Genomic DNA, 137,576 nt, shown 5'->3' with positions numbered 1-137,576 from the left:
GGCACACCCAGGGCAGAAGTTCTACTTCAGCCAGATCAGGCCTGCAAAGAAACTGCGTTTCACAGGCCTTTGTAAGAGATGTTCCCGGTAGGCTGTAAGAGCACTGTGCAGAGCGAGTTGTTTCTTAGCTTCCCAAGAGCTGGAAGCAAGAAGCTCTGGGGCCCAACTCGCTCTTTGTTAAGAAGCCTGCACGTTGTGCCTTTCAGCTCTAGGGCAATGTGGCACACTCAGGGTAGAAGTTCTACTTCCACCAGATAATGTCTGCAAAGAAACTGCGTTTCACAGGTCTTTGTAAGAGATATTCCTGGTAGGCTGTAAGAGCACTGTGCAGAGCGAGTTGTTTCTTAGCTTCCCAAAGAGCTGGAAGCAAGATGCACTGGGGCCCAACTCGCCCTTTGTTAAGAAGCCTGCACGTTGTTCCTTTCAGCTCTAGGGCAATGTGGCACACCCAGGGCAGAAGTTCTACTTCAGCCAGATCAGGCCTGCAAAGAAACTGCGTTTCACAGGCCTTTGTAAAAGATGTTCCCGGTAGGCTGTAAGAGCACTGTGCAGAGCGAGTTGTTTCTTAGCTTCAAAAAGAGCTGGAAGCAAGATGCTGTGGGGCCCAACTCGCCCTTTGTTAAGAAGCCTGCACGTTGTGCCATTCAGCTCTAGGGCAATGTGGCACACCCAGGGCAGAAGTTCTACTTCAGCCAGATCAGGCCTGCAAAGAAACTGCGTTTCACAGGCCTTTGTAAGAGATGTTCCCGGTAGGCTGTAAGAGCACTGTGCAGACCGAGTTGTTTCTTAGCTTCCCAAAGAGCTGGAAGCAAGATGCTCTGGCGCCCATTCGCCCTTTGTTAAGAAGCCTGCACGTTGTGCCTTTCACCTCTACGGCATTGTGGCACACCGAGGGTAGAAGTTCTACTTCAGGCAGATCAGGCCTGCAAAGAAACTGCGTTTCACAGGCCTTTGTAAGAGATGTTTCCGTAGGCTGTAAGAGCACTGTGCAGAGCGAGTTGTTTCTTAGCTTCCCAAACAGCTGGAAGCAAGATGCTCTGGCGCCCAACTAGCCCTTTGTTAAGAAGCCTGCACGTTGTGCCTTTCAGCTCTAGGGCAATGTGGCACACCAGCGCAGAAGTTCTACTTCAGCCCGATAATGTCTGCAAAGAAACTGCGTTTCAAAGGCCTTTGTAAGATATGTTCCCGGTAGGCTGTAAGAGCACTGTGCGGAGCGAGTTGCTTCTTAGCTTCCCAAAGAGCTGGAAGCAAGATGCTGTGGGGCCCAATTCGCCCTATTTTAAGAAGCCTGCACGTTGTGCCTCTCAGCTCTAGGGCACTGTGGCACACCCAGGGCAGAAGTTCTACTTCAGCCAGATCAGGCCTGCAAAGAAACTGCCTTTCACAGGCCTTTGAAATAGATGTTCCCGGTAGGCTGTAAGAGCACTCTGCAGAGCGAGTTATTTCTTAGCTTCCCCAGGAGCTGGAAGCAAGATGCTCTGGCGCCCAACTCGCCCTTTGTTAAGAAGCCTGCGCGTTGTGCCTTTCAGCTCTAGGGCAATGTGGCACACCCAGGGCAGAAGTTCTACTTCAGCCAGATCAGGCCTGCAAAGAAACTGCGTTTCACAGGCCTTTGTAAGAGATGTTCCCGGTAGGCTGTAAGAGCACTGTGCAGAGCGAGTTGTTTCTTAGCTTCAAAAAGAGCTGGAAGCAAGATGCTGTGGGGCCCAACTCGCCCTTTGTTGAGAAGCCTGCACGTTGTTCCTTTCAGCTCTAGGGCAATGTGGCACACCCAGGGCAGAAGTTCTACTTCAGCCAGATCAGGCCTGCAAAGAAACTGCGTTTAACAGGCCTTTGTAAGAGATGTTCCCGGTAGGCTGTAAGAGCACTGTGCAGAGCGAGTTGTTTCTTAGCTTCCCAAAGAGCTGGAAGCAAGATGCTCTGGCGCCCATTCGCCCTTTGTTAAGAAGCCTGCACGTTGTGCCTTTCAGCTCTAGGGCAATGTGGCACACCGAGGGTAGATGTTCTACTTCAGGCAGATCAGGCCTGCAAAGAAACTGCGTTTCACAGGCCTTTGTAAGAGATGTTCCCGGTAGGCTGTAAGAGCACTGTGCAGAGCGAGTTGTTTCTTAGCTTCCCAAAGAGCTGGAAGCAAGATGCTCTGGCGCCCAACTAGCCCTTTGTTAAGAAGCCTGCACGTTGTGCCTTTCAGCTCTAGGGCAATGTGGCACACCAGGGCAGAAGTTCTACTTCAGCCCGATAATGTCTGCAAAGAAACTGCGTTTCAAAGGCCTTTGTATGATATGTTCCCGGTAGGCTGTAAGAGCACTGTGCGGAGCGAGTTGCTTCTTACCTTCCCAAAGAGCTGGAAGCAAGATGCTGTGGGGCCCAACTCGCCGTATGTTAAGAAGCCTGCACGTTGTGCCTTTCAGCTCTAGGGCACTGTGGCACACCCAGGGCAGAAGTTCTACTTCAGCCAGATCAGGCCTGCAAAGAAACTGCGTTTCACATGCCTTTGAAATAGATGTTCCCGGTAGGCTGTAAGAGCACTGTGCAGAGCGAGTTGTTTCTTAGCTTCCCAAAGAGCTGGAAGCAAGATGCTCTGGCGACCAACTCGCCCTTTGTTAAGAAGCCTGCACGTTGTGGTTTTCAGCTCTAGGGCAATGTGCCACACCCAGGGTAGAAGTTCTACTTCCACCAGATAATGTCTGCAAAGAAACTGCGTTTCACAGGTCTTTGTAAGAGATGTTCCTGGTAGGCTGTAAGAGCACTGTGCAGACCGAGTTGTTTCTTAGCTTCCCAAAGACCTGGAAGCAAGATGCTCTGGGGCCCAACTCGCCCTTTGTTAAGAAGCCTGCACGTTGTGCCTTTCAGCTCTAGGGCAATGTGGCACACCCAGGGCAGAAGTTCTACTTCAGCCAGATCAGGCTTGCTAAGAAACTGCGTTTCACAGGCCTTTGTAAGAGATGTTCCCGGTAGGCTGTAAGAGCACTGTACAGAGCGAGTTGTTTCTTAGCTTCAAAAAGAGCTGGAAGCAAGATGCTGTGGGGCCCAACTCGCCCTTTGTCAAGAAGCCTGCACGTTGTTCCTTTCAGCTCTAGGGTAATGTGGCACACCCAGCGCAGAAGTTCTACTTCAGCCAGATAAGGCCTGCAAAGAAACAGCGTTTCACAGGCCTTTGTAAGAGATGTTCCCGGTAGGCTGTAAGAGCACTGTGCAGAGCGAGTTGTTTCTTTGCTTCCCAAAGAGCTGGAAGCAAGATGCTCTGGCGCCCATTCGCCCTTTGTTAAGAAGCCTGCACGTTGTGCCTTTCAGCTCTAGGGCAATGTGGCACACCGAAGGTAGAAGTTCTACTTCAGGCAGATCAGGCCTGCAAAGAAACTGCGTTTCACAGGCCTTTGTAAGAGATGTTCCCGGTAGGCTGTAAGAGCACTGTGCAGAGCGAGTTGTTTCTTAGCTTCCCAAAGAGCTGGAAGCAAGATGCTCTGGCGCCCAACTAGCCCTTTGTAAAGAAGCCTGCACGTTGTGCCTTTCAGCTCTAGGGCAATGTGGCACACCAGGGCAGAAGTTCTACTTCAGCCCGATAATGTCTGCAAAGAAACTGCGTTTCAAAGGCCTTTGTAAGATATGTTCCCGGTAGGCTGTAAGATCACTTGCGGAGCCAGTTGCTTCTTAGCTTCCCAAAGAGCTGGAAGCAAGATGCTCTGGGGCCCAACTCGCCCTTTGGAAAGGAAACAGCACGTTGTAGCTTTCAGCTCTAGGGCAATGTGGCACACCCAGGGCAGAAGTTCTACTTCAGCCAGATCAGTCCTGCAAAGAAACAGCGTTTCACAGGTCTTTGTAAGAGATGTTCCCGGTAGGTTGTAAGAGCACTGTGCAGAGCGAGTTCTTTCTTAGCTTCCCAAAGAGCTGGAAGCAAGATGCTCTGGGGCCCAACTCGCCCTTTGTTAAGAAGCCTGCACGTTGTGCCTTTCAGCTCTAGGGCAATGTGGCACACCGAGGGCAGAAGTTCTACTTCAGCCAGATTAGGCCTGCAAAGAAACTGCGTTTCACAGGCCTTTGTAAGAGATGTTCCCGGTAGGCTGTAAGAGCACTGTGCAGACCGAGTTGTTTCTTAGCTTCCCAAAGACCTGGAAGCAAGATGCTCTGGCGCCCAACTCGCCCTTTGTTAAGAAGCCTGCGCGTTGTGCCTTTCAGCTCTAGGGCAATGTGGCACACCCAGGGCAGAAGTTCTACTTCAGCCAGATCAGGCCTGCAAAGAAACTGCGTTTCACAGGCCTTTGTAAGAGATGTTCCCGGTAGGCTGTAAGAGCACTGTGCAGAGCGAGTTGTTTCTTAGCTTCAAAAAGAGCTGGAAGCAAGATGCTGTGGGGCCCAACTCGCCCTTTGTTGAGAAGCCTGCACGTTGTTCCTTTCAGCTCTAGGGCAATGTGGCACACCCAGGGCAGAAGTTCTACTTCAGCCAGATCAGGCCTGCAAAGAAACTGCGTTTCACAGGCCTTTGTAAGAGATGTTCCCGGTAGGCTGTAAGAGCACTGTGCAGAGCGAGTTGTTTCTTAGCTTCCCAAGAGCTGGAATCAAGAAGCTCTGGGGCCCAACTCGCTCTTTGTTAAGAAGCCTGCACGTTGTGCCTTTCAGCTCTAGGGCAATGTGGCACACTCAGGGTAGAAGTTCTACTTCCACCAGATAATGTCTGCAAAGAAACTGCGTTTCACAGGTCTTTGTAAGAGATATTCCTGGTAGGCTGTAAGAGCACTGTGCAGAGCGAGTTGTTTCTTAGCTTCCCAAAGAGCTGGAAGCAAGATGCACTGGGGCCCAACTCGCCCTTTGTTAAGAAGCCTGCACGTTGTTCCTTTCAGCTCTAGGGCAATGTGGCACACCCAGGGCAGAAGTTCTACTTCAGCCAGATCAGGCCTGCAAAGAAACTGCGTTTCACAGGCCTTTGTAAAAGATGTTCCCGGTAGGCTGTAAGAGCACTGTGCAGAGCGAGTTGTTTCTTAGCTTCAAAAAGAGCTGGAAGCAAGATGCTGTGGGGCCCAACTCGCCCTTTGTTAAGAAGCCTGCACGTTGTGCCATTCAGCTCTAGGGCAATGTGGCACACCCAGGGCAGAAGTTCTACTTCAGCCAGATCAGGCCTGCAAAGAAACTGCGTTTCACAGGCCTTTGTAAGAGATGTTCCCGGTAGGCTGTAAGAGCACTGTGCAGACCGAGTTGTTTCTTAGCTTCCCAAAGAGCTGGAAGCAAGATGCTCTGGCGCCCATTCGCCCTTTGTTAAGAAGCCTGCACGTTGTGCCTTTCACCTCTACGGCATTGTGGCACACCGAGGGTAGAAGTTCTACTTCAGGCAGATCAGGCCTGCAAAGAAACTGCGTTTCACAGGCCTTTGTAAGAGATGTTTCCGTAGGCTGTAAGAGCACTGTGCAGAGCGAGTTGTTTCTTAGCTTCCCAAACAGCTGGAAGCAAGATGCTCTGGCGCCCAACTAGCCCTTTGTTAAGAAGCCTGCACGTTGTGCCTTTCAGCTCTAGGGCAATGTGGCACACCAGCGCAGAAGTTCTACTTCAGCCCGATAATGTCTGCAAAGAAACTGCGTTTCAAAGGCCTTTGTAAGATATGTTCCCGGTAGGCTGTAAGAGCACTGTGCGGAGCGAGTTGCTTCTTAGCTTCCCAAAGAGCTGGAAGCAAGATGCTGTGGGGCCCAATTCGCCCTATTTTAAGAAGCCTGCACGTTGTGCCTCTCAGCTCTAGGGCACTGTGGCACACCCAGGGCAGAAGTTCTACTTCAGCCAGATCAGGCCTGCAAAGAAACTGCCTTTCACAGGCCTTTGAAATAGATGTTCCCGGTAGGCTGTAAGAGCACTCTGCAGAGCGAGTTATTTCTTAGCTTCCCCAGGAGCTGGAAGCAAGATGCTCTGGCGCCCAACTCGCCCTTTGTTAAGAAGCCTGCGCGTTGTGCCTTTCAGCTCTAGGGCAATGTGGCACACCCAGGGCAGAAGTTCTACTTCAGCCAGATCAGGCCTGCAAAGAAACTGCGTTTCACAGGCCTTTGTAAGAGATGTTCCCGGTAGGCTGTAAGAGCACTGTGCAGAGCGAGTTGTTTCTTAGCTTCAAAAAGAGCTGGAAGCAAGATGCTGTGGGGCCCAACTCGCCCTTTGTTGAGAAGCCTGCACGTTGTTCCTTTCAGCTCTAGGGCAATGTGGCACACCCAGGGCAGAAGTTCTACTTCAGCCAGATCAGGCCTGCAAAGAAACTGCGTTTAACAGGCCTTTGTAAGAGATGTTCCCGGTAGGCTGTAAGAGCACTGTGCAGAGCGAGTTGTTTCTTAGCTTCCCAAAGAGCTGGAAGCAAGATGCTCTGGCGCCCATTCGCCCTTTGTTAAGAAGCCTGCACGTTGTGCCTTTCAGCTCTAGGGCAATGTGGCACACCGAGGGTAGATGTTCTACTTCAGGCAGATCAGGCCTGCAAAGAAACTGCGTTTCACAGGCCTTTGTAAGAGATGTTCCCGGTAGGCTGTAAGAGCACTGTGCAGAGCGAGTTGTTTCTTAGCTTCCCAAAGAGCTGGAAGCAAGATGCTCTGGCGCCCAACTAGCCCTTTGTTAAGAAGCCTGCACGTTGTGCCTTTCAGCTCTAGGGCAATGTGGCACACCAGGGCAGAAGTTCTACTTCAGCCCGATAATGTCTGCAAAGAAACTGCGTTTCAAAGGCCTTTGTATGATATGTTCCCGGTAGGCTGTAAGAGCACTGTGCGGAGCGAGTTGCTTCTTACCTTCCCAAAGAGCTGGAAGCAAGATGCTGTGGGGCCCAACTCGCCGTATGTTAAGAAGCCTGCACGTTGTGCCTTTCAGCTCTAGGGCACTGTGGCACACCCAGGGCAGAAGTTCTACTTCAGCCAGATCAGGCCTGCAAAGAAACTGCGTTTCACATGCCTTTGAAATAGATGTTCCCGGTAGGCTGTAAGAGCACTGTGCAGAGCGAGTTGTTTCTTAGCTTCCCAAAGAGCTGGAAGCAAGATGCTCTGGCGACCAACTCGCCCTTTGTTAAGAAGCCTGCACGTTGTGGTTTTCAGCTCTAGGGCAATGTGCCACACCCAGGGTAGAAGTTCTACTTCCACCAGATAATGTCTGCAAAGAAACTGCGTTTCACAGGTCTTTGTAAGAGATGTTCCTGGTAGGCTGTAAGAGCACTGTGCAGACCGAGTTGTTTCTTAGCTTCCCAAAGACCTGGAAGCAAGATGCTCTGGGGCCCAACTCGCCCTTTGTTAAGAAGCCTGCACGTTGTGCCTTTCAGCTCTAGGGCAATGTGGCACACCCAGGGCAGAAGTTCTACTTCAGCCAGATCAGGCTTGCTAAGAAACTGCGTTTCACAGGCCTTTGTAAGAGATGTTCCCGGTAGGCTGTAAGAGCACTGTACAGAGCGAGTTGTTTCTTAGCTTCAAAAAGAGCTGGAAGCAAGATGCTGTGGGGCCCAACTCGCCCTTTGTCAAGAAGCCTGCACGTTGTTCCTTTCAGCTCTAGGGTAATGTGGCACACCCAGCGCAGAAGTTCTACTTCAGCCAGATAAGGCCTGCAAAGAAACAGCGTTTCACAGGCCTTTGTAAGAGATGTTCCCGGTAGGCTGTAAGAGCACTGTGCAGAGCGAGTTGTTTCTTTGCTTCCCAAAGAGCTGGAAGCAAGATGCTCTGGCGCCCATTCGCCCTTTGTTAAGAAGCCTGCACGTTGTGCCTTTCAGCTCTAGGGCAATGTGGCACACCGAAGGTAGAAGTTCTACTTCAGGCAGATCAGGCCTGCAAAGAAACTGCGTTTCACAGGCCTTTGTAAGAGATGTTTCCGGTAGGCTGTAAGAGCACTGTTCAGAGCGAGTTGTTTCTTAGCTTCCCAAAGAGCTGGAAGCAAGATGCTCTGGCGCCCAACTAGCCCTTTGTAAAGAAGCCTGCACGTTGTGCCTTTCAGCTCTAGGGCAATGTGGCACACCAGGGCAGAAGTTCTACTTCAGCCCGATAATGTCTGCAAAGAAACTGCGTTTCAAAGGCCTTTGTAAGATATGTTCCCGGTAGGCTGTAAGATCACTTGCGGAGCCAGTTGCTTCTTAGCTTCCCAAAGAGCTGGAAGCAAGATGCTCTGGGGCCCAACTCGCCCTTTGGAAAGGAAACAGCACGTTGTAGCTTTCAGCTCTAGGGCAATGTGGCACACCCAGGGCAGAAGTTCTACTTCAGCCAGATCAGTCCTGCAAAGAAACAGCGTTTCACAGGTCTTTGTAAGAGATGTTCCCAGTAGGTTGTAAGAGCACTGTGCAGAGCGAGTTCTTTCTTAGCTTCCCAAAGAGCTGGAAGCAAGATGCTCTGGGGCCCAACTCGCCCTTTGTTAAGAAGCCTGCACGTTGTGCCTTTCAGCTCTAGGGCAATGTGGCACACCGAGGGCAGAAGTTCTACTTCAGCCAGATTAGGCCTGCAAAGAAACTGCGTTTCACAGGCCTTTGTAAGAGATGTTCCCGGTAGGCTGTAAGAGCACTGTGCAGACCGAGTTGTTTCTTAGCTTCCCAAAGACCTGGAAGCAAGATGCTGTGGCGCACATTCGCCCTTTGTTAAGAAGACTGCACGTTGTGCCTTTCAGCTCTAGGGCAATGTGGCACACCGAGAGTAGAAGTTCTACTTCAGGCAGATCAGGCCTGCAAAGAAACTGCGTTTCACAGGCCATTGAAATAGATGTTCCCGGTAGGCTGTAAGAGCACTGTGCAGAGCGAGTTGTTTCTTAGCTTCCCCAGGAGCTGGAAGCAAGATGCTCTGGCGCCCAACTCGCCCTTTGTTAAGAAGACTGCACGTTGTGCCTTTCAGCTCTAGGGCAATGTGGCACACCCAGGGTAGAAGTTCTACTTCCACCAGATAATGTCTGCAAAGAAATTGCGTTTCACAGGTCTTTGTAAGAGATGTTCCTGGTAGGCTATAAGAGCACTGTGCAGAGCGAGTTGTTTCTTAGCTTCCCAAAGAGCTGGAAGCAAGATGCTGTGGGGCCCAACTCGCCCTATGTTAAGAAGTCTGCACGTTGTGCCTTTCAGCTCTAGGGCACTGTGGCACACCCAGGGCAGAAGTTCTACTTCAGCCCGATCAGGCCTGCAAAGAAACTGCGTTTCACAGGCCTTTGAAATAGATGTTCCCGGTAGGCTGTAAGAGCACTGTGCAGAGCGAGTTGTTTCTTAGCTTCCCAAAGAGCTGGAAGCAAGATGCTCTGGCGCCCAACTCGCCCTTTGTTAAGAAGCCTGCACGTTGTGCCTTTCAGCTCTAGGGCAATGTGGCACACCAGCGCAGAAGTTCTACTTCAGCCCGATAATGTCTGCAAAGAAACTGCGTTTCAAAGGCCTTTGTAAGATATGTTCCCGGTAGGCTGTAAGAGCACTGTGCGGAGCGAGTTGCTTCTTAGCTTCCCAAAGAGCTGGAAGCAAGATGCTGTGGGGCCCAATTCGCCCTATTTTAAGAAGCCTGCACGTTGTGCCTTTCAGCTCTAGGGCACTGTGGCACACCCAGGGCAGAAGTTCTACTTCAGCCAGATCAGGCCTGCAAAGAAACTGCGTTTCACAGGCCTTTGAAATAGATGTTCCCGGTAGGCTGTAAGAGCACTGTGCAGAGCGAGTTGTTTCTTAGCTTCCCAAAGAGCTGGAAGCAAGATGCCCTGGCGCCCATTCGCCCTTTGTTAAGAACCCTTCACGTTGTGCCTTTCAGCTCTAGGGCAATGTGGCACACCGAGGGTAGAAGTTCTACTTCAGGCAGATCAGGCCTGCAAAGAAACTGCGTTTCACAGGCCTTTGTAAGATATGTTCCCGGTAGGCTGTAAGATCACTTGCGGAGCCAGTTGCTTCTTAGCTTCCCAAAGACCTGGAAGCAAGATGCTCTGGGGCCCAACTCGCCCTTTGGAAAGGAGACAGCTCGTTGTAGCTTTCAGCTCTAGGGCAATGTGGCACACCCAGGGCAGAAGTTCTACTTCAGCCAGATCAGTCCTGCAAAGAAACAGCGTTTCACAGGTCTTTGTAAGAGATGTTCCCAGTAGGTTGTAAGAGCACTGTGCAGAGAGAGTTCTTTCTTAGCTTCCCAAAGAGCTGGAAGCAAGATGCTGTGGGGCCCAACTCGCCTTTGTTAAGAAGCCGGCACGTTGTGCCTTTCAGCTCTAGGGCAATGTGGCACACCGAGGGCAGAAGTTCTACTTCAGCCAGATTAGGCCTGCAAAGAAACTGCGTTTCACAGGCCTTTGTAAGAGATGTTCCCGGTAGGCTGTAAGAGCACTGTGAAGATCGAGTTGTTTCTTAGCTTCCCAAGAGCTGGAAGCAAGAAGCTCTGGGGCCCAACTCGCCCTTTGTTAAGAAGCCTGCACGTTGTGCCTTTCAGCTCTAGGGCAATGTGGCACACTCAGGGTAGAAGTTCTACTTCCACCAGATAATGTCTGCAAAGAAACTGCTTTTCACAGGTCTTTGTAAGAGATGTTCCTGGTAGGCTGTAAGAGCACTGTGCAGAGCGAGTTGTTTCTTAGCTTCCCAAAGAGCTGGAAGCAAGATGCTCTGGGGCCCAACTCGCCCTTTGTTAACAAGCCTGCACGTTGTGCCTTTCAGCTCTAGGGCAATGTGGCACACCCAGGGCAGAAGTTCTACTTCAGCCAGATCAGGCCTGCAAAGAAACTGCGTTTCACAGGCCTTTGTAAAAGATGTTCCCGGTAGGCTGTAAGAGCACTGTGCAGAGCGAGTTGTTTCTTAGCTTCAAAAAGAGCTGTAAGCAAGATGCTGTGGGGCCCAACTCGCCCTTTGTTAAGAAGCCTGCACGTTGTGCCATTCAGCTCTAGGGCAATGTGGCACACCCAGGGCAGAAGTTCTACTTCAGCCAGATCAGGCCTGCTAAGAAACTGCGTTTCACAGGCCTTTGTAAGAGATGTTCCCGGTAGGCTGTAAGAGCACTGTGCAGAGCGAGTTGTTTCTTAGCTTCCCAAGAGCTGGAAGCAAGAAGCTCTGGGGCCCAACTCGCCCTTTGTTAAGAAGCCTGCACGTTGTGCCATTCAGCTCTAGGGCAATGTGGCACACCCAGGGCAGAAGTTCTACTTCAGCCAGATCAGGCCTGCAAAGAAACTGCGTTTCACAGGCCTTTGTAAGAGATGTTCCCGGTAGGCTGTAAGAGCACTGTGCAGACCGAGTTGTTTCTTAGCTTCCCAAAGACCTGGAAGCAAGATGCTGTGGCGCCCATTCACCCTTTGTTAAGAAGCCTGCACGTTGTGATTTCAGCTCTAGGGCAATGTGGCACACCGAGAGTAGAAGTTCTACTTCAGGCAGATCAGGCCTGCAAAGAAACTGCGTTTCACAGGCCTTTGAAATACATGTTCCCGGTAGGCTGTAAGAGCACTGTGCAGAGCGAGTTGTTTCTTAGCTTCCCCAGGAGCTGGAAGCAAGATGCTCTGGCGCCCAACTCGCCCTTTGTTAAGAAGCCTGCACGTTGTGCCATTCAGCTCTAGGGCAATGTGGCACACCCAGGGTAGAAGTTCTACTTCCACCAGATAATGTCTGCAAAGAAACTGCGTTTCACAGGCCTTTGTAAGAGATGTTCCCGGTAGGCTGTAAGAGCACTGTGCAGAGCGAGTTGTTTCTTAGCTTCCCAAAGAGCTGGAAGCAAGATGCTCTGGCGCCCATTCGCCCTTTGTTAAGAAGCCTGCACGTTGTGCCTTTCAGCTCTAGGGCAATGTGGCACACCGAGGGTAGAATTTCTACTTCAGGCAGATCAGGCCTGCAAAGAAACTGCGTTTCACAGGCCTTTGTAAGAGATGTTTCCGGTAGGCTGTAAGAGCACTGTGCAGAGCGACTTGTTTCTTAGCTTCCCAAAGAGCTGGAAGCAAGATGCTCTGGCGCCCAGCTAGCCCTTTGTTAAGAAGCCTGCACGTTGTGCCTTTCAGCTCTAGGGCAATGTGGCACACCAGGGCAGAAGTTCTACTTCAGCCCGATAATGTCTGCAAAGAAACTGCGTTTCAAAGGCCTTTGTAAGAGATGTTCCCGGTAGGCTGTAAGAGCACTGTGCAGAGCGAGTTGTTTCTTAGCTTCCCAAAGAGCTGGAAGCAAGATGCTCTGGCGCCCATTCGCCCTTTGTTAAGAAGCCTGCACGTTGTGCCTTTCAGCTCTAGGGCAATGTGGCACACCGAGGGTAGAAGTTCTACTTCAGGCAGATCAGGCCTGCAAAGAAACTGCGTTTCACAGGCCTTTGTAAGAGATGTTTCCGGTAGGCTGTAAGAGCACTGTGCAGAGCGAGTTGTTTCTTAGCTTCCCAAAGAGCTGGAAGCAAGATGCTCTGGCGCCCAACTAGCCCTTTCTTAAGAAGCCTGCACGTTGTGCCTTTCAGCTCTAGGGCAATGTGGCACACCATGGCAGAAGTTCTACTTCAGCCCGATAATGTCTGCAAAGAAACTGCGTTTCAAAGGCCATTGTAAGATATGTTCCCGGTAGGCTGTAAGATCACTTGCGGAGCCAGTTGCTTCTTAGCTTCCCAAAGAGCTGGAAGCAAGATGCTCTGGGGCCCAACTCGCCCTTTGTTAAGCAGCCTGCACGTTGTGCCTTTCAGCTCTAGGGCAATGTGGCACACCCACGGCAGAAGTTCTACTTCAGCCAGATCAGGCCTGCAAAGAAACTGCGTTTCACAGGCCTTTGTAAGAGATGTTCCCGGTAGGCTGTAAGAGCACTGTGCAGAGCGAGTTGTTTCTTAGCTTCCCAAAGAGCTGGAAGCAAGATGCTGTGGGGCCCAACTCGCCCTTTGTTAAGAAGCCTGCACGTTGTTCCTTTCAGCTCTAGGGCAATGTGGCACACCCAGGGCAGAAGTTCTACTTCAGCCAGATCAGGCCTGCAAAGAAACTGCGTTTCACAGGCCTTTGTAAGAGATGTTCCCGGTAGGCTGTAAGAGCACTGTGTAGAGCGAGTTGTTTCTTAGCTTCCCAAAGAGCTGGAAGCAAGATGCTCTGGCGCCCATTCGCCCTTTGTTAAGAAGCCTGCAGGTTGTGCCTTTCAGCTCTAGGGCAATGTGGCACACCGAGGGTAGAATTTCTACTTCAGGCAGATCAGGCCTGCAAAGAAACTGCGTTTCACAGGCCTTTGTAAGAGATGTTTCCAGTAGGCTGTAAGAGCACTGTGCAGAGCGACTTGTTTCTTAGCTTCCCAAAGAGCTGGAAGCAAGATGCTCTGGCGCCCAGCTAGCCCTTTGTTAAGAAGCCTGCACGTTGTGCCTTTCAGCTCTAGGGCAATGTGGCACACCAGGGCAGAAGTTCTACTTCAGCCCGATAATGTCTGCAAAGAAACTGCGTTTCAAAAGCCTTTGTAAGATATGTTCCCGGTAGGCTGTAAGAGCACTGTGCAGAGCGAGTTGTTTCTTAGCTTCCCAAAGAGCTGGAAGCAAGATGCTCTGGCGCCCATTCGCCCTTTGTTAAGAAGCCTGCACGTTGTGCCTTTCAGCTCTAGGGCAATGTGGCACACCGAGGGTAGAAGTTCTACTTCAGGCAGATCAGGCCTGCAAAGAAACTGCGTTTCACAGGCCTTTGTAAGAGATGTTTCCGGTAGGCTGTAAGAGCACTGTGCAGAGCGAGTTGTTTCTTAGCTTCCCAAAGAGCTGGAAGCAAGATGCTCTGGCGCCCAACTAGCCCTTTGTTAAGAAGCCTGCACGTTGTGCCTTTCAGCTCTAGGGCAATGTGGCACACCAGGGCAGAAGTTCTACTTCAGCCCGATAATGTCTGCAAAGAAACTGCGTTTCAAAGGCCATTGTAAGATATGTTCCCGGTAGGCTGTAAGATCACTTGCGGAGCCAGTTGCTTCTTAGCTTCCCAAAGAGCTGGAAGCAAGATGCTCTGGGGCCCAACTCGCCGTATGTTAAGAAGCCTGCACGTTGTGCCTTTCAGCTCTAGGGCACTGTGGCACACCCAGGGCAGAAGTTCTACTTCAGCCAGATCAGGCCTGCAAAGAAACTGCGTTTCACATGCCTTTGAAATAGATGTTCCCGGTAGGCTGTAAGAGCACTGTGCAGAGCGAGTTGTTTCTTAGCTTCCCAAAGAGCTGGAAGCAAGATGCTCTGGCGACCAACTCGCCCTTTGTTAAGAAGCCTGCACGTTGTGGTTTTCAGCTCTAGGGCAATGTGCCACACCCAGGGTAGAAGTTCTACTTCCACCAGATAATGTCTGCAAAGAAACTGCGTTTCACAGGTCTTTGTAAGAGATGTTCCTGGTAGGCTGTAAGAGCACTGTGCAGACCGAGTTGTTTCTTAGCTTCCCAAAGACCTGGAAGCAAGATGCTCTGGGGCCCAACTCGCCCTTTGTTAAGAAGCCTGCACGTTGTGCCTTTCAGCTCTAGGGCAATGTGGCACACCCAGGGCAGAAGTTCTACTTCAGCCAGATCAGGCTTGCTAAGAAACTGCGTTTCACAGGCCTTTGTAAGAGATGTTCCCGGTAGGCTGTAAGAGCACTGTACAGAGCGAGTTGTTTCTTAGCTTCAAAAAGAGCTGGAAGCAAGATGCTGTGGGGCCCAACTCGCCCTTTGTCAAGAAGCCTGCACGTTGTTCCTTTCAGCTCTAGGGTAATGTGGCACACCCAGCGCAGAAGTTCTACTTCAGCCAGATAAGGCCTGCAAAGAAACAGCGTTTCACAGGCCTTTGTAAGAGATGTTCCCGGTAGGCTGTAAGAGCACTGTGCAGAGCGAGTTGTTTCTTTGCTTCCCAAAGAGCTGGAAGCAAGATGCTCTGGCGCCCATTCGCCCTTTGTTAAGAAGCCTGCACGTTGTGCCTTTCAGCTCTAGGGCAATGTGGCACACCGAAGGTAGAAGTTCTACTTCAGGCAGATCAGGCCTGCAAAGAAACTGCGTTTCACAGGCCTTTGTAAGAGATGTTCCCGGTAGGCTGTAAGAGCACTGTGCAGAGCGAGTTGTTTCTTAGCTTCCCAAAGAGCTGGAAGCAAGATGCTCTGGCGCCCAACTAGCCCTTTGTAAAGAAGCCTGCACGTTGTGCCTTTCAGCTCTAGGGCAATGTGGCACACCAGGGCAGAAGTTCTACTTCAGCCCGATAATGTCTGCAAAGAAACTGCGTTTCAAAGGCCTTTGTAAGATATGTTCCCGGTAGGCTGTAAGATCACTTGCGGAGCCAGTTGCTTCTTAGCTTCCCAAAGAGCTGGAAGCAAGATGCTCTGGGGCCCAACTCGCCCTTTGGAAAGGAAACAGCACGTTGTAGCTTTCAGCTCTAGGGCAATGTGGCACACCCAGGGCAGAAGTTCTACTTCAGCCAGATCAGTCCTGCAAAGAAACAGCGTTTCACAGGTCTTTGTAAGAGATGTTCCCGGTAGGTTGTAAGAGCACTGTGCAGAGCGAGTTCTTTCTTAGCTTCCCAAAGAGCTGGAAGCAAGATGCTCTGGGGCCCAACTCGCCCTTTGTTAAGAAGCCTGCACGTTGTGCCTTTCAGCTCTAGGGCAATGTGGCACACCGAGGGCAGAAGTTCTACTTCAGCCAGATTAGGCCTGCAAAGAAACTGCGTTTCACAGGCCTTTGTAAGAGATGTTCCCGGTAGGCTGTAAGAGCACTGTGCAGACCGAGTTGTTTCTTAGCTTCCCAAAGACCTGGAAGCAAGATGCTCTGGCGCCCAACTCGCCCTTTGTTAAGAAGCCTGCGCGTTGTGCCTTTCAGCTCTAGGGCAATGTGGCACACCCAGGGCAGAAGTTCTACTTCAGCCAGATCAGGCCTGCAAAGAAACTGCGTTTCACAGGCCTTTGTAAGAGATGTTCCCGGTAGGCTGTAAGAGCACTGTGCAGAGCGAGTTGTTTCTTAGCTTCAAAAAGAGCTGGAAGCAAGATGCTGTGGGGCCCAACTCGCCCTTTGTTGAGAAGCCTGCACGTTGTTCCTTTCAGCTCTAGGGCAATGTGGCACACCCAGGGCAGAAGTTCTACTTCAGCCAGATCAGGCCTGCAAAGAAACTGCGTTTCACAGGCCTTTGTAAGAGATGTTCCCGGTAGGCTGTAAGAGCACTGTGCAGAGCGAGTTGTTTCTTAGCTTCCCAAGAGCTGGAATCAAGAAGCTCTGGGGCCCAACTCGCTCTTTGTTAAGAAGCCTGCACGTTGTGCCTTTCAGCTCTAGGGCAATGTGGCACACTCAGGGTAGAAGTTCTACTTCCACCAGATAATGTCTGCAAAGAAACTGCGTTTCACAGGTCTTTGTAAGAGATATTCCTGGTAGGCTGTAAGAGCACTGTGCAGAGCGAGTTGTTTCTTAGCTTCCCAAAGAGCTGGAAGCAAGATGCACTGGGGCCCAACTCGCCCTTTGTTAAGAAGCCTGCACGTTGTTCCTTTCAGCTCTAGGGCAATGTGGCACACCCAGGGCAGAAGTTCTACTTCAGCCAGATCAGGCCTGCAAAGAAACTGCGTTTCACAGGCCTTTGTAAAAGATGTTCCCGGTAGGCTGTAAGAGCACTGTGCAGAGCGAGTTGTTTCTTAGCTTCAAAAAGAGCTGGAAGCAAGATGCTGTGGGGCCCAACTCGCCCTTTGTTAAGAAGCCTGCACGTTGTGCCATTCAGCTCTAGGGCAATGTGGCACACCCAGGGCAGAAGTTCTACTTCAGCCAGATCAGGCCTGCAAAGAAACTGCGTTTCACAGGCCTTTGTAAGAGATGTTCCCGGTAGGCTGTAAGAGCACTGTGCAGACCGAGTTGTTTCTTAGCTTCCCAAAGAGCTGGAAGCAAGATGCTCTGGCGCCCATTCGCCCTTTGTTAAGAAGCCTGCACGTTGTGCCTTTCACCTCTACGGCATTGTGGCACACCGAGGGTAGAAGTTCTACTTCAGGCAGATCAGGCCTGCAAAGAAACTGCGTTTCACAGGCCTTTGTAAGAGATGTTTCCGTAGGCTGTAAGAGCACTGTGCAGAGCGAGTTGTTTCTTAGCTTCCCAAACAGCTGGAAGCAAGATGCTCTGGCGCCCAACTAGCCCTTTGTTAAGAAGCCTGCACGTTGTGCCTTTCAGCTCTAGGGCAATGTGGCACACCAGCGCAGAAGTTCTACTTCAGCCCGATAATGTCTGCAAAGAAACTGCGTTTCAAAGGCCTTTGTAAGATATGTTCCCGGTAGGCTGTAAGAGCACTGTGCGGAGCGAGTTGCTTCTTAGCTTCCCAAAGAGCTGGAAGCAAGATGCTGTGGGGCCCAATTCGCCCTATTTTAAGAAGCCTGCACGTTGTGCCTCTCAGCTCTAGGGCACTGTGGCACACCCAGGGCAGAAGTTCTACTTCAGCCAGATCAGGCCTGCAAAGAAACTGCCTTTCACAGGCCTTTGAAATAGATGTTCCCGGTAGGCTGTAAGAGCACTCTGCAGAGCGAGTTATTTCTTAGCTTCCCCAGGAGCTGGAAGCAAGATGCTCTGGCGCCCAACTCGCCCTTTGTTAAGAAGCCTGCGCGTTGTGCCTTTCAGCTCTAGGGCAATGTGGCACACCCAGGGCAGAAGTTCTACTTCAGCCAGATCAGGCCTGCAAAGAAACTGCGTTTCACAGGCCTTTGTAAGAGATGTTCCCGGTAGGCTGTAAGAGCACTGTGCAGAGCGAGTTGTTTCTTAGCTTCAAAAAGAGCTGGAAGCAAGATGCTGTGGGGCCCAACTCGCCCTTTGTTGAGAAGCCTGCACGTTGTTCCTTTCAGCTCTAGGGCAATGTGGCACACCCAGGGCAGAAGTTCTACTTCAGCCAGATCAGGCCTGCAAAGAAACTGCGTTTAACAGGCCTTTGTAAGAGATGTTCCCGGTAGGCTGTAAGAGCACTGTGCAGAGCGAGTTGTTTCTTAGCTTCCCAAAGAGCTGGAAGCAAGATGCTCTGGCGCCCATTCGCCCTTTGTTAAGAAGCCTGCACGTTGTGCCTTTCAGCTCTAGGGCAATGTGGCACACCGAGGGTAGATGTTCTACTTCAGGCAGATCAGGCCTGCAAAGAAACTGCGTTTCACAGGCCTTTGTAAGAGATGTTCCCGGTAGGCTGTAAGAGCACTGTGCAGAGCGAGTTGTTTCTTAGCTTCCCAAAGAGCTGGAAGCAAGATGCTCTGGCGCCCAACTAGCCCTTTGTTAAGAAGCCTGCACGTTGTGCCTTTCAGCTCTAGGGCAATGTGGCACACCAGGGCAGAAGTTCTACTTCAGCCCGATAATGTCTGCAAAGAAACTGCGTTTCAAAGGCCTTTGTATGATATGTTCCCGGTAGGCTGTAAGAGCACTGTGCGGAGCGAGTTGCTTCTTACCTTCCCAAAGAGCTGGAAGCAAGATGCTGTGGGGCCCAACTCGCCGTATGTTAAGAAGCCTGCACGTTGTGCCTTTCAGCTCTAGGGCACTGTGGCACACCCAGGGCAGAAGTTCTACTTCAGCCAGATCAGGCCTGCAAAGAAACTGCGTTTCACATGCCTTTGAAATAGATGTTCCCGGTAGGCTGTAAGAGCACTGTGCAGAGCGAGTTGTTTCTTAGCTTCCCAAAGAGCTGGAAGCAAGATGCTCTGGCGACCAACTCGCCCTTTGTTAAGAAGCCTGCACGTTGTGGTTTTCAGCTCTAGGGCAATGTGCCACACCCAGGGTAGAAGTTCTACTTCCACCAGATAATGTCTGCAAAGAAACTGCGTTTCACAGGTCTTTGTAAGAGATGTTCCTGGTAGGCTGTAAGAGCACTGTGCAGACCGAGTTGTTTCTTAGCTTCCCAAAGACCTGGAAGCAAGATGCTCTGGGGCCCAACTCGCCCTTTGTTAAGAAGCCTGCACGTTGTGCCTTTCAGCTCTAGGGCAATGTGGCACACCCAGGGCAGAAGTTCTACTTCAGCCAGATCAGGCTTGCTAAGAAACTGCGTTTCACAGGCCTTTGTAAGAGATGTTCCCGGTAGGCTGTAAGAGCACTGTACAGAGCGAGTTGTTTCTTAGCTTCAAAAAGAGCTGGAAGCAAGATGCTGTGGGGCCCAACTCGCCCTTTGTCAAGAAGCCTGCACGTTGTTCCTTTCAGCTCTAGGGTAATGTGGCACACCCAGCGCAGAAGTTCTACTTCAGCCAGATAAGGCCTGCAAAGAAACAGCGTTTCACAGGCCTTTGTAAGAGATGTTCCCGGTAGGCTGTAAGAGCACTGTGCAGAGCGAGTTGTTTCTTTGCTTCCCAAAGAGCTGGAAGCAAGATGCTCTGGCGCCCATTCGCCCTTTGTTAAGAAGCCTGCACGTTGTGCCTTTCAGCTCTAGGGCAATGTGGCACACCGAAGGTAGAAGTTCTACTTCAGGCAGATCAGGCCTGCAAAGAAACTGCGTTTCACAGGCCTTTGTAAGAGATGTTTCCGGTAGGCTGTAAGAGCACTGTTCAGAGCGAGTTGTTTCTTAGCTTCCCAAAGAGCTGGAAGCAAGATGCTCTGGCGCCCAACTAGCCCTTTGTAAAGAAGCCTGCACGTTGTGCCTTTCAGCTCTAGGGCAATGTGGCACACCAGGGCAGAAGTTCTACTTCAGCCCGATAATGTCTGCAAAGAAACTGCGTTTCAAAGGCCTTTGTAAGATATGTTCCCGGTAGGCTGTAAGATCACTTGCGGAGCCAGTTGCTTCTTAGCTTCCCAAAGAGCTGGAAGCAAGATGCTCTGGGGCCCAACTCGCCCTTTGGAAAGGAAACAGCACGTTGTAGCTTTCAGCTCTAGGGCAATGTGGCACACCCAGGGCAGAAGTTCTACTTCAGCCAGATCAGTCCTGCAAAGAAACAGCGTTTCACAGGTCTTTGTAAGAGATGTTCCCAGTAGGTTGTAAGAGCACTGTGCAGAGCGAGTTCTTTCTTAGCTTCCCAAAGAGCTGGAAGCAAGATGCTCTGGGGCCCAACTCGCCCTTTGTTAAGAAGCCTGCACGTTGTGCCTTTCAGCTCTAGGGCAATGTGGCACACCGAGGGCAGAAGTTCTACTTCAGCCAGATTAGGCCTGCAAAGAAACTGCGTTTCACAGGCCTTTGTAAGAGATGTTCCCGGTAGGCTGTAAGAGCACTGTGCAGACCGAGTTGTTTCTTAGCTTCCCAAAGACCTGGAAGCAAGATGCTGTGGCGCACATTCGCCCTTTGTTAAGAAGACTGCACGTTGTGCCTTTCAGCTCTAGGGCAATGTGGCACACCGAGAGTAGAAGTTCTACTTCAGGCAGATCAGGCCTGCAAAGAAACTGCGTTTCACAGGCCATTGAAATAGATGTTCCCGGTAGGCTGTAAGAGCACTGTGCAGAGCGAGTTGTTTCTTAGCTTCCCCAGGAGCTGGAAGCAAGATGCTCTGGCGCCCAACTCGCCCTTTGTTAAGAAGACTGCACGTTGTGCCTTTCAGCTCTAGGGCAATGTGGCACACCCAGGGTAGAAGTTCTACTTCCACCAGATAATGTCTGCAAAGAAATTGCGTTTCACAGGTCTTTGTAAGAGATGTTCCTGGTAGGCTATAAGAGCACTGTGCAGAGCGAGTTGTTTCTTAGCTTCCCAAAGAGCTGGAAGCAAGATGCTGTGGGGCCCAACTCGCCCTATGTTAAGAAGTCTGCACGTTGTGCCTTTCAGCTCTAGGGCACTGTGGCACACCCAGGGCAGAAGTTCTACTTCAGCCCGATCAGGCCTGCAAAGAAACTGCGTTTCACAGGCCTTTGAAATAGATGTTCCCGGTAGGCTGTAAGAGCACTGTGCAGAGCGAGTTGTTTCTTAGCTTCCCAAAGAGCTGGAAGCAAGATGCTCTGGCGCCCAACTCGCCCTTTGTTAAGAAGCCTGCACGTTGTGCCTTTCAGCTCTAGGGCAATGTGGCACACCAGCGCAGAAGTTCTACTTCAGCCCGATAATGTCTGCAAAGAAACTGCGTTTCAAAGGCCTTTGTAAGATATGTTCCCGGTAGGCTGTAAGAGCACTGTGCGGAGCGAGTTGCTTCTTAGCTTCCCAAAGAGCTGGAAGCAAGATGCTGTGGGGCCCAATTCGCCCTATTTTAAGAAGCCTGCACGTTGTGCCTTTCAGCTCTAGGGCACTGTGGCACACCCAGGGCAGAAGTTCTACTTCAGCCAGATCAGGCCTGCAAAGAAACTGCGTTTCACAGGCCTTTGAAATAGATGTTCCCGGTAGGCTGTAAGAGCACTGTGCAGAGCGAGTTGTTTCTTAGCTTCCCAAAGAGCTGGAAGCAAGATGCCCTGGCGCCCATTCGCCCTTTGTTAAGAACCCTTCACGTTGTGCCTTTCAGCTCTAGGGCAATGTGGCACACCGAGGGTAGAAGTTCTACTTCAGGCAGATCAGGCCTGCAAAGAAACTGCGTTTCACAGGCCTTTGTAAGATATGTTCCCGGTAGGCTGTAAGATCACTTGCGGAGCCAGTTGCTTCTTAGCTTCCCAAAGACCTGGAAGCAAGATGCTCTGGGGCCCAACTCGCCCTTTGGAAAGGAGACAGCTCGTTGTAGCTTTCAGCTCTAGGGCAATGTGGCACACCCAGGGCAGAAGTTCTACTTCAGCCAGATCAGTCCTGCAAAGAAACAGCGTTTCACAGGTCTTTGTAAGAGATGTTCCCAGTAGGTTGTAAGAGCACTGTGCAGAGAGAGTTCTTTCTTAGCTTCCCAAAGAGCTGGAAGCAAGATGCTGTGGGGCCCAACTCGCCTTTGTTAAGAAGCCGGCACGTTGTGCCTTTCAGCTCTAGGGCAATGTGGCACACCGAGGGCAGAAGTTCTACTTCAGCCAGATTAGGCCTGCAAAGAAACTGCGTTTCACAGGCCTTTGTAAGAGATGTTCCCGGTAGGCTGTAAGAGCACTGTGAAGATCGAGTTGTTTCTTAGCTTCCCAAGAGCTGGAAGCAAGAAGCTCTGGGGCCCAACTCGCCCTTTGTTAAGAAGCCTGCACGTTGTGCCTTTCAGCTCTAGGGCAATGTGGCACACTCAGGGTAGAAGTTCTACTTCCACCAGATAATGTCTGCAAAGAAACTGCTTTTCACAGGTCTTTGTAAGAGATGTTCCTGGTAGGCTGTAAGAGCACTGTGCAGAGCGAGTTGTTTCTTAGCTTCCCAAAGAGCTGGAAGCAAGATGCTCTGGGGCCCAACTCGCCCTTTGTTAACAAGCCTGCACGTTGTGCCTTTCAGCTCTAGGGCAATGTGGCACACCCAGGGCAGAAGTTCTACTTCAGCCAGATCAGGCCTGCAAAGAAACTGCGTTTCACAGGCCTTTGTAAAAGATGTTCCCGGTAGGCTGTAAGAGCACTGTGCAGAGCGAGTTGTTTCTTAGCTTCAAAAAGAGCTGTAAGCAAGATGCTGTGGGGCCCAACTCGCCCTTTGTTAAGAAGCCTGCACGTTGTGCCATTCAGCTCTAGGGCAATGTGGCACACCCAGGGCAGAAGTTCTACTTCAGCCAGATCAGGCCTGCTAAGAAACTGCGTTTCACAGGCCTTTGTAAGAGATGTTCCCGGTAGGCTGTAAGAGCACTGTGCAGAGCGAGTTGTTTCTTAGCTTCCCAAGAGCTGGAAGCAAGAAGCTCTGGGGCCCAAATCGCCCTTTGTTAAGAAGCCTGCACGTTGTGCCATTCAGCTCTAGGGCAATGTGGCACACCCAGGGCAGAAGTTCTACTTCAGCCAGATCAGGCCTGCAAAGAAACTGCGTTTCACAGGCCTTTGTAAGAGATGTTCCCGGTAGGCTGTAAGAGCACTGTGCAGACCGAGTTGTTTCTTAGCTTCCCAAAGACCTGGAAGCAAGATGCTGTGGCGCCCATTCACCCTTTGTTAAGAAGCCTGCACGTTGTGATTTCAGCTCTAGGGCAATGTGGCACACCGAGAGTAGAAGTTCTACTTCAGGCAGATCAGGCCTGCAAAGAAACTGCGTTTCACAGGCCTTTGAAATACATGTTCCCGGTAGGCTGTAAGAGCACTGTGCAGAGCGAGTTGTTTCTTAGCTTCCCCAGGAGCTGGAAGCAAGATGCTCTGGCGCCCAACTCGCCCTTTGTTAAGAAGCCTGCACGTTGTGCCATTCAGCTCTAGGGCAATGTGGCACACCCAGGGTAGAAGTTCTACTTCCACCAGATAATGTCTGCAAAGAAACTGCGTTTCACAGGCCTTTGTAAGAGATGTTCCCGGTAGGCTGTAAGAGCACTGTGCAGAGCGAGTTGTTTCTTAGCTTCCCAAAGAGCTGGAAGCAAGATGCTCTGGCGCCCATTCGCCCTTTGTTAAGAAGCCTGCACGTTGTGCCTTTCAGCTCTAGGGCAATGTGGCACACCGAGGGTAGAATTTCTACTTCAGGCAGATCAGGCCTGCAAAGAAACTGCGTTTCACAGGCCTTTGTAAGAGATGTTTCCGGTAGGCTGTAAGAGCACTGTGCAGAGCGACTTGTTTCTTAGCTTCCCAAAGAGCTGGAAGCAAGATGCTCTGGCGCCCAGCTAGCCCTTTGTTAAGAAGCCTGCACGTTGTGCCTTTCAGCTCTAGGGCAATGTGGCACACCAGGGCAGAAGTTCTACTTCAGCCCGATAATGTCTGCAAAGAAACTGCGTTTCAAAGGCCTTTGTAAGAGATGTTCCCGGTAGGCTGTAAGAGCACTGTGCAGAGCGAGTTGTTTCTTAGCTTCCCAAAGAGCTGGAAGCAAGATGCTCTGGCGCCCATTCGCCCTTTGTTAAGAAGCCTGCACGTTGTGCCTTTCAGCTCTAGGGCAATGTGGCACACCGAGGGTAGAAGTTCTACTTCAGGCAGATCAGGCCTGCAAAGAAACTGCGTTTCACAGGCCTTTGTAAGAGATGTTTCCGGTAGGCTGTAAGAGCACTGTGCAGAGCGAGTTGTTTCTTAGCTTCCCAAAGAGCTGGAAGCAAGATGCTCTGGCGCCCAACTAGCCCTTTCTTAAGAAGCCTGCACGTTGTGCCTTTCAGCTCTAGGGCAATGTGGCACACCATGGCAGAAGTTCTACTTCAGCCCGATAATGTCTGCAAAGAAACTGCGTTTCAAAGGCCATTGTAAGATATGTTCCCGGTAGGCTGTAAGATCACTTGCGGAGCCAGTTGCTTCTTAGCTTCCCAAAGAGCTGGAAGCAAGATGCTCTGGGGCCCAACTCGCCCTTTGTTAAGCAGCCTGCACGTTGTGCCTTTCAGCTCTAGGGCAATGTGGCACACCCACGGCAGAAGTTCTACTTCAGCCAGATCAGGCCTGCAAAGAAACTGCGTTTCACAGGCCTTTGTAAGAGATGTTCCCGGTAGGCTGTAAGAGCACTGTGCAGAGCGAGTTGTTTCTTAGCTTCCCAAAGAGCTGGAAGCAAGATGCTGTGGGGCCCAACTCGCCCTTTGTTAAGAAGCCTGCACGTTGTTCCTTTCAGCTCTAGGGCAATGTGGCACACCCAGGGCAGAAGTTCTACTTCAGCCAGATCAGGCCTGCAAAGAAACTGCGTTTCACAGGCCTTTGTAAGAGATGTTCCCGGTAGGCTGTAAGAGCACTGTGTAGAGCGAGTTGTTTCTTAGCTTCCCAAAGAGCTGGAAGCAAGATGCTCTGGCGCCCATTCGCCCTTTGTTAAGAAGCCTGCAGGTTGTGCCTTTCAGCTCTAGGGCAATGTGGCACACCGAGGGTAGAATTTCTACTTCAGGCAGATCAGGCCTGCAAAGAAACTGCGTTTCACAGGCCTTTGTAAGAGATGTTTCCGGTAGGCTGTAAGAGCACTGTGCAGAGCGACTTGTTTCTTAGCTTCCCAAAGAGCTGGAAGCAAGATGCTCTGGCGCCCAGCTAGCCCTTTGTTAAGAAGCCTGCACGTTGTGCCTTTCAGCTCTAGGGCAATGTGGCACACCAGGGCAGAAGTTCTACTTCAGCCCGATAATGTCTGCAAAGAAACTGCGTTTCAAAAGCCTTTGTAAGATATGTTCCCGGTAGGCTGTAAGAGCACTGTGCAGAGCGAGTTGTTTCTTAGCTTCCCAAAGAGCTGGAAGCAAGATGCTCTGGCGCCCATTCGCCCTTTGTTAAGAAGCCTGCACGTTGTGCCTTTCAGCTCTAGGGCAATGTGGCACACCGAGGGTAGAAGTTCTACTTCAGGCAGATCAGGCCTGCAAAGAAACTGCGTTTCACAGGCCTTTGTAAGAGATGTTTCCGGTAGGCTGTAAGAGCACTGTGCAGAGCGAGTTGTTTCTTAGCTTCCCAAAGAGCTGGAAGCAAGATGCTCTGGCGCCCAACTAGCCCTTTGTTAAGAAGCCTGCACGTTGTGCCTTTCAGCTCTAGGGCAATGTGGCACACCAGGGCAGAAGTTCTACTTCAGCCCGATAATGTCTGCAAAGAAACTGCGTTTCAAAGGCCATTGTAAGATATGTTCCCGGTAGGCTGTAAGATCACTTGCGGAGCCAGTTGCTTCTTAGCTTCCCAAAGAGCTGGAAGCAAGATGCTCTGGGGCCCAACTCGCCCTTTGTTAAGCAGCCTGCACGTTGTGCCTTTCAGCTCTAGGGCAATGAGGCACACCCACGGCAGAAGTTCTACTTCAGCCAGATCAGGCCTGCAAAGAAACTGCGTTTCACAGGCCTTTGTAAGAGATGTTCCCGGTAGGCTGTAAGAGCACTGTGCAGAGCGAGTTGTTTCTTAGCTTCAAAAAGAGCTGGAAGCAAGATGCTGTGGGGCCCAACTCGCCCTTTGTTAAGAAGCCTGCACGTTGTTCCTTTCAGCTCTAGGGCAATGTGGCACACCCAGGGCAGAAGTTCTACTTCAGCCAGATCAGGCCTGCAAAGAAACTGCGTTTCACAGGCCTTTGTAAGAGATGTTCCCGGTAGGCTGTAAGAGCACTGTGCAGAGCGAGTTGTTTCTTAGCTTCCCAAAGAGCTGGAAGCAAGATGCTCTGGCGCCCATTCGCCCTTTGTTAAGAAGCCTGCACGTTGTGCCTTTCAGCTCTAGGGCAATGTGGCACACCAGGGCAGAAGTTCTACTTCAGCCCGATAATGTCTGCAAAGAAACTGCGTTTCAAAGGCCTTTGTAAGATATGTTCCCGGTAGGCTGTAAGAGCACTGTGCGGAGCCAGTTGCTTCTTAGCTTCCCAAAGAGCTGGAAGCAAGATGCTGTGGGGCCCAACTCGCCCTATGTTAAGAAGCCTGCACGTTGTGCCTTTCAGCTCTAGGGCACTGTGGCACACCCAGGGCAGAAGTTCTACTTCAGCCAGATCAGGCCTGCAAAGAAACTGCGTTTCACAGGCCTTTGAAAGAGATGTTCCCGGTAGGCTGTAAGAGCACTGTGCAGAGCGAGTTGTTTCTTAGCTTCCCAAAGAGCTGGATGCAAGATGCTCTGGCGCCCAACTCGCCCTTTGTTAAGAAGCCTGCACGTTGTGCCTTTCAGCTCTAGGGCAATGTGGCACACCCAGGGTAGAAGTTCTACTTCCACCAGATAATGTCTGCAAAGAAACTGCGTTTCACAGGTCTTTGTAAGAGATGTTCCTGGTAGTCTATAAGAGCATTGTGCAGAGCGAGTTGTTTCTTAGCTTCCCAAAGAGCTGGAAGCAAGATGCTCTGGCGCCCATTCGCCCTTTGTTAAGAAGCCTGCACGTTGTGCCTTTCAGCTCTAGGGCAATGTGGCACACCGAGGGTAGAAGTTCTACTTCAGGCAGATCAGGCCTGCAAAGAAACTGCGTTTCACAGGCCTTTGTAAGAGATGTTTCCGGTAGGCTGTAAGAGCACTGTGCAGAGCGAGTTGTTTCTTAGCTTCCCAAAGAGCTGGAAGCAAGATGCTCTGGCGCCCAACTAGCCCTTTGTTAAGAAGCCTGCACGTTGTGCCTTTCAGCTCTAGGGCAATGTGGCACACCATGGCAGAAGTTCTACTTCAGCCCGATAATGTCTGCAAAGAAACTGCGTTTCAAAGGCCATTGTAAGATATGTTCCCGGTAGGCTGTAAGAACACTTGCGGAGCCAGTTGCTTCTTAGCTTCCCAAAGAGCTGGAAGCAAGATGCTCTGGGGCCCAACTCGCCCTTTGGAAAGGAGACAGCACGTTGTAGCTTTCTGCTCTAGGGCAATGTGGCACACCCAGGGCAGAAGTTCTACTTCAGCCAGATCAGTCCTGCAAAGAAACAGCGTTTCACAGGTCTTTGTAAGAGATGTTCCCGGTAGGTTGTAAGAGCACTGTGCAGAGCGAGTTCTTTCTTAGCTTCCCAAAGAGCTGGAAGCAAGATGCTCTGGGGCCCAACTCGCCCTTTGTTAAGAAGCCTGCAAGTTGTGCCTTTCAGCTCTAGGGCAATGTGGCACACCGAGGGCAGAAGTTCTACTTCAGCCAGATTAGGCCTGCAAAGAAACTGCATTTCACAGGCCTTTGTAAGAGATGTTCCCGGTAGGCTGTAAGAGCACTGTGAAGATCGAGTTGTTTCTTAGCTTCCCAAGAGCTGGAAGCAAGAAGCTCTGGGGCCCAACTCGCTCTTTGTTAAGAAGCCTGCACGTTGTGCCTTTCAGCTCTAGGGCAATGTGGCACACTCAGGGTAGAAGTTCTACTTCCACCAGATAATGTCTGCAAAGAAACTGCGTTTCACAGGTCTTTGTAAGAGATATTCCTGGTAGGCTGTAAGAGCACTGTGCAGAGCGAGTTGTTTCTTAGCTTCCCAAAGAGCTGGAAGCAAGATGCACTGGGGCCCAACTCGCCCTTTGTTAAGAAGCCTGCACGTTGTTCCTTTCAGCTCTAGGGCAATGTGGCACACCCAGGGCAGAAGTTCTACTTCAGCCAGATCAGGCCTGCAAAGAAACTGCGTTTCACAGGCCTTTGTAAGAGATGTTCCCGGTAGGCTGTAAGAGCACTGTGCAGACCGAGTTGTTTCTTAGCTTCCCAAAGAGCTGGAAGCAAGATGCTCTGGCGCCCATTCGCCCTTTGTTAGGAAGCCTGCACGTTGTGCCTTTCACCTCTACGGCAATGTGGCACACCGAGGGTAGAAGTTCTACTTCAGGCAGATCAGGCCTGCAAAGAAACTGCGTTTCACAGGACTTTGTAAGAGATGTTTCCGTAGGCTGTAAGAGCACTGTGCAGAGCGAGTTGTTTCTTAGCTTCCCAAAGAGCTGGAAGCAAGATGCTCTGGCGCCCAACTAGCCCTTTGTTAAGAAGCCTGCACGTTGTGCCTTTCAGCTCTAGGGCAATGTGGCACACCAGCGCAGAAGTTCTACTTCAGCCCGATAATTTCTGCAAAGAAACTGCGTTTCAAAGGCCTTTGTAAGATATGTTCCCGGTAGGCTGTAAGAGCACTGTGCGGAGCGAGTTGCTTCTTAGCTTCCCAAAGAGCTGGAAGCAAGATGCTGTGGGGCCCAATTCGCCCTATTTTAAGAAGCCTGCACGTTGTGCCTTTCAGCTCTAGGGCACTGTGGCACACCCAGGGCAGAAGTTCTACTTCAGCCAGATCAGGCCTGCAAAGAAACTGCGTTTCACAGGCCTTTGAAATAGATGTTCCCGGTAGGCTGTAAGAGCACTCTGCAGAGCGAGTTATTTCTTAGCTTCCCAAGGAGCTGGAAGCAAGATGCTCTGGCGCCCAACTCGCCCTTTGTTAAGAAGCCTGCGCGTTGTGCCTTTCAGCTCTAGGGCAATGTGGCACACCCAGGGCAGAAGTTCTACTTCAGCCAGATCAGGCCTGCAAAGAAACTGCGTTTCACAGGCCTTTGTAAGAGATGTTCCCGGTAGGCTGTAAGAGCACTGTGCAGAGCGAGTTGTTTTTAGCTTCAAAAAGAGATGGAAGAAAGATGCTGTGGGGCCCAACTCGCCCTTTGTTGAGAAGCCTGCACGTTGTTCCTTTCAGCTCTAGGGCAATGTGGCACACCCAGGGCAGAAGTTCTACTTCAGCCAGATCAGGCCTGCAAAGAAACTGCGTTTCACAGGCCTTTGTAAGAGATGTTCCCGGTAGGCTGTAAGAGCACTGTGCAGAGCGAGTTGTTTCTTAGCTTCCCAAGAGCTGGAAGCAAGAAGCTCTGGGGCCCAACTCGCTCTTTGTTAAGAAGCCTGCACGTTGTGCCTTTCAGCTCTAGGGCAATGTGGCACACTCAGGGTAGAAGTTCTACTTCCACCAGATAATGTCTGCAAAGAAACTGCGTTTCACAGGTCTTTGTAAGAGATATTCCTGGTAGGCTGTAAGAGCACTGTGCAGAGCGAGTTGTTTCTTAGCTTCCCAAAGAGCTGGAAGCAAGATGCACTGGGGCCCAACTCGCCCTTTGTTAAGAAGCCTGCACGTTGTTCCTTTCAGCTCTAGGGCAATGTGGCACACCCAGGGCAGAAGTTCTACTTCAGCCAGATCAGGCCTGCAAAGAAACTGCGTTTCACAGGCCTTTGTAAAAGATGTTCCCGGTAGGCTGTAAGAGCACTGTGCAGAGCGAGTTGTTTCTTAGCTTCAAAAAGAGCTGGAAGCAAGATGCTGTGGGGCCCAACTCGCCCTTTGTTAAGAAGCCTGCACGTTGTGCCATTCAGCTCTAGGGCAATGTGGCACACCCAGGGCAGAAGTTCTACTTCAGCCAGATCAGGCCTGCAAAGAAACTGCGTTTCACAGGCCTTTGTAAGAGATGTTCCCGGTAGGCTGTAAGAGCACTGTGCAGACCGAGTTGTTTCTTAGCTTCCCAAAGAGCTGGAAGCAAGATGCTCTGGCGCCCATTCGCCCTTTGTTAAGAAGCCTGCACGTTGTGCCTTTCACCTCTACGGCATTGTGGCACACCGAGGGTAGAAGTTCTACTTCAGGCAGATCAGGCCTGCAAAGAAACTGCGTTTCACAGGCCTTTGTAAGAGATGTTTCCGTAGGCTGTAAGAGCACTGTGCAGAGCGAGTTGTTTCTTAGCTTCCCAAAGAGCTGGAAGCAAGATGCTCTGGCGCCCAACTAGCCCTTTGTTAAGAAGCCTGCACGTTGTGCCTTTCAGCTCTAGGGCAATGTGGCACACCAGCGCAGAAGTTCTACTTCAGCCCGATAATGTCTGCAAAGAAACTGCGTTTCAAAGGCCTTTGTAAGATATGTTCCCGGTAGGCTGTAAGAGCACTGTGCGGAGCGAGTTGCTTCTTAGCTTCCCAAAGAGCTGGAAGCAAGATGCTGTGGGGCCCAATTCGCCCTATTTTAAGAAGCCTGCACGTTGTGCCTCTCAGCTCTAGGGCACTGTGGCACACCCAGGGCAGAAGTTCTACTTCAGCCAGATCAGGCCTGCAAAGAAACTGCGTTTCACAGGCCTTTGAAATAGATGTTCCCGGTAGGCTGTAAGAGCACTCTGCAGAGCGAGTTATTTCTTAGCTTCCCCAGGAGCTGGAAGCAAGATGCTCTGGCGCCCAACTCGCCCTTTGTTAAGAAGCCTGCGCGTTGTGCCTTTCAGCTCTAGGGCAATGTGGCACACCCAGGGCAGAAGTTCTACTTCAGCCAGATCAGGCCTGCAAAGAAACTGCGTTTCACAGGCCTTTGTAAGAGATGTTCCCGGTAGGCTGTAAGAGCACTGTGCAGAGCGAGTTGTTTCTTAGCTTCCCAAAGAGCTGGAAGCAAGATGCTGTGGGGCCCAACTCGCCCTTTGTTGAGAAGCCTGCACGTTGTTCCTTTCAGCTCTAGGGCAATGTGGCACACCCAGGGCAGAAGTTCTACTTCAGCCAGATCAGGCCTGCAAAGAAACTGCGTTTCACAGGCCTTTGTAAGAGATGTTCCCGGTAGGCTGTAAGAGCACTGTGCAGAGCGAGTTGTTTCTTAGCTTCCCAAAGAGCTGGAAGCAAGATGCTCTGGCGCCCATTCGCCCTTTGTTAAGAAGAATGCACGTTGTGCCTTTCAGCTCTAGGGCAATGTGGCACACCGAGGGTAGATGTTCTACTTCAGGCAGATCAGGCCTGCAAAGAAACTGCGTTTCACAGGCCTTTGTAAGAGATGTTCCCGGTAGGCTGTAAGAGCACTGTACAGAGCGAGTTGTTTCTTAGCTTCAAAAAGAGCTGGAAGCAAGATGCTGTGGGGCCCAACTCGCCCTTTGTCAAGAAGCCTGCACGTTGTTCCTTTCAGCTCTAGGGTAATGTGGCACACCCAGCGCAGAAGTTCTACTTCAGCCAGATAAGGCCTGCAAAGAAACTGCGTTTCACAGGCCTTTGTAAGAGATGTTCCCGGTAGGCTGTAAGAGCACTGTGCAGAGCGAGTTGTTTCTTTGCTTCCCAAAGAGCTGGAAGCAAGATGCTCTGGCGCCCATTCGCCCTTTGTTAAGAAGCCTGCACGTTGTGCCTTTCAGCTCTAGGGCAATGTGGCACACCGAGGGTAGAAGTTCTACTTCAGGCAGATCAGGCCTGCAAAGAAACTGCGTTTCACAGGCCTTTGTAAGAGATGTTTCCGGTAGGCTGTAAGAGCACTGTGCAGAGCGAGTTGTTTCTTAGCTTCCCAAAGAGCTGGAAGCAAGATGCTCTGGCGCCCAACTAGCCCTTTGTAAAGAAGCCTGCACGTTGTGCCTTTCAGCTCTAGGGCAATGTGGCACACCAGGGCAGAAGTTCTACTTCAGCCCGATAATGTCTGCAAAGAAACTGCGTTTCAAAGGCCTTTGTAAGATATGTTCCCGGTAGGCTGTAAGATCACTTGCGGAGCCAGTTGCTTCTTAGCTTCCCAAAGAGCTGGAAGCAAGATGCTCTGGGGCCCAACTCGCCCTTTGGAAAGGAAACAGCACGTTGTAGCTTTCAGCTCTAGGGCAATGTGGCACACCCAGGGCAGAAGTTCTACTTCAGCCAGATCAGTCCTGCAAAGAAACAGCGTTTCACAGGTCTTTGTAAGAGATGTTCCCGGTAGGTTGTAAGATCACTGTGCAGAGCGAGTTCTTTCTTAGCTTCCCAAAGAGCTGGAAGCAAGATGCTCTGGGGCCCAACTCGCCCTTTGTTAAGAAGCCTGCACGTTGTGCCTTTCAGCTCTAGGGCAATGTGGCACACCGAGGGCAGAAGTTCTACTTCAGCCAGATTAGGCCTGCAAAGAAACTGCGTTTCACAGGCCTTTGTAAGAGATGTTCCCGGTAGGCTGTAAGAGCACTGTGCAGACCGAGTTGTTTCTTAGCTTCCCAAAGACCTGGAAGCAAGATGCTGTGGCGCACATTCGCCCTTTGTTAAGAAGACTGCACGTTGTGCCTTTCAGCTCTAGGGCAATGTGGCACACCGAGAGTAGAAGTTCTACTTCAGGCAGATCAGGCCTGCAAAGAAACTGCGTTTCACAGGCCATTGAAATAGATGTTCCCGGTAGGCTGTAAGAGCACTGTGCAGAGCGAGTTGTTTCTTAGCTTCCCCAGGAGCTGGAAGCAAGATGCTCTGGCGCCCAACTCGCCCTTTGTTAAGAAGCCTGCACGTTGTGCCTTTCAGCTCTAGGGCAATGTGGCACACCCAGGGTAGAAGTTCTACTTCCACCAGATAATGTCTGCAAAGAAATTGCGTTTCACAGGTCTTTGTAAGAGATGTTCCTGGTAGGCTATAAGAGCACTGTGCAGAGCGAGTTGTTTCTTAGCTTCCCAAAGAGCTGGAAGCAAGATGCTGTGGGGCCCAACTCGCCCTATGTTAAGAAGCCTGCACGTTGTGCCTTTCAGCTCTAGGGCACTGTGGCACACCCAGGGCAGAAGTTCTACTTCAGCCCGATCAGGCCTGCAAAGAAACTGCGTTTCACAGGCCTTTGAAATAGATGTTCCCGGTAGGCTGTAAGAGCACTGTGCAGAGCGAGTTGTTTCTTAGCTTCCCAAAGAGCTGTAAGCAAGATGCTCTGGCGCCCAACTCGCCCTTTGTTAAGAACCCTGCACGTTGTGCCTTTCAGCTCTAGGGCAATGTGGCACACCAGCGCAGAAGTTCTACTTCAGCCCGATAATGTCTGCAAAGAAACTGCGTTTCAAAGGCCTTTGTAAGATATGTTCCCGGTAGGCTGTAAGAGCACTGTGCGGAGCGAGTTGCTTCTTAGCTTCCCAAAGAGCTGGAAGCAAGATGCTGTGGGGCCCAATTCGCCCTATTTTAAGAAGCCTGCACGTTGTGCCTTTCAGCTCTAGGGCACTGTGGCACACCCAGGGCAGAAGTTCTACTTCAGCCAGATCAGGCCTGCAAAGAAACTGCGTTTCACAGGCCTTTGAAATAGATGTTCCCGGTAGGCTGTAAGAGCACTGTGCAGAGCGAGTTGTTTCTTAGCTTCCCAAAGAGCTGGAAGCAAGATGCTCTGGCGCCCATTCGCCCTTTGTTAAGAACCCTGCACGTTGTGCCTTTCAGCTCTAGGGCAATGTGGCACACCGAGGGTAGAAGTTCTACTTCAGGCAGATCAGGCCTGCAAAGAAACTGCGTTTCACAGGCCTTTGTAAGATATGTTCCCGGTAGGCTGTAAGATCACTTGCGGAGCCAGTTGCTTCTTAGCTTCCCAAAGAGCTGGAAGCAAGATGCTCTGGGGCCCAACTCGCCCTTTGGAAAGGAGACAGCACGTTGTAGCTTTCAGCTCTAGGGCAATGTGGCACACCCAGGGCAGAAGTTCTACTTCAGCCAGATCAGTCCTGCAAAGAAACAGCGTTTCACAGGTCTTTGTAAGAGATGTTCCCAGTAGGTTGTAAGAGCACTGTGCAGAGCGAGTTCTTTCTTAGCTTCCCAAAGAGCTGGAAGCAAGATGCTGTGGGGCCCAACTCGCCTTTGTTAAGAAGCCGGCACGTTGTGCCTTTCAGCTCTAGGGCAATGTGGCACACCGAGGGCAGAAGTTCTACTTCAGCCAGATTAGGCCTGCAAAGAAACTGCATTTCACAGGCCTTTGTAAGAGATGTTCCCGGTAGGCTGTAAGAGCACTGTGCAGAGCGAGTTGTTTCTTAGCTTCCCAAGAGCTGGAAGCAAGAAGCTCTGGGGCCCAACTCGCCCTTTGTTAAGAAGCCTGCACGTTGTGCCATTCAGCTCTAGGGCAATGTGGCACACCCAGGGCAGAAGTTCTTCTTCAGCCAGACCAGGCCTGCAAAGAAACTGCGTTTAACAGGCCTTTGTAAGAGATGTTCCCGGTAGGCTGTAAGAGCACTGTGCAGACCGAGTTGTTTCTTAGCTTCCCAAAGACCTGGAAGCAAGATGCTGTGGCGCCCATTCACCCTTTGTTAAGAAGCCTGCACGTTGTGATTTCAGCTCTAGGGCAATGTGGCACACCGAGAGTAGAAGTTCTACTTCAGGCAGATCAGGCCTGCAAAGAAACTGCGTTTCACAGGCCTTTGAAATACATGTTCCCGGTAGGCTGTAAGAGCACTGTGCAGAGCGAGTTGTTTCTTAGCTTCCCCAGGAGCTGGAAGCAAGATGCTCTGGCGCCCAACTCGCCCTTTGTTAAGAAGCCTGCACGTTGTTCCATTCAGCTCTAGGGCAATGTGGCACACCCAGGGTAGAAGTTCTACTTCCACCAGATAATGTCTGCAAAGAAACTGCGTTTCACAGGCCTTTGTAAGAGATGTTCCCGGTAGGCTGTAAGAGCACTGTGCAGAGCGAGTTGTTTCTTAGCTTCCCAAAGAGCTGGAAGCAAGATGCTCTGGCGCCCATTCGCCCTTTGTTAAGAAGCCTGCACGTTGTGCCTTTCAGCTCTAGGGCAATGTGGCACACCGAGGGTAGAATTTCTACTTCAGGCAGATCAGGCCTGCAAAGAAACTGCGTTTCACAGGCCTTTGTAAGAGATGTTTCCGGTAGGCTGTAAGAGCACTGTGCAGAGCGACTTGTTTCTTAGCTTCCCAAAGAGCTGGAAGCAAGATGCTCTGGCGCCCAGCTAGCCCTTTGTTAAGAAGCCTGCACGTTGTGCCTTTCAGCTCTAGGGCAATGTGGCACACCAGGGCAGAAGTTCTACTTCAGCCCGATAATGTCTGCAAAGAAACTGCGTTTCAAAGGCCTTTGTAAGAGATGTTCCCGGTAGGCTGTAAAAGCACTGTGCAGAGCGAGTTGTTTCTTAGCTTCCCAAAGAGCTGGAAGCAAGATGCTCTGGCGCCCATTCGCCCTTTGTTAAGAAGCCTGCACGTTGTGCCTTTCAGCTCTAGGGCAATGTGGCACACCGAGGGTAGAAGTTCTACTTCAGGCAGATCAGGCCTGCAAAGAAACTGCGTTTCACAGGCCTTTGTAAGAGATGTTTCCGGTAGGCTGTAAGAGCACTGTGCAGAGCGAGTTGTTTCTTAGCTTCCCAAAGAGCTGGAAGCAAGATGCTCTGGCGCCCAACTAGCCCTTTGTTAAGAAGCCTGCACGTTGTGCCTTTCAGCTCTAGGGCAATGTGGCACACCATGGCAGAAGTTCTACTTCAGCCCGATAATGTCTGCAAAGAAACTGCGTTTCAAAGGCCATTGTAAGATATGTTCCCGGTAGGCTGTAAGATCACTTGCGGAGCCAGTTGCTTCTTAGCTTCCCAAACAGCTGGAAGCAAGATGCTCTGGGGCCCAACTCGCCCTTTGTTAAGCAGCCTGCACGTTGTGCCTTTCAGCTCTAGGGCAATGTGGCACACCCACGGCAGAAGTTCTACTTCAGCCAGATCAGGCCTGCAAAGAAACTGCGTTTCACAGGCCTTTGTAAGAGATGTTCCCGGTAGGCTGTAAGAGCACTGTGCAGAGCGAGTTGTTTCTTAGCTTCCCAAAGAGCTGGAAGCAAGATGCTGTGGGGCCCAACTCGCCCTTTGTTAAGAAGCCTGCACGTTGTTCCTTTCAGCTCTAGGGCAATGTGGCACACCCAGGGCAGAAGTTCTACTTCAGCCAGATCAGGCCTGCAAAGAAACTGCGTTTCACAGGCCTTTGTAAGAGATGTTCCCGGTAGGCTGTAAGAGCACTGTGTAGAGCGAGTTGTTTCTTAGCTTTCCAAAGAGCTGGAAGCAAGATGCTCTGGCGCCCATTCGCCCTTTGTTAAGAAGCCTGCACGTTGTGCCTTTCAGCTCTAGGGCAATGTGGCACACCGAGGGTAGAATTTCTACTTCAGGCAGCTCAGGCCTGCAAAGAAACTGCGTTTCACAGGCCTTTGTAAGAGATGTTTCCGGTAGGCTGTAAGAGCACTGTGCAGAGCGACTTGTTTCTTAGCTTCCCAAAGAGCTGGAAGCAAGATGCTCTGGCGCCCAGCTAGCCCTTTGTTAAGAAGCCTGCACGTTGTGCCTTTCAGCTCTAGGGCAATGTGGCACACCAGGGCAGAAGTTCTACTTCAGCCCGATAATGTCTGCAAAGAAACTGCGTTTCAAAGGCCTTTGTAAGATATGTTCCCGGTAGGCTGTAAGAGCACTGTGCAGAGCGAGTTGTTTCTTAGCTTCCCAAAGAGCTGGAAGCAAGATGCTCTGGCGCCCATTCGCCCTTTGTTATGAAGCCTGCACGTTGTGCCTTTCAGCTCTAGGGCAATGTGGCACACCGAGGGTAGAAGTTCTACTTCAGTCAGATCAGGCCTGCAAAGAAACTGCGTTTCACAGGTCTTTGTAAGAGATGTTCCTGGTAGGCTGTAAGAGCACTGTGCAGAGCGACTTGTTTCTTAGCTTCCCAAAGAGCTGGAAGCAAGATGCTCTGGCGCCCAACTCGCCCTTTGTTAAGAAGCCTGCACGTTGTGCCTTTCAGCTCTAGGGCAATGTGGCACACCAGGGCAGAAGTTCTACTTCAGCCCGATAATGTCTGCAAAGAAACTGCGTTTCAAAGGCCTTTGTAAGATATGTTCCCGGTAGGCTGTAAGAGCACTGTGCGGAGCCAGTTGCTTCTTAGCTTCCCAAAGAGCTGGAAGCAAGATGCTGTGGGGCCCAACTCGCCCTATGTTAAGAAGCCTGCACGTTGTGCCTTTCAGCTCTAGGGCACTGTGGCACACCCAGGGCAGAAGTTCTACTTCAGCCAGATCAGGCCTGCAAAGAAACTGCGTTTCACAGGCCTTTGAAATAGATGTTCCCGGTAGGCTGTAAGAGCACTGTGCAGAGCGAGTTGTTTCTTAGCTTCCCAAAGAGCTGGATGCAAGATGCTCTGGCGCCCAACTCGCCCTTTGTTAAGAAGCCTGCACGTTGTGCCTTTCAGCTCTAGGGCAATGTGGCACACCCAGGGTAGAAGTTCTACTTCCACCAGATAATGTCTGCAAAGAAACTGCGTTTCACAGGTCTTTGTAAGAGATGTTCCTGGTAGTCTATAAGAGCATTGTGCAGAGCGAGTTGTTTCTTAGCTTCCCAAAGAGCTGGAAGCAAGATGCTCTGGCGCCCATTCGCCCTTTGTTAAGAAGCCTGCACGTTGTGCCTTTCAGCTCTAGGGCAATGTGGCACACCGAGGGTAGAAGTTCTACTTCAGGCAGATCAGGCCTGCAAAGAAACTGCGTTTCACAGGCCTTTGTAAGAGATGTTTCCAGTAGGCTGTAAGAGCACTGTGCAGAGCGAGTTGTTTCTTAGCTTCCCAAAGAGCTGGAAGCAAGATGCTCTGGCGCCCAACTAGCCCTTTGTTAAGAAGCCTGCACGTTGTGCCTTTCAGCTCTAGGGCAATGTGGCACACCATGGCAGAAGTTCTACTTCAGCCCGATAATGTCTGCAAAGAAACTGCGTTTCAAAGGCCATTGTAAGATATGTTCCCGGTAGGCTGTAAGAACACTTGCGGAGCCAGATGCTTCTTAGCTTCCCAAAGAGCTGGAAGCAAGATGCTCTGGGGCCCAACTCGCCCTTTGGAAAGGAGACAGCACGTTGTAGCTTTCAGCTCTAGGGCAATGTGGCACACCCAGGGCAGAAGTTCTACTTCAGCCAGATCAGTCCTGCAAAGAAACAGCGTTTCACAGGTCTTTGTAAGAGATGTTCCCGGTAGGTTGTAAGAGCACTGTGCAGAGCGAGTTCTTTCTTAGCTTCCCAAAGAGCTGGAAGCAAGATGCTCTGGGGCCCAACTCGCCCTTTGTTAAGAAGCCTGCAAGTTGTGCCTTTCAGCTCTAGGGCAATGTGGCACACCGAGGGCAGAAGTTCTACTTCAGCCAGATTAGGCCTGCAAAGAAACTGCATTTCACAGGCCTTTGTAAGAGATGTTCCCGGTAGGCTGTAAGAGCACTGTGAAGATCGAGTTGTTTCTTAGCTTCCCAAGAGCTGGAAGCAAGAAGCTCTGGGGCCCAACTCGCTCTTTGTTAAGAAGCCTGCACGTTGTGCCTTTCAGCTCTAGGGCAATGTGGCACACTCAGGGTAGAAGTTCTACTTCCACCAGATAATGTCTGCAAAGAAACTGCGTTTCACAGGTCTTTGTAAGAGATATTCCTGGTAGGCTGTAAGAGCACTGTGCAGAGCGAGTTGTTTCTTAGCTTCCCAAAGAGCTGGAAGCAAGATGCACTGGGGCATAACTCGCCCTTTGTTAAGAAGCCTGCACGTTGTTCCTTTCAGCTCTAGGGCAATGTGGCACACCCAGGGCAGAAGTTCTACTTCAGCCAGATCAGGCCTGCAAAGAAACTGCGTTTCACAGGCCTTTGTAAGAGATGTTCCCGGTAGGCTGTAAGAGCACTGTGCAGACCAAGTTGTTTCTTAGCTTCCCAAAGAGCTGGAAGCAAGATGCTCTGGCGCCCATTCGCCCTTTGTTAGGAAGCCTGCACGTTGTGCCTTTCACCTCTACGGCAATGTGGCACACCGAGGGTAGAAGTTCTACTTCAGGCAGATCAGGCCTGCAAAGAAACTGCGTTTCACAGGCCTTTGTAAGAGATGTTTCCGTAGGCTGTAAGAGCACTGTGCAGAGCGAGTTGTTTCTTAGCTTCCCAAAGAGCTGGAAGCAAGATGCTCTGGCGCCCAACTAGCCCTTTGTTAAGAAGCCTGCACGTTGTGCCTTTCAGCTCTAGGGCAATGTGGCACACCAGCGCAGAAGTTCTACTTCAGCCCGATAATGTCTGCAAAGAAACTGCGTTTCAAAGGCCTTTGTAAGATATGTTCCCGGTAGGCTGTAAGAGCACTGTGCGGAGCGAGTTGCTTCTTAGCTTCCCAAAGAGCTGGAAGCAAGATGCTGTGGGGCCCAATTCGCCCTATTTTAAGAAGCCTGCACGTTGTGCCTTTCAGCTCTAGGGCACTGTGGCACACCCAGGGCAGAAGTTCTACTTCAGCCAGATCAGGCCTGCAAAGAAACTGCGTTTCACAGGCCTTTGAAATAGATGTTCCCGGTAGGCTGTAAGAGCACTCTGCAGAGCGAGTTATTTCTTAGCTTCCCCAGGAGCTGGAAGCAAGATGCTCTGGCGCCCATTCGCCCTTTGTTAAGAAGCCTGCGCGTTGTGCCTTTCAGCTCTAGGGCAATGTGGCACACCCAGGGCAGAAGTTCTACTTCAGCCAGATCAGGCCTGCAAAGAAACTGCGTTTCACAGGCCTTTGTAAGAGATGTTCCCGGTAGGCTGTAAGAGCACTGTGCAGAGCGAGTTGTTTCTTAGCTTCAAAAAGAGCTGGAAGCAAGATGCTGTGGGGCCCAACTCGCCCTTTGGTGAGAAGCCTGCACGTTGTTCCTTTCAGCTCTAGGGCAATGTGGCACACCCAGGGCAGAAGTTCTACTTCAGCCAGATCAGGCCTGCAAAGAAACTGCGTTTCACAGGCCTTTGTAAGAGATGTTCCCGGTAGGCTGTAAGAGCACTGTGCAGAGCGAGTTGTTTCTTAGCTTCCCAAGAGCTGGAAGCAAGAAGCTCTGGGGCCCAACTCGCTCTTTGTTAAGAAGCCTGCACGTTGTGCCTTTCAGCTCTAGGGCAATGTGGCACACTCAGGGTAGAAGTTCTACTTCCACCAGATAATGTCTGCAAAGAAACTGCGTTTCACAGGTCTTTGTAAGAGATATTCCTGGTAGGCTGTAAGAGCACTGTGCAGAGCGAGTTGTTTCTTAGCTTCCCAAAGAGCTGGAAGCAAGATCTACTGGGGCCCAACTCGCCCTTTGTTAAGAAGCCTGCACGTTGTGCCATTCAGCTCTAGGGCAATGTGGCACACCCAGGGCAGAAGTTCTACTTCAGCCAGATCAGGCCTGCAAAGAAACTGCGTTTCACAGGCCTTTGTAAGAGATGTTCCCGGTAGGCTGTAAGAGCACTGTGCAGACCGAGTTGTTTCTTAGCTTCCCAAAGAGCTGGAAGCAAGATGCTCTGGCGCCCATTCGCCCTTTGTTAAGAAGCCTGCACGTTGTGCCTTTCACCTCTACGGCATTGTGGCACACCGAGGGTAGAAGTTCTACTTCAGGCAGATCAGGCCTGCAAAGAAACTGCGTTTCACAGGCCATTGAAATAGATGTTCCCGGTAGGCTGTAAGAGCACTCTGCAGAGCGAGTTGTTTCTTAGCTTCCCCAGGAGCTGGAAGCAAGATGCTCTGGCGCCCAACTAGCCCTTTGTTAAGAAGCCTGCACGTTGTGCCTTTCAGCTCTAGGGCAATGTGGCACACCAGCGCAGAAGTTCTACTTCAGCCCGATAATGTCTGCAAAGAAACTGCGTTTCAAAGGCCTTTGTAAGATACGTTCCCGGTAGGCTGTAAGAGCACTGTGCGGAGCGAGTTGCTTCTTAGCTTCCCAAAGAGCTGGAAGCAAGATGCTGTGGGGCCCAATTCGCCCTATTTTAAGAAGCCTGCACGTTGTGCCTCTCAGCTCTAGGGCACTGTGGCACACCCAGGGCAGAAGTTCTACTTCAGCCATATCAGGCCTGCAAAGAAACTGCGTTTCACAGGCCTTTGAAATAGATGTTCCCGGTAGGCTGTAAGAGCACTCTGCAGAGCGAGTTATTTCTTAGCTTCCCAAAGAGCTGGAAGCAAGATGCTCTGGCGCCCAACTCGCCCTTTGTTAAGAAGCCTGCGCGTTGTGCCTTTCAGCTCTAGGGCAATGTGGCACACCCAGGGCAGAAGTTCTACTTCAGCCAGATCAGGCCTGCAAAGAAACTGCGTTTCACAGGCCTTTGTAAGAGATGTTCCCGGTAGGCTGTAAGAGCACTGTGCAGAGCGAGTTGTTTCTTAGCTTCAAAAAGAGCTGGAAGCAAGATGCTGTGGGGCCCAACTCGCCCTTTGTTGAGAAGCCTGCACGTTGTTCCTTTCAGCTCTAGGGCAATGTGGCACACCCAGGGCAGAAGTTCTACTTCAGCCAGATCAGGCCTGCAAAGAAACTGCGTTTCACAGGCCTTTGTAATAGATGTTCCCGGTAGGCTGTAAGAGGACTGTGCAGAGCGAGTTGTTTCTTAGCTTCCCAAAGAGCTGGAAGCAAGATGCTCTGGCGCCCATTCGCCCTTTGTTAAGAAGCCTGCACGTTGTGCCTTTCAGCTCTAGGGCAATGTGGCACACCGAGGGTAGATGTTCTACTTCAGGCAGATCAGGCCTGCAAAGAAACTGCGTTTCACAGGCCTTTGTAAGAGATGTTCCCGGTAGGCTGTAAGAGCACTGTGCAGAGCGAGTTGTTTCTTAGCTTCCCAAAGAGCTGGAAGCAAGATGCTCTGGCGCCCAACTAGCCCTTTGTTAAGAAGCCTGCACGTTGTGCCTTTCAGCTCTAGGGCAATGTGGCACACCAGGGCAGAAGTTCTACTTCAGCCCGATAATGTCTGCAAAGAAACTGCGTTTCAAAGGCCTTTGTATGATATGTTCCCGGTAGGCTGTAAGAGCACTGTGCGGAGCGAGTTGCTTCTTACCTTCCCAAAGAGCTGGAAGCAAGATGCTGTGGGGCCCAACTCGCCGTATGTTAAGAAGCCTGCACGTTGTGCCTTTCAGCTCTAGGGCACTGTGGCACACCCAGGGCAGAAGTTCTACTTCAGCCAGATCAGGCCTGCAAAGAAACTGCGTTTCACAGGCCTTTGAAATAGATGTTCCCGGTAGGCTGTAAGAGCACTGTGCAGAGCGAGTTGTTTCTTAGCTTCCCAAAGAGCTGGAAGCAAGATGCTCTGGCGACCAACTCGCCCTTTGTTAAGAAGCCTGCACGTTGTGGTTTTCAGCTCTAGGGCAATGTGGCACACCCAGGGTAGAAGTTCTACTTCCACCAGATAATGTCTGCAAAGAAACTGCGTTTCACAGGTCTTTGTAAGAGATGTTCCTGGTAGGCTGTAAGAGCACTGTGCAGAGCGAGTTGTTTCTTAGCTTCCCAAAGAGCTGGAAGCAAGATGCTCTGGGGCCCAACTCGCCCTTTGTTAAGAAGCCTGCACGTTGTGCCTTTCAGCTCTAGGGCAATGTGGCACACCCAGGGCAGAAGTTCTACTTCAGCCAGATCAGGCTTGCTAAGAAACTGCGTTTCACAGGCCTTTGTAAGAGATGTTCCCGGTAGGCTGTAAGAGCACTGTACAGAGCGAGTTGTTTCTTAGCTTCAAAAAGAGCTGGAAGCAAGATGCTGTGGGGCCCAACTCGCCCTTTGTCAAGAAGCCTGCACGTTGTTCCTTTCAGCTCTAGGGTAATGTGGCACACCCAGCGCAGAAGTTCTACTTCAGCCAGATAAGGCCTGCAAAGAAACAGCGTTTCACAGGCCTTTGTAAGAGATGTTCCCGGTAGGCTGTAAGAGCACTGTGCAGAGCGAGTTGTTTCTTTGCTTCCCAAAGAGCTGGAAGCAAGATGCTCTGGCGCCCATTCGCCCTTTGTTAAGAAGCCTGCACGTTGTGCCTTTCAGCTCTAGGGCAATGTGGCACACCGAGGGTAGAAGTTCTACTTCAGGCAGATCAGGCCTGCAAAGAAACTGCGTTTCACAGGCCTTTGTAAGAGATGTTTCCGGTAGGCTGTAAGAGCACTGTGCAGAGCGAGTTGTTTCTTAGCTTCCCAAAGAGCTGGAAGCAAGATGCTCTGGCGCCCAACTAGCCCTTTGTAAAGAAGCCTGCACGTTGTGCCTTTCAGCTCTAGGGCAATGTGGCACACCAGGGCAGAAGTTCTACTTCAGCCCGATAATGTCTGCAAAGAAACTGCGTTTCAAAGGCCTTTGTAAGATATGTTCCCGGTAGGCTGTAAGATCACTTGCGGAGCCAGTTGCTTCTTAGCTTCCCAAAGAGCTGGAAGCAAGATGCTCTGGGGCCCAACTCGCCCTTTGGAAAGGAAACAGCACGTTGTAGCTTTCAGCTCTAGGGCAATGTGGCACACCCAGGGCAGAAGTTCTACTTCAGCCAGATCAGTCCTGCAAAGAAACAGCGTTTCACAGGTCTTTGTAAGAGATGTTCCCGGTAGGTTGTAAGATCACTGTGCAGAGCGAGTTCTTTCTTAGCTTCCCAAAGAGCTGGAAGCAAGATGCTCTGGGGCCCAACTCGCCCTTTGTTAAGAAGCCTGCACGTTGTGCCTTTCAGCTCTAGGGCAATGTGGCACACCGAGAGCAGAAGTTCTACTTCAGCCAGATTAGGCCTGCAAAGAAACTGCGTTTCACAGGCCTTTGTAAGAGATGTTCCCGGTAGGCTGTAAGAGCACTGTGCAGACCGAGTTGTTTCTTAGCTTCCCAAAGACCAGGAAGCAAGATGCTGTGGCGCACATTCGCCCTTTGTTAAGAAGACTGCACGTTGTGCCTTTCAGCTCTAGGGCAATGTGGCACACCGAGAGTAGAAGTTCTACTTCAGGCAGATCAGGCCTGCAAAGAAACTGCGTTTCACAGGCCATTGAAATAGATGTTCCCGGTAGGCTGTAAGAGCACTGTGCAGAGCGAGTTGTTTCTTAGCTTCCCCAGGAGCTGGAAGCAAGATGCTCTGGCGCCCAACTCGCCCTTTGTTAAGAACCCTGCACGTTGTGCCTTTCAGCTCTAGGGCAATGTGGCACACCAGCGCAGAAGTTCTACTTCAGCCCGATAATGTCTGCAAAGAAACTGCGTTTCAAAGGCCTTTGTAAGATATGTTCCCGGTAGGCTGTAAGAGCACTGTGCGGAGCGAGTTGCTTCTTAGCTTCCCAAAGAGCTGGAAGCAAGATGCTGTGGGGCCCAATTCGCCCTATTTTAAGAAGCCTGCACGTTGTGCCTTTCAGCTCTAGGGCACTGTGGCACACCCAGGGCAGAAGTTCTACTTCAGCCAGATCAGGCCTGCAAAGAAACTGCGTTTCACAGGCCTTTGAAATAGATGTTCCCGGTAGGCTGTAAGAGCACTGTGCAGAGCGAGTTGTTTCTTAGCTTCCCAAAGAGCTGGAAGCAAGATGCTCTGGCGCCCATTCGCCCTTTGTTAAGAACCCTGCACGTTGTGCCTTTCAGCTCTAGGGCAATGTGGCACACCGAGGGTAGAAGTTCTACTTCAGGCAGATCAGGCCTGCAAAGAAACTGCGTTTCACAGGCCTTTGTAAGATATGTTCCCGGTAGGCTGTAAGATCACTTGCGGAGCCAGTTGCTTCTTAGCTTCCCAAAGAGCTGGAAGCAAGATGCTCTGGGGCCCAACTCGCCCTTTGGAAAGGAGACAGCACGTTGTAGCTTTCAGCTCTAGGGCAATGTGGCACACCCAGGGCAGAAGTTCTACTTCAGCCAGATCAGTCCTGCAAAGAAACAGCGTTTCACAGGTCTTTGTAAGAGATGTTCCCAGTAGGTTGTAAGAGCACTGTGCAGAGCGAGTTCTTTCTTAGCTTCCCAAAGAGCTGGAAGCAAGATGCTGTGGGGCCCAACTCGCCTTTGTTAAGAAGCCGGCACGTTGTGCCTTTCAGCTCTAGGGCAATGTCGCACACCGAGGGCAGAAGTTCTACTTCAGCCAGATTAGGCCTGCAAAGAAACTGCATTTCACAGGCCTTTGTAAGAGATGTTCCCGGTAGGCTGTAAGAGCACTGTGAAGATCGAGTTGTTTCTTAGCTTCCCAAGAGCTGGAAGCAAGAAGCTCTGGGGCCCAACTCGCCCTTTGTTAAGAAGCCTGCACGTTGTGCCTTTCAGCTCTAGGGCAATGTGGCACACTCAGGGTAGAAGTTCTACTTCCACCAGATAATGTCTGCAAAGAAACTGCTTTTCACAGGTCTTTGTAAGAGATGTTCCTGGTAGGCTGTAAGAGCACTGTGCAGAGCGAGTTGTTTCTTAGCTTCCCAAAGAGCTGGAAGCAAGATGCACTGGGGCCCAACTCGCCCTTTGTTAAGAAGCCTGCACGTTGTGCCTTTCAGCTCTAGGGCAATGTGGCACACCCAGGGCAGAATTTCTACTTCAGGCAGATCAGGCCTGCAAAGAAACTGCGTTTCACAGGCCTTTGTAAGAGATGTTTCCGGTAGGCTGTAAGAGCACTGTGCAGAGCGAGTTGTTTCTTAGCTTCCCAAAGAGCTGGAAGCAAGATGCTCTGGCGCCCAACTAGCCCTTTGTTAAGAAGCCTGCACGTTGTGCCTTTCAGCTCTAGGGCAATGTGGCACACCATGGCAGAAGTTCTACTTCAGCCCGATAATGTCTGCCAAGAAACTGCGTTTCAAAGGCCATTGTAAGATATGTTCCCGGTAGGCTGTAAGATCACTTGCGGAGCGAGTTGCTTCTTAGCTTCCCAAAGAGCTGGAAGCAAGATGCTCTGGGGCCCAACTCGCCCTTTTTTAAGCAGCCTGCACGTTGTGCCTTTCAGCTCTAGGGCAATGTGGCACACCCACGGCAGAAGTTCTACTTCAGCCAGATCAGGCCTGCAAAGAAACTGCGTTTCACAGGCCTTTGTAAGAGATGTTCCCGGTAGGCTGTAAGAGCACTGTGCAGAGCGAGTTGTTTCTTAGCTTCAAAAAGAGCTGGAAGCAAGATGCTGTGGGGCCCAACTCGCCCTTTGTTAAGAAGCCTGCACGTTGTTCCTTTCAGCTCTAGGGCAATGTGGCACACCCAGGGCAGAAGTTCTACTTCAGCCAGATCAGGCCTGCAAAGAAACTGCGTTTCACAGGTCTTTGTAAGAGATGTTCCCGGTAGGTTGTAAGATCACTGTGCAGAGCGAGTTCTTTCTTAGCTTCCCAAAGAGCTGGAAGCAAGATGCTCTGGGGCCCAACTCGCCCTTTGTTAAGAAGCCTGCACGTTGTGCCTTTCAGCTCTAGGGCAATGTGGCACACCGAGGGCAGAAGTTCTAGTTCAGCCAGATTAGGCCTGCAAAGAAACTGCGTTTCACAGGCCTTTGTAAGAGATGTTCCCGGTAGGCTGTAAGAGCACTGTGCAGACCGAGTTGTTTCTTAGCTTCCCAAAGACCTGGAAGCAAGATGCTGTGGCGCACATTCGCCCTTTGTTAAGAAGACTGCACGTTGTGCCTTTCAGCTCTAGGGCAATGTGGCACACCGAGAGTAGAAGTTCTACTTCAGGCAGATCAGGCCTGCAAAGAAACTGCGTTTCACAGGCCATTGAAATAGATGTTCCCGGTAGGCTGTAAGAGCACTCTGCAGAGCGAGTTGTTTCTTAGCTTCCCCAGGAGCTGGAAGCAAGATGCTCTGGCGCCCAACTCGCCCTTTGTTAAGAACCCTGCACGTTGTGCCTTTCAGCTCTAGGGCAATGTGGCACACCAGCGCAGAAGTTCTACTTCAGCCCGATAATGTCTGCAAAGAAACTGCGTTTCAAAGGCCTTTGTAAGATATGTTCCCGGTAGGCTGTAAGAGCACTGTGTGGAGCGAGTTGCTTCTTAGCTTCCCAAAGAGCTGGAAGCAAGATGCTGTGGGGCCCAATTCGCCCTATTTTAAGAAGCCTGCACGTTGTGCCTTTCAGCTCTAGGGCACTGTGGCACACCCAGGGCAGAAGTTCTACTTCAGCCAGATCAGGCCTGCAAAGAAACTGCGTTTCACAGGCCTTGGTAAGACATGTTCCCGGTAGGCTGTAAGAGCACTGTGCAGAGCGAGTTGTTTCTTAGCTTCCCAAAGAGCTGGAAGCAAGATGCTCTGGCGCCCATTCGCCCTTTGTTAAGAACCCTGCACGTTGTGCCTTTCAGCTCTAGGGCAATGTGGCACACCGAGGGTAGAAGTTCTACTTCAGGCAGATCAGGCCTGCAAAGAAACTGCATTTCACAGGCCTTTGTAAGATATGTTCCCGGTAGGCTGTAAGATCACTTGCGGAGCCAGTTGCTTCTTAGCTTCCCAAAGAGCTGGAAGCAAGATGCTCTGGGGCCCAACTCGCCCTTTGGAAAGGAGACAGCACGTTGTAGCTTTCAGCTCTAGGGCAATGTGGCACACCCAGGGCAGAAGTTCTACTTCAGCCAGATCAGTCCTGCAAAGAAACAGCGTTTCACAGGTCTTTGTAAGAGATGTTCCCGGTAGGCTGTAAGAGCACTGTGCAGAGCGAGTTGTTTCTTAGCTTCAAAAAGAGCTGGAAGCAAGATGCTGTGGGGCCCAACTCGCCCTTTGTTAAGAAGCCTGCACGTTGTGCCATTCCGCTCTAGGGCAATGTGGCACACCCAGGGCAGAAGTTCTACTTCAGCCAGATCAGGCCTGCTAAGAAACTGCGTTTCACAGGCCTTTGAAATAGATGTTCCCGGTAGGCTGTAAGAGCACTGTGCAGAGCGAGTTGTTTCTTAGCTTCCCAAAGAGCTGGAAGCAAGATGCTCTGGCGCCCATTCGCCCTTTGTTAAGAAGCCTGCACGTTGTGCCTTTCAGCTCTAGGGCAATGTGGCACACCGAGGGTAGAATTTCTACTTCAGGCAGATCAGGCCTGCAAAGAAACTGCGTTTCACAGGCCTTTGTAAGAGATGTTTCCGGTAGGCTGTAAGAGCACTGTGCAGAGCGACTTGTTTCTTAGCTTCCCAAAGAGCTGGAAGCAAGATGCTCTGGCGCCCAGCTAGCCCTTTGTTAAGAAGCCTGCACGTTGTGCCTTTCAGCTCTAGGGCAATGTGGCACACCAGGGCTGAAGTTCTACTTCAGCCCGATAATGTCTGCAAAGAAACTGCGTTTCAAAGGCCTTTGTAAGATATGTTCCCGGTAGGCTGTAAGAGCACTGTGCAGAGCGAGTTGTTTCTTAGCTTCCCAAAGAGCTGGAAGCAAGATGCTCTGGCGCCCATTCGCCCTTTGTTAAGAAGCCTGCACGTTGTGCCTTTCAGCTCTAGGGCAATGTGGCACACCGAGGGTAGAAGTTCTACTTCAGGCAGATCAGGCCTGCAAAGAAACTGCGTTTCACAGGCCTTTGTAAGAGATGTTTCCGGTAGGCTGTAAGAGCACTGTGCAGAGCGAGTTGTTTCTTAGCTTCCCAAAGAGCTGGAAGCAAGATGCTCTGGCGCCCAACTAGCCCTTTGTTAAGAAGCCTGCACGTTGTGCCTTTCAGCTCTAGGGCAATGTGGCACACCATGGCAGAAGTTCTACTTCAGCCCGATAATGTCTGCAAAGAAACTGCGTTTCAAAGGCCATTGTAAGATATGTTCCCGGTAGGCTGTAAGATCACTTGCGGAGCCAGTTGCTTCTTAGCTTCCCAAAGAGCTGGAAGCAAGATGCTCTGGGGCCCAACTCGCCCTTTGTTAAGCAGCCTGCACGTTGTGCCTTTCAGCTCTAGGGCAATGTGGCACACCCACGGCAGAAGTTCTACTTCAGCCAGATCAGACCTGCAAAGAAACTGCGTTTCACAGGCCTTTGTAAGAGATGTTCCCGGTAGGCTGTAAGAGCACTGTGCAGAGCGAGTTGTTTCTTAGCTTCAAAAAGAGCTGGAAGCAAGATGCTGTGGGGCCCAACTCGCCCTTTGTTAAGAAGCCTGCACGTTGTTCCTTTCAGCTCTAGGGCAATGTGGCACACCCAGGGCAGAAGTTCTACTTCAGCCAGATCAGGCCTGCAAAGAAACTGCGTTTCACAGGCCTTTGTAAGAGATGTTCCCGGTAGGCTGTAAGAGCACTGTGCAGAGCGAGTTGTTTCTTAGCTTCCCAAAGAGCTGGAAGCAAGATGCACTGGGGCCCAACTCGCCCTTTGTTAAGAAGCCTGCACGTTGTGCCTTTCAGCTCTAGGGCAATGTGGCACACCCAGGGCAGAAGTTCTACTTCAGCCACATCAGGCCTGCAAAGAAACTGCGTTTCACAGGCCTTTGTAAGAGATGTTCCCAGTAGGCTGTGAGAGCACTGTGCAGAGCGAGTTGTTTCTTAGCTTCAAAAAGAGCTGGAAGCAAGATGCTGTGGGGCCCAACTCGCCTTTGTTAAGAAGCCTGCACGTTGTTCCTTTCAGCTCTAGGGCAATGTGGCACACCCAGGGCAGAAGTTCTACTTCAGCCAGATCAGGCCTGCAAAGAAACTGCGTTTCACAGGCCTTTGTAAGAGATGTTCCCGGTAGGCTGTAACAGCACTGTGCAGACCGAGTTGTTTCTTAGCTTCCCAAAGAGCTGGAAGCAAGATGCTCTGGCGCCCATTCGCCCTTTGTTAAGAAGCCTGCACGTTGTGCCTTTCAGCTCTAGGGCAATGTGGCACACCGAGGGTAGAAGTTCTACTTCAGGCAGATCAGGCCTGCAAAGAAACTGCGTTTCACAGGCCTTTGTAAGAGATGCTTCCAGTAGGCTGTAAGAGCACTGTGCAGAGCGAGTTGCTTCTTAGCTTCCCAAAGAGCTGGAAGCAAGATGCTCTGGCGCCCAACTAGCCCTTTCTTAAGAAGCCTGCACGTTGTGCCTTTCAGCTCTAGGGCAATGTGGCACACCAGGGCAGAAGTTCTACTTCAGCCCGATAATGTCTGCAAAGAAACTGCGTTTCACAGGCCTTTGTAAGATATGTTCCCGGTAGGCTGTAAGAGCACTGTGCGGAGCGAGTTGCTTCTTAGCTTCCCAAAGAGCTGGAAGCAAGATGCTCTGGGGCCCAACTCGCCCTTTGGAAAGGAGACAGCACGTTGCAGCTTTCAGCTCTAGGGCAATGTGGCACACCCAGGGCAGAAGTTCTACTTCAGCCAGATCAGACCTGCAAAGAAACAGCGTTTCACAGGTCTTTGTAAGAGATGTTCCCGGTAGGTTGTAAGAGCACTGTGCAGAGCGAGTTCTTTCTTAGCTTCCCAAAGAGCTGGAAGCAAGATGCTCTTTGGCCCAACTCGCCCTTTGTTAAGAAGCCTGCACGTTGTGCCTTTCAGCTCTAGGGCAATGTGGCACACCGAGGGTAGAAGTTCTACTTCAGCCAGATCAGGCCTGCAAAGAAACTGCGTTTCACAGGCCTTTGTAAGAGATGTTCCCGGTAGGCTGTAAGAGCACTGTGCAGAACGAGTTGTTTCTTAGCTTCTCAAAGAGCTGGATGCAAGATGCTCTGGGGCCCAACTCGCCCTTTGTTAGGAAGCCTGCACGTTGTGCCTTTCAGCTCTAGGGCAATGTGGCACACCCAGGGCAGAAGTTCAACTTCATCCAGATCTGGCCTGCAAAAAAGCAGCGTTTCACAGGCCTTTGTAAGAGATGTTTCCGGTAGGCTGTAAGAGCACTGTGCAGAGCGAGTGGTTTCTTAGCTTCCCAAAGAGCTGGAAGCAAGATGCTGTGGGGCCCAACTCGCCCTTTGTTAAGAAGCCTGCACGTTGTGCCTTTCAGCTCTAGGGCAATGTGGCACACCCAGGGCAGAAGTTCTACTTCAGCCAGATCAGGCCTGCAAAGAAACTGCATTCACAGGCCTTTGTAAGAGATGTTCCCGGTAGGCTGTGAGAGCACTGTGCAGAGCGAGTTGTTTCTTAGCTTCCCAAAGAGCTGGAAGCAAGATGCTCTGGGGCCCAACTCGCCCTTTGGAAAGTAGACAGCGCGTTGTAGCTTTCAGCTCTAGGGCTATGTGGCACACCCAGGGCAGAAGTTCTACTTCAGCCAGATCAGGCCTGCTAAGAAACTGCGTTTCACAGGCCTTTGTAAGAGATGTTCCCGGTAGGCTGTAAGAGCACTGTGCAGAGCGAGTTGTTTCTTAGCTTCCCAAAGAGCTGGAAGCAAGATGCTCTGGGGCCCAAATCGCCCTTTGTTAAGAAGCCTGCACGTTGTGCCTTTCAGCTCTAGGGCAATGTGGCACACCGAGGGCAGAAGTTCTACTTCAGCCAGATCAGGCCTGCAAAGAAACTGCATTTCACAGGCCTTTGTAAGAGATGTTCCCGGTAGGCTGTAAGAGCACTGTGCAGATCGAGTTGTTTCTTAGCTTCCCAAGAGCTGGAAGCAAGAAGCTCTGGGGCCCAACTCGCCCTTTGTTAAGAAGCCTGCACGTTGTGCCTTTCAGCTCTAGGGCAATGTGGCACACCCAGGGTAGAAGTTCTACTTCCACCAGATAATGTCTGCAAAGAAACTGCGTTTCACAGGTCTTTGTAAGAGATGTTCCTGGTAGGCTGTAAGAGCACTGTGCAGAGCGAGCTGTTTCTTAGCTTCCCAAAGAGCTGGAAGCAAGATGCTCTGGCGCCCAACTCGCCCTTTGTTAAGAAGCCTGCACGTTGTGCCTTTCAGCTCTAGGGCAATGTGGCACACCAGGGCAGAAGTTCTACTTCAGCCCGATAATGTCTGCAAAGAAACTGCGTTTCAAAGGCCTTTGTAAGATATGTTCCCGGTAGGCTGTAAGAGCACTGTGCGGAGCGAGTTGCTTCTTAGCTTCCCAAAGAGCTGGAAGCAAGATGCTGTGGGGCCCAACTCGCCCTATGTTAAGAAGCCTGCACGTTGTGCCTTTCAGCTCTAGGGCACTGTGGCACACCCAGGGCAGAAGTTCTACTTCAGCCAGATCAGGCCTGCAAAGAAACTGCGTTTCACAGGCCTTTGAAATAGATGTTCAGAGTAGGCTGTAAGAGCACTGTGCAGAGCGAGTTGTTTCTTAGCTTCCCAAAGAGCTGGAAGCAAGATGCTCTGGCGCCCAACTCGCCCTTTGTTAAGAAGCCTGCACATTGTGCCTTTCAGCTCTAGGGCAATGTGGCACACCCAGGGTAGAAGTTCTACTTCCACCAGATAATGTCTGCAAAGAAACTGCGTTTCACAGTTCTTTGTAAGAGATGTTCCTGGTAGGCAGTTAGAGCACTGTGCAGAGCGAGTTGTTTCTTAGCTTCCCAAAGAGCTTGAAGCAAGATGCTCTGGGGCCCAACTCGCCCTTTGTTAAGAAGCCTGCACGTTGTGCCTTTCAGCTCTAGGGCAATGTGGCACACCCAGGGCAGAAGTTCTACTTAGGCCAGATCAGGCCTGCTAAGAAACTGCGTTTCACAGGTCTTTGTAAGAGATGTTGCCGGTAGGCTGTAAGAGCACTGTGCAGAGCGAGTTGTTTCTTAGCTTCAAAAAGAGCTGGAAGCAAGATGCTGTGGGGCCCAACTCGCCCTTTGTTAAGAAGCCTGCACGTTGTTCCTTACAGCTCTAGGGCAATGTGGCACACCCAGGGCAGAAGTTCTACTTCAGCCAGATCAGGCCTGCAAAGAAACTGCATTTCAAAGGCCTTTTTAAGATATGTTCCCGGTAGGCGGTAAGAGCACTGTGCGGAGCCAGTTGCTTCTTAGCTTCCCAAAGAGCTGGAAGCAAGATGCTCTGGGGCCCAACTCGCCCTTTGGAAAGGAGACAGCACGTTGTAGCTTTCAGCTCTAGGGCAATGTGGCACACACAGAGCAGAAGTTCTACTTCAGCCAGATCAGGACTGCAAAGAAACTGCGTTTCACAGGCCTTTGTAAGAGATGTTCCCGGTAGGCTGTAAGAGCACTGTGCAGAGCGAGTTGTTTCTTAGCTTCCCAAAGAGCTGGAAGCAAGATGCTCTGGGGCCCAACTCGCCCTTTGTTAAGAAGCCTACACGTTGTGCCTTTCAGCTCTAGGGCAATGTGGCACACCCAGGGCAGAAGTTCTACTTCAGCCACATCAGGCCTGCAAAGAAACTGCGTTTCACAGGCCTTTGTAAGAGATGTTCCCGGTAGGCTGTAAGAGCACTGCGCAGAACGAGTTGTTTCTTAGCTTCTCAAAGAGCTGGATGCAAGATGCTCTGGGGCCCAACTCGCCCTTTGTTAGGAAGCCTGCACGTTGTGCCTTTCAGCTCTAGGGCATTGTGGCACACCCACGGCAGAAGTTCAACTTCATCCAGATCTGGCCTGCAAAAAAGCTGCATTTCACACGCCTTTGTAAGAGATGTGTTCGGTAGGCTCTAAGAGCACTGTGCAGAGCGAGTTGTTTCTTAGCTTCCCAAAGAGCTGGAAGCAAGATGCTCTGGGCCCAACTCGACCTTTTGAAAGGAGACAGCACGTTGCAGCTTTCAGCCTTAGGGCAATGTGGCACACCCAGAGCAGAAGTTCTACTTAAGCCAGATCAGGCCTGCAAAGAAACTGCGTTTCACAGGCCTTTGTAAGAGATGTTCCCGGTAGGCTGTAAGAGCACTGTGCAGAGCGAGTTGTTTCTTAGCTTCCCAAAGAGCTGAAAGCAAGATGCTGTGGGGCCCAACTCGCCCTTTGTTAAGAAGCCTGCACGTTGTTCCTTTCAGCTCTAGGGCAATGTGGCACACCCAGGGCAGAAGTTCTACTTCAGCCAGATCAGGCCTGCAAAGAAACTGCGTTTCACAGGCCTTTGTAAGAGATGTTCCCGGTAGGCTGTAAGAGCACTTTGCGGATCGAGTTGTTTCTTAGCTTCCCAAACAGCTGGAAGCAAGATGCTCTGGCGCCCATTCGCCCTTTGTTAAGAAGCCTGCAGGTTGTGCCTTTCACCTCTAGGGCAATGTGGCACACCGAGGGTAGAAGATCTACTTCAGGCAGATCAGGCCTGCAAAGAAACTGCGTTTCACAGGCCTTTGTAAGAGATGTTTCCGTAGGCTGTAAGAGCACTGTGCAGAGCGAGTTGTTTCTTAGCTTCCCAAAGAGCTGGAAGCATGATGCTGTGGGGCCCAACTTGCCCTTTGTTAAGAAGCCTGCACATTGTGCCTTTCAGCTCTAGGGCAATGTGGCACACCCAGGGCAGAAGTTCTACTTCAGCCAGATCAGGCCTGCAAATAAACTGCGTTTCACAGGCCTTTGTAAGAGATGTTCCCGGTAGGCTGTAAGAGCACTGTGCAGAGCGAGTTGTTTCTTAGCTTCCCAAAGAGCTGGAAGCAAGATGCTCTGGGGCCCAACTCGCCCTTTGGGAAGGAGACAGCGCGTTGTAGCTTTCAGCTCTAGGGCAATGTGGCACACCCAGGGCAGAAGTTCTACTTCAGTCAGATCAGGCCTGCAAAGAAACTGCGTTTCACAGGCCTTTGTAAGAGATGTTCCCGGTAGGCTGTAAGAGCACTGTGCAGAGAGAGTTCTTTCTTAGCTTCCCAAAGAGCTGGAAGCAAGATGCTCTGGCGCCCAACTCGCCCTTTGTTAAGAAGCCTGCACGTTGTGCCTTTCAACTCTAGGGCAATGTGGCATACCGAGGGCAGAAGTTCTACTTCACCCAGATTAGGCCTGCAAAGAAATTGCATTTCACAGGCCTTTGTAAGAGATGTTCCCGGTAGGCTGTAAGAGCACTGTGAAGATCGAGTTGTTTCTTAGCTTCCCAAGAGCTGGAAGCAAGAAGCTCTGGGGCCCAACTCGCCCTTTGTTAAGAAGCCTGCACGTTGTGCCTGTCAGCTCTAGGGCAATGTGGCACACCGAGGGTAGAAGTTCTACTTCCACCAGATAATGTCTGCAAAGAAACTGCGTTTCACATGTCTTTTTAAGAGATGTTCCTGGTAGGCTGTAAGAGCACTGTGCAGAGCGAGTTGTTTCTTAGCTTCCCAAAGAGCGGGAAGCAAGATGCTCTGGCGCCCAACTAGCCCTTTGTTAAGAAGCCTGCACGTTGTGCCTTTCAGCTCTAGGGCAATGTGGCACACCAGGGCAGAAGTTCTACTTCAGCCCGATAATGTCTGCAAAGAAACTGCGTTTCAAAGGCCTTTGTAAGATATGTTCCCGGTAGGCTGTAAGAGCACTGTGCGGAGCGAGTTGCTTCTTAGCTTCCCAAAGAGCTGGAAGCAAGATGCTGTGGGGCCCAACTCGCCCTATGTTAAGAAGCCTGCACGTTGTGCCTTTCAGCTCTAGGGCACTGTGGCCCACCCAGGGCAGAAGTTCTACTTCAGCCAGATCAGGCCTGCAAAGAAACTGCGTTTCACAGGCCCTTGAAATAGATGTTCCCGGTAAGCTGTAAGAGCGCTGTGCAGAGCGAGTTGTTTCTTAGCTTCCCAAAGAGCTGGAAGCAAGATGCTCTGGCGCCCAACTCGCCCTTTGTTAAGAAGCCTGCACGTTGTGCCTTTCAGCTCTAGGGCAATGTGGCACACCTTGGGTAGAAGTTCTACTTCCACCAGATAATGTCTGCAAAGAAACTGCGTTTCACAGGTCTTTGTAAGAGATGTTCCTGGTAGGCTGTAAGAGCACTGTGCAGAGCGAGTTGTTTCTTAGCTTCCCAAAGAGCTGGAAGCAAGATGCTGTGGGGCCCAACTCGCCCTTTGTTAAGAAGCCTGCACGTTGTGCCTTTCAGCTCTAGGGCAATGTGGCACACCCAGGGCAGAAGTTCTACTTCAGCCAGATCAGGACTGCAAAGAAACTGCGTTTCACAGGCCTTTGTAAGAGTTGTTCCCGGTAGGCTGTAAGAGCACTGTGCAGAGCGAGTTGTTTCTTAGCTTCAAAAAGAGCTGGAAGCAAGATGCTGTGGGGCCGAACTCGCCCTTTGTTAAGAAGCCTGCACGTTGTTCCTTTCAGCTCTAGGGCAATGTGGCACACCCAGGGCAGAAGTTCTACTTCAGCCAGATCAGGCCTGCAAAGAAACTGCGTTTCAGAGGCCTTTGTAAGAGATGTTCCCGGTAGGCTGTAAGAGCACTGTGCAGAGCGAGTTGTTTCTTAGCTTCCCAAAGAGCTGGAAGCAAGATGCTCTGGCGCCCATTCGCCCTTTGTTAAGAAGCCTGCACGTTGTGCCTTTCAGCTCTAGGGCAATGTGGCACACCGAGGGTAGAAGTTCTACTTCAGGCAGATCAGGCCTGCAAAGAAACTGCGTTTCACAGGCCTTTGTAAGAGCTGTTTCCGGTAGGCTGTAAGAGCACTGTGCAGAGCGAGTTGTTTCTTAGCTTCCCAAAGAGCTGGAAGGAAGATGCTCTGGCGCCCAACTAGCCCTTTCTTAAGAAGCCTGCACGTTGTGCCTTTCAGCTCTAGGGCAATGTGGCACACCAGGGCAGAAGTTCTACTTCAGCCCGATAATGTCTGCAAAGAAACTGCGTTTGAAAGGCCTTTGTAAGATATGTTCCCGGTAGGCTGTAAGAGCACTGTGCGGAGCGAGTTGCTTCTTAGCTTCCCAAAGAGCTGGAAGCAAAATGCTCTGGGGCGCAACTCGCCCTTTGGAAAGGAGACAGCACGTTGTAGCTTTCAGCTCTAGGGCAATGTGGCACACCCAGGGCAGAAGTTCTACTTCAGCCAGATCAGACCTGCAAAGAAACAGCGTTTCACAGGTCTTTGTAAGAGATGTTCCCGGTAGGTTGTAAGAGCACTGTGCAGAGCGAGTTCTTTCTTAGCTTCCCAAAGAGGTGGAAGCAAGATGCTCTGGGGCCCAACTCACCCATTGTTAAGAAGCCTGCACGTTGTGCCTTTCAGCTCTAGGGCAATGTGGCACACCCAGGGCAGAAGTTCTACTTCAGCCAGATCAGGCCTGCAAAGAAACTGCGTTTCACAGGCCTTTGTAAGAGATGTTCCCGGTAGGCTGTAAGGGCACTGTGCAGAGCAAGTTCTTTCTTAGCTTCCCAAAGAGCTGGAAGCAAGATGCTCTTTGGCCCAACTCGCCCTTTGTTAAGAAGCCTGCACGTTGTGCCTTTCAGCTCTAGGGCAATGTGGCACACCGAGGGTAGAAGTTCTACTTCAGCCAGATCAGGCCTGCAAAGAAACTGCGTTTCACAGGCCTTTGTAAGAGATGTTCCCGGTAGGCTGTAAGAGCACTGTGCAGAACGAGTTGTTTCTTAGCTTCTCAAAGAGCTGGATGCAAGATGCTCTGGGGCCAAACACGCCCTTTGTTAGGAAGACTGCACGTTGTGCCTTTCAGCTCTAGGGCAATGTGGCACACCCAGGGCAGAAGTTCAACTTCATCCAGATCTGGCCTGCAAAAAAGCTGCGTTTCACAGGCCTTTGTAAGAGATGTTTCCGGTAGGCTGTAAGAGCACTGTGCAGAGCGAGTTGTTTCTTAGCTTCCCAAAGAGCTGGAAGCAAGATGCTCTGGGGCCCAACTCGCCCTTTGGAAAGGAGAAAGCGCGTTGTAGCTTTCAGCTCTAGGGCAATGTGGCACACCCAGGGCAGAAGTTCTACTTCAGCCAGATTAGGCCTGCTAAGAAACTGCGTTTCACAGGCCTTTGTAAGAGATGTTCCCGGTAGGCTGTAAGAGCACTGTGCAGAGCGAGTGGTTTCTTAGCTTCCCAAAGAGCTGGAAGCAAGATGCTCTGGGGCCCAACTCGCCCTTTGTTAAGAAGCCTGCACGTTGTGCCTTTCAGCTCTAGGGCAATGTGGCACACCGAGGGCGGAAGTTCAACTTCAGCCAGATTAGGCCTGCAAAGAAACTGCATTTCACAGGAATTTGTAAGAGATGTTCCCGGTAGGCTGTAAGAGCACTGTGCAGATCGAGTTGTTTCTTAGCTTCCCAAGAGCTGGAAGCAAGAAGCTCTGGGGCCCAACTCGCCCTTTGTTAAGAAGCCTGTACGTTGTGCCTTTCAGCTCTAGGGCAATGTGGCACACCCATGGTAGAAGTTCTACTTCCACCAGATAATGTCTGCAAAGAAACTGCGTTTCACAGGTCTTTGTAAGAGATGTTCCTGGTAGGCTGTAAGAGCACTGTGCAGAGCGAGTTGTTTCTTAGCTTCCCAAAGAGCTGGAAGCAAGATGCACTGGGGCCCAACTCGCCCTTGGTTAAGAAGCCTGCACGTTGTGCCTTTCAGCTCTAGGGCTATGTGGCACACCCAGGGCAGAAGTTCTACTTCAGCCAGATCAGGCCTGCAAAGAAACTGCGTTTCACAGGCCTTTGTAAGAGATGTTCCCGGTAGGCTGTAAGAGCACTGTGCAGAGCGAGTTGTTTCTTAGCTTCCCAAAGAGCTGGAAGCAAGATGCTGTGGCGCCCATTCGCCCTTTGTTAAGAAGCCTGCACGTTGTGCCTTTCAGCTCTAGGGCAATGTGACACACCGAGGGTAGAAGTTCTACTTCAGGCAGATCAGGCCTGCAAAGAAACTGCGTTTCACAGGCCTTTGTAAGAGATGTTTCCGGTAGGCTGTAAGAGCACTGTGCAGAGCGAGTTGTTTCTTAGCTTCCCAAAGAGCTGGAAGCAAGATGCTCTGGCGCCCAACTCGCCCTTTGTTAAGAAGCCTTCACTTTGTGCCTTTCAGCTCTAGGGCAATGTGGCACACCAGGGCAGAAGTTCTACTTCAGCCCTATAATGTCTGCAAAGAAACTGCGTTTCAAAGGCCTTTGTAAGATATGTTCCCGGTAGGCTGTAAGAGCACTGTGCGGAGCGAGTTGCTTCTTAGCTTCCCAAAGAGCTGGAAGCAAGATGCTGTGGGGCCCAACTCGCCCTATGCTAAGAAGCCTGCACGTTGTGCCTTTCAGCTCTAGAGCACTGTGGCACACCCAGCTCAGAAGTTCTACTTCAGCCAGATCAGGCCTGCAAAGAAACTGCGTTTCACAGGCCTTTGAAATAGATGTTCCCGCTAAGCTGTAAGAGCACTGTGCAGATCGAGTTGTTTCTTAGCTTCCCAAGAGCTGGAAGCAAGAAGCTCTGGGGCCCAACTCGCCCTTTGTTAAGAAGCCTGCACGTTGTGCCTTTCAGCTGTAGGGCAATGTGGCACACCCAGGGCAGAAGTTCTACTTCAGCCAGATCAGGCCTGCATAGAAACTACGTTTCACAGGCCTTTGTAAGAGATGTTCCCGGTAGGCTGTAAGATCACTGTGCAAAGCGAGTTGTTTCTTAGCTTCCCAAAGAGCTGGAAGCAAGATGCTGTGGGCCCAACTCGCACTTTTAAGAAGCCTGCACGTTGTCCCTTTCAGCTCTAGGGCAATGTGGCACACCCAGGGCAGAAGTTCTACTTCAGCCAGATCAGGCCTGCAAAGAAACTGTGTTTCACAGGCCTTTGTAAGAGATGTTCCCGGTAGGCTGTAAGAGCACTGTGCAGAGCGAGTTGTTTCTTAGCTTCCCAAAGAGCTGGAAGCAAGATGCTCTGGCGCCCAACTCGCCCTTTGTTAAGAAGCCTGCACGTTGTGCCTTTCAGCTCTAGGGCAATGTGGCACACCCAGGGCAGAAGTTCTACTTCAGCCACATCAGGCCTGCAAAGAAACTGCGTTTCACAGGCCTTTGTAAGAGATGTTCCCGGTAGGCTGTAAGAGCACTGCGCAGAACGAGTTGTTTCTTAGCTTCTCAAAGAGCTGGATGCAAGATGCTCTGGGGCCCAACTCGCCCTTTGTTAGGAAGCCTGCACGTTGTGCCTTTCAGCTCTAGGGCATTGTGGCACACCCAGGGCAGAAGTTCAACTTCATCCAGATCTGGCCTGCAAAAAAGCTGCGTTTCACAGGCCTTTGTAAGAGATGTGTTCGGTAGGCTCTAAGAGCACTGTGCAGAGCGAATTGTTTCTTAGCTTCCCAAAGAGCTGGAAGCAAGATGCTCTGGGCCCAACTCGACCTTTTGAAAGGAGACAGCACGTTGTAGCTTTCAGCCTTAGGGCAATGTGGCACACCCAGAGCAGAAGTTCTACTTCAGCCAGATCAGGCCTGCAAAGAAACTGCGTTTCACAGGCCTTTGTAAGAGATGTTTCCGGTAGGCTGTAAGAGCACTGTGCAGAGCGACTTGTTTCTTAGCTTCCCAAAGAGCTGGAAGCAAGATGCTCTGGCGCCCAACTAGCCCTTTCTTAAGAAGCCTGCACGTTGTGCCTTTCAGCTGTAGGGCAATGTGGCACACCAGGGCAGAAGTTCTACTTCAGACCGATAATGTCTGCAAAGAAACTGCGTTTGAAAGGCCTTTGTAAGATATGTTCCCGGTAGGCTGTAAGAGCACTGTGCGGAGCGAGTTGCTGCTTAGCTTCCCAAAGAGCTGGAAGCAAGATGCTCTGGGGCCCAACTCGCCATTTGGAAAGGAGACAGCACGTTGTAGCTTTCAGCTCTAGGGCAATGTGGCACACCCAGGGCAGAAGTTCTACTTCAGCCAGATCAGGCCTGCAAAGAAACTGCGTTTCACAGGCCCTTGAAATAGATGTTCCCGGTAAGCTGTAAGAGCGCTGTGCAGAGCGAGTTGTTTCTTAGCTTCCCAAAGAGCTGGAAGCAAGATGCTCTGGCGCCCAACTCGCCCTTTGTTAAGAAGCCTGCACGTTGTGCCTTTCAGCTCTAGGGCAATGTGGCACACCTTGGGTAGAAGTTCTACTTCCACCAGATAATGTCTGCAAAGAAACTGCGTTTCACAGGTCTTTGTAAGAGATGTTCCTGGTAGGCTGTAAGAGCACTGTGCAGAGCGAGTTGTTTCTTAGCTTCCCAAAGAGCTGGAAGCAAGATGCTGTGGGGCCCAACTCGCCCTTTGTTAAGAAGCCTGCACGTTGTGCCTTTCAGCTCTAGGGCAATGTGGCACACCCAGGGCAGAAGTTCTACTTCAGCCAGATCAGGACTGCAAAGAAACTGCGTTTCACAGGCCTTTGTAAGAGTTGTTCCCGGTAGGCTGTAAGAGCACTGTGCAGAGCGAGTTGTTTCTTAGCTTCAAAAAGAGCTGGAAGCAAGATGCTGTGGGGCCGAACTCGCCCTTTGTTAAGAAGCCTGCACGTTGTTCCTTTCAGCTCTAGGGCAATGTGGCACACCCAGGGCAGAAGTTCTACTTCAGCCAGATCAGGCCTGCAAAGAAACTGCGTTTCAGAGGCCTTTGTAAGAGATGTTCCCGGTAGGCTGTAAGAGCACTGTGCAGAGCGAGTTGTTTCTTAGCTTCCCAAAGAGCTGGAAGCAAGATGCTCTGGCGCCCATTCGCCCTTTGTTAAGAAGCCTGCACGTTGTGCCTTTCAGCTCTAGGGCAATGTGGCACACCGAGGGTAGAAGTTCTACTTCAGGCAGATCAGGCCTGCAAAGAAACTGCGTTTCACAGGCCTTTGTAAGAGCTGTTTCCGGTAGGCTGTAAGAGCACTGTGCAGAGCGAGTTGTTTCTTAGCTTCCCAAAGAGCTGGAAGGAAGATGCTCTGGCGCCCAACTAGCCCTTTCTTAAGAAGCCTGCACGTTGTGCCTTTCAGCTCTAGGGCAATGTGGCACACCAGGGCAGAAGTTCTACTTCAGCCCGATAATGTCTGCAAAGAAACTGCGTTTGAAAGGCCTTTGTAAGATATGTTCCCGGTAGGCTGTAAGAGCACTGTGCGGAGCGAGTTGCTTCTTAGCTTCCCAAAGAGCTGGAAGCAAAATGCTCTGGGGCGCAACTCGCCCTTTGGAAAGGAGACAGCACGTTGTAGCTTTCAGCTCTAGGGCAATGTGGCACACCCAGGGCAGAAGTTCTACTTCAGCCAGATCAGACCTGCAAAGAAACAGCGTTTCACAGGTCTTTGTAAGAGATGTTCCCGGTAGGTTGTAAGAGCACTGTGCAGAGCGAGTTCTTTCTTAGCTTCCCAAAGAGGTGGAAGCAAGATGCTCTGGGGCCCAACTCACCCATTGTTAAGAAGCCTGCACGTTGTGCCTTTCAGCTCTAGGGCAATGTGGCACACCCAGGGCAGAAGTTCTACTTCAGCCAGATCAGGCCTGCAAAGAAACTGCGTTTCACAGGCCTTTGTAAGAGATGTTCCCGGTAGGCTGTAAGGGCACTGTGCAGAGCAAGTTCTTTCTTAGCTTCCCAAAGAGCTGGAAGCAAGATGCTCTTTGGCCCAACTCGCCCTTTGTTAAGAAGCCTGCACGTTGTGCCTTTCAGCTCTAGGGCAATGTGGCACACCGAGGGTAGAAGTTCTACTTCAGCCAGATCAGGCCTGCAAAGAAACTGCGTTTCACAGGCCTTTGTAAGAGATGTTCCCGGTAGGCTGTAAGAGCACTGTGCAGAACGAGTTGTTTCTTAGCTTCTCAAAGAGCTGGATGCAAGATGCTCTGGGGCCAAACACGCCCTTTGTTAGGAAGACTGCACGTTGTGCCTTTCAGCTCTAGGGCAATGTGGCACACCCAGGGCAGAAGTTCAACTTCATCCAGATCTGGCCTGCAAAAAAGCTGCGTTTCACAGGCCTTTGTAAGAGATGTTTCCGGTAGGCTGTAAGAGCACTGTGCAGAGCGAGTTGTTTCTTAGCTTCCCAAAGAGCTGGAAGCAAGATGCTCTGGGGCCCAACTCGCCCTTTGGAAAGGAGAAAGCGCGTTGTAGCTTTCAGCTCTAGGGCAATGTGGCACACCCAGGGCAGAAGTTCTACTTCAGCCAGATTAGGCCTGCTAAGAAACTGCGTTTCACAGGCCTTTGTAAGAGATGTTCCCGGTAGGCTGTAAGAGCACTGTGCAGAGCGAGTGGTTTCTTAGCTTCCCAAAGAGCTGGAAGCAAGATGCTCTGGGGCCCAACTCGCCCTTTGTTAAGAAGCCTGCACGTTGTGCCTTTCAGCTCTAGGGCAATGTGGCACACCGAGGGCGGAAGTTCAACTTCAGCCAGATTAGGCCTGCAAAGAAACTGCATTTCACAGGAATTTGTAAGAGATGTTCCCGGTAGGCTGTAAGAGCACTGTGCAGATCGAGTTGTTTCTTAGCTTCCCAAGAGCTGGAAGCAAGAAGCTCTGGGGCCCAACTCGCCCTTTGTTAAGAAGCCTGTACGTTGTGCCTTTCAGCTCTAGGGCAATGTGGCACACCCATGGTAGAAGTTCTACTTCCACCAGATAATGTCTGCAAAGAAACTGCGTTTCACAGGTCTTTGTAAGAGATGTTCCTGGTAGGCTGTAAGAGCACTGTGCAGAGCGAGTTGTTTCTTAGCTTCCCAAAGAGCTGGAAGCAAGATGCACTGGGGCCCAACTCGCCCTTGGTTAAGAAGCCTGCACGTTGTGCCTTTCAGCTCTAGGGCTATGTGGCACACCCAGGGCAGAAGTTCTACTTCAGCCAGATCAGGCCTGCAAAGAAACTGCGTTTCACAGGCCTTTGTAAGAGATGTTCCCGGTAGGCTGTAAGAGCACTGTGCAGAGCGAGTTGTTTCTTAGCTTCCCAAAGAGCTGGAAGCAAGATGCTGTGGCGCCCATTCGCCCTTTGTTAAGAAGCCTGCACGTTGTGCCTTTCAGCTCTAGGGCAATGTGACACACCGAGGGTAGAAGTTCTACTTCAGGCAGATCAGGCCTGCAAAGAAACTGCGTTTCACAGGCCTTTGTAAGAGATGTTTCCGGTAGGCTGTAAGAGCACTGTGCAGAGCGAGTTGTTTCTTAGCTTCCCAAAGAGCTGGAAGCAAGATGCTCTGGCGCCCAACTCGCCCTTTGTTAAGAAGCCTTCACTTTGTGCCTTTCAGCTCTAGGGCAATGTGGCACACCAGGGCAGAAGTTCTACTTCAGCCCTATAATGTCTGCAAAGAAACTGCGTTTCAAAGGCCTTTGTAAGATATGTTCCCGGTAGGCTGTAAGAGCACTGTGCGGAGCGAGTTGCTTCTTAGCTTCCCAAAGAGCTGGAAGCAAGATGCTGTGGGGCCCAACTCGCCCTATGCTAAGAAGCCTGCACGTTGTGCCTTTCAGCTCTAGAGCACTGTGGCACACCCAGCTCAGAAGTTCTACTTCAGCCAGATCAGGCCTGCAAAGAAACTGCGTTTCACAGGCCTTTGAAATAGATGTTCCCGCTAAGCTGTAAGAGCACTGTGCAGATCGAGTTGTTTCTTAGCTTCCCAAGAGCTGGAAGCAAGAAGCTCTGGGGCCCAACTCGCCCTTTGTTAAGAAGCCTGCACGTTGTGCCTTTCAGCTGTAGGGCAATGTGGCACACCCAGGGCAGAAGTTCTACTTCAGCCAGATCAGGCCTGCATAGAAACTACGTTTCACAGGCCTTTGTAAGAGATGTTCCCGGTAGGCTGTAAGATCACTGTGCAAAGCGAGTTGTTTCTTAGCTTCCCAAAGAGCTGGAAGCAAGATGCTGTGGGCCCAACTCGCACTTTTAAGAAGCCTGCACGTTGTCCCTTTCAGCTCTAGGGCAATGTGGCACACCCAGGGCAGAAGTTCTACTTCAGCCAGATCAGGCCTGCAAAGAAACTGTGTTTCACAGGCCTTTGTAAGAGATGTTCCCGGTAGGCTGTAAGAGCACTGTGCAGAGCGAGTTGTTTCTTAGCTTCCCAAAGAGCTGGAAGCAAGATGCTCTGGCGCCCAACTCGCCCTTTGTTAAGAAGCCTGCACGTTGTGCCTTTCAGCTCTAGGGCAATGTGGCACACCCAGGGCAGAAGTTCTACTTCAGCCACATCAGGCCTGCAAAGAAACTGCGTTTCACAGGCCTTTGTAAGAGATGTTCCCGGTAGGCTGTAAGAGCACTGCGCAGAACGAGTTGTTTCTTAGCTTCTCAAAGAGCTGGATGCAAGATGCTCTGGGGCCCAACTCGCCCTTTGTTAGGAAGCCTGCACGTTGTGCCTTTCAGCTCTAGGGCATTGTGGCACACCCAGGGCAGAAGTTCAACTTCATCCAGATCTGGCCTGCAAAAAAGCTGCGTTTCACAGGCCTTTGTAAGAGATGTGTTCGGTAGGCTCTAAGAGCACTGTGCAGAGCGAATTGTTTCTTAGCTTCCCAAAGAGCTGGAAGCAAGATGCTCTGGGCCCAACTCGACCTTTTGAAAGGAGACAGCACGTTGTAGCTTTCAGCCTTAGGGCAATGTGGCACACCCAGAGCAGAAGTTCTACTTCAGCCAGATCAGGCCTGCAAAGAAACTGCGTTTCACAGGCCTTTGTAAGAGATGTTTCCGGTAGGCTGTAAGAGCACTGTGCAGAGCGACTTGTTTCTTAGCTTCCCAAAGAGCTGGAAGCAAGATGCTCTGGCGCCCAACTAGCCCTTTCTTAAGAAGCCTGCACGTTGTGCCTTTCAGCTGTAGGGCAATGTGGCACACCAGGGCAGAAGTTCTACTTCAGACCGATAATGTCTGCAAAGAAACTGCGTTTGAAAGGCCTTTGTAAGATATGTTCCCGGTAGGCTGTAAGAGCACTGTGCGGAGCGAGTTGCTGCTTAGCTTCCCAAAGAGCTGGAAGCAAGATGCTCTGGGGCCCAACTCGCCATTTGGAAAGGAGACAGCACGTTGTAGCTTTCAGCTCTAGGGCAATGTGGCACACCCAGGGCAGAAGTTCTACTTCAGCCAGATCAGACCTGCAAAGAAACAGCGTTTCACAGGTCTTTGTAAGAGATGTTCCCGGTAGGTTGTAAGAGCACTGTGCAGAGCGAGTTCTTTCTTAGCTTCCCAAAGAGCTGGAAGCAAGATGCTCTGGGGCCCAACTCACCCTTTGTTAAGAAGCCTGCACGTTGTGCCTTTCAGCTCTAGGGCAATGTGGCACACCCAGGGCAGAAGTTCTACTTCAGCCAGATCAGGCCTGCAAAGAAACTGCGTTTCACAGGCCTTTGTAAGAGATGTTCCCGTAAGGCTGTAAGAGCACTGTGCAGAGCGAGTGGTTTCTTAGCTTCCCAAAGAGCTGGAAGCAAGATGCTGTGGGGCCCAACTCGCCCTTTGTTAAGAAGCCTGCACGTTGTGCCTTTCAGCTCTAGGGCAATGTGGCACACCCAGGGCAGAAGTTCTACTTCAGCCAGATCAGGCCTGCAAAGAAACTGCATTCACAGGCCTTTGTAAGAGATGTTCCCGGTAGGCTGTAAGAGCACTGTGCAGAGCGAGTTGTTTCTTAGCTTCCCAAAGAGCTGGAAGCAAGATGCTCTGGGGCCCAACTCGCCCTTTGAAAAGGAGAAAGCGCGTTGTAGCTTTCAGCTCTAGGGCAATGTGGCACACCCAGGGCAGAAGTTCTACTTCAGCCAGATCAGGCCTGCTAAGAAACTGCGTTTCACAGGCCTTTGTAAGAGATGTTCCCGGTAGGCTGTAAGAGCACTGTGCAGAGCGAGTGGTTTCTTAGCTTCCCAAAGATCTGGAAGCAAGATGCTCTGGGGCCCAACTCGCCCTTTGTTAAGAAGCCTGCACGTTGTGCCTTTCAGCTCTAGGGCAATGTGGCACACCGAGGGCAGAAGTTCAACTTCAGCCAGATTAGGCCTGCAAAGAAACTGCATTTCACAGGAATTTGTAAGAGATGTTCCCGGTAGGCTGTAAGAGCACTGTGCAGAGCGAGTTGTTTCTTAGCTTCCCAAGAGCTGGAAGCAAGAAGCTCTGGGGCCCAACTCGCCCTTTGTTAAGAAGCCTGCACGTTGTGCCTTTCAGCTCTAGGGCAATGTGACACACCGAGGGCAGAAGTTCAACTTCAGCCAGATTAGGCCTGCAAAGAAACTGCATTTCACAGGAATTTGTAAGAGATGTTCCCGGTAGGCTGTAAGAGCACTGTGCAGATCGAGTTGTTTCTTAGCTTCCCAAGAGCTGGAAGCAAGAAGCTCTGGGGCCCAACTCGCCCTTTGTTAAGAAGCCTGCACGTTGTGCCTTTCAGCTCTAGGGCAATGTGGCACACCCAGGGTAGAAGTTCTACTTCCACCAGATAATGTCTGCAAAGAAACTGCGTTTCAGAGGTCTTTGTAAGAGATGTTCCTGGTAGGCTGTAAGAGCACTGTGCAGAGCGAGTTGTGTCTTAGCTTCCCAAAGAGCTGGAAGCAAGATGCACTGGGGCCCAACTCGCCCTTGGTTAAGAAGCCTGCACGTTGTGCCTTTCAGCTCTAGGGCAATGTGGCACACCCAGGGCGGAAGTTCTACTTCAGCCCGATCAGGCCTGCAAAGAAACTGCGTTTCACAGGCCTTTGTAAGAGATGTTCCCGGTAGGCTGTAAGAGCACTGTGCAGAGCGAGTTGTTTCTTAGCTTCCCAAAGAGCTGGAAGCAAGATGCTGTGGCGCCCATTCGCCCTTTTTTAAGAAGCCTGCACGTTGTGCCTTTCAGCTCTAGGGCAATGTGACACACCGAGGGTAGAAGTTCTACTTCAGCCAGATCAGGCCTGCAAAGAAACTGCGTTTCACAGGCCTTTGTAAGAGATGTTTCCGGTAGGCTGTAAGAGCACTGTGCAGAGCGAGTTGTTTCTTAGCTTCCCAAAGAGCTGGAAGCAAGATGCTCTGGCGCCCAACTCGCCCTTTGTTAAGAAGCCTGCACGTTGTGCCTTTCAGCTCTAGGGGAATGTGGCACACCAGGGCAGAAGTTCTACTTCAGCCCGATAATGTCTGCAAAGAAACTGCGTTTCAAAGGCCTTTGTAAGATATGTTCCCGGTAGGCTGTAAGAGCACTGTGCGGAGCGAGTTGCTTCTTAGCTTCCCAAAGAGCTGGAAGCAAGATGCTGTGGGGCCCACCTCGCCCTTTGTTAAGAAGCCTGCACGTTGTGCCTTTCAGCTCTAGGGCAATGTGGCACACCCAGGGCAGAAGTTCTACTTCAGCCACATATGGCCTGCAAAGAATCTGCGTTTCACTGGCCTTTGTAAGAGATGTTCCCGGTACACTGTAAGAGCACTGTGCAGAGCGAGTTGTTTCTTAGCTTCCCAAAGAGCTGGAAGCAAGATGCTCTGGCGCCCATTCGCCCTTTGTTAAGAAGCCTGCACGTTGTGCCTTTCAGCTCTAGGGCAATGTGGCACACCGAGGGTAGAAGTTCTACTTCAGGCAGATCAGGCCTGCAAAGAAACTGCGTTTCACAGGCCTTTGTAAGAGATGTTTCCCTTAGGCTGTAAGAGCACTGTGCAGAGCGAGTTGTTTCTTAGCTTCCGAAAGAGCTGCAAGCAAGATGCTCTTTGGCAAAACTCGCCCTTTGTTAAGAAGCCTGCACGTTGTGCTTTTCAGCTCTAGGGCAATGTGGCACACCCTGGGCAGAAGTTCTACTTCAGCCAGATCAGGCCTGCAAAGAAACTGCGTTTCACAGGCCTTTGTAAGAGATGCTTCCGGTAGGCTGTAAGAGCACTGTGCAGAGCGAGTGGTTTCTTAGCTTCCCAAAGAGCTGGAAGCAAGATGCTGTGGGGCCCAACTTGCCCTTTGTTAAGAAGCCTGCACGTTGTGCCTTTCAGCTCTAGGGCAATGTGGCACACCCAGGGCAGAAGTTCTACTTCAGCCAGATCAGGCCTGCAAAGAAACTGCGTTTCACAGGCCTTTGTAAGAGATGTTCCCGGTAGGCTGTAAGAGCACTGTGCAGAGCGAGTTGTTTCTTAGCTTCCCAAAGAGCTGGAAGCAAGATGCTGTGGCGCCCATTCGCCCTTTGTTAAGAAGCCTGCACGTTGTGCCTTTCAGCTCTAGGGCAATGTGGCACACCGAGAGTAGAAGTTCTACTTCAGGCAGATGAGGCCTGCAAAGAAACTGCGTTTCACAGGCCTTTGTAAGAGACGTTTCCGGTAGGCTGTAAGAGCACTGTGCAGAGCGAGTTGTTTCTTAGCTTCCCAAAGAGCTGGAAGCAAGATGCTCTGGCGCCCAACTCGCCCTTTGTTAAGAAGCCTGCACGTTGTGCCTTTCAGCTCTAGGGCAATGTGGCACACCCAGGGCAGAATTTCTACTTCAGCCAGATCAGGCCTGCAAAGAAACTGCGTTTCACAGGCCTTTGTAAGAGATGTTCCCGGTAGGCTGTAAGAGCACTGTGCACAGCGAGCTGCTTCTTAGCTTCCCAAAGAGCTGGAAGCAAGATGCTCTGGGCCCAACTCGACCTTTTGAAAGGAGACAGCACGTTGTAGCTTTCAGCCTTAGGGCAATGTGGCACACCCAGAGCAGAAGTTCTACTTCAGCCAGATCAGGCCTGCAAAGAAACTGCGTTTCACAGGCCTTTGTAAGAGATGTTCCCGGTAGGCTGTAAGAGCACTGTGCAGAGCAAGTTGTTTCTTAGCTTCAAAAAGAGCTGGAAGCAAGATGCTGTGGGGCCCAACTCGCCCTTTGTTAAGAAGCCTGCACGTTGTTCCTTTCAGCTCTAGGGCAATGTGGCACACCCAGGGCAGAAGTTCTACTTCAGCCAGATCAGGCCTGGAAAGAAACTGCGTTTCACAGGCCTTTGTAAGAGATGTTCCCGGTAGGCTGTAAGAGCACTGTGCAGAGCGAGTTGTTTCTTAGCTTCCCAAAGAGCTGGAAGCAAGATGCTCTGGAGCACATTCGCCCTTTGTTAAGAAGCCTGCACGTTGTGCCTTTCAGCTCTAGGGCAATGTGGCACACCGAGGGTAGAAGTTCTACTTCAGGCAGATCAGGACTGCAAAGAAACTGCGTTTCACAGGCCTTTGTAAGAGATGTTTCCGGTAGGCTGTAAGAGCACTGTGCAGAGCGAGTTGTTTCTTAGCTTCCCAAAGAGCTGGAAGCAAGATGCTCTGGCGCCCAACTAGCCCTTTGTTAAGAAGCCTGCACGTTGTGCCTTTCAGCTCTAGGGCAATGTGGCACACCAGGGCAGAAGTTCTACTTCATCCAGATCTGGCCTGCAAAAAGGCTGCGTTTCACAGGCCTTTGTAAGAGATGTGTTCGGTAGGCTCTAAGAGCACTGTGCAGAGCGAGTTGTTTCTTAGCTTCCTAAAGAGCCGGAAGCAAGATGCTCTGGGGCCCAACTAAGCCTTTGTTAAGAATCCTGCACGTTGTTCCTTTCAGCTCTAGGGCAATGTGGCACACCCAGGGCAGAAGTTCTACTTCAGCCAGATCAGGCCTGCAAAGAAACTGCGTTTCACAGGCCTTTGAAAGAGATGTTCCCGGTAGGCTGTAAGAGCACTGTGCAGAGCGAGTGGTTTCTTAGCTTCCCAAAGAGCTGGAATCAAGATGCTGTGGGGCCCAACTCGCCCTTTGTTAAGAAGCCTGCACGTTGTGCCTTTCAGATCTAGGGCAATGTGGCACACCCAGGGCAGAAGTTCTACTTCAGCCAGATCAGGCCTGCATAGAAACTGCGTTTCACAGGCCTTTGTAAGAGATGTTCCCGGTAGGCTGTAAGAGCACTGTGCAGAGCGAGTTGTTTCTTAGCTTCCCAAAGAGCTGGAAGCAAGATGCTCTGGGGCCCAACTCGCCCTTTGTTAAGAAGCCTGCACGTTATGCCTTTCAGCTCTAGGGTAATGTGGCACACCCAGGGCAGAAGTTCTACTTCAGCCAGATCAGGCCTGCAAAGAAACTGCGTTTCACAGGCCTTTGTAAGAGATGTTCCCGGTAGGCTGTAAGAGCACTGTGCAAAGCGAGCTGCTTCTTAGCTTCCCAAAGAGCTGGAAGCAAGATGCTCTGGGCCCAACGCGACCTTTTGAAAGGAGACAGCACGTTGTAGCTTTCAGCCTTAGGGCAATGTGGCACACCCAGAGCAGAAGTTCTACTTCAGCCAGATCAGGCCTGCAAAGAAACTGCGTTTCACAGGCCTTTGTAAGAGATGTTCCCGGTAGGCTGTAAGAGCACTGTGCAGAGCGAGTTGTTTCTTAGCTTCAAAAAGAGCTGGAAGCAAGATGCTGTGGGGCCCAACTCGCCCTTTGTTAAGAAGCCTGCACGTTGTTCCTTTCAGCTCTAGGGCAATGTGGCACACCCAGGGCAGAAGTTCTACTTCAGCCCGATAATGTCTGCAAAGAAACTGCGTTTCAAAGGCCTTTGTAAGAGATGTACCCGGTAGGCTGTAAGAGCACTTTGCGGATCGAGTTGCTTCTTAGCTTCCCAAAGAGCTGGAAGCAAGATGCTCTGGGGCCCAACTCGCCCTTTGGAAAGGAGAGAGCACGTTGTAGCTTTCAGCTCTAGGGCAATGTGGCACACCCAGGGCAGAAGTTCTACTTCAGCCAGATCAGGCCTGCAAAGAAACTGCGTTTCACAGGCCTTTGTAAGAGATGTTCCCGGTAGGCTGTAAGAGCACTGCGCAGAACGAGTTGTTTCTTAGCTTCTCAAAGAGCTGGATGCAAGATGCTCTGGGGCCCAACTCGCCCTTTGTTAGGAAGACTGCACGTTGTGCCTTTGACCTCTATTGCAATGTGGCACACCCAGGGCAGAAGTTCTACTTCAGCCAGATCAGGCCTGCAAAGAAACTGCGTTTCACAGGCCTTTGTAAGAGATGTTCCCGGTAGGCTGTAAGAGCACTGTGCAGAGCGAGTTGTTTCTTAGCTTCCCAAAGAGCTGGAAGCAAGATGCTCTGGCGCCCATTCACCCTTTGTTAAGAAGCCTGCACGTTGTGCCTTTCAGTTCTAGGGCAATGTGGCACACCGAGGGTAGAAGTTCTACTTCAGGCAGATCAGGCCTGCAAAGAAACTGCGTTTCACAGGCCTTTGTAAGAGATGTTTCCGGTAGGCTGTAAGAGCACTGTGCAGAGCGAGTTGTTTCTTAGCTTCCCAAAGAGCTGGAAGCAAGATGCTCTGGCGCCCAACTAGCCCTTTGTTAAGAAGCCTGCACGTTGTGCCTTTCAGCTCTAGGGCAATGTGGCTCACCAGGGCAGAAGTTCTACTTCAGCCCGATAATGTCTGCAAAGAAACTGCGTTTCAAAGGCCTTTGTAAGATATGTTCCCGGTAGGCTGTAAGAGCACTGTGCGGAGTGAGTTGCTTCTTAGCTTCCCAAAGAGCTGGAAGCAAGATGCTGTGGGGCCCAACTCGCCCTATGTTAAGAAGCCTTCACGTTGTGCCTTTCAGCTCTAGGGCACTGTGGCACACCCAGGGCAGAAGTTCTACTTCAGCCAGATCAGGCCTGCTAAGAAACTGCGTTTCACAGGCCTTTGTAAGAGATGTTCCCGGTAGGCTGTAAGAGCACTGTGCAGAGCGAGTTGTTTCTTAGCTTCCCAAAGAGCTGGAAGCAAGATGCTCTGGGGCCCAAATCGCCCTTTGTTAAGAAGCCTGCACGTTGTGCCTTTCAGCTCTAGGGCAATGTGGCACACCGAGGGCAGAAGTTCTACTTCAGCCAGATTAGGCCTGCAAAGAAACTGCATTTCACAGGCCTTTGTAAGAGATGTTCCCGGTAGGCTGTAAGAGCACTGTGCAGATCGAGTTGTTTCTTAGCTTCCCAAGAGCTGGAAGCAAGAAGCTCTGGGGCCCAACTCGCCCTTGGTTAAGAAGCCTGCACGTTGTGCCTTTCAGCTCTAGGGCAATGTGGCACACCCAGGGCAGAAGTTCTACTTCAGCCAGATCAGGCCTGGAAAGAAACTGCGTTTCACAGGCCTTTGTAAAAGATGTTCCCGGTAGGCTGTAAGAGCACTGTGCAGAGCGAGTTGTTTCTTAGCTTCAAAAAGAGCTGGAAGCAAGATGCTGTGGGGCCCAACTCGCCCTTTGTTAAGAAGCCTGCACATTGTGCCTTTCAGCTCTAGGGCAATGTGGCACACCCAGGGCAGAAGTTCTACTTCAGCCAGATCAGGCCTGCAAAGAAACTGCGTTTCACAGGCCTTTGAAATAGATGTTCCCGCTAAGCTGTAAGAGCACTGTGCAGATCGAGTTGTTTCTTAGCTTCCCAAGAGCTGGAAGCAAGAAGCTCTGGGGCCCAACTCGCCCTTTATTAAGAAGCCTGCACGTTGTGCCTTTCAGCTCTAGGGCAATGTGGCACACCGAGGGCAGAAGTTCTACTTCAGCCAGATTAGGCCTGCAAAGAAACTGCATTTCACAGGCCTTTGTAAGAGATGTTCCCGGTAGGCTGTAAGAGCACTGTGCAGATCGAGTTGTTTCTTAGCTTCCCAAGAGCTGGAAGCAAGAAGCTCTGGGGCCCAACTCGCCCTTTGTTAAGAAGCCTGCACGTTGTGCCTTTCAGCTCTAGGGCAATGTGGCACACCCAGGGCAGAAGTTCTACTTCAGCCAGATCAGGCCTGCTAAGAAACTGCGTTTCACAGGCCTTTGTAAGAGATGTTCCCGGTAAGCTGTAAGAGCACTGTGCAGAGCGAGTTGTTTCTTAGCTTCCCAAGAGCTGGAAGCAAGAAGCTCTGGGGCCCAACTCGCCCTTTGTTAAGAAGCCTGCACGTTGTGCCTTTCAACTCTAGGGCAATGTGGCACACCCAGGGTAGAAGTTCTACTTCCACCAGATAATGTCTGCAAAGAAACTGCGTTTCACAGGTCTTTGTAAGAGATGTTCCTGATAGGCTGTAAGAGCACTGTGCAGAGCGAGTTGTTTCTTAGCTTCCCAAAGAGCTGGAAGCAAGATGCACTGGGGCACAACTCGCCCTTGGTTAAGAAGCCTGCACGTTGTGCCTTTCAGCTCTAGGGCAATGTGGCACACCCAGGGCAGAAGTTCTACTTCAGCCAGATCAGGCCTGCAAAGAAACTGCGTTTCACAGGCCTTTGTAAAAGATGTTCCCGGTAGGCTGTAAGAGCACTGTGCAGAGCGAGTTGTTTCTTAGCTTCAAAAAGAGCTGGAAGCAAGATGCTGTTGGGCCCAACTCGCCCTTTGTTAAGAAGCCTGCACGTTGTGCCTTTCAGCTCTAGGGCAATGTGGCACACCCAGGGCAGAAGTTCTACTTCAGCCAGATCAGGCCTGCAAAGAAACTGCGTTTCACAGGCCTTTGAAATAGATGTTCCCGCTAAGCTGTAAGAGCACTGTGCGGATCGAGTTGTTTCTTAGCTTCCCAAGAGCTGGAAGCAAGAAGCTCTGGGGCCCAACTCGCCCTTTGTTAAGAAGCCTGCACGTTGTGCCTATCAGCTCTAGGGCAATGTGGCACACCCAGGGTAGATGTTCTACTTCCACCAGATAATGTCTGCAAAGAAACTGCGTTTCACAGGTCTTTGTAAGAGATGTTCCTGGTAGGCTGTACGAGCACTGTGCAGAGTGAGCTGTTTCTTAGCTTCCCAAAGAGCTGGAAGCAAGATGCTCTGGCGCCCAACTCGCCCTTTGTTAAGAAGCCTGCACGTTGTGCCTTTCAGCTCTAGGGCAATGTGGCACACCAGGGCAGAAGTTCTACTTCAGCCCGATAATGTCTGCAAAGAAACTGCGTTTCAAAGGCCTTTGTAAGATATGTTCCCGGTAGGCTGTAAGAGCACTGTGCGGAGCGAGTTGCTTCTTAGCTTCCCAAAGAGCTGGAAGCAAGATGCTGTGGGGCCCAACTCGCCCTATGTTAAGAAGCCTGCACGTTGTGCTTTTCAGCTCTAGGGCACTGTGGCACACCCAGGGCAGAAGTTCTACTTCAGCCAGATCAGGCCTGCAAAGAAACTGCGTTTCACAGGCCTTTGAAATAGATGTTCCCAGTAGGCTGTAAGAGCACTGTGCAGAGCGAGATGTTTCTTAGCTTCCCAAAGAGCTGGAAGCAAGATGCTCTGGCGCCCAACTCGCCCTTTGTTAAGAAGCCTGCACATTGTGCCTTTCAGCTCTAGGGCAATGTGGCACACCCAGGGTAGAAGTTCTACTTCCACCAGATAATGTCTGCAAAGAAACTGCGTTTCACAGGTCTTTGTAAGAGATGTTCCTGGTAGGCTGTAAGAGCACTGTGCAGAGCGAGTTGTTTCTTAGCTTCCCAAAGAGCTTGAAGCAAGATGCTCTGGGGCCCAACTCGCCCTTTGTTAAGAAGCCTGCACGTTGTGCCTTTCAGCTCTAGGGCAATGTGGCACACCCAGGGCAGAAGTTCTACTTAGGCCAGATCAGGCCTGCTAAGAAACTGCGTTTCACAGGCCTTTGTAAGAGATGTTCCCGGTAGGCTGTAAGAGCACTGTGCAGAGCGAGTTGTTTCTTAGCTTCAAAAAGAGCTGGAAGCAAGATGCTGTGGGGCCCAACTCGCCCTTTGTTAAGAAGCCTGCACGTTGTTCCTTTCAGCTCTAGGGCACTGTGGCACACCCAGGGCAGAAGTTCTACTTCAGCCAGATAAGGCCTGCAAAGAAACTGCGTTTCACAGGCCTCTGTAAGAGATGTTCCCGTTAGACTGTAAGAGCACTGTGCAGAGCGAGTTGTTTCTTAGCTTCCCATAGAGCTGAAAGCAAGATGCTCTGGCGCCCATTCGCCCTTTGTTAAGAAGCCTGCACGTTGTGCCTTTCAGCTCTAGGGCAATGTGGCACACCGAGGGTAGAAGTTCTACTTCAGGCAGATCAGGCCTGCAAAGAAACTGCGTTTCACAGGCCTTCTAAGAGATGTTTCCGGTAGGCTGTAAGAGCACTGTGCAGAGCGAGTTGTTTCTTAGCTTTCCAAAGAGCTGGAAGCAAGATGCTCTGGGCCCAACTCGACCTTTGTTAGGAAGCCTGCACGTTGTGCCTTTCAGCTCTAGGGCATTGTGGCACACCCAGGGCAGAAGTTCAACTTCATCCAGATCTGGCCTGCAAAAAAGCTGCATTTCACAGTCCTTTGTAAGAGATGTGTTCGGTAGGCTCTAAGAGCACTGTGCAGAGCGAGTTGTTTCTTAGCTTTCCAAAGAGCTGGAAGCAAGATGCTCTGGGCCCAACTCGACCTTTTGAAAGGAGACAGCACGTTGCAGCTTTCAGCCTTAGGGCAATGTGGCACACCCAGAGCAGAAGTTCTACTTCAGCCAGATCAGGCCTGCAAAGAAACTGCGTTTCACAGGCCTTTGTAAGAGATGTTCCCGGTAGGCTGTAAGAGCACTGTGCAGAGCGAGTTGTTTCTTAGCTTCAAAAAGAGCTGGAAGCAAGATGCTGTTGGGCCCAACTCGCCCTTTGTTAAGAAGCCTGCACGTTGTGCCTTTCAGCTCTAGGGCAATGTGGCACACCCAGGGCAGAAGTTCTACTTCAGCCAGATCAGGCCTGCAAAGAAACTGCGTTTCACAGGCCTTTGAAATAGATGTTCCCGCTAAGCTGTAAGAGCACTGTGCGGATCGAGTTGTTTCTTAGCTTCCCAAGAGCTGGAAGCAAGAAGCTCTGGGGCCCAACTCGCCCTTTGTTAAGAAGCCTGCACGTTGTGCCTATCAGCTCTAGGGCAATGTGGCACACCCAGGGTAGATGTTCTACTTCCACCAGATAATGTCTGCAAAGAAACTGCGTTTCACAGGTCTTTGTAAGAGATGTTCCTGGTAGGCTGTACGAGCACTGTGCAGAGCGAGCTGTTTCTTAGCTTCCCAAAGAGCTGGAAGCAAGATGCTCTGGCGCCCAACTCGCCCTTTGTTAAGAAGCCTGCACGTTGTGCCTTTCAGCTCTAGGGCAATGTGGCACACCAGGGCAGAAGTTCTACTTCAGCCCGATAATGTCTGCAAAGAAACTGCGTTTCAAAGGCCTTTGTAAGATATGTTCCCGGTAGGCTGTAAGAGCACTGTGCGGTGCGAGTTGCTTCTTAGCTTCCCAAAGAGCTGGAAGCAAGATGCTGTGGGGCCCAACTCGCCCTATGTTAAGAAGCCTGCACGTTGTGCTTTTCAGCTCTAGGGCAATGTGGCACACCCAGGGCAGAAGTTCTACTTCAGCCAGATCAGGCCTGCAAAGAAACTGCGTTTCACAGGCCTTTGAAATAGATGTTCCCAGTAGGCTGTAAGAGCACTGTGCAGAGCGAGATGTTTCTTAGCTTCCCAAAGAGCTGGAAGCAAGATGCTCTGGCGCCCAACTCGCCCTTTGTTAAGAAGCCTGCACATTGTGCCTTTCAGCTCTAGGGCAATGTGGCACACCCAGGGTAGAAGTTCTACTTCCACCAGATAATGTCTGCAAAGAAACTGCGTTTCACAGGTCTTTGTAAGAGATGTTCCTGGTAGGCTGTAAGAGCACTGTGCAGAGCGAGTTGTTTCTTAGCTTCCCAAAGAGCTTGAAGCAAGATTCTCTGGGGCCCAACTCGCCCTTTGTTAAGAAGCCTGCACGTTGTGCCTTTCAGCTCTAGGGCAATGTGGCACACCCAGGGCAGAAGTTCTACTTAGGCCAGATCAGGCCTGCTAAGAAACTGCGTTTCACAGGCCTTTGTAAGAGATGTTCCCGGTAGGCTGTAAGAGCACTGTGCAGAGCGAGTTGTTTCTTAGCTTCAAAAAGAGCTGGAAGCAAGATGCTGTGGGGCCCAACTCGCCCTTTGTTAAGAAGCCTGCACGTTGTTCCTTTCAGCTCTAGGGCAATGTGGCACACCCAGGGCAGAAGTTCTACTTCAGCCAGATAAGGCCTGCAAAGAAACTGCGTTTCACAGGCCTCTGTAAGAGATGTTCCCGTTAGACTGTAAGAGCACTGTGCAGAGCGAGTTGTTTCTTAGCTTCCCAAAGAGCTGGAAGCAAGATGCTCTGGCGCCCATTCGCCCTTTGTTAAGAAGCCTGCACGTTGTGCCTTTCAGCTCTAGGGCAATGTGGCACACCGAGGGTAGAAGTTCTACTTCAGGCAGATCAGGCCTGCAAAGAAACTACGTTTCACAGGCCTTCTAAGAGATGTTTCCGGTAGGCTGTAAGAGCACTGTGCAGAGCGAGTTGTTTCTTAGCTTCCCAAAGAGCTGGAAGCAAGATGCTCTGGCGCCCAACTCGCCCTTTGTTAAGAAGCCTGCACGTTGTGCCTTTCAGCTCTAGGGCAATGTGGCACACCAGGGCAGAAGTTCTACTTCAGCCCGATAATGTCTGCAAAGAAACTGCGTTTCAAAGGCCTTTGTAAGATATGTTCCCGGTAGGCGGTAAGAGCACTGTGCGGAGCCAGTTGCTTCTTAGCTTCCCAAAGAGCTGGAAGCAAGATGCTCTGGGGCCCAACTCGCCCTTTGGAAAGGAGACAGCACGTTGTAGCTTTCAGCTCTAGGGCAATGTGGCACACACAGAGCAGAAGTTCTACTTCAGCCAGATCAGGCCTGCTAAGAAACTGCGTTTCACAGGCCTTTGTAAGAGATGTTCCCGGTAGGCTGTAAGAGCACTGTGCAGAGCGAGTTGTTTCTTAGCTTCCCAAGAGCTGGAAGCAAGAAGCTCTGGGGCCCAACTCGCCCTTTGTTAAGAAGCCTGCACGTTGTGCCTTTCAGCTGTAGGGCAATGTGGCACACCCAGGGCAGAAGTTCTACTTCAGCCAGATCAGGCCTGCATAGAAACTACGTTTCACAGGCCTTTGTAAGAGATATTCCCGGTAGGCTGTAAGATCACTGTGCAAAGCGAGTTGTTTCTTAGCTTCCCAAAGAGCTGGAAGCAAGATGCTGTGGGCCCAACTCGCACTTTTAAGAAGCCTGCACGTTGTGCCTTTCAGCTCTAGGGCAATGTGGCACACCCAGGGCAGAAGTTCTACTTCAGCCAGATCAGGCCTCCAAAGAAACTGTGTTTCACAGGCCTTTGTAAGAGATGTTTCCGGTAGGCTGTAAGAGCACTGTGCAGAGCGAGTTGTTTCTTAGCTTCCCAAAGAGCTGGAAGCAAGATGCTCTTGCGCCCAACTCGCCCTTTGTTAAGAAGCCTGCACGTTGTGCCTTTCAGCTCTAGGGCAATGTGGCACACCCAGGGCAGAAGTTCTACTTCAGCCACATCAGGCCTGCAAAGAAACTGCGTTTCACAGGCCTTTGTAAGAGATGTTCCCGGTAGGCTGTAAGAGCACTGCGCAGAACGAGTTGTTTCTTAGCTTCTCAAAGAGCTGGAAGCAAGATGCTCTGGGGCCCAACTCGCCCTTTGTTAGGAAGCCTGCACGTTGTGCCTTTCAGCTCTAGGGCATTGTGGCACACCCAGGGCAGAAGTTCAACTTCATCCAGATCTGGCCTGCAAAAAAGCTGCATTTCACACGCCTTTGTAAGAGATGTGTTCGGTAGGCTCTAAGAGCACTGTGCAGAGCGAGTTGTTTCTTAGCTTCCCAAAGAGCTGGAAGCAAGATGCTCTGGGCCCAACTCGACCTTTTGAAAGGAGACAGCACGTTGCAGCTTTCAGCCTTAGGGCAATGTGGCACACCCAGAGCAGAAGTTCTACTTCAGCCAGATCAGGCCTGCAAAGAAACTGCGTTTCACAGGCCTTTGTAAGAGATGTTCCCGGTAGGCTGTAAGAGCACTGTGCAGAGCGAGTTGTTTCTTAGCTTCAAAAAGAGCTGGAAGCAAGATGCTGTGGGGCCCAACTCGCCCTTTGTTAAGAAGCCTGCACGTTGTTCCTTTCAGCTCTAGGGCAATGTGGCACACCCAGGGCAGAAGTTCTACTTCAGCCCGATAATGTCTGCAAAGAAACTGCGTTTCAAAGGCCTTTGTAAGAGATGTACCCGGTAGGCTGTAAGAGCACTTTGCGGATCGAGTTGCTTCTTAGCTTCCCAAAGAGCTGGAAGCAAGATGCTCTGGGGCCCAACTCGCCCTTTGGAAAGGAGAGAGCACGTTGTAGCTTTCAGCTCTAGGGCAATGTGGCACACCCAGGGCAGAAGTTCTACTTCAGCCAGATCAGGCCTGCAAAGAAACTGCGTTTCACAGGCCTTTGTAAGAGATGTTTCCGGTAGGCTGTAAGAGCACTGTGCAGAGCGAGCTGTTTCATAGCTTCCCAAAGAGCTGGAAGCAAGATGCTCTGGCGCCCAACTCGCCCTTTGTTAAGAAGCCTGCACGTTGTGCCTTTCAGCTCTAGGGCAATGTGGCACACCAGGGCAGAAGTTCTACTTCAGCCCGATAATGTCTGCAAAGAAACTACGTTTCACAGGCCTATGTAAGAGATGTTCCCGGTAGGCTGTAAGAGCACTGTGCAGAGCGAGTTGTTTCTTAGCTTCAAAAAGAGCTGGAAGCAAGATGCTGTGGGGCCCAACTCGCCCTTTGTTAAGAAGCCTGCACGTTGTTCCTTTCAGCTCTAGGGCAATGTGGCACACCCAGGGCAGAAGTTCTACTTCAGCCAGATCAGGCCTGCAAAGAAACTGCGTTTCACAGGCCTTTGTAAGAGATGTTCCCCGTAGGCTGTAAGAGCACTTTGCAGAGCGAGTTGTTTCTTAGCTTCCCAAAGAGCTGGAAGCAAGATGCTCTGGCACCCATTCGCCCTTTGTTAAGAAGGCTGCACGTTGTGCCCTTCAGCTCTAGGGCAATGTGGCACACCGAGGGTAGAAGTTCTACTTCAGGCAGATCAGGCCTGCAAAGAAACTGCGTTTCACAGGCCTTTGTAAGAGATGTTTCCGGTAGGCTGTAAGAGCACTGTGCAGAGCGACTTGTTTCTTAGCTTCCCAAAGAGCTGGAAGCAAGATGCTCTGCCGCCCAACTAGCCCTTTCTTAAGAAGCCTGCACGTTGTGCCTTTCAGCTCTAGGGCAATGTGGCACACCAGGGCAGAAGTTCTACTTCAGCCCGATAATGTCTGCAAAGAAACTGCGTTTCACAGGCCTTTGTAAGAGATGTTCCCGGTAGGCTGTAAGAGCACTGTGCAGAGCGAGTTGCTTCTTAGCTTCCCAAAGAGCTGGAAGCAAGATGCTCTGGGGCCCAACTCGCCCTTTGGAAAGGAGACAGCACGTTGTAGCTTTCAGCTCTAGGGCAATGTCGCACACCCAGGGCAGAAGTTCTACTTCAGCCAGATCAGACCTGCAAAGAAACAGCGTTTCACAGGTCTTTGTAAGAGATGTTCCCAGTAGGTTGTAAGAGCACTGTGCAGAGCGAGTTCTTTCTTAGCTTCACAAAGAGCTGGAAGCAAGATGCTCTGGGGCCCAACTCATCCTTTGTTAAGAAGCCTGCACGTTGTGCCTTTCAGCTCTAGGGCAATGTGGCACACCCAGGGAAGAAGTTCTACTTCAGCCAGATCAGGCCTGCAAAGAAACTGCGTTTCACAGGCCTTTGTAAGAGATGTTCCCGGTAGGCTGTAAGGGCACTGTGCAGAGCGAGTTCTTTCTTAGCTTCCCAAAGAGCTGGAAGCAAGACGCTCTTTGGCCCAACTCGCCCTTTGTTAAGAAGCCTGCACGTTGTGCCTTTCAGCTCTAGGGCAATGTGGCACACCCAGGGCAGAAGTTCTACTTCAGCCAGATCAGGCCTGCAAAGAAACTGCGTTTCACAGGCCTTTGTAAGAGATGTTCCCGGTAGGCTGTAAGAGCACTGTGCAGAACGAGTTGTTTCTTAGCTTTTCAAAGAGCTGGATGCAAGATGCTCTGGGGCCAAACTCGCCCTTTGTTAGGAAGACTGCACGTTGTGCCTTTCAGATCTAGGGCAATGTGGCACACCCAGGGCAGAAGTTCAACTTCATCCAGATCTGGCCTGCAAAAAAGCTGCGTTTCACAGGCCTTTGTAAGAGATGTTTCCGGTAGGCTGTAAGAGCACTGTGCGGAGCGAGTGGTTTCTTAGCTTCCCAAAGAGCTGGAAGCAAGATGCTGCGGGGCCCAACTCGCCCTTTGTTAAGAAGCCTGCACGTTGTGCCTTTCAGCTCTAGAGCAATGTGGCACACCCAGGGCAGAAGTGCTACTTCAGCCAGATCAGGCCTGCAAAGAAACTGCATTCACAGGCCTTTGTAAGAGATGTTCCCGGTAGGCTGTAAGAGCACTGTGCAGAGCGAGTTGTTTCTTAGCTTCCCAAAGAGCTGGAAGCAAGATGCTCTGGGGCCCAACTCGCCCTTTGGAAAGGAGACAGCGCGTTGTAGCTTTCAGCTCTAGGGCAATGTGGCACACCCTGGGCAGAAGTTCTACTTCAGCCAGATCAGGCCTGCTAAGAAACTGCGTTTCACAGGCCTTTGTAAGAGATGTTCCCGGTAGGCTGTAAGAGCACTGTGCAGAGCGAGTTGTTTCTTAGCTTCCCAAAGAGCTGGAAGCAAGATGCTCTGGGGCCCAAATCGCCCTTTGTTAAGAAGCCTGCACGTTGTGCCTTTCAGCTCTAGGGCAATGTGGCACACCGAGGGCAGAAGTTCTACTTCAGCCAGATCAGGCCTGCAAAGAAACTGCATTTCACAGGCCTTTGTAAGAGATGTTCCCGGTAGGCTGTAAGAGCACTGTGCAGATCGAGTTGTTTCTTAGCTTCCCAAGAGCTGGAAGCAAGAAGCTCTGGGGCCCAACTCGCCCTTTGTTAAGAAGCCTGCACGTTGTGCCTTTCAGCTCTAGGGCAATGTGGCACACCCAGGGCAGAAGTTCTACTTCAGCCAGATCAGGCCTGCTAAGAAACTGCGTTTCACAGGCCTTTGTAAGAGATGTTCCCGGTAAGCTGTAAGAGCACTGTGCAGAGCGAGTTGTTTCTTAGCTTCCCAAGAGCTGGAAGCAAGAAGCTCTGGGGCCCAACTCGCCCTTTGTTAAGAAGCCTGCACGTTGTGCCTTTCAACTCTAGGGCAATGTGGCACACCCAGGGTAGAAGTTCTACTTCCACCAGATAATGTCTGCAAAGAAACTGCGTTTCACAGGTCTTTGTAAGAGATGTTCCTGATAGGCTGTAAGAGCACTGTGCAGAGCGAGTTGTTTCTTAGCTTCCCAAAGAGCTGGAAACAAGATGCACTGGGGCCCAACTCGCCCTTGGTTAAGAAGCCTGCACGTTGTGCCTTTCAGCTCTAGGGCAATGTGGCACACCCAGGGCAGAAGTTCTACTTCAGCCAGATCAGGCCTGCAAATAAACTGCGTTTCACAGGCCTTTGTAAAAGATGTTCCCGGTAGGCTGTAAGAGCACTGTGCAGAGCGAGTTGTTTCTTAGCTTCAAAAAGAGCTGGAAGCAAGATGCTGTTGGGCCCAACTCGCCCTTTGTTAAGAAGCCTGCATGTTGTGCCTTTCAGCTCTAGGGCAATGTTGCAGACCCAGGGCAGAAGTTCTACTTCAGCCAGATAATGTCTGCAAAGAAACTGCGTTTCACAGGCCTTTGAAATAGATGTTCCCGCTAAGCTGTAAGAGCACTGTGCAGATCGAGTTGTTTCTTAGCTTCCCAAGAGCTGGAAGCAAGAAGCTGTGGGGCCCAACTCGCCCTTTGTTAAGAAGCCTGCACGTTGTGCCTTTCAGCTCTAGGGCAATGTGGCACACCCAGGGTAGATGTTCTACTTCCACCAGATAATGTCTGCAAAGAAACTGCGTTTCACAGGTCTTTGTAAGAGATGTTCCTGGTAGGCTGTAAGAGCACTGTGCAGAGCGAGCTGTTTCTTAGCTTCCCAAAGAGCTGGAAGCAAGATGCTCTGGCGCCCAACTCGCCCTTTGTTAAGACCCTGCACGTTGTGCCTTTCAGCTCTAGGGCAATGTGGCACACCAGGGCAGAAGTTCTACTTCAGCCCGATAATGTCTGCAAAGAAACTGCGTTTCAAAGGCCTTTGTAAGATATGTTCCCGGTAGGCTGTAAGAGCACTGTGCGGAGCGAGTTGCTTCTTAGCTTCCCAAAGAGCTGGAAGCAAGATGCTGTGGGGCCCAACTCGCCCTATGTTAAGAAGCCTGCACGTTGTGCTTTTCAGCTCTAGGGCACTGTGGCACACCCAGGGCAGAAGTTCTACTTCACCCAGATCAGGCCTGCAAAGAAACTGCGTTTCACAGGCCTTTGAAATAGATGTTCCCAGTAGGCTGTAAGAGCACTGTGCAGAGCGAGATGTTTCTTAGCTTCCCAAAGAGCTGGAAGCAAGATGCTCTTTGGCCCAACTCGCCCTTTGTTAAGAAGCCTGCACGTTGTGCCTTTCAGCTCTAGGGCAATGTGGCACACCGAGGGTAGAAGTTCTACTTCAGCCAGATCAGGCCTGCAAAGAAACTGCGTTTCACAGGCCTTTGTAAGAGATGTTCCCGGTAGGCTGTAAGAGAACTGTGCAGAACGAGTTGTTTCTTAGCTTCTCAAAGAGCTGGATGCAAGATGCTCTGGGGCCAAACTCGCCCTTTGTTTGGAAGACTGCACGTTGTGCCTTTCAGCTCTAGGGCAATGTGGCACACCCAGGGCAGAAGTTCTACTTCAGCCAGATCAGGCCTGCAAAGAAACTGCATTCACAGGCCTTTGTAAGAGATGGTCCCGGTAGGCTGTAAGAGCACTGTGCAGAGCGAGTTGTTTCTTAGCTTCCCAAAGAGCTGGAAGCAAGATGCTCTGGGGCCCAACTCGCCCTTTGTTAAGAAGCCTGCACGTTGTGCCTTTCAGCTCTAGGGCAATGGGGCACACCCAGGGCAGAAGTTCTACTTCAGCCAGATTAGGCCTGCAAAGAAACTGCATTTCACAGGCCTTTGTAAGAGATTTTCCCGGTAGGCTGTAAGAGCACTGTGCAGATCGAGTTGTTTCTTAGCTTCCCAAGAGCTGGAAGCAAGAAGCTCTGCGGCCCAACTCGCCCTTTGTTAAGAAGCCTGCACGTTGTGCCTTTCAGCTCTAGGGCAATGTGGCACACCCAGGGTAGAAGTTCTACTTCCACCAGATAATGTCTGCAAAGAAACTGCGTTTCACAGGTCTTTGTAAGAGATGTTCCCGGTAGGCTGTAAGAGCACTGTGCAGAGCGAGCTGCTTATTAGCTTCCCAAAGAGCTGGAAGCAAGATGCTCTGGGCCCAACTCGACCTTTTGAAAGGAGACAGCACGTTGTAGCTTTCAGCCTTAGGGCAATGTGGCACACCCAGAGCAGAAGTTCTACTTCAGCGAGATCAGGCCTGCAAAGAAACTGCGTTTCACAGGCCTTTGTAAGAGATGTTCCCGGTAGGCTGTAAGAGCACTGTGCAGAGCGAGTTGTTTCTTAGCTTCCCAAAGAGCTGGAAGCAAGATGCTGTGGGGCCCAACTCGCCCTATGTTCAGGATCCTGCACGTTGTGCCTTTCAGCTCTAGGGCAATGTGGCACACCCAGGGCAGAAGTTCTACTTCAGCCAGATCAGGCCTGCAAAGAAACTGCGTTTCACAGGCCTTTGTAAGAGATGTGTTCGGTAGGCTCGAAGAGCACTGTGCAGAGCGAGTTGTTTCTTAGCTTCCCAAAGAGCTGGAAGCAAGATGCTCTTGGGCCCAACTAAGCCTTTGTTAAGAATCCTGCACGTTGTTCCTTTCAGCTCTAGGGCAATGTGGCACACCCAGGGCAGAAGTTCTACTTCAGCCAGATCAGGCCTGCTAAGAAACTGCGTTTCACAGGCCTTTGTAAGAGATGTTCCCGGTAGGCTGTAAGAGCACTGTGCACAGCCAGTTGTTTCTTAGCTTCCCAAGAGCTGGAAGCAAGAAGCTCTGGGGCCAAACTCGCCCTATGTCAAGAAGCCTGCACGTTGTGCCTTTCAGCTGTAGGGCAATGTGGCACACCCAGGGCAGAAGTTCTACTTCAGCCAGATCAGGCCTGCATAGAAACTACGTTTTCCAGGCCTTTGTAAGAGATGTTCCCGGTAGGCTGTAAGATCACTGTGCAAAGCGAGTTGTTTCTTAGCTTCCCAAAGAGCTGGAAGCAAGATGCTCTGGGCCCAACTCGACCTTTTGAAAGGAGACAGCACGTTGTAGCTTTCAGCCTTAGGGCAATGTGGCACACCCAGAGCAGAAGTTCTACTTCAGCCAGATCAGGCCTGCAAAGAAACTGCGTTTCACAGGCCTTTGTAAGAGATGTTCCCGGTAGGCTGTAAGAGCACTGTGCAGAGCGAGTTGTTTCTTAGCTTCCCAAAGAGCTGGAAGCAAGATGCTGTGGGGCCCAACTCGCCCTATGTTCAGAAGCCTGCACGTTGTGCCTTTCAGCTCTAGGGCAATGTGGCACACCCAGGGCAGAAGTTCTACTTCAGCCAGATCAGGCCTGCAAAGAAACTGCGTTTCACAGGCCTTTGAAATAGATGTTCCCGGTAGGCTGTAAGAGCACTGTGCAGTGCGAGTTGCTTCTTAGCTTCCCAAAGAGCTGAAAACAAGATGCTCTGGGGCCCAACACGCCATTTGGAAATGAGACAGCACGTTGTAGCTTTCAGCTCTAGGGCAATGTGTCACACCCAGAGAAGAAGTTCTACTTCAGCCAGATAAGGCCTGCAAAGAAACTGCGTTTCACAGGCCTTTGTAAGAGATGTTCCCGGTAGGCTGTAAGAGCACTGTGCACAGCGAGTTGTTTCTTAGCTTCCCAAGAGCTGGAAGCAAGAAGCTCTGGGGCCCAAGTCGCCCTATGTCAAGAAGCCTGCACGTTGTGCCTTTCAGCTGTAGGGCAATGTGGCACACCCAGGGCAGAAGTTCTACTTCAGCCAGATCAGGCCTGCATAGAAACTACGTTTCCCAGGCCTTTGTAAGAGATGTTCCCGGTAGGCTGTAAGATCACTGTGCAAAGCGAGTTGTTTCTTAGCTTCCCAAAGAGCTGGAAGCAAGATGCTGTGGGCCCAACTCGCACTTTTAAGAAGCCTGCACGTTGTGCCTTTCAGCTCTAGGGCACTGTGGGACACCCAGGGCAGAAGTTCTACTTCAGCCAGATCAGGCCTGCAAAGAAACTGTGTTTCACAGGCCTTTGTAAGAGATGTTCCCGGTAGGCTGTAAGAGCACTGTGCAGAGCGAGTTGTTTCTTAGCTTCACAAAGAGCTGGAAGCAAGATGCTCTGGCGCCCAACTCGCTCTTTGTTAAGAAGCCTGCACGTTGTGCCTTTCAGCTCTAGGGCAATGTGGCACACCCAGGGCAGAAGTTCTACTTCAGCCAGATCAGGCCTGCAAAGAAACTGCGTTTCACAGGCCTTTGTAAGAGATGTTCCCGGTAGGCTGTAAGAGCACTGCGCAGAAGGAGTTGTTTCTTAGCTTCTCAAAGAGCTGGATGCAAGATGCTCTGGGGCCCAACTCGCCCTTTGTTAGGAAGCCTGCACGTTGTGCCTTTCAGCTCTAGGGCAATGTGGCACACCCAGGGCAGAAGTTCAACTTCATCCAGATCTGGCCTGCAAAAAAGCTGCGTTTCACAGGCCTTTGTAAGAGATGTGTTCGGTAGGCTCTAAGAGCACTGTGCAGAGCGAGTTGTTTCTTAGCTTCCCAAAGAGCTGGAAGCAAGATGGTCTTGGGCCCAACTAAGCCTTTGTTAAGAATCCTGCACGTTGTTCCTTTCAGCTCTAGGGCAATGTGGCACACCCAGGGCAGAAGTTCTACTTCAGCCAGATCAGGCCTGCAAATAAACTGCGTTTCACAGGCCTTTGAAAGAGATGTTCCCGGTAGGCTGTAAGAGCACTGTGCAGAGCGAGTGGTTTCTTAGCTTCCCAAAGAGCTGGAATCAAGATGCTGTTGGGCCCAACTCGCCCTTTGTTAAGAAGCCTGCACGTTGTGCCTTTCAGCTGTAGGGCAATGTGGCACACCCAGGGCAGAAGTTCTACTTCAGCCAGATCAGGCCTGCATAGAAACTACGTTTCACATGCCTTTGTAAGAGATGTTCCTGGTAGGCTGTAAGATCACTGTGCAAAGCGAGTTGTTTCTTAGCTTCCCAAAGAGCTGGAAGCAAGATGCTGTGGGCCCAACTCGCACTTTTAAAAGCCTGCACGATGTGCCTTTCAGCTCTAGGGCAATGTGGCACACCCAGGGCAGAAGTTCTACTTCAGCCAGATCAGGCCTGCAAAGAAACTGCGTTTCACAGGCCTTTGAAAGAGATGTTCCCGGTAGGCTGTAAGAGCACTGTGCAGAGCGAGTGGTTTCTTAGCTTCCCAAAGAGCTGGAATCAAGATGCTGTGGGGCCCAACTCGCCCTTTGTTAAGAAGCCTGCACGTTGTGCCTTTCAGCTCTAGGGCAATGTGGCACACCCAGGGCAGAAGTTCTACTTCAGCCAGATCAGGCCTGCAAAGAAACTGCGTTTCACAGGCCTTTGTAAGAGATGTTCACGGTAGGCTTTAAGAGCACTGTGCAGAGCGAGCTGCTTCTTAGCTTCCCAAAGAGCTGGAAGCAAGATGCTCTGGGCCCAACTCGACCTTTTGAAAGGAGACAGCACGTTGTTGCTTTCAGCCTTAGGGCAATGTGGCACACCCAGAGCAGAAGTTCTACTTCAGCCAGATCAGGCCTGCAAAGAAACTGCGTTTCACAGGCCTTTGTAAGAGATGTTCCCGGTAGGCTGTAAGAGCACTGTGCAGAGCGAGTTGTTTCTTAGCTTCCCAAAGAGCTGGAAGCAAGATGCTGTGGGGCCCAACTCGCCCTATGTTCAGAAGCCTGCACGTTGTGCCTTTCAGCTCTAGGGCAATGTGGCACACCCAGGGCAGAAGTTCTACTTCAGCCAGATCAGGCCTGCAAAGAAACTGCGTTTCACAGGCCTTTGAAATAGATGTTCCCGGTAGGCTGTAAGAGCACTGTGCAGTGCGAGTTGCTTCTTAGCTTCCCAAAGAGCTGAAAACAAGATGCTCTGGGGCCCAACACGCCATTTGGAAATGAGACAGCACGTTGTAGCTTTCAGCTCTAGGGCAATGTGTCACACCCAGAGCAGAAGTTCTACTTCAGCCAGATAAGGCCTGCAAAGAAACTGCGTTTCACAGGCCTTTGTAAGAGATGTTCCCGGTAGGCTGTAAGAGCACTGTGCAGAGCGAGTTCTTTCTTAGCTTCCCAAAGAGCTGGAAGCAAGATGCACTGGGTTCCAACACGCCCTTTGTTAAGAAGCCTGCACGTTGTGGCTTTCAGCTCTAGGGCAATGTGGCACACCCAGGGCAGAAGTTCTACTTCAGCCAGATCAGGCTTGCAAAGAAACAGCGTTTCACAGGCCTTTGTAAGAGATGTTCCCGGTAGGCTGTAAGAGCACTGTGCAGAGCGAGTTGTTTCTTAGCTTCCCAAAGACATGGAAGCAAGATGCTCTGGGGCCCAACTCGCTCTTTGTTAAGAAGAGTGCACGTTGTGCCTTTCAGCTCTAGGGCAATGTGTCACACCCAGGGCAGAAGTTCTACTTCAGACAGATCAGGCCTGCAAAGAAACTGCGTTTCACAGGCCTTTGTAAGAGATGTTCCCGGTAGGCTGAAAGAGCATTGTGCAGAGCGAGTTGTTTCTTAGCTTCCCAAAGAGCTGGAAGCAAGATGCTCTGGGGCCCTACTCGCCCTTTGTTAAGAAGAGTGCACGTTGTGCCTTTCAGCTCTAGGGCAATGTGGCACACCGAGGGCAGAAGTTCTACTTCAGCCAGATTAGGCCTGCAAAGAAACTGCATTTCACAGGCCTTTGTAAGAGATGTTCCCGGTAGGCTGTAAGAGCACTGTGCAGATCGAGTTGTTGCTTAGCTTCCCAAGAGCTGGAAGCAAGAAGCTCTGCGGCCCAACTCGCCCTTTGTTAAGAAGCCTGCACGTTGTGCCTTTCAGCTCTAGGGCAATGTGGCACACCCAGGGTAGAAGTTCTACTTCCACCAGATAATGTCTGCAAAGAAACTGCGTTTCACAGGTCTTTGTAAGAGATGTTCCTGGTAGGCTGTAAGAGCGCTGTGCAGAGCGAGTTGTTTCTTAGCTTCCCAAAGAGCTGGAAGCAAGATGCACTGGGGCCCAACTCGCCCTTTGTTAAGAAGCCTGCACGTTGTGCCTTTCAGCTCAAGGGCAATGTGGCACAACCAGGGCAGAAGTTCTACTTCAGCCAGATCAGGCCTGAAAAGAAACTGCGTTTCACAGGCCTTTGTAAAAGATGTTCCAGGTAGGCTGTAAGAGCACTGTGCAGAGCGAGTTGTTTCTTAGCTTCAAAAAGAGCTGGAAGCAAGATGCTGTGGGGCCCAACTCACCCTTTGTTAAGAAGCCTGCACGTTGTGCCTTTCAGCTCTAGGCCAATGTGGCACACCCAGGGCAGAAGTTCTACTTCAGCCAGATCAGGCCTGCAAAGAAACTGCGTTTCACAGGCCTTTGTAAGACATGTTCCCGGTAGGCTGTAAGAGCACTGTGCAGAGCGAGTTGTTTCTTAGCTTCCCAAAGAGCTGGAAGCAAGATGCTGTGGCGCCCATTCGCCCTTTGTTAAGAAGCCTGCACGTTGTGCCTTTCAGCTCTAGGGCAATGTGGCACACCGAGGGTAGAAGTTCTACTTCAGGCAGATCAGGACTGCAAAGAAACTGCGTTTCACAGGCCTTTGTAAGAGATGTTTCCGGTAGGCTGTAAGAGCACTGTGCAGAGCGAGTTGTTTCTTAGCTTCCCAAAGAGCTGGAAGCAAGATGCTCTGGCGCCCAACTCGCCCTTTGTTAAGAAGCCTTCACTTTGTGCCTTTCAGCTCTAGGGCAATGTGGCACACCAGGGCAGTAGTTCTACTTCAGCCCGATAATGTCTGCAAAGAAACTGCGTTTCAAAGGCCTTTGTAAGATATGTTCCCGGTAGGCTGTAAGAGCACTGTGCGGAGCGAGTTGCTTCTTAGCTTCCCAAAGAGCTGGAAGCAAGATGCTCTGGGGCCCAACTCGCCCTTTGGAAAGGAGACAGCACGTTGTGGCTTTCAGCTCTAGGGCAATGTGGCACACCCAGGGCATAAGTTCTACTTCAGCCAGATTAGGCCTGCAAAGAAACAACGTTTCACAGGTCTTTGTAAGAGATGTTCCCGGTAGGTTGTAAGAGCAGTGTGCAGAGCGAGTTCTTTCTTAGCTTCCCAAAGAGCTGGAAGCAAGATGCTCTGGGGCCTAACTCACCCTTTGTTAAGAAGCCTGCATGTTGTGCCTTTCAGCTCTCGGGCAATGTGGCACACCCAGTGCAGAAGTTCTACTTCAGCCAGATCAGGCCTGCATAGAAACTACGTTTCACAGTCCTTTGTAAGAGATGTTCCCGGTAGGCTGTAAGAGCACTGTGCAGAGCGAGTTGTTTCTTAGCTTCCCAAAGAGCTGGAAGCAAGATGCTGTGGGGCCCAACTCGCCCTTGGTTAAGAAGCCTGCACGTTGTGCCTTTCAGCTCTAGGGCAATGTGGCACACCGAGGGCAGAAGTTCTACTTCAGCCAGATCAGGCCTGCAAAGAAACTGCGTTTCACAGGCCTTTGTAAGAGATGTTCCCGGTAGGCTGTAAGAGCACTGTGCAGAGCGAGTTGTTTCTTAGCTTCCCAAAGAGCTGGAAGCAGGATGCACTGGCGCCCAACTCGCCCTTTGTTAAGAAGCCTGCATGTTGTGCCTTTCAGCTCTAGGGCAATGTTGCAGACCCAGGGCAGAAGTTCTACTTCAGCCAGATAATGTCTGCAAAGAAACTGCGTTTCAAAGGACTTAGTAAGAGATGTTCCCGGTAGGCTGTAAGAGCACTGTGCAGAGCGAGTTGCTTCTTATCTTCCCAAAGAGCTGGAAGCAAGATGCTCTGGGGCCCAACTCGCCCTTTGGAAAGGAGACAGCACGTTTTAGCTTTCAGCTCCAGGGCAATGTGGCACACACAGAGCAGAAGTTCTACTTCAGCCAGATCAGGCCTGCAAAGAAACTGCGTTTCACAGGACTTTGTAAGAGATGTTCCCGGTAGGCTGTAAGAGCATTGTGCAGAGCGAGTTCTTTCTTAGCTTCCCTAAGAGCTGGAAGCAAGATGCTGTGGGGCCCAACTCGCCCTTTGATAAGAAGCCTGCACGTTGTGCCTTGTAGCTCTAGGGCAATGTGGCACACCCAGGGCAGAAGTTCTACTTCAGCCAGATCAGGCCTGCATAGAAACTACGTTTCACAGGCCTTTGTAAGAGATGTTCCCGGTAGGCTGTAAGAGCACTGTGCAGAGCGAGTTGTTTCTTAGCTTCCCAAAGAGCTGGAAGCAAGATGCTCTGGGGCCCAACTCGCCCTTTGTTAAGAAGCCTGCACGTTGTGCCTTTCAGCTCTAGGGCAAGGTGGCACACCGAGGGCAGAAGTTCTCCTTCAGGCAGGTCAGGCCTGCAAAGAAACTGCGTTTCACAGTCCTTTGTAAGAGATGTTCCAGGTAGGCTGTAAGAGCACTGTGCAGAGCGAGTTGTTTCTTAGCTTCCCAAAGAGCTGGAAGCAAGATGCTCGGTTGCCCAACTCGTCCTTTGTTAAGAAGCCTGCACGTTGTGCCTTTCAGCTCTAGGGAAATGTTGCGCACCCAGGGCAGAAGTTCTGCTTCAGCCAGATAATGTCTGCAAAGAAACTGCGTTTCACAGGCCTTTGTAAGAGATGTTCCCGGTAGGCTGTAAGAGCACTGTGCAGAGCGAGTTGCTTCTTAGCTTCCCAAAGAGCTGGAAGCAAGATGCTCTGGGGCCCAACTCGACCTTTGGAAAGGAGACAGCACGTTTTAGCTTTCAGCTCTAGGGCAATGTGGCACACCCAGGGCAGAAGTTCTACTTCAGCCAGATCAGGCCTGCAAAGAAACTGCGTTTCACAGGCCTTTGTAAGAGATGTTCCCGGTAGGCTGTAAGAGCACTGTGCAGAGCGAGTTGTTTCTTAGCTTCCCAAAGAGCTGGAAGCAAGATGCTGTGGGGCCCAACACGCCCTTTGATAAGAAGCCTGCACGTTGTGCCTTTCAGCTCTAGGGCAATGTGGCACACCGAGGGCAGAAGTTCTACTTCAGCCAGATCAGGCCTGCAAAGAAACTGCGTTTCACAGGCCTTTGTAAGAGATGTTCCCGGTAGGCTGTAAGAGCACTGTGCAGAGCGAGTTGTTTCTTAGCTTCCCAAAGAGCTGGAAGCAAGATGCTCTGGGGCCCAACTCGCCCTTTTTTAAGAAGCCTGCACGTTGTGCCTTTCAGCTTCAGGGCAATGTGGCACACCCACGGCAGAATTTCTACTTCAGCCAGATCAGGCCTTCAAAGAAAGTGCGTTTCACAGGCCTTTGTAAGAGATGTTCCCGGTAGGCTGTAAGAGCACTGTGCAGAGCGAGTTGTTTCTTAGCTTCCCAAAGAGATGGAAGCAAGATGCTCTGGCGCCCAAGTCGCCCTTTATTAAGAAGCCTTCACGTTGTGCCTTTCAGCTCTAGGGCAATGTGGCACACCGAGGGCAGAAGTTCTACTTTAGGCAGATCAGGCCTGCAAAGAAACTGCGTTTCACAGGCCTTTGTAAGAGATGTTCCCGGTAGGCTGTAAGAGCACTGTGCAGAGCGAGTTGCTTCTTAGCTTCCCAAAGAGCTGGAAGCAAGATGCTCTGGGCTCCCAACTCGCCCTTTTGAAAGGAGAAAGCACGTTTTAGCTTTCAGCTCTAGGGCAATGTGGCACACCCAGGGCAGAAGTTCTACTTCAGCCAGATCAGGCCTGCAAAGAAACTGCCTTTCACAGGCCTTTGTAAGAGATGTTCCCAGTAGGCTGTAAGAGCACTGTGCAGAGCGAGTTGTTTCTTAGCTTCCCAAAGAGCTGGAAGCAAGATGCTCTGGCGCCCAACTCGCCCTTTGTTAAGAAGCCTGCACGTTGTGCCTTTCAGCTCTAGGGCAATGTGCCACACTCAGAGCAGAAGTTCTACTTCAGCCAGATCAGGCCTGCAAAGAAACTGCGTTTCACAGGTCTTTGTAAGAGATGTTCCCGGTAGGCTGTAAGAGCACTGTGCAGAGCGAGTTGTTTCTTAGCTTCCCAAAGAGCTGGAATCAAGATGCTCTGGGGCCCAACTCGCCCTTTGTTAAGAAGCCTGCAGGTTGTGGCTTTCAGATCTAGGGCAATGTGGCACACCCAGGGCAGAAGTTCTACTTCAGCCAGATCAGGCCTGCAAAGAAACTGCGTTTCACAGGCCTTTGTAAGAGATGTTCCCGGTAGGCTGTAAGAGCACTGTGCAGAGCGAGTTGTTTCTTAGCTTCCAAAAGAGCTGGAAGCAAGATGCTCTGGCGCCCAAGTCGCCCTTTATTAAGAAGCCTTCACGTTGTGCCTTTCAGCTCTAGGGCACTGTGGCACACCGAGGGCAGAAGTTCTACTTCAGGCAGATCAGGCCTGCAAAGAAACTGCGTTTCACAGGCCTTTGTAAGAGATGTTCCCGGTAGGCTGTAAGAGCACTGTGCAGAGCGAGTTGTTTCTTAGCTTCCCAAAGAGCTGAAAGCAAGATGCACTGGCGCCCAACTCGCCCTTTGTTAAGAAGCCTGCACGTTGTGCCTTTCAGCTCTAGGGCAATGTTGCACACCCAGGGCAGAAGTTCTACTTCAGCCAGATAATGTCTGCAAAGAAACTGCGTTTCACAGGCCTTTGTAAGAGATGTTCCCGGTAGGCTGTAAGAGCACTGTGCAGAGCGAGTTGTTTCTTAGCTTCCCAAAGAGCTGGAAGCAAGATGCTGTGGGGCCCAACTCGCCCTTGGTTAAGAAGCCTGCACGTTGTGCCTTTCAGCTCTAGGGCAATGTGGCACACCGAGGGCAGAAGTTCTACTTCAGCCAGATCAGGCCTGCAAAGAAACTGCGTTTCACAGGCCTTGGTAAGAGATGTTCCCGGTAGGCTGTAAGAGCACTGTGCAGAGCGAGTTGTTTCTTAGATTCCCAAAGAGCTGGAAGCAAGATGCTCTGGGGCCGAACTCGCCCTTTGTTAAGAAGCCTGCACGTTGTGCCTTTCAGCTCTAGGGCAATGTGGCACACCCAGGGCAGAATTTCTACTTCAGCCAGATCAGGCCTGCAAAGAAACTGCGTTTCACAGGCCTTTGTAAGAGATGTTCCCGGTAGGCTGTAAGAGCACTGTGCAGAGCGAGTTGCTTCTTAGCTTCCCAAAGAGCTGCAAGCAAGATGCTCTGGGGCCCAACTCGCCCTTTTGAAAGGAGACAGCACGTTTTAGCTTTCAGCTCTAGGGCAATATGGCACACCCAGGGCAGAAGTTCTATTTCAGCCAGATCAGGCCTGCAAAGAAACTGCGTTTCACAGGCCTTTGTAAGAGATGTTCCCGGTAGGCTGTAAGAGCACTGTGCAGAGCGAGTTGTTTCTTAGCTTCCCAAAGAGCTGGAAGCAAGATGCTGTGGGACCCAACTCGCCCTTGGTTAAGAAGCCTGCACGTTGTGCCTTTCAGCTCTAGGGCAATGTGGCACACCGAGGGCAGAAGTTCTACTTCAGCCAGATCAGGCCTGCAAAGAAACTGCGTTTCACAGGCCTTGGTAAGAGATGTTCCCGGTAGGCTGTAAGAGCACTGTGCAGAGCGAGTTGTTTCTTAGATTCCCAAAGAGCTGGAAGCAAGATGCTCTGGGGCCCAACTCGCCCTTTGTTAAGAAGCCTGCACGTTTTGCCTTTCAGCTCTAGGGCAATGTGGCACACCCAGGGCAGAATTTCTACTTCAGCCAGATCAAGCCTGCAAAGAAACTGCGTTTCACAGGCCTTTGTAAGAGATGTTCCCGGTAGGCTGTAAGATCACTGTGCAAAGCGAGTTGTTTCTTAGCTTCCCAAAGAGCTGGAAGCAAGATGCTGTGGGCCCAACTCGCACTTTTAAGAAGCCTGCACGTTGTGCCTTTCAGCTCTAGGGCACTGTGGCACACCCAGGGCAGAAGTTCTACTTCAGCCAGATCAGGCCTGCAAAGAAACTGTGTTTCACAGGCCTTTGTAAGAGATGTTCCCGGTAGGCTGTAAGAGCACTGTGCAGAGCGAGTTGTTTCTTAGCTTCACAAAGAGCTGGAAGCAAGATGCTCTGGCGCCCAACTCGCTCTTTGTTAAGAAGCCTGCACGTTGTGCCTTTCAGCTCTAGGGCAATGTGGCACACCCAGGGCAGAAGTTCTACTTCAGCCAGATCAGGCCTGCAAAGAAACTGCGTTTCACAGGCCTTTGTAAGAGATGTTCCCGGTAGGCTGTAAGAGCACTGCGCAGAAGGAGTTGTTTCTTAGCTTCTCAAAGAGCTGGATGCAAGATGCTGTGGGGCCCAACTCGCCCTTTGTTAGGAAGCCTGCACGTTGTGCCTTTCAGCTCTAGGGCAATGTGGCACACCCAGGGCAGAAGTTCAACTTCATCCAGATCTGGCCTGCAAAAAAGCTGCGTTTCACAGGCCTTTGTAAGAGATGTGTTCGGTAGGCTCTAAGAGCACTGTGCAGAGCGAGTTGTTTCTTAGCTTCCCAAAGAGCTGGAATCAAGATGCTCTTGGGCCCAACTAAGCCTTTGTTAAGAATCCTGCACGTTGTTCCTTTCAGCTCTAGGGCAATGTGGCACACCCAGGGCAGAAGTTCTACTTCAGCCAGATCAGGCCTGCAAAGAAACTGCGTTTCACAGGCCTTTGAAAGAGATGTTCCCGGTAGGCTGTAAGAGCACTGTGCAGAGCGAGTGGTTTCTTAGCTTCCCAAAGAGCTGGAATCAAGATGCTGTTGGGCCCAACTCGCCCTTTGTTAAGAAGCCTGCACGTTGTGCCTTTCAGCTGTAGGGCAATGTGGCACACCCAGGGCAGAAGTTCTACTTCAGCCAGATCAGGCCTGCATAGAAACTACGTTTCACAGGCCTTTGTAAGAGATGTTCCTGGTAGGCTGTAAGATCACTGTGCAAAGCGAGTTGTTTCTTAGCTTCCCAAAGAGCTGGAAGCAAGATGCTGTGGGCCCAACTCGCACTTTTAAAAGCCTGCACGATGTGCCTTTCAGCTCTAGGGCAATGTGGCACACCCAGGGCAGAAGTTCTACTTCAGCCAGATCAGGCCTGCAAAGAAACTGCGTTTCACAGTCCTTTGTAAGAGATGTTCCCGGTAGGCTGTAAGAGCACTGTGCAGAGCGAGTGGTTTCTTAGCTTCCCAAAGAGCTGGAATCAAGATGCTGTGGGGCCCAACTCGCCCTTTGTTAAGAAGCCTGCACGTTGTGCCTTTCAGCTCTAGGGCAATGTGGCACACCCAGGGCAGAAGTTCTACTTCAGCCAGATCAGGCCTGCAAAGAAACTGCGTTTCACAGGCCTTTGTAAGAGATGTTCACGGTAGGCTTTAAGAGCACTGTGCAGAGCGAGCTGCTTCTTAGCTTCCCAAAGAGCTGGAAGCAAGATTCTCTGGGCCCAACTCGACCTTTTGAAAGGAGACAGCACGTTGTAGCTTTCAGCCTTAGGGCAATGTGGCACACCCAGAGCAGAAGTTCTACTTCAGCCAGATCAGGCCTGCAAAGAAACTGCGTTTCACAGGCCTTTGTAAGAGATGTTCCCGGTAGGCTGTAAGAGCACTGTGCAGAGCGAGTTGTTTCTTAGCTTCCCAAAGAGCTGGAAGCAAGATGCTGTGGGGCCCAACTCGCCCTATGTTCAGAAGCCTGCACGTTGTGCCTTTCAGCTCTAGGGCAATGTGGCACACCCAGGGCAGAAGTTCTACTTCAGCCAGATCAGGCCTGCAAAGAAACTGCGTTTCACAGGCCTTTGAAATAGATGTTCCCGGTAGGCTGTAAGAGCACTGTGCAGTGCGAGTTGCTTCTTAGCTTCCCAAAGAGCTGAAAACAAGATGCTCTGGGGCCCAACACGCCATTTGGAAATGAGACAGCACGTTGTAGCTTTCAGCTCTAGGGCAATGTGTCACACCCAGAGCAGAAGTTCTACTTCAGCCAGATAAGGCCTGCAAAGAAACTGCGTTTCACAGGCCTTTGTAAGAGATGTTCCCGGTAGGCTGTAAGAGCACTGTGCAGAGCGAGTTCTTTCTTAGCTTCCCAAAGAGCTGGAAGCAAGATGCACTGGGTTCCAACACGCCCTTTGTTAAGAAGCCTGCACGTTGTGGCTTTCAGCTCTAGGGCAATGTGGCACACCCAGGGCAGAAGTTCTACTTCAGCCAGATCAGGCTTGCAAAGAAACAGCGTTTCACAGGCCTTTGTAAGAGATGTTCCCGGTAGGCTGTAAGAGCACTGTGCAGAGCGAGTTGTTTCTTAGCTTCCCAAAGACATGGAAGCAAGATGCTCTGGGGCCCAACTCGCTCTTTGTTAAGAAGAGTGCACGTTGTGCCTTTCAGCTCTAGGGCAATGTGTCACACCCAGGGCAGAAGTTCTACTTCAGACAGATCAGGCCTGCAAAGAAACTGCGTTTCACAGGCCTTTGTAAGAGATGTTCCCGGTAGGCTGAAAGAGCATTGTGCAGAGCGAGTTGTTTCTTAGCTTCCCAAAGAGCTGGAAGCAAGATGCTCTGGGGCCCTACTCGCCCTTTGTTAAGAAGAGTGCACGTTGTGCCTTTCAGCTCTAGGGCAATGTGGCACACCGAGGGCAGAAGTTCTACTTCAGCCAGATTAGGCCTGCAAAGAAACTGCATTTCACAGGCCTTTGTAAGAGATGTTCCCGGTAGGCTGTAAGAGCACTGTGCAGATCGAGTTGTTGCTTAGCTTCCCAAGAGCTGGAAGCAAGAAGCTCTGCGGCCCAACTCGCCCTTTGTTAAGAAGCCTGCACGTTGTGCCTTTCAGCTCTAGGGCAATGTGGCACACCCAGGGTAGAAGTTCTACTTCCACCAGATAATGTCTGCAAAGAAACTGCGTTTCACAGGTCTTTGTAAGAGATGTTCCTGGTAGGCTGTAAGAGCGCTGTGCAGAGCGAGTTGTTTCTTAGCTTCCCAAAGAGCTGGAAGCAAGATGCACTGGGGCCCAACTCGCCCTTTGTTAAGAAGCCTGCACGTTGTGCCTTTCAGCTCTAGGGCAATGTGGCACACCCAGGGCAGAAGTTCTACTTCAGCCAGATAATGTCTGCAAAGAAACTGCGTTTCACAGGCCTTTGTAAAAGATGTTCCAGGTAGGCTGTAAGAGCACTGTGCAGAGCGAGTTGTTTCTTAGCTTCAAAAAGAGCTGGAAGCAAGATGCTCTGGAGTCCAACTAAGCCTTTGTTAAGAATCCTGCACGTTGTTCCTTTCAGCTCTAGGGCAATGTGGCACACCCAGGGCAGAAGTTCTACTTCAGCCAGATCAGGCCTGCAAAGAAACTGCGTTTCACAGGCCTTTGCAAGAGATGTTCCCGGTAGGCTGTAAGAGCACTGTGCAGAGCGAGTGGTTTCTTAGCTTCCCAAAGAGCTGGAATCAAGATGCTGTGGGGCCCAACTCGCCCTTTGTTAAGAAGCCTGCACGTTGTGCCTTTCAGCTCTAGGGCAATGTGGCACACCCAGGGCAGAAGTTCTACTTCAGCACATCAGGCCTGCATAGAAACTGCGTTTCACAGGCCTTTGTAAGAGATGTTCCCGGTAGGCTGTAAGAGCACTGTGCAGAGCGAGTTGTTTCTTAGCTTCCCAAAGAGCTGGAAGCAAGATGCTCTGGGGTCCAAGTCGCCCTTTGTTAAGAAGCCTGAACGTTGTGCCTTTCAGCTCTAGGGCAATGTGGCACACCCAGGGCAGAAGTTCTACTTCAGCCAGATCAGGCCTGCAAAGAAACTGCGTTTCACAGGCCTTTGTAAGAGATGTTCCCGGTAGGCTGTAAGAGCACTGTGCAGAGCGAGCTGCTTCTTAGCTTCCCAAAGAGCTGGAAGCAAGATGCTCTGGGCCCAACACGACCTTTTGAAAGGAGACAGCACGTTGTAGCTTTCAGCCTTAGCGCAATGTGGCACACCCAGAGCAGAAGTTCTACTTCAGCCAGATCAGGCCTGCAAAGAAACTGCGTTTCACAGGCCTTTGTAAGAGATGTTCCCGGTAGGCTGTAAGAGCATTGTGCAGAGCGAGTTCTTTCTTAGCTTCCCAAATAGCTGGAAGCAAGATGCACTGGGTCCCAACACGCCCTTTGTTAAGAAGCCTGCACGTTGTGGCTTTCAGCTCTAGGGCAATGTGGCACACCCAGGGCAGAAGTTCTACTTCAGCCAGATCAGGACTGCAGAGAAACTGCGTTTCACAGGCCTTTGTAAAAGATGTTCCCGGTAGGCTGTAAGAGCACTGTGCAGAGCGAGTTTCTTCTTAGCTTCCCAAAGAGCTGGAAGCAGGATGCTCTGGGGCCCAACTCGCCCTTTGTTAAGAAGCCTGCACGTTGTGCCTTTCAGCTCTAGGGCAATGTGGCACACCCAGGGCAGAAGTTCTACTTCAGCCAGATCAGGCCTGCAAAGAAACTGCGTTTCACAGGCCTTTGTAAGAGATGTTCCCGGTAGGCTGTAAGAGCATTGTGCAGAGCGAGTTCTTTCTTAGCTTCCCAAATAGCTGGAAGCAAGATGCACTGGGTCCCAACACGCCCTTTGTTAAGAAGCCTGCACGTTGTGGCTTTCAGCTCTAGGGCAATGTGGCACACCCAGGGCAGAAGTTCTACTTCAGCCAGATCAGGACTGCAGAGAAACTGCGTTTCACAGGCCTTTGTAAAAGATGTTCCCGGTAGGCTGTAAGAGCACTGTGCAGAGCGAGTTGTTTCTTAGCTTCAAAAAGAGCTGGAAGCAAGATGCTGTGGGGCCCAACTCGCCCTTTGTTAAGAAGCCTGCACGTTGTGCCTTTCAGCTCTAGGGCAATGTGGCACACCCAGGGCAGAAGTTCTACTTCAGCCAGATCAGGCCTGCAAAGAAACTGCGTTTCACACGCCTTTGTAAGAGATGTTCCCGGTAGGCTGTAAGAGCACTGTGCAGAGCGAATTGTTTCTTTGCTTCCCAAAGAGCTGGAAGCAAGATGCTGTGGCCCCCATTCGCCCTTTGTTAAGAAGCCTGCACGTTGTGCCTTTCAGCTCTAGGGCAATGTGGCACACCGAGGGTAGAAGTTCTACTTCAGGCAGATCAGGCCTGCAAAGAAACTGCGTTTCACAGGCCTTTGTAAGAGATGTTTCCGGTAGGCTGTAAGAGCACTGTGCAGAGCGAGTTGTTTCTTAGCTTCCCAAAGAGCTGGAAGCAAGATGCTCTGGCGCCCAACTCGCCCTTTGTTAAGAAGCCTGCACGTTGTGCCTTTCAGCTCTAGGGCAATGTGGCACACCAGGGCAGAAGTTCTACTTCAGCCCGATAATGTCTGCAAAGAAACTGCGTTTCAAAGGCCTTTGTAAGATATGTTCCCGGTAGGCTGTAAGAGCACTGTGCGGAGCGAGTTGCTTCTTAGCTTCCCAAAGAGCTGGAAGCAAGATGCTCTGCGGCCCAACACGCCCTTTGGAAAGGAGACAGCACGTTGTAGCTTTCAGCTCTAGACAATGTGGCACACCCAGGGCAGAAGTTCTACTTCAGCCAGATCAGGCCTGCAAAGAAACAGCGTTTCACAGGTCTTTGTAAGAGATGTTCCCGGTAGGTTGTAAGAGCAGTGTGCAGAGCGAGTTCTTTCTTAGCTTCCCAAAGAGCTGGAAGCAAGATGCTCTGGGGCCAAACTCACCCTTTGTTAAGAAGCCTGCACGTTGTGCCTTTCAGCTCTCGGGCAATGTGGCACACCCAGGGCAGAAGTTCTACTTCAGCCAGATCAGGCCTGCAAAGAAACAGCGTTTCACAGGCCTTTGTGAGAGATGTTCCCGGTAGGCTGTAAGGGCACTGTGCAGAGCGAGCTGCTTCTTAGCTTCCCAAAGAGCTGGAAGCAAGATTCTCTGGGCCCAACTCGACCTTTTGAAAGGAGACAGCACGTTGTAGCTTTCAGCCTTAGGGCAATGTGGCACACCCAGAGCAGAAGTTCTACTTCAGCCAGATCAGGCCTGCAAAGAAACTGCGTTTCACAGGCCTTTGTAAGAGATGTTCCCGGTAGGCTGTAAGAGCACTGTGCAGAGCGAGTTGTTTCTTAGCTTCCCAAAGAGCTGGAAGCAAGATGCTGTGGGGCCCAACTCGCCCTATGTTCAGAAGCCTGCACGTTGTGCCTTTCAGCTCTAGGGCAATGTGGCACACCCAGGGCAGAAGTTCTACTTCAGCCAGATCAGGCCTGCAAAGAAACTGCGTTTCACAGGCCTTTGAAATAGATGTTCCCGGTAGGCTGTAAGAGCACTGTGCAGTGCGAGTTGCTTCTTAGCTTCCCAAAGAGCTGAAAACAAGATGCTCTGGGGCCCAACACGCCATTTGGAAATGAGACAGCACGTCGTAGCTTTCAGCTCTAGGGCAATGTGTCACACCCAGAGCAGAAGTTCTACTTCAGCCAGATAAGGCCTGCAAAGAAACTGCGTTTCACAGGCCTTTGTAAGAGATGTTCCCGGTAGGCTGTAAGAGCACTGTGCAGAGCGAGTTCTTTCTTAGCTTCCCAAAGAGCTGGAAGCAAGATGCACTGGGTTCCAACACGCCCTTTGTTAAGAAGCCTGCACGTTGTGGCTTTCAGCTCTAGGGCAATGTGGCACACCCAGGGCAGAAGTTCTACTTCAGCCAGATCAGGCTTGCAAAGAAACAGCGTTTCACAGGCCTTTGTAAGAGATGTTCCCGGTAGGCTGTAAGAGCACTGTGCAGAGCGAGTTGTTTCTTAGCTTCCCAAAGACATGGAAGCAAGATGCTCTGGGGCCCAACTCGCTCTTTGTTAAGAAGAGTGCACGTTGTGCCTTTCAGCTCTAGGGCAATGTGTCACACCCAGGGCAGAAGTTCTACTTCAGACAGATCAGGCCTGCAAAGAAACTGCGTTTCACAGGCCTTTGTAAGAGATGTTCCCGGTAGGCTGAAAGAGCATTGTGCAGAGCGAGTTGTTTCTTAGCTTCCCAAAGAGCTGGAAGCAAGATGCTCTGGGGCCCTACTCGCCCTTTGTTAAGAAGAGTGCACGTTGTGCCTTTCAGCTCTAGGGCAATGTGGCACACCGAGGGCAGAAGTTCTACTTCAGCCAGATTAGGCCTGCAAAGAAACTGCATTTCACAGGCCTTTGTAAGAGATGTTCCCGGTAGGCTGTAAGAGCACTGTGCAGATCGAGTTGTTGCTTAGCTTCCCAAGAGCTGGAAGCAAGAAGCTCTGCGGCCCAACTCGCCCTTTGTTAAGAAGCCTGCACGTTGTGCCTTTCAGCTCTAGGGCAATGTGGCACACCCAGGGTAGAAGTTCTACTTCCACCAGATAATGTCTGCAAAGAAACTGCGTTTCACAGGTCTTTGTAAGAGATGTTCCTGGTAGGCTGTAAGAGCGCTGTGCAGAGCGAGTTGTTTCTTAGCTTCCCAAAGAGCTGGAAGCAAGATGCACTGGGGCCCAACTCGCCCTTTGTTAAGAAGCCTGCACGTTGTGCCTTTCAGCTCTAGGGCAATGTGGCACACCCAGGGCAGAAGTTCTACTTCAGCCAGATAATGTCTGCAAAGAAACTGCGTTTCACAGGCCTTTGTAAAAGATGTTCCAGGTAGGCTGTAAGAGCACTGTGCAGAGCGAGTTGTTTCTTAGCTTCAAAAAGAGCTGGAAGCAAGATGCTCTGGAGTCCAACTAAGCCTTTGTTAAGAATCCTGCACGTTGTTCCTTTCAGCTCTAGGGCAATGTGGCACACCCAGGGCAGAAGTTCTACTTCAGCCAGATCAGGCCTGCAAAGAAACTGCGTTTCACAGGCCTTTGCAAGAGATGTTCCCGGTAGGCTGTAAGAGCACTGTGCAGAGCGAGTGGTTTCTTAGCTTCCCAAAGAGCTGGAATCAAGATGCTGTGGGGCCCAACTCGCCCTTTGTTAAGAAGCCTGCACGTTGTGCCTTTCAGCTCTAGGGCAATGTGGCACACCCAGGGCAGAAGTTCTACGTCAGCACATCAGGCCTGCATAGAAACTGCGTTTCACAGGCCTTTGTAAGAGATGTTCCCGGTAGGCTGTAAGAGCACTGTGCAGAGCGAGTTGTTTCTTAGCTTCCCAAAGAGCTGGAAGCAAGATGCTCTGGGGTCCAAGTCGCCCTTTGTTAAGAAGCCTGAACGTTGTGCCTTTCAGCTCTAGGGCAATGTGGCACACCCAGGGCAGAAGTTCTACTTCAGCCAGATCAGGCCTGCAAAGAAACTGCGTTTCACAGGCCTTTGTAAGAGATGTTCCCGGTAGGCTGTAAGAGCACTGTGCAGAGCGAGCTGCTTCTTAGCTTCCCAAAGAGCTGGAAGCAAGATGCTCTGGGCCCAACACGACCTTTTGAAAGGAGACAGCACGTTGTAGCTTTCAGCCTTAGCGCAATGTGGCACACCCAGAGCAGAAGTTCTACTTCAGCCAGATCAGGCCTGCAAAGAAACTGCGTTTCACAGGCCTTTGTAAGAGATGTTCCCGGTAGGCTGTAAGAGCATTGTGCAGAGCGAGTTCTTTCTTAGCTTCCCAAATAGCTGGAAGCAAGATGCACTGGGTCCCAACACGCCCTTTGTTAAGAAGCCTGCACGTTGTGGCTTTCAGCTCTAGGGCAATGTGGCACACCCAGGGCAGAAGTTCTACTTCAGCCAGATCAGGACTGCAGAGAAACTGCGTTTCACAGGCCTTTGTAAAAGATGTTCCCGGTAGGCTGTAAGAGCACTGTGCAGAGCGAGTTTCTTCTTAGCTTCCCAAAGAGCTGGAAGCAGGATGCTCTGGGGCCCAACTCGCCCTTTGTTAAGAAGCCTGCACGTTGTGCCTTTCAGCTCTAGGGCAATGTGGCACACCCAGGGCAGAAGTTCTACTTCAGCCAGATCAGGCCTGCAAAGAAACTGCGTTTCACAGGCCTTTGTAAGAGATGTTCCCGGTAGGCTGTAAGAGCATTGTGCAGAGCGAGTTCTTTCTTAGCTTCCCAAATAGCTGGAAGCAAGATGCACTGGGTCCCAACACGCCCTTTGTTAAGAAGCCTGCACGTTGTGGCTTTCAGCTCTAGGGCAATGTGGCACACCCAGGGCAGAAGTTCTACTTCAGCCAGATCAGGACTGCAGAGAAACTGCGTTTCACAGGCCTTTGTAAAAGATGTTCCCGGTAGGCTGTAAGAGCACTGTGCAGAGCGAGTTGTTTCTTAGCTTCAAAAAGAGCTGGAAGCAAGATGCTGTGGGGCCCAACTCGCCCTTTGTTAAGAAGCCTGCACGTTGTGCCTTTCAGCTCTAGGGCAATGTGGCACACCCAGGGCAGAAGTTCTACTTCAGCCAGATCAGGCCTGCAAAGAAACTGCGTTTCACACGCCTTTGTAAGAGATGTTCCCGGTAGGCTGTAAGAGCACTGTGCAGAGCGAATTGTTTCTTTGCTTCCCAAAGAGCTGGAAGCAAGATGCTGTGGCCCCCATTCGCCCTTTGTTAAGAAGCCTGCACGTTGTGCCTTTCAGCTCTAGGGCAATGTGGCACACCGAGGGTAGAAGTTCTACTTCAGGCAGATCAGGCCTGCAAAGAAACTGCGTTTCACAGGCCTTTGTAAGAGATGTTTCCGGTAGGCTGTAAGAGCACTGTGCAGAGCGAGTTGTTTCTTAGCTTCCCAAAGAGCTGGAAGCAAGATGCTCTGGCGCCCAACTCGCCCTTTGTTAAGAAGCCTGCACGTTGTGCCTTTCAGCTCTAGGGCAATGTGGCACACCAGGGCAGAAGTTCTACTTCAGCCCGATAATGTCTGCAAAGAAACTGCGTTTCAAAGGCCTTTGTAAGATATGTTCCCGGTAGGCTGTAAGAGCACTGTGCGGAGCGAGTTGCTTCTTAGCTTCCCAAAGAGCTGGAAGCAAGATGCTCTGCGGCCCAACACGCCCTTTGGAAAGGAGACAGCACGTTGTAGCTTTCAGCTCTAGACAATGTGGCACACCCAGGGCAGAAGTTCTACTTCAGCCAGATCAGGCCTGCAAAGAAACAGCGTTTCACAGGTCTTTGTAAGAGATGTTCCCGGTAGGTTGTAAGAGCAGTGTGCAGAGCGAGTTCTTTCTTAGCTTCCCAAAGAGCTGGAAGCAAGATGCTCTGGGGCCAAACTCACCCTTTGTTAAGAAGCCTGCACGTTGTGCCTTTCAGCTCTCGGGCAATGTGGCACACCCAGGGCAGAAGTTCTACTTCAGCCAGATCAGGCCTGCAAAGAAACAGCGTTTCACAGGCCTTTGTGAGAGATGTTCCCGGTAGGCTGTAAGGGCACTGTGCAGAGCGAGTTGTTTCTTAGCTTCCCAAAGAGCTGGAAGCAAGATGCGCTGGGGCCCAACTCGCCCTTTGTGAGGAAGCCTGCACGTTGTGCCTTTCAGCTCTAGGGCAATGTGGCACACCGAGGGTAGAAGTTCTACTTCAGCCAGATTAGGCCTGCAAAGAAACTGCATTTCACAGGTCTTTGTAAGAGATGTTCCCGGTAGGCTGTAAGAGCACTGTGCAGATAGAGTTGTTTCTTAGCTTCCCAAGAGCTGGAAGCAAGAAGCTCTGGGGCCCAACTCGCCCTTTGTTAAGAAGCCTGCACGTTGTGCCTTTCAGCTCTAGGGCAATGTGGCACACCCAGGGTAGAAGTTCTACTTCCACCAGATAATGTCTGCAAAGAAACTGTGTTTCACAGGTCTTTGTAAGAGATGTTCCTGGTAGGCTGTAAGAGCACTGTGCAGAGCGAGTTGTTTCTTAGCTTCCCAAATAGCTGGAAGCAAGATGCACTGGGTCCCAACACGCCCTTTGTTAAGAAGCCTGCACGTTGTGGCTTTCAGCTCTAGGGCAATGTGGCACACCCAGGGCAGAAGTTCTACTTCAGCCAGATCAGGACTGCAGAGAAACTGCGTTTCACAGGCCTTTGTAAAAGATGTTCCCGGTAGGCTGTAAGAGCACTGTGCAGAGCGAGTTTCTTCTTAGCTTCCCAAAGAGCTGGAAGCAGGATGCTCTGGGGCCCAACTCGCCCTTTGTTAAGAAGCCTGCACGTTGTGCCTTTCAGCTCTAGGGCAATGTGGCACACCCAGGGCAGAAGTTCTACTTCAGCCAGATCAGGCCTGCAAAGAAACTGCGTTTCACAGGCCTTTGTAAGAGATGTTCCCGGTAGGCTGTAAGAGCACTGTGCAGAGCGAGTTGTTTCTTAGCTTCCCAAAGAGCTGGAAGCAAGATGCTCTGGGGCCCTACTCGCCCTTTGTTAAGAAGAGTGCACGTTGTGCCTTTCAGCTCTAGGGCAATGTGGCACACCGAGGGTAGAAGTTCTACTTCAGCCAGATTAGGCCTGCAAAATAACTGCATTTCACAGGTCTTTGCAAGAGATGTTCCCGGTAGGCTGTAAGAGCACTGTGCAGATCGAGTTGTTTCTTAGCTTCCCAAGAGCTGGAAGCAAGAAGCTCTGGGGCCCAACTCGCCCTTTGTTAAGAAGCCGGCACGTTGTGCCTTTCAGCTCTAGGGCAATGTGGCACACCCAGGGTAGAAGTTCTACTTCCACCAGATAATGTCTGCAAAGAAACTGCGTTTCACAGGTCTTTGTAAGAGATGTTCCTGGTAGGCTGTAAGAGCACTGTGCAGAGCGAGTTGTTTCTTAGCTTCCCAAAGAGCTGGAAGCAAGATGCACTGGGGCCCAACTCGCCCTTTGTTAAGAAGCCTGCACGTTGTGCCTTTCAGCTCTAGGGCAATGTGGCACACCCAGGGCAGAAGTTCTACTTCAGCCCGATCAGGCCTGCAAAGAAACTGCGTTTCACAGGCCTTTGTAAAAGATGTTCCCAGTAGGCTGTAAGAGCACTGTGCAGAGCGAGTTGTTTCTTAGCTTCAAAAAGAGCTGGAAGCAAGATGCTGTGGGGCCCAACTCGCCCTTTGTTAAGAAGCCGGCACGTTGTGCCTTTCAGCTCTAGGGCAATGTGGCACACCCAGGGTAGAAGTTCTACTTCCACCAGATAATGTCTGCAAAGAAACTGCGTTTCACAGGTCTTTGTAAGAGATGTTCCTGGTAGGCTGTAAGAGCACTGTGCAGAGCGAGTTGTTTCTTAGCTTCCCAAAGAGCTGGAAGCAAGATGCACTGGGGCCCAACTCGCCCTTTGTTAAGAAGCCTGCACGTTGTGCCTTTCAGCTCTAGGGCAATGTGGCACACCCAGGGCAGAAGTTCTACTTCAGCCAGATAAGGCGTGCAAAGAAACTGCGTTTCACAGGCCTTTGTAAGAGATGTTCCCGGTAGGCTGTAAGAGCACTATGAAGAGCGAGTTGTTTCTTAGCTTCCCAAAGAGCTGGAAGCAAGATGCTGTGGGGCCCAACTCGCCCTTTGTTAAGAAGCCGGCACGTTGTGCCTTTCAGCTCTAGGGCAATGTGGCACACCCAGGGCAGAAGTTCTACTTCAGCCAGATAAGGCGTGCATAGAAACTGCGTTTCACAGGCCTTTGTAAGAGATGTTCCACGTAGGCTGTAAGATCACTGTGCAAAGCGAGTTGTTTCTTAGCTTCCCAAAGAGCTGGAAGCAAGATGCTGTGGGCCCAACTCGCACATTTAAGAAGCCTGCACGTTGTGCCTTTCAGCTCTAGGGCAATGTGGCACACCCAGGGCAGAAGTTCTACTTCATCCAGATCTGGCCTGCAAAAAAGCTGCGTTTCACAGGCCTTTGTAAGAGATGTGTTCGGTAGGCTCTAAGAGCACTGTGCAGAGCGAGTTGTTTCTTAGCTTCCCAAAGAGCTGGAAGCAAGTTGCTCTGGGGCCCAACTAAGCCTTTGTTAAGAATCCTGCACGTTGTTCCTTTCAGCTCTAGGGCAATGTGGCACACCGAGGGTAGAAGTTCTACTTCAGCCAGATTAGGCCTGCACAGAAACTGCATTTCACAGGTCTTTGTAAGAGATGTTCCCGGTAGGCTGTAAGAGCACTGTGCAGATCGAGTTGTTTCTTAGCTTCCCAAGAGCTGGAAGCAAGAAGCTCTGGGGCCCAACTCGCCCTTTGTTAAGAAGCCTGCACGTTGTGCCTTTCAGCTCTAGGGCAATGTGGCACACCCAGGGCAGAAGTTCTACTTCAGCCAGATCAGGCCTGCAAAGAAACTGCGTTTCACAGGCCTTTGTAAAAGATGTTCCCGGTAGGCTGTAAGAGCACTGTGCAGAGCGAGTTGTTTCTTAGCTTCAAAAAGAGCTGGAAGCAAGATGCTGTTGGGCCCAACTCGCCCTTTGTTAAGAAGCCTGCACGTTGTGCCTTTCAGCTCTAGGGCAATGTGGCACACCCAGGGCAGAAGTTCTACTTCAGCCAGATCAGGCCTGCAAAGAAACTGCGTTTCACACGCCTTTGTAAGAGATGTTCCCGGTAGGCTGTAAGAGCACTGTGCAGAGCGAATTGTTTCTTTGCTTCCCAAAGAGCTTCAAGCAAGATGCTGTGGCCCCCATTCGCCCTTTGTTAAGAAGCCTGCACGTTGTGCCTTTCAGCTCTAGGGCAATGTGGCACACCAGGGCAGAAGTTCTACTTCAGCCCGATAATGTCTGCAAAGAAACTGCGTTTCAAAGGCCTTTGTAAGATATGTTCCCGGTAGGCTGTAAGAGCACTGTGCGGAGCGAGTTGCTTCTTAGCTTCCCAAAGAGCTGGAAGCAAGATGCTCTGGGGCCCAACACGCCCTTTGGAAAGGAGACAGCACGTTGTAGCTTTCAGCTCTAGACAATGTGGCACACCCAGGGCATAAGTTCTACTTCAGCCAGATCAGGCCTGCAAAGAAACAGCGTTTCACAGGTCTTTGTAAGAGTTGTTCCCGGTAGGTTGTAAGAGCAGTGTGCAGAGCGAGTTCTTTCTTAGCTTCCCAAAGAGCTGGAAGCAAGATGCTCTGGGGTCAAACTCACCCTTTGTTAAGAAGCCTGCACGTTGTGCCTTTCAGCTCTCGGGCAATGTGGCACACCCAGGGCAGAAGTTCTACTTCAGTCAGATCAGGCCTGCAAAGAAACAGCGTTTCACAGGCCTTTGTGAGAGATGTTCCCGGTAGGCTGTAAGGGCACTGTGCAGAGCGAGTTGTTTCTTAGCTTCCCAAAGAGCTGGAAGCAAGATGCTCTGGGGCCCAACTCGCCCTTTGTGAGGAAGCCTGCACGTTGTGCCTTTCAGCTCTAGGGCAATGTTGCACACCCAGGGCAGAAGTTCTACTTCAGCCAGATCAGGCCTGCAAAGAAACTGCGTTTCACAGGCCTTTGTAAGAGATGTTCCCGGTAGGCTGTAAGAGCACTGCGCAGAACGAGTTGTTTCTTAGCTTCTCAAAGAGCTGGATGCAAGATGCTCTGGGGCCCAACTCGCCCTTTGTTAGGAAGACTGCACGTTGTGCCTTTCAGCTCTAGGGCAATGTGGCACACCGAGGGTAGAAGTTCTACTTCAGCCAGATTAGGCCTGCAAAGAAACTGCATTTCACAGGTCTTTGTAAGAGATGTTCCCGGTAGGCTGTAAGAGCACTGTGCAGATAGAGTTGTTTCTTAGCTTCCCAAGAGCTGGAAGCAAGAAGCTCTGGGGCCCAACTCGCCCTTTGTTAAGAAGCCTGCACGTTGTGCCTTTCAGCTCTAGGGCAATGTGGCACACCCAGGGTAGAAGTTCTACTTCCACCAGATAATGTCTGCAAAGAAACTGCGTTTCACAGGTCTTTGTAAGAGATGTTACTGGTAGGCTGTAAGAGCACTGTGCAGAGCGAGTTGTTTCTTAGCTTCCCAAAGAGCTGGAAGCAAGATGCACTGGGGCCCAACTCGCCCTTTGTTAAGAAGCCTGCACGTTGTGCCTTTCAGCTCTAGGGCAATGTGGCACACCCAGGGCAGAAGTTCTACTTCAGCCAGATCAGGCCTGCAAAGAAACTGCGTTTCACAGGCCTTTGTAAAAGATGTTCCCGGTAGGCTGTAAGAGCACTGTGCAGAGCGAGTTGTTTCTTAGCTTCAAAAAGAGCTGGAAGCAAGATGCTGTGGGGCCCAACTCGCCCTTTGTTAAGAAGCCTGCACGTTGTGCCTTTCAGCTCTAGGGCAATGTGGCACACCCAGGGCAGAAGTTCTACTTCAGCCAGATCAGGCCTGCAAAGAAACTGCGTTTCACAGGCCTTTGTAAGAGATGTTCCCGGTAGGCTGTAAGAGCACTGTGCAGAGCGAGTTGTTTCTTTGCTTCCCAAAGAGCTGGAAGCAAGATGCTGTGGCGCGCATTCGCCCGTTGTTAAGAAGCCTGCACGTTGTGCCTTTCAGCTCTAGGGCAATGTGGCACACCCAGGGCAGAAGTTCTACTTCATCCAGATCTGGCCTGCAAAAAAGCTGCGTTTCACAGGCCTTTGTAAGAGATGTTTCCGGTAGGCTGTAAGAGCACTGTGCAGAGCGAGTTGTTTCTTAGCTTCCCAAAGAGCTGGAAGCAAGATGCTCTGGCGCCCAACTCGCCCTTTGTTAAGAAGCCTGCACGTTGTGCCTTTCAGCTCTAGGGCAATGTGGCACACCAGGGCAGAAGTTCTACTTCAGCCCGATAATGTCTGCAAAGAAACTGCGTTTCAAAGGCCTTTGTAAGATATGTTCCCGGTAGGCTGTAAGAGCACTGTGCGGAGCGAGTTGCTTCTTAGCTTCCCAAAGAGCTGGAAGCAAGATGCTCTGGGGCCCAACTCGCCCTTTGGAAAGGAGACAGCACGTTGTAGCTTTCAGCTCTAGGGCAATGTGGCACACCCAGGGCATAAGTTCTACTTCAGCCAGATCAGGCCTGCAAAGAAACAGCGTTTCACATGTCTTTGTAAGAGATGTTCCCGGTAGGTTGTAAGAGCAGTGTGCAGAGCGAGTTCTTCCTTAGCTTCCCAAAGAGCTGGAAGCAAGATGCTCTGGGGCCCAACTCACCCTTTGTTAAGAAGCCTGCACGTTGTGCCTTTCAGCTCTCGGGCAATGTGGCACACCCAGGGCAGAAGTTCTACTTCAGCCAGATCAGGCCTGCAAAGAAACTGCGTTTCACAGGCCTTTGTAAGAGATGTTCCCGGTAGGCTGTAAGAGCACTGCGCAGAACGAGTTGTTTCTTAGCTTCTCAAAGAGCTGGATGCAAGATGCTCTGGGGCCCAACTCGCCCTTTGTTAGGAAGACTGCACGTTGTGCCTTTCAGCTCTAGGGCAATGTGGCACACCCAGGGCAGAAGTTCTACTTCAGCCAGATCAGGCCTGCATAGAAACTGCGTTTCACAGGCCTTTGTAAGAGATGTTCCCGGTAGGCTGTAAGAGCACAGTGCAGAGCGAGTTGTTTCCTAGCTTCCCAAGAGCTGGAAGCAAGAAGCTCTGGGGCCCAACTCGCCCTTTGTTAAGAAGCCTGCACGTTGTGCCTTTCAGCTGTAGGGCAATGTGGCACACCCAGGGCAGAAGTTCTACTTCAGCCAGATCAGGCCTGCATAGAAACTACGTTTCACTGGCCTTTGTAAGAGATCTTCCCGGTAGGCTGTAAGAGCACTATGCAGAGCGAGTTGTTTCTTAGCTTCCCAAAGAGCTGGAAGCAAGATGCTGTGGGGCCCAACTCGCCCTTTGTTAAGAAGCCTGCACGTTGTGCCTTTCAGCTCTAGGGCAATGTGGCACACCCAGGGCAGAAGTTCTACTTCAGCCAGATAAGGCGTGCAAAGAAACTGCGTTTCACAGGCCTTTGTAAGAGATGTTCCCGGTAGGCTGTAAGAGCACTATGAAGAGCGAGTTGTTTCTTAGCTTCCCAAAGAGCTGGAAGCAAGATGCTGTGGGGCCCAACTCGCCCTTTGTTAAGAAGCCTGCACGTTGTGCCTTTCAGCTCTAGGGCAATGTGGCACACCCAGGGCAGAAGTTCTACTTCAGCCAGATAAGGCGTGCATAGAAACTGCGTTTCACAGGCCTTTGTAAGAGATGTTCCACGTAGGCTGTAAGATCACTGTGCAAAGCGAGTTGTTTCTTAGCTTCCCAAAGAGCTGGAAGCAAGATGCTGTGGGCCCAACTCGCACATTTAAGAAGCCTGCACGTTGTGCCTTTCAGCTCTAGGGCAATGTGGCACACCCAGGGCAGAAGTTCTACTTCATCCAGATCTGGCCTGCAAAAAAGCTGCGTTTCACAGGCCTTTGTAAGAGATGTGTTCGGTAGGCTCTAAGAGCACTGTGCAGAGCGAGTTGTTTCTTAGCTTCCCAAAGAGCTGGAAGCAAGATGCTCTGGGGCCCAACTAAGCCTTTGTTAAGAATCCTGCACGTTGTTCCTTTCAGCTCTAGGGCAATGTGGCACACCGAGGGTAGAAGTTCTACTTCAGCCAGATTAGGCCTGCACAGAAACTGCATTTCACAGGTCTTTGTAAGAGATGTTCCCGGTAGGCTGTAAGAGCACTGTGCAGATCGAGTTGTTCCTTAGCTTCCCAAGAGCTGGAAGCAAGGTGCACTGGGGCCCAAATCGCCCTTTGTTAAGAAGCCTGCACGTTGTGCCTTTCAGCTCTAGGGCAATGTGGCACACCCAGGGCAGAAGTTCTACTTCAGCCAGATCAGGCCTGCAAAGAAACTGCGTTTCACAGGCCTTTGTAAAAGATGTTCCCGGTAGGCTGTAAGAGCGCTGTGCAGAGCGAGTTGTTTCTTAGCTTCAAAAAGAGCTGGAAGCAAGATGCTGTGGGGCCCAACTCGCCCTTTGTTAAGAAGCCTGCACATTGTGCCTTTCAGCTCTAGGGCAATGTGGCACACCCAGGGCAGAAGTTCTACTTCAGCCAGATCAGGCCTGCAAAGAAACTGCGTTTCACACGCCTTTGTAAGAGATGTTCCCGGTAGACTGTAAGAGCACTGTGCAGAGCGAGTTGTTTCTTTGCTTCCCAAAGAGTTGGAAGCAAGATGCTGTTTTCGCCAATTCGCCCTTTGTTAAGAAGCCTGCACGTTGTGCCTTTCAGCTCTAGGGCAATGTGGCACACCGAGGGTAGAAGTCCTACTTCAGGCAGATCAGACCTGCAAAGAAACTGCGTTTCACAGGCCTTTGTAAGAGATGTTTCCGGTAGGCTGTAAGAGCACTGTGCAGAGCGAGTTGGTTCTTAGCTTCCCAAAGAGCTGGAAGCAAGATGCTCTGGCGCCCAACTCGCCCTTTGTTAAGAAGCCTGCACGTTGTGCCTTTCAGCTCTAGGGCAATGTGGCACACCAGGTCAGAAGTTCTACTTCAGCCCGATAATGTCTGCAAAGAAACTGCGTTTCAAAGGCCTTTGTAAGATATGTTCCCGGTAGGCTGTAAGAGCACTGTGCGGAGCGAGTTGCTTCTTAGCTTCCCAAAGAGCTGCAAGCAAGATGCTCTGCGGCCCAACTCGCCCTTTGGAAAGGAGACAGCACGTTGTAGCTTTCAGCTCTAGGGCAATGTGGCACACCTAGGGCATAAGTTCTACTTCAGCCAGATCAGGCCTGCAAAGAAACAGCGTTTCACAGGTCTTTGTAAGAGATGTTCCCGGTAGGTTGTAAGAGCAGTGTGCAGAGCGAGTTCTTACTTAGCTTCCCAAAGAGCTGGAAGCAAGATGCTCTGGGGCCCAACTCACCCTTTGTTAAGAAGCCTGCACGTTGTGCCTTTCAGCTCTCGGGCAATGTGGCACACCCAGGGCAGAAGTTCTACTTCAGCCAGATCAGCCCTGCAAAGAAACTGCGTTTCACAGGCCTTTGTAAGAGATGTTCCCGGTAGGCTGTAAGGGCACTGTGCAGAGCGAGTTGTTTCTTAGCTTCCCAAAGAGCTGGAAGCAAGATGCTCTGGGGCCCAACTCGCCCTTTGTGAGGAAGCCTGCACGTTGTGCCTTTCAGCTCTAGGGCAATGTTGCACACCCAGGGCAGAAGTTCTACTTCAGCCAGATCAGGCCTGCAAAGAAACTGCGTTTCACAGGCCTTTGTAAGAGATGTTCCCGGTAGGCTGTAAGAGCACTGCGCAGAACGAGTTGTTTCTTAGCTTCTCATAGAGCTGGATGCAAGATGCTCTGGGGCCCAACTCGCCCTTTGTTAGGAAGACTGCACGTTGTGCCTTTCAGCTCTAGGGCAAAGTAGCACACCCAGGGCAGAAGTTCTACTTCAGCCAGATCAGGCCTGCTAAGAAACTGCGTTTCACAGGCCTTTGTAGGAGATGTTCCCGGTAGGCTGTAAGAGCACTGTGCAGAGCGAGTTGTTTCTTAGCTTCCCAAGAGCTGGAAGCAAGAAGCTCTGGGGCCCAACTCGCCCTTTGTTAAGAAGCCTGCACGTTGTGCCTTTCAGCTGTAGGGCAATGTGTCACACCCAGGGCAGAAGTTCTACTTCAGCCAGATCAGGCCTGCATAGAAACTACGTTTCACAGGCCTTTGTAAGAGATCTTCCCGGTAGGCTGTAAGAGCACTATGCAGAGCGAGTTGTTTCTTAGCTTCCCAAAGAGCTAGAAGCAAGATGCTGTGGGCCCAACTCGCACTTTTAAGAAGCCTGCACGTTGTGCCTTTCAGCTCTAGGGCAATGTGGCACAACCAGGGCAGAAGTTCTACTTCATCCAGATCTGGCCTGCAAAAAAGCTGCGTTTCACAGGCCTTTGTAAGAGATGTGTTCGGTAGGCTCTAAGAGCACTGTGCAGAGCGAGTTGTTTCTTAGCTTCCCAAAGAGCTGGAAGCAAGATGCTCTGGGGCCCAACTCGCCCTTTTGAAAGGAGACAGCACGTTGTAGCTTTCAGCCTCAGGGCAATGTGGCACACCCAGAGCAGAAGTTCTACTTCAGCCAGATCAGGTCTGGAAAGAAACTGCGTTTCACACGCCTTTCTAAGAGATGTTCCCGGTAGACTGTAAGAGCACTGTGCAGAGCGAGTTGTTTCTTTGCTTCCCAAAGAGTTGGAAGCAAGATGCTGTGGGGCCCAACTCGCCCTTTGTTAAAAAGCCTGCACATTGTGCCTTTCATTTCTAGGGCAATGTGGCACACCCAGGGCAGAAGTTCTACTTCAGCCAGATCAGGCCTGCAAAGAAACTGCGTTTCACACGCCTTTGTAAGAGATGTTCCCGGTAGACTGTAAGAGCACTGTGCAGAGCGAGTTGTTTCTTTGCTTCCCAAAGAGTTGGAAGCAAGATGCTGTGGCGCCAATTCGCCCTTTGTTAAGAAGCCTGCACGTTGTGCCTTTCAGCTCTAGGGCAATGTGGCACACCGAGGGTAGAAGTCCTACTTCAGGCAGATCAGACCTGCAAAGAAACTGCGTTTCACAGGCCTTTGTAAGAGATGTTTCCGGTAGGCTGTTAGAGCACTGTGCAGAGCGAGTTGGTTCTTAGCTTCCCAAAGAGCTGGAAGCAAGATGCTCTGGCGCCCAACTCGCCCTTTGTTAAGAAGCCTGCACGTTGTGCCTTTCAGCTCTAGGGCAATGTGGCACACCAGGTCAGAAGTTCTACTTCAGCCCGATAATGTCTGCAAAGAAACTGCGTTTCAAAGGCCTTTGTAAGATATGTTCCCGGTAGGCTGTAAGAGCACTGTGCGGAGCGAGTTGCTTCTTAGCTTCCCAAAGAGCTGCAAGCAAGATGCTCTGCGGCCCAACTCGCCCTTTGGAAAGGAGACAGCACGTTGTAGCTTTCAGCTCTAGGGCAATGTGGCACACCCAGGGCATAAGTTCTACTTCAGCCAGATCAGGCCTGCAAAGAAACAGCGTTTCACAGGTCTTTGTAAGAGATGTTCCCGGTAGGTTGTAAGAGCAGTGTGCAGAGCGAGTTCTTACTTACCTTCCCAAAGAGCTGGAAGCAAGATGCTTTGGGGCCCAACTCACCCTTTGTTAAGAAGCCTGCACGTTGTGCCTTTCAGCTCTCGGGCAATGTGGCACACCCAGGGCAGAAGTTCTACTTCAGCCAGATCAGCCCTGCAAAGAAACTGCGTTTCACAGGCCTTTGTAAGAGATGTTCCCGGTAGGCTGTAAGGGCACTGTGCAGAGCGACTTGTTTCTTAGCTTCCCAAAGAGCTGGAAGCAAGATGCTCTGGGGCCCAACTCGCCCTTTGTGAGGAAGCCTGCACGTTGTGCCTTTCAGCTCTAGGGCAATGTTGCACACCCAGGGCAGAAGTTCTACTTCAGCCAGATCAGGCCTGCAAAGAAACTGCGTTTCACAGGCCTTTGTAAGAGATGTTCCCGGTAGGCTGTAAGAGCACTGCGCAGAACGAGTTGTTTCTTAGCTTCTCATAGAGCTGGATGCAAGATGCTCTGGGGCCCAACTCGCCCTTTGTTAGGAAGACTGCACGTTGTGCCTTTCAGCTCTAGGGCAAAGTAGCACACCCAGGGCAGAAGTTCTACTTCAGCCAGATCAGGCCTGCTAAGAAACTGCGTTTCACAGGCCTTTGTAGGAGATGTTCCCGGTAGGCTGTAAGAGCACTGTGCAGAGCGAGTTGTTTCTTAGCTTCCCAAGAGCTGGAAGCAAGAAGCTCTGGGGCCCAACTCGCCCTTTGTTAAGAAGCCTGCACGTTGTGCCTTTCAGCTCTAGGGCAATGTGGCACACCCAGGGCAGAAGTTCTACTTCAGCCAAATCAGGCCTGAAAAGAAACTGCGTTTCACAGGCCTTTGTAAAAGATGTTCCCGGTAGGCTGTAATAGCACTGTGCAGAGCGAGTTGTTTCTTAGCTTCCCAAAGAGCTGGAAGCAAGATGCTGTGGGGCCCAACTCGCCCTTTGTTAAGAAGCCTGCACGTTGTGCCTTCAGCTCTAGGGCAATGCGGCACAACGAAGGCAGAACTTCTACTTCAGCCAGATCAGGCCTGCAAAGAAACTGCGTTTCACAGGCCTTTGTAAGAGATGTTCCCGGTAGGCTGTAAGAGCACTGTGCAGAGCGAGTTGTTTCTTAGCTTCCCAAAGAGCTGGAAGCAAGATGCTCTGGGGCCCAACTCACCCTTTGTTAAGAAGCCTGCTCGTTGTTCCTTTCAGCTCTAGGGCAATGTGGCACACCCAGGGCAGAAGTTCTACTTCAGCCAGGTCAGGCCTGCAAAGAAACTGCGTTTCACACGCCTTTGTAAGAGATGTTCCCGGTAGGCTGTAAGAGCACTGTGCAGAGCGAGTTGCTTCTTAGATTCCCAAAGAGCTGGAAGCAAGCTGCACTGGGGCCCAACACGCCCTATGTTAAGAGGCCTGCACGTTGTGGTTTTCAGCTCTAGGGCAATGTGGCACACCCAGGGCAGAAGTTCTACTTCAGCCAGATCAGGCCTGCAAAGAAACTGCGTTTCACAGGCCTTTGTAAAAGATGTTCCCGGTAGGCTGTAAGAGCACTGTGCAGAGCGAGCTGTTTCTTAGCTTCCCAAAGAGCTGGAAGCAAGATGCTCTTGGGCCCAACACGCCCTTTGTTAAGAAGCCTGCACGTTGTGCCTTTCAGCTCTAGGGCAATGTCTCACACCCAGGGCAGAAGTTCTACTTCAGCCAGATCAGGCCTGCAAAGAAACTGCGTTTCACAGGCCTTTGTAAGAGATGTTCCCGGTAGGCTGTAAGAGCACTGTGCAGAGCGAGTTGTTTCTTAGCTTCCCAAAGAGCTGGAAGCAAGATGCTGTGGGGCCCACCTCGCGCTTTGTTAGGAAGCCTGCACGTTGTGCCTTTCAGCTCTAGGGCAATGTGGCACACCCAGGGCAGAAGTTCTTCTTCAGCCAGATCAGGCCTCCAAAGAAACTGCGTTTCACAGGCCTTTGTAAGAGATGTTCCGGGAGGCTGTAAGAGCACTGTGCAGAGCGAGCTGCTTCTTAGCTTCCCAAAGAGCTGGAAGCAAGATGCTCTGGGGCCCAACTCGCCCTTTTGAAAGGAGACAGCACGTTGTAGCTTTCAGCCTAAGGGCAATGTGGCACACCCAGAGCAGAAGTTCTACTTCAGCCAGATCAGGCCTGCATACAAACTACGTTTCACAGGCCTTTGTAAGAGATCTTCCTGGTAGGCTGTAAGAGCACTATGCAGAGCGAGTTGTTTCTTAGCTTCCCAAAGAGCTAGAAGCAAGATGCTGTGGGCCCAACTCGCACTTTTAAGAAGCCTGCACGTTGTGCCTTTCAGCTCTAGGGCAATGTGGCACACCCAGGGCAGAAGTTCTACTTCATCCAGATCTGGCCTGCAAAAAAGCTGCGTTTCACAGGCCTTTGTAAGAGATGTGTTCGGTAGGCTCTAAGAGCACTGTGCAGAGCGAGTTGTTTCTTAGCTTCCCAAATAGCTGGAAGCAAGATGCTCTGGGGCCCAACTCGCCCTTTTGAAAGGAGACAGCACGTTGTAGCTTTCAGCCTTAGGGCAATGTGGCACACCCAGAGCAGAAGTTCTACTTCAGCCAGATCAGGTCTGGAAAGAAACTGCGTTTCACAGGGTTTTGTAAGAGATGTTCCCGGTAGGCTGTAAGAGCACTGTGCAGAGCGAGTTGTTTCTTGGCTTCCCAAAGAGCTGGAAGCAAGATGCTCTGGGGCCCAACTCGCCCTATGTTAAGAAGCCTGCACGTTGTGCCTTTCAGCTCTAGGGCAATGTGGCACACCCAGGGCAGAAGTTCTACTTCAGCCAGATCAGGCCTGCAAAGAAACGGCGTTTCACAGGCCTTTGTAATAGATATTCCCGGTAGGCTGTAAGAGCACTGTGCAGAGTGAGTTGCTTCTTAGCTTCCCAAAGAGCTGAAAGCAAGATGCTCTGGGGCCCAACTCGCCCTTTGGAAAGGAGACAGCAGGTTGTAGCTTTCAGCTCTAGGGCAATGTGGCACACCAAGAGCAGAAGTTCTACTTCAGGCAGATCATGCTTGCAAAGAAACTGCGTTTCACAGGCCTTTGTAAGAGATGTTCCCGGTAGGCTGTAAGAGCACTGTGCAGAGCGAGTTCTTTCATGGCTTCCCAAAGAGCTGGAAGCAAGATGCTCTGGGGCCCAACTCGCCCTTTGTTAAGAAGAGTGCACGTTGTGCCTTTCATCTCTAGGGCAATGTGGCACACCCAGGGCAGAAGTTCTACTCCAGACAGATCAGGCCTGCAAAGAAACTGCGTTTCACAGGCCTTTGTAAGAGATGTTCCCGGTAGGCTGTAAGAGCACTGTGCAGAGCGAGTTGTTTCTTAGCTTCCCAAGAGCTGGAAGCAAGATGCTCTGGGGCCCAACACGCCCTTTGTTAAGAAGCCTGCACGTTGTGCCTTTCAGCTCTAGGGCAATGTGGCACACCCAGGGCAGAAGTTCTACTTCAGCCAGATCAGGGCTTCAATGAAACTGCGCTTCACAGGCCTTTGTAAGAGATGTTCCCGGTAGGCTGTAAGAGCACTGTGCAGAGCGAGTTGTTTCTTAGCTTCCCAAAGAGCTGGAAGCAAGATGCTGTGGGGCCCAACTCGCCCTTTGTTAAGAAGCCTGCACGTTGTGCCTTCAGCTCTAGGGCAATGTGGCACAACGAAGGCAGAACTTCTGCTTCAGCCAGATCAGGCCTGCAAAGAAACTGCGTTTCACAGGCCTTTGTAAGAGATGTTCCCGGTAGGCTGTAAGAGCACTGTGCAGAGCGAGTTGTTTCTTAGCTTCCCAAAGAGCTGGAAGCAAGATGCTCTGGGGCCCAACTCGCCCTTTGGAAAGGAGAGAGCACTTTTTATCTTTCAGCTCTAGGGCAATATGGCACACCCAGAGCAGAATTTCTACTTCAGCCAGATAAGGCCTGCAAAGAAACTCGTTTCACAGGCCTTTGTAAGAGATGTTCCCGGTAGGCTGTAAGAGCACTGTGCAGAGCGAGTTCTTTCTTAGATTCCCAAAGAGCTGGAAGCAAGATGCACTGGGGCCCAACACGCCCTTTGTTAAGAAGCCTGCACGTTGTGGTTTTCAGCTCTAGGGCAATGTGGCACACCCAGGGCAGAAGTTCTACTTCAGCCAGATCAGGCCTGCAAAGAAACTGGGTTTCACAGGCCTTTGTAAGAGATGTTCCGGGAGGCTGTAAGAGCACTGTGCAGAGCGAGCTGCTTCTTAGCTTCCCAAAGAGCTGGAAGCAAGATGCTCTGGGGCCCAACTCACCCTTTTGAAAGGAGACAGCACGTTGTAGCTTTCAGCCTTAGGGCAATGTGGCACACCCAGAGCAGAAGTTCTACTTCAGCCAGATCAGGTCTGCAAAGAAACTGCATTTCACAGGCCTTTGTAAGAGATGTTCCCGGTAGGCTGTAAGAGCACTGTGCAGAGCGAGTTGCTTCTTAGATTCCCAAAAGCTGTAAGCAAGATGATCTGGGGCCCAACTCGCCCTTTGGAAAGGAGACAGCACGTTTTAGCTTTCAGCTCTAGGGCAATGTGGCACACCCAGAGCAGAATTTCTACTTCAGCCAGATCAGGCCTGCAAAGAAACTCGTTTCACAGGCCTTTGTAAGAGATGTTCCCGGTAGGCTGTAAGAGCACTGTGCAGAGCGAGCTCTTTCTTAGATTCCCAAAGAGCTGGAAGCAAGATGCACTGGGGCCCAACACGCCCTTTGTTAAGAAGCCTGCACGTTGTGGTTTTCAGCTCTAGGGCAATGTGGCACACGCAGGGCAGAAGTTCTACTTCAGCCAGATCAGGCCTGCAAAGAAACTGCGTTTCACAGGCCTTTGTAAAAGATGTTCCCGGTAGGCTGTAAGAGCACTGTGCAGAGCGAGTTGTTTCTTAGCTTCCCAAAGAGCTGGAAGCAAGATGCTCTGGGGCCCAACACGCCCTTTGTTAAGAAGCCTGCACGTTGTGCCTTTCAGCTCTAGGGCAATGTGGCACACCCAGGGCAGAAGTTCTACTTCAGCCAGATCAGGCCTGCAAAGAAACTGCGTTTCACAGGCCTTTGTAAGAGATGTTCCCGGTAGGCTGTAAGAGCACTGTGCAGAGCGAGTTGTTTCTTAGCGTCCCAAGAGCTGGAAGCAAGATGCTCTGGGGCCCAAATCGCCCTTTGTTAAGAAGCCTGCACGTTGTGCCTTTCAGCTCTAGGGCAATGTGGCAAACCCAGGGCAGAAGTTCTACTTCAGCCAGATCAGGCCTTCAAAGAAGCTGCGCTTCACAGGCCTTTGTAAGAGATGTTCCCGGTAGGCTGTAAGAGCACTGTGCAGAGCGAGTTGTTTCTTAGCTTCCCAAAGAGCTGGAAGCAAGATGCACTGGAGCCCAACACGCCCTTTGTTAAGAAGCCTGCACGTTGTGCCTTTCAGCTCTAGGGCAATGTGGCACACCCAGGGCAGAATTTCCACTTCAGCCAGATCAGGCCTGCAAAGAAACTGCGTTTCGCAGGCCTTTGTAAGAGATGTTCACGGTAGGCCGTAAGAGCACTGTGCAGAGAGAGTTTCTTCTTAGCTTCCCAAAGAGCTGGAAGCAGGATGCTCTGTGGCCCAACTCGCCCTTTGTTACGAAGCCTGCACGTTGTGCCTTTCTCTAGCTCTAGGGCAATGTGCCACACCCAGGGCAGAAGTTCTACTTCAGCCAGATCAGGCCTGCAAAGAAGCAGCGTTTCACAGGCCTTTGTAAGAGATGTTCCCGGTAGGCTGTAAGAACTCTGTGCAGAGCGAGTTGTTTCTTAGCTTCCCAAAGAGCTGGAAGCAAGATGCTCTGGGGCCCAACTTGCCCTTTGTTAAGAAGCCTGCACGTTGTGCCTTACACCTCTAGGGCAATGTGGCACACCCAGGGCAGAAGTTCTACTTCAGCCAAATCAGGCCTGCAAAGAAACTGCGTTTCACAGGCCTTTGTAAGAGATGTTCCTGGTAGGCTGTAATAGCACTGTGCAGAGCGAGTTGTTTCTTAGCTTCCCAAAGAGCTGGAAGCAAGATGCTGTGGGGCCCAACTCGCCCTTTGTTAAGAAGCCTGCACGTTGTTCCTTCAGCTCTAGGGCAATGTGGCACACCCAGGGCAGAAGTTCTACTTCAGCCAGATCAGGCCTGCAAAGAAACTGCGTTTCACAGGCCTTTGGAAGAGATGTTCCCGGTAGGCTGTAAGAGCACTGTGCAGAGCGAGTTGTTTCTTAGCTTCCCAAAGAGCTGGAAGCAAGATGCTCTGGCGCCCAACTTGCCCTTTGTTAAGAAGCCTGCACGTTGTGCCTTTCAGCTCTAGGGCAATGTGGCACACAGAGGGCAGAAGTTCTACTTCAGGCAGATCAGGCCTGCAAAGAAACTGCGTTTCACAGGCCTTTGTAAGAGATGTTCCCGGTAGGCTGTAAGAGCACTGTGCAGAGCGAGTTGCTTCTTAGATTCCCAAAGAGCTGTAAGCAAGATGCTCTGTGGCCCAACTCGCCCTTTGGAAAGGAGACAGCACGTTTTAGCTTTCAGCTCTAGGGCAATGTGGCACACCCAGAGCAGAATTTCTACTTCAGCCAAATCAGGCCTGCAAAGAAACTGCGTTTCACAGGCCTTTGTAAGAGATGTTCCCGGTAGGCTATAAGAGCACAGTGCAGAGCGAGTTCTTTCTTAGATTCCCAAAGAGCTGGAAGCAAGATGCACTGGGGCCCAACACGCCCTTTGTTAAGAAGCCTGCACGTTGTGCCTTTCAGCTCTAGGGCAATGTGGCACACCCAGGGCAGAAGTTCTACTTCAGCCAGAACAGGCCTGCAAAGAAACTGCGTTTCACAGGCCTTTGTAAAAGATGTTCCCGGTATGCTGTAAGAGCACTGTGCAGAGCGAGTTGTTTCTTAGCTTCCCAAAGAGCTGGAAGCAAGATGCTCTGGGGCCCAACACGCCCTTTGTTAAGAAGCCTGCACGTTGTGCCTTTCAGCTCTAGGGCAATGTGGCACACCCAGGGCAGAAGTTCTACTTCAGGCAGATCAGGCCTGCAAAGAAACTGCGTTTCACAGGCCTTTGTAAGAGATGTTCCCGGTAGGCTGTAAGAGCACTGTGCAGAGCGAGTTGTTTCTTAGCTTGCCAAAGAGCTGGAAGCAAGATGCTGTTGGGCCCACCTTGCGCTTTGTTAGGAAGCCTGCACGTTGTGCCTTTCAGCTCTAGGGCAATGTGGCACACCCAGGGCTGAAGTTCTACTTCAGCCAGATCAGGCCTCCAAAGAAACTGCGTTTCACAGGCCTTTGTAAGAGATGTTCCGGGAGGCTGTAAGAGCACTGTGCAGAGCGAGCTGCTTCTTAGCTTCCCAAAGAGCTGGAAGCAAGATGCTCTGGTGCCCAACTCGCCCTTTTGAAAGGAGACAGCACGTTGTAGCTTTCAGCCTTAGGGCAATGTGGCACACCCAGAGCAGAAGTTCTACTTCAGCCAGATCAGGTCTGCAAAGAAACTGCGTTTCACAGGGTTTTGTAAGAGATGTTCCCGGTAGGCTGTAAGAGCACTGTGCAGAGCGAGTTGTTTCTTAGCTTCCCAAAGAGCTGGAAGCAAGATGCTCTGGGGCCCAACTCGCCCTATGTTAAGAAGCCTGCACGTTGGGCCTTTCAGCTCTAGGGCAATGTGGCACACCCAGGGCAGAAGTTCTACTTCAGCCAGATCAGGCCTGCAAAGAAACTGCGTTTCACAGGCCTTTGTAAGAGATGTTCCCGGTAGGCTGTAAGAGCACTGTGCAGAGCGAGTTGCTTCTTAGCTTCCCAAAGAGCTGAAAGCAAGATGCTCTGGGGCCCAACTCGCCCTTTGGAAAGGAGACAGCACGTTGTAGCTTTCAGCTCTAGGGCAATGTGGCACACCCAGAGCAGAAGTTCTACTTCAGGCAGATCATGCCTGCAAAGAAACTGCGTTTCACAGGCCTTTGTAAGAGATGTTCCCGGTAGGCTGTAAGAGCACTGTGCAGAGCGAGTTCTTTCTTAGCTTCCCAAAGAGCTGGAAGCAAGATGCTCTGGGGCCCAACTCGCCCTTTGTTACGAAGCCTGCACGTTGTGCCTTTCAGCTCTAGGGCAATGTGCCACACCCAGGGCAGAAGTTCTACTTCAGCAAGATCAGGCCTGCAAAGAAACAGCGTTTCACAGGCCTTTGTAAGAGATGTTCCCGTAGGCTGTAAGAACCTTGTGCAGAGCGAGTTGTTTCTTAGCTTCCCAAAGAGCTGGAAGCAAGATGCTCTGGGGCCCAACTTGCCCTTTGTTAAGAAGCCTGCACGTTGTGCCCTACACCTCTAGGGCATTGTGGCACACCCTGGGCAGAAGTTCTACTTCAGCCAAATCAGGCCTGCAAAGAAACTGCGTTTCACAGGCCTTTGTAAGAGATGTTCCCGGTAGGCTGTAATAGCACTGTGCAGAGCGAGTTGTTTCTTAGCTTCCCAAAGAGCTGGAAGCAAGATGCTGTGGGGCCCAACTCGCCCTTTGTTAAGAAGCCTGCACGTTGTTCCTTCAGCTCTAGGGCAATGTGGCACACCGAAGGCAGAACTTCTACTTCAGCCAGATCAGGCCTGCAAAGAAACTGCGTTTCACAGGCCTTTGTAAGAGATGTTCCCGTTAGGCTGTAAGAGCACTGTGCAGAGCGAGTTGTTTCTTACCTTCCCAAAGAGCTGGAAGCAAGATGCTCTGGGGCCCAACTCGCCCTTTGTTAAGCAGCCTGCACGTTGTTCCTTTCAGCTCTAGGGCAATGTGGCACACCCAGGGCAGAAGTTCTATTTCAGCCAGATCAGGCCTGCAAAGAAACTGCGTTTCACAGGCCTTTGTAAGAGATGTTCCCGGTAGGCTGTAAGAGCACTGTGCAGAGCGAGTTGTTTCTTAGCTTCCCAAAGAGCTGGAAGCAAGATGCTCTGGCGCCCAACTCGCCCTTTGTTAAGAAGCCTGCACGTTGTGCCTTTCAGCTCTAGGGCAATGTGGCACACAGAGGGCAGAAGTTCTACTTCAGGCAGATCAGGCCTGCAAAGAAACTGCGTTTCACAGGCCTTTGTAAGAGATGTTCCCGGTAGGCTGTAAGAGCACTGTGCAGAGCGAGTTGCTTCTTAGATTCCCAAAGAGCTGTAAGCAAGATGCTCTGGGGCCCAACTCGCCCTTTGGAAAGGAGACAGCACGTTTTAGCTTTCAGCTCTAGGGCAATGTGGCACACCCAGAGCAGAATTTCTACTTCAGCCAGATCAGGCCTGCAAAGAAACTGCATTTCACAGGCCTTTGTAAGAGATGTTCCCGGTAGGCTGTAAGAGCACTGTGCAGAGCGAGTTCTTTCTTAGATTCCCAAAGAGCTGGAAGCAAGATGCACTGGGGCCCAACACGCCCTTTGTTAAGAAGCCTGCACGTTGTGGTTTTCAGCTCTAGGGCAATGTGGCACACCCAGGGCAGAAGTTCTACTTGAGCCAGATCAGGCCTGCAAAGAAACTGCGTTTCACAGGCCTTTGTAAAAGATGTTCCCGGTAGGCTGTAAGAGCACTGTGCAGAGCGAGTTGTTTCTTAGCTTCCCAAAGAGCTGGAAGCAAGATGCTCTGGGGCCCAACACGCCCTTTGTTAAGAAGCCTGCACGTTGTGCCTTTCAGCTCTAGGTCAATGTGGCACACCCAGGGCAGAAGTTCTGCTTCAGCCAGATCAGGCCTGCAAAGAAACTGCGTTTCACAGGCCTTTGTAAGAGATGTTCCCGGTAGGCTGTAATAGCACTGTGCAGAGCGAGTTGTTTCTTAGCTTCCCAAAGAGCTGGAAGCAAGATGCTGTGGGGCCCAACTCGACCTTTGTTAAGAAGCCTGCACGTTGTTCCTTCAGCTCTAGGGCAATGTGGCACACCGAAGGCAGAACTTCTACTTCAGCCAGATCAGGCCTGCAAAGAAACTGCGTTTCACAGGCCTTTGTAAGAGATGTTCCCGGTAGGCTGTAAGAGCACTGTGCAGAGCGAGTTGTTTCTTAGCTTCCCAAAGAGCTGGAAGCAAGATGCTCTGGGGCCCAACTCGCCCTTTGTTAAGAAGCCTGCACGTTGTTCCTTTCAGCTCTAGGGCAATGTGGCACACCCAGGGCAGAAGTTCTACTTCAGCCAGATCAGGCCTGCAAAGAAACTGCGTTTCACAGGCCTTTGTAAAAGATGTTCCCAGTAGGCTGTAAGAGCACTGTGCAGAGCGAGTTGTTTCTTAGCTTCCCAAAGAGCTGGAAGCAAGATGCTCTGGGGCCCAACACGCCCTTTGTTAAGAAGCCTGCACGTTGTGCCTTTCAGCTCTAGGGCAATGTGGCACACCCAGGGCAGAAGTTCTACTTCACCCAGATCAGGCCTGCAAAGAAACTGCGTTTCACAGGCCTTTGTAAGAGATGTTCCCGGTAGGCTGTAAGAGCACTGTGCAGAGCGAGTTGTTTCTTAGCTTGCCAAAGAGCTGGAAGCAAGATGCTGTGGGGCCCACCTCGCGCTTTGTTAGGAAGCCTGCACGTTGTGCCTTTCAGCTCTAGGGCAATGTGGCACAGCCAGGGCAGAAGTTCTACTTCAGCCAGATCAGGCCTCCAAAGAAACTGCGTGTCACAGGCCTTTGTAAGAGATGTTCCGGGAGGCTGTAAGAGCACTGTGCAGAGCGAGCTGCTTCTTAGCTTCCCAAAGTGCTGGAAGCAAGATGCTCTGGGGCCCAACTCGCCCTTTTGAAAGGAGACAGCACGTTGTAGCTTTCAGCCTTAGGGCAATGTGGCACACTGAGCAGAAGTTCTACTTCAGCCAGATCAGGTCTGCAAAGAAACTGCGTTTCACATGGTTTTGTAAGAGATGTTCCCGGTAGGCTGTAAGAGCACTGTGCAGAGCGAGTTGTTTCTTAGCTTCCCAAAGAGCTGGAAGCAAGATGCTCTGGGGCCCAACTCGCCCTATGTTAAGAAGCCTGCACGTTGTGCCTTTCAGCTCTAGGGCAATGTGGCACACCGAGGGTAGATGTTCTACTTCAGCCAGATCAGGCCTGCAAAGAAACTGCGTTTCACAGGCCTTTGTAAGAGATGTTCCCGGTAGGCTGTAAGAGCACTGTGCAGAGCGAGTTGCTTCTTAGCTTCCCAAAGAGCTGAAAGCAAGATGCTCTGGGGCCCAACTCGCCCTTTGGAAAGGAGACAGCACGTTTTAGATTCAGCTCTAGGGCAATGTGGCACACCCAGAGCAGAAGTTCTACTTCAGGCAGATCATGCCTGCAAAGAAACTGCGTTTCACAGGCCTTTGTAAGAGATGTTCCCGGTAGGCTGTAAGAACATGGTGCAGAGCGAGTTCTTTCTTAGCTTCCCAAAGAGCTGGAAGCAAGATGCTCTGGGGCCCAACTCGCCCTTTGTTACGAAGCCTGCACGTTGTGTCTTTCAGCTCTAGGGCAATGTGCCACACCCAGGGCAGAAGTTCTACTTCAGCCAGATCAGGCCTGCAAAGAAACTGCGTTTCACAGGCCTTTGTAAAAGATGTTCCCGGTAGGCTGTAAGAGCACTGTGCAGAGCGAGTTGTTTCTTAGCTTCCCAAAGAGCTGGAAGCAAGATGCTCTGGGGCCCAACACGCCCTTTGTTAAGAAGCCTGCACGTTGTGCCTTTCAGCTCTAGGGCAATGTGGCACACCCAGGGCAGAAATTCTACTTCAGCCAGATCAGGCCTACAAAGAAACTGCGTTTCACAGGCCTTTGTAAGAGATGTTCCCGGTAGGCTGTAAGAGCACTGTGCAGAGCGAGTTTTTTCTTAGCTTCCCAAAGAGTTGGAAGCAAGATGCTGTGGGGCCCACCTCGTGCTTTGTTAGGAAGCCTGCACGTTGTGCCTTTCAGCTCTAGGGCAATGTGGCACACCCAGGGCAGAAGTTCTACTTCAGCCAGATCAGGCCTCCAAAGAAACTGCGTTTCACAGGCCTTTGTAAGAGATGTTCCGGGAGGCTGTAAGAGCACTGTGCAGAGCGAGCTGCTTCTTAGCTTCCCAAAGAGCTGGAAGCAAGATGCTCTGGGGCCCAACTCGCCCTTTTGAAAGGAGACAGCACGTTGTAGCTTTCAACCTTAGGGCAATGTGGCACACCAGAGCAGAAGTTCTACTTCAGCCAGATCAGGTCTGCAAAGAAACTGCGTTTCACATGGTTTTGTAAGAGATGTTCCCGGTAGGCTGTAAGAGCACTGTGCAGAGCGAGTTGTTTCTTAGCTTCCCAAAGAGCTGGAAGCAAGATGCTCTGGGGCCCAACTCGCCCTATGTTAAGAAGCCTGCACGTTGTGCCTTTCAACTCTAGGGCAATGTGGCACACCCAGGGCAGAAGTTCTACTTCAGCCAGATCAGGCCTGCAAAGTAACTGCGTTTCACAGGCCTTTGTAAGAGATGTTCCCGGTAGGCTGTAAGAGCACTGTGCAGAGCGAATTGCTTCTTAGCTTCCCAAAGAGCTGAAAGCATGATGCTCTGGGGCCCAACTCGCCCTTTGGAAAGGAGACAGCACGTTGTAGCTTTCAGCTCTAGGGCAATGTGGCACACCCAGAGCAGAAGTTCTACTTCAGGCAGACCATGCCTGCAAAGAAACTGCGTTTCACAGGCCTTTGTAAGAGATGTTCCCGGTAGGCTGTAAGAGCACTGTGCAGAGCGAGTTCTTTCTTAGCTTCCCAAAGAGCTGGAAGCAAGATGCTCTGGGGCCCAACTCGCCCTTTGTTAAGAAGAGTGCACGTTGTGCCTTTCAGCTCTAGGGCAATGGGGCACACCCAGGGCAGAAGTTCTACTTCAGCCAGATCAGGCCTGCAAAGAAACAGCGTTTCACAGGCCTTTGTAAGAGATGTTCCCGGTAGGCTGTAAGAACACTGTGCAGAGCGAGTTGTTTCTTAGCTTCCCAAAGAGCTGGAAGCAAGATGCTCTGGGGCCCAACTTGCCCTTTGTTAAGAAGCCTGCACGTTGTGCCTTACACCTCTAGGGCAATGTGGCACACCCAGGGCAGAAGTTCTACTTCAGCCAAATCAGACCTGCAAAGAAACTGCGTTTCACAGGCCTTTGTAAGAGATGTTCCCGGTAGGCTGTAATAGCACTGTGCAGAGCGAGTTGTTTCTTAGCTTCCCAAAGAGCTGGAAGCAAGATGCTCTGGGGCCCAACTCGCCCTTTGTTAAGAAGCCTGCACGTTGTTCCTTCAGCTCTAGCGCAATGTGGCACACCGAAGGCAGAACTTCTACTTCAGCCAGATCAGGCCTGCAAAGAAACTGCGTTTCACAGGCCTTTGTAAGAGATGTTCCCGGTAGGCTGTAAGAGCACTGTGCAGAGCGAGTTGTTTCTTAGCTTCCCAAAGAGCTGGAAGCAAGATGCTCTGGGGCCCAACTCGACCTTTGTTAAGAAGCCTGCACGTTGTTCCTTTCAGCTCTAGGGCAATGTGGCACACCCAGGGCAGAAGTTCTACTTCAGCCAGATCAGGCCTCCAAAGAAACTGCGTTTCACAGGCCTTTGTAAGAGATGTTCCCGGTAGGCTGTAAGAGCACTGTGCAGAGCGAGTTGTTACTTAGCTTCCCAAAGAGCTGGAAGCAAGATGCTCTGGCGCCCAACTCGCCCTTTGTTAAGAAGCCTGCACGTTGTGCCTTTCAGCTCTAGGGCAATGTGGCACACAGAGGGCAGAAGTTCTACTTCAGGCAGATCAGGCCTGCAAAGAAACTCCGTTTCACAGGCCTTTGTAAGAGATGTTCCCGGTAGGCTGTAAGAGCACTGTGCAGAGCGAGTTGCTTCTTAGATTCCCAAAGAGCTGTAAGCAAGATGCTCTGGGGCCCAACTCGCCCTTTGGAAAGGAGACAGCACGTTTTAGATTCAGCTCTAGGGCAATGTGGCACACCCAGAGCAGAATTTCTACTTCAGCCAGATCAGGCCTGCAAAGAAACTGCGTTTCACAGGCCTTTGTAAGAGATGTTCCCGGTAGGCTGTAAGAGCACTGTGCAGAGCGAGTTCTTTCTTAGATTGCCAGAGAGCTGGAAGCAAGATGCACTGGGGCCCAACACGCCCTTTGTTAAGAAGCCTGCACGTTGTTCCTTTCAGCTCTAGGGCAATGTGGCACACCCAGGGCAGAAGTTCTACTTCAGCCAGATCAGGCCTGCAAAGAAACTGCGTTTCACAGGCCTTTGTAAGAGATGTTCCCGGTAGGCTGTAAGAGCACTGTGCAGAGCGAGTTGTTTCTTAGCTTCCCAAAGGGCTGGAAGCAACATGCTCTGGGGCCCAACTCGCCCTTTGTTAAGAAGCCTGCACGCTGTGCCTTTCAGCTCTAGGGCAATGTGGCACACCGAGAGCAGAAGTTCTACTTCAGCCAGATCAGGTCTGCAAAGAAACTGCGTTTCACAGGCCTTTGTAAGACATGTTCCCGGTAGGCTGTAAGAGCACTGTGCAGAGCGAGTTGTTTCTTAGCTTCCCAGAGAGCTGGAAGCAACATGCTCTGTGGCCCAACTCGCCCTTTGTTAAGAAGCCTGCACGCTGTGCCTTTCAGCTCTAGGGCAATGTGGCACACCCAGAGCAGAAGTTCTACTTCAGCCAGATCAGGCCTGCAAAGAAACTCCGTCTCACAGGACTTTGTAAGAGACGATCCCGCTGGGCTGTAAGTGCACTGCGCAGAGCGAGTTGTTTCTTAGCTTCCCAAAGAGCTGGAAGCAAGATGCTCTGGGGACGAAGTCGCCCTGTTTTAAGGATACTGCACGTTGTGCCTTTCAGCTCTAGGGCAATGTGGCACAGCCAGAGCAGAAGTTATACTTCAGCCAGATCAGGCCTGCAAAGAAACTGCGTTTCACAGGCCTTTGTAAAAGATGTTCCCGGTAGACTGTAAGAGCACTCTGCAGAGCGAGTTGTTTCTTAGCTTCCCAAAGAGCTGGAAGCAAGATGCTCTGGGGCCCAACGCACCCTGTGGAAAGGAGACTGCACGGTGTAGCTTTCAGCTCTAGGGCAATGTGGCACACCCAGAGCAGAAGTTCTACTTCAGCCAGATCAGGCCTGCAAAGAAACTGCGTTTCAGAGGCCTTTGTAAGAGATGTTCCCGGTAGGCTCTAAGAGCGCTGTGCAGAACCAGTTGCTTCTTAGCTTCCCAAAGAGCTGGATGCAAGATGCTATGGGGCCAAACGCGCCCTTTGGAAAGGAGACTGCACGTTGTGCCTCTCAGCTCTAGGACAATGTGCCACACCCAGAGCAGAAGCTGTACTTCAGCCAGATCAGGCATGCAAACAAACTGCGTTTCACAGGCCTTTGTAAGAGACGTTCCCGGTAGGCTGTAAGAGCACTGTGCAGAACGAGGTGTTTCTTAGCTTCCCAAAGAGCTGGAAGCGAGATGCTCTGGGGCTCAACTCGCCCTTTGGAAAGGAGACTGCACGGTGTAGCTTTCAGCTCTAGGGCATTGAGGCACACCCAGATCAGAAGTTCTACTTCGGCCAGATCAGGCTTGCAAACAAACTGCATTACACAGGCCTTTGTAAGAGATGTTCCCGGTAGTCTGTAAGAGCACTGTGCAGAGCGAGTTGTTTGTTAGCTTCCCAAAGAGCTGGAAGCAAGATGCTCTGGGGCCCAACTCGCCCTTTGTTAAGAAACCTGCACGTTGTGCCTTTCAGCTGTATTGCAATGTGGCACACCCAGAGCAGAAGTTCTACTTCAGCCTGATCAGGCCTGCAAAGAAAGTGCGTTTCACAGGCCTTTGTAAGAGATGTTCCCGGTAGGCTGTAAGAGCACTGTGCAGAGCGAGCTGCTTCTTAGCTTCCCAAAGAGCTGGAAGCAAGATGCTCTGGCGCCCAACTCGCCCTTTGTGAACAAGCCTGCACGTTGTGCCTTTCAGCTCTAGGGCAATGTGGCACACCCAGGGCAGAAGTTCTACTTCAGCCAGATCAGGCCTGCAAAGAAACTGCGTTTCACAGGCCTTTGTAAGAGATGTTCCCGGTAGGCTGTAAGAGCACTGTGCAGAGCGAGTTGTTTCTTAGCTTCCCAAAGAGCTGGAAGCAACATGCTCTGGGGCCCAACGCGCCCTTTGTTAAGAAGCCTGCACGCTGTGCCTTTCAGCTCTAGGGCAATGTGGCACACCCAGAGCAGAAGTTCTACTTCAGCCAGATCAGGCCTGCATAGAAACTGCGTCTCACAGGACTTTGTAAGAGATGTTCCCGGTAGGCTGTAAGAGCACTGTGCAGAGAAAGTGGCTTCTTAGCTTCCCAAAGACCTGGAAGCAAGATTCTCTGGGGCCCAACTCGCCCTTTGGAAAGGAGACTGCACATTGTAGATTTCAGCTCCAGGGCAATGTGACACACCCAGGGCAGAAGTTCTACTTCAGCCAGATCAGGCCTGCTAACAAAGTGCATTTCACAGGCCTTTGTAGGAGACGTTCCCGGTAGTCTGTAAGAGCACTGTGCAGAGCGAGATGTTTCCTAGCTTCCCAAAGAGCTTGAAGCAAGATGATCTGGGGCCCACATGGCCCTTTGTTAAGAAGCCTGCACGTTGTGCCTTTCAGTTCTGGGAAATGTGGCACACCCAGAGCAAAAGTTCAACTTCAGCCAGATCAGGCCTGCAAAGAAACTGCGTTTCACAGGCCTTTGTAAGAGATGTTCCCCGCAGGCTGTAAGAGCACTGTGCAGAGCGAGTTGTTTCTTAGCTTCCCAAAGAGCTGGAAGCAAGATGCTGTGGCCTCAACTCGCTCTTTTAAGAAGCCTGCACGTTGTGCCTTTCAGCTCTAGGGCAATGTGGCACACCCAGGGCAGAAGTTCTACTTCAGCCAGATCAGACCTGCAAAGAAACTGCGTTTCACAGGCCTTTGTAAGAGATGTTCCCTGTAGGCTGTAAGTGCACTGCGCAGAGCGAGTTGTTTCTTCGCTTCCGAAAGAGCTGGAGGCAAGATGCTCTGGGGCCCAACTCGCCCTTTGTTAAGAAGCCTACACCTTGTGCCTTTCAGCTCTAGGGCAATGTGGCACACCCAGGGCAGAAGTTCTACTTCAGCCAGATAATGTCTTCAAAGAAACTGCGTTTCACAGGCCTTTGTAAGAGATGTTCCCGGTAGGCTGTAAGAGCACTGTGCAGAGCGAGTTGTTTCTTAGCTTCCCAAAGAGCTTGAAGCAAGATGCTCTGGGGCCCAACTCGCCCTTTGTTAAGAAGCCTGCACGTTGTGCCTTTCAGCTCTAGGGCAATGTGGCACACCCAGGGCAGAAGTTCTACTTCAGCCAGATAATGTCTTCAAAGAAACTGCGTTTCACAGGCCTTTGTAAGAGATGTTCCCGGTAGGCTGTAAGAGCAGTGTGCAGAGCGAGTTGTTTCTTAGCTTCCCAAAGAGCTGGAAGCAAGATGCTGTGGGGCCCAACTCGCCCTTTGTTAAGAAGCCTGCACGTTGTGCCTTTCAGCTCTAGGGCAATGTGGCACACCCAGAGCAGAACTTATACTTCAGCCAGATCAGGAATGCCAAGAAACTGCGTTTCACAGGCCTTTGTAAGAGATGTTCCCCGTAGGCTGTAAGAGCACTGTGCAGAGCGAGTTGTTTCTTAGCTTCCCAAAGAGCTAGAGGCAAGATGCTCTGGGGCCCAACTCGCCCTTTGTTAAGAAGCCTGCACGTTGTGCCTTTCAGCTCTAGGGCAATGTGGGACAACCAGGGCAGAAGTTCTACTTCAGCCAGATCAGGCCTGCATAGAAACTGCGTTTCACAGGCCTTTGTAAGAGGTGTTAACTGTAGCCTGTAAGAGCACTGCACAGAGCGAGTTGTTTCTTAGCTTCCCAAAGAGCTGGAGGCAAGATGCTCTGGGGCCCAACTCGCCCTTAGTTAAGAAGCCTACACCTTGTGCCTTTCAGCTCTAGGGCAATGTGGCACACCCAGGGCAGAAGTTCTACTTCAGCCAGATAATGTCTTCAAAGAAACTGCGTTTCACAGGCCTTTGTAAGAGATGTTCCCTGTAGGCTGTAAGAGCACTGTGCAGAGCGAGTTGTTTCTTAGCTTCCCAAAGAGCTAGAAGCAAGATGCTCTGGGGCCCAACTCGCCCTTTGTTAAGAAGCCTGCACGTTGTGCCTTTCAGCTCTAGGGCAATGTGGCACACCCAGAGCAGAACTTCTACTTCAGCCTGATCAGGAATGCCAAGAAACTGCGTTTCACAGGCCTTTGTAAGAGATGTTCCCCGTAGGCTGTAAGAGCACTGTGCAGAGCGAGTTGTTTCTTAGCTTCCCAAAGAGCTGGAAGCAAGATGCTGTGGGCTCAACTCGCCCTTTTAAGAAGCCTGCACGTTGTGCCTTTCAGCTCTTGGGCAATGTGGCACACCCAGGGCAGAAGTTCTACTTCAGCCAGATCAGGCATGCAAAGAAACTGCGTTTCACAGGCCTTTGTAAGAGATGTTCCCTGTAGGCTGTAAGAGCACTGTGCAGAGCGAGTTGTTTCTTAGCTTCCCAAAGAGCTGGAAGCAAGATGCTCTGGGGCCCAACTCGCCCTTTGTTAAGAAGCCTGCACGTTGTGCCTTTCAGCTCAAGGGCAATGTGGCACACCCAGGGCAGAAGTTCTACTTCAGCCAGGTCAGGCCTGCATAGAAACTGCGTTTCACAGGCCTTTGTAAGAGGTGTTAACTGTAGCCTGTAAGAGCACTGCACAGAGCGAGTTGTTTCCTAGCTTCCCAAAGAGCTGGAGGCAAGATGCTCTGGGGCCCAACTCGCCCTTAGTTAAGAAGCCTACACCTTGTGTCTTTCAGCTCTAGGGCAATGTGGCACACCCAGGGCAGAAGTTCTACTTCAGCCAGATAATGTCTTCAAAGAAACTGCGTTTCACAGGACTTTGTAAGAGACGTTCCCGGTAGGCTGTAAGAGCACTGTGCAGAGCGAGTGGCTTCTTAGCTTCCCAAAGAGCTGGAAGCAAGATTCTCTGGGGCCAAACTCGCCCTTTGGAAAGGAGACTGCACATTGCAGATTTCAGCTCCAGGGCAATGTGACACACCCAGGGCAGAAGTTCTACTTCAGCCAGATCAGGCCTGCTAACAAACTGCATTTCACAGGCCTTTGTAAGAGAAGTTCCCGGTAGGCTGTAAGAGCACTGTGCGGAGCGAGTTGTTTCTTAGCTTCCCAAAGAGCTGGAAGCAAGATGATCTGGGGCTCAACTCGCCCTTTGTTAAGAAGCCTGCACGTTGTGCCTTTCAGCTGTAGGGCAATGTGGCACACCCAGGGCAGAATTTCTACTTCAGCCAGATCAGGCCTGCATAGAAACTGCGTTTCACAGGCCTTTTTAAGAGATGTTCCCGGTAGGCTGTAAGAGCACTGTGCAGAGCGAGTTGTTTCTTAGCTTCCCAAAGAGCTGGAAGCAAGATGCTCTGGCACCCAACTCGCCCTTTGTTAAGAAGCCTGCACGTTGTGCCTTGCAGCTCTAGGGCAATGTGGCACACCCAGGGCAGAAGTTCAACTTCATCCAGATCAGGCCTGCAAAACAACTGCGTTTCACAGGCCTTTGTAAGAGATGTTCCCGGTAGGCTGTAAGAGCACTGTGCAGAGCGAGTTGTTTCTTAGCTTCCCAAAGAGCTGGAAGCAAGATGCTCTGGGGCCCAACTCGCCGTTTGTTAAGAAGCCTGCACGTTGTGCCTTTCAGCTCCAGGGCAATGTGGCACACCCAGGGCAGAAGTTCTACTTCAGCCAGATCAGGCCTGCATAGAAACTGCGTTTCACAGGCCTTTGTAAGAGATGTTCCCTGTAGGCTGTAAGAGCAATGCGCAGAGCGAGTTGTTTCTTAGCTTCCCAAAGATCTGGAAGCAAGATGCTCTGGGGCCCAACTCGCCCGTCGTTAAGAAGCCTGCACGTTGTGCCTTTCAGCTCTAGGGCAATGTTGCACACCCAGGGCAGAAGTTCTACTTCAGCCAGATAATGTCTGCAAAGAAACTGCGTTTCAAAGGCCTCTCTAGGAGATGTTCCTGGTAGGCTGTAAGATCACTGTGCAGAGCGAGTAGTTTCTTAGCTTCCCAAAGAGCTGGAAGCAAGATGCTCTGGGGCCCAACTCGCCCTTTGTTAAGAACCCTGCACGTTGTGCCTTTCAGCTCTAGGGCAATGTTGCACACCCAGGGCAGAAGTTCTACTTCAGCCAGATAATGTCTGCAAAGAAACTGAGTTTCACAAGCCTTTGTAAGAGATGACCCCTATAGTCTGTAAGAGCACTGTGCAGAGCGAGTTGTTTCTTAGCTTCCCAAAGAGCTGGAAGCAAGATGGTCTGGGGCCCAACTCGCCCTTTGTTAACATGCCTGCACGTTGTGCCTTTCAGCTCTAAGGCAATGTGGCAGACCCAGGGCAGAAGTTCTACTTCAGCCAGATCAAGAGTGCAAAGAAACTGCGTTTCACAGGCCTTTGTAAGAGATGTTCCCGGTAGGCTGTAAGAGCACTGTGCAGAGAGAATTGTTTCTTAGCTTCCCAAAGAGCTGGAAGCAAGATGCTCTGGCTCCCAACTCGCCCTTTGTTAAGAAGCCTGCACGTTGTGCCTTTCAGCTCTAGGGCAATGTGGCACACCCAGGGCAGAAGATCTACTTCAGCCAGATCAGGCCTGCCAAGAAACTGCGGTTCACAGGCCTTTGTAAGAGATGTTCCCGGTAGGCTGTAAGAGCACTGTGCAGAGCGAGTTGTTTCTTAGCTTCCCAAAGAGCTGGAAGCAAGATGCTCTGGGGCCCAACTCCCCCGTCGTTAAGAAGCCTGCACGTTGTGCCTTTCAGCTCTAGGGCAATGTGGCACACCCTGGGCAGAAGTTCTACTTCAGCCAGATAAGGCCTGCATAGAAACTGCGTTTCACAGGCCTTTGTAAGAGATGTTCCCTGTAGGCTGTTAGAGCACTGCGCAGAGCGAGTTGTTTCTTAGCTTCCCAAAGAGCTGGAAGCAAGATGCTCTGGGGCCCACCTCGCCCTTTGTTAAGAACCCTGCACGTTGTGCCTTTCAGCTCTAGGGCAATCTTGCACACCCAGGGGAGAAGTTCTACTTCAGCCAGATAATGTCTGCAAAGAAACTGCGTTTCACAGGCCTTTGTAAGAGATGTTCCCGGTAGGCTGTAAGAGCACTGTGCAGAGCGAGTTCTTTCTTAGCTTCCCAAAGAGCTGGAAGCAAGATGATCTGGGGCCCAACTCGCCCTTTGTTAAGAAGCCTGCACGTTGTGCCTTTCAGCTCTAGGGCAATGTGGCACACCCAGGGCAGAAGTTCTACTTCAGCCAGATCAGGCCGGCCAAGAAACTGCGGTTCACAGGCCTTTGTAAGAGATGTTCCCGGTAGGCTGTAAGAGCACTGTGCTGAGCGAGTTGTTTCTTAGCTTCCCCAAGACCTGGAAGCAAGATGCTCTTGGGCCCAACTCTTCCGTCGTTAAGAAGCCTGCACGTTGTGCCTTTCAGCTGTAGGGCAATGTGGCCCACCAGGGCAGAAGTTCTACTTCAGCCAGATCAGGCCTGCATAGAAACTGCGTTTCACAGGCCTTTGTAAGAGATGTTCCCTGTAGGCTGTAAGAGCACTGCGCAGAGCGAGTTGTTTCATAGCTTCCCAAAGAGCTGGAAGCAAGATGCTCTGGGGCCCAACTCGCCCTTTGTTAAGAAGCCTGCACGTTGTGCCTATCAGCTCTAGGGCAATGTTGCACACCCAGGGCAGAAGTTCTACTTCAGCCAGATAATGTCTGCAAAGAAACTGCGTTTCACAGGCCTTTGTAAGAGATGTTCCTGGTAGGCTGTAAGAGCACTGTGCAGAGCGAGTTGTTTCTTAGCTTCCCAAAGAGCTGGAAGCAAGTTGGTCTGGGGCCCAACTCGCCCTTTGTTAAGAAGCCTGCACGTTGTGCCTTTCAGCTCTAGGGCAATGTGGCACACCCAGGGCAGAAGTTCTACTTCAGCCAGATCAGGCCTGCCAAGAAACTGCGTTTCACAGGCCTTTGTAAGAGATGTTCCCGGTAGGCTGTAAGAGCACTGTGCAGAGCGAGTTGTTTCTTAGCTTCCCAAAGAGCTGGAAGCAAGATGCTCTGGCACCCAACTCGCCCTTTGTTAAGAAGCCTGCACGTTGTGCCTTTCAGCTCTAGGGCAATGTGGCACACCCAGGGCAGAAGTTCTACTTCAGCCAGATCAGGCCTGCAAAGAAATTGCGTTTCATTGGCCTTTGTAAGAGATGTTCCCGGTAGGCTGTAAGAGCACTGTGCAGAGCGAGTTGTTTCATAGCTTCCCAAAGAGCTGGAAGCAAGATGCTGTGGGGCCCAACTCGCCCTTTGTTAAGAAGCCTGCACGTTCTGCCTTTCAGCTCTAGGGCAATGTGGCACACCCAGGGCAGAAGTTCTACTTCAGCCAGATCAGGCCTGCATAGAAACTGCGTTTCACAGGCCTTTGTAAGAGATGTTCCCTGTAGGCTGTAAGAGCACTGCACAGAGCGAGTTGTTTCTTAGCTTCGCAAAGAGCTGGAAGCAAGATGCTCTGGGGCCCAACTCGCCCTTTGTTAAGAAGCCTCCACGTTGTGCCTTTCAGCTCTAGGGCAATGTGGCACACCCAGAGCAGAACTTCTACTTCAGCCAGATCAGGCCTGCAAAGAAACAGCGTTTCACAGGCCTTTGTAAGAGATGTTCCCGGTAGGCTGTAAGAGCACTGTGCAGAGCGAGTTGTTTCTTAGCTTCCCAAAGAGCTGGAAGCAAGATGCTCTGGGGCCCAACTCCCCCGTCGTTAAGAAGCCTGCACGTTGTGCCTTTCAGCTGTAGGGCAATGTGGCACACCAGGGCAGAAGTTCTACTTCAGCCAGATCAGGCCTGCATAGAAACTGCGTTTCACCGGCCTTTGTAAGAGATGTTCCCTGTAGGCTGTAAGAGCACTGCGCAGAGCGAGTTGTTTCTTAGCTTCCCAAAGACCTGGAAGCAAGATGCTCTGGGGCCCAACACGCCCGTCATTAAGAAGCCTGCACGTTG

Source organism: Equus caballus, chromosome 9 (assembly GCF_041296265.1).
Source record: "Equus caballus isolate H_3958 breed thoroughbred chromosome 9, TB-T2T, whole genome shotgun sequence".
Classification (NCBI taxonomy): Eukaryota; Metazoa; Chordata; class Mammalia; order Perissodactyla; family Equidae; genus Equus; species Equus caballus.
The sequence above is the reverse complement of the archived record's forward strand: the minus strand, read 5'-3'. Positions refer to the sequence as shown.